This window comes from Indicator indicator, chromosome 25 (genome assembly GCF_027791375.1).
Source record: "Indicator indicator isolate 239-I01 chromosome 25, UM_Iind_1.1, whole genome shotgun sequence".
NCBI classification, from domain to species: Eukaryota; Metazoa; Chordata; class Aves; order Piciformes; family Indicatoridae; genus Indicator; species Indicator indicator.
This window is the reverse complement of record NC_072034.1, coordinates 13,832,446-13,976,624: the sequence shown is the minus strand read 5'-3', so window position 1 is coordinate 13,976,624 and position 144,179 is coordinate 13,832,446. Positions and strand designations below refer to the sequence as shown.

The 144,179-nt window shown below is 40.8% G+C and overlaps 3 protein-coding genes across 4 annotated transcripts; 1 reads left to right on the top strand and 2 right to left on the bottom strand.

Moving 5' to 3' along the window:
- Positions 1 to 4,092: 4,092 nt before the first annotated feature.
- SMARCA5 (SWI/SNF related, matrix associated, actin dependent regulator of chromatin, subfamily a, member 5) lies at positions 4,093 to 27,922 on the bottom strand. The gene is made up of 24 exons (XM_054392364.1): positions 27,776 to 27,922; positions 25,244 to 25,318; positions 22,573 to 22,739; positions 21,821 to 21,921; positions 21,057 to 21,157; positions 17,987 to 18,166; positions 16,715 to 16,870; positions 16,496 to 16,627; positions 15,660 to 15,728; positions 15,105 to 15,214; positions 14,628 to 14,854; positions 13,242 to 13,363; positions 12,998 to 13,150; positions 11,719 to 11,855; positions 10,869 to 11,013; positions 10,532 to 10,651; positions 10,129 to 10,239; positions 9,425 to 9,538; positions 9,125 to 9,247; positions 7,787 to 7,919; positions 6,924 to 7,042; positions 5,859 to 6,071; positions 5,305 to 5,415; positions 4,093 to 4,328 (listed from the first exon to the last, which is right to left on the bottom strand). The coding sequence occupies exons 1-24, from the start codon at positions 27,920 to 27,922 to the stop codon at positions 4,263 to 4,265; spliced, it is 3,132 nt and encodes a 1,043-aa protein (XP_054248339.1). The 3' UTR covers positions 4,093 to 4,262.
- A 9,857-nt stretch (positions 27,923 to 37,779) lies between these two features.
- On the bottom strand, positions 37,780 to 133,936 carry GAB1 (GRB2 associated binding protein 1). 2 transcript variants are annotated; one of them, XM_054392354.1, is made up of 11 exons: positions 133,865 to 133,936; positions 77,871 to 78,165; positions 66,940 to 67,153; positions 59,309 to 59,913; positions 56,608 to 56,693; positions 56,099 to 56,402; positions 43,901 to 43,990; positions 41,634 to 41,727; positions 41,172 to 41,295; positions 38,209 to 38,331; positions 37,780 to 37,938 (listed from the first exon to the last, which is right to left on the bottom strand). In XM_054392354.1, the coding sequence occupies exons 1-11, from the start codon at positions 133,934 to 133,936 to the stop codon at positions 37,780 to 37,782; spliced, it is 2,166 nt and encodes a 721-aa protein (XP_054248329.1). The 2 variants fall into 2 exon arrangements, with proteins under 2 accessions (XP_054248329.1, XP_054248330.1); XM_054392355.1 differs by lacking the exon at positions 43,901 to 43,990.
- Positions 133,935 to 134,841, top strand: LOC128975376 (basic salivary proline-rich protein 1-like). The gene is made up of 2 exons (XM_054392237.1): positions 133,935 to 134,553; positions 134,705 to 134,841. Exons 1-2 carry the CDS (start codon positions 133,935 to 133,937, stop codon positions 134,839 to 134,841), a joined length of 756 nt encoding a protein of 251 aa, XP_054248212.1.
- Positions 134,842 to 144,179: the final 9,338 nt, after the last annotated feature.

Here is a 144,179-nt window from a genome sequence, read left to right as displayed (position 1 = left end):
ATGAATGTCAGCCAAAATTATTTTGGTGAATATGGGTTGCCCTCTAGTGAAGAGAAGGAAAAAGCTTGCTTAAAAATGAGCTGCACTGTGAGAACCACAGGTCAGTGCTTAAGGTTAAAGCCCAATATAAATTCACAGATTGCATTGGGTTGGAAGGGACCTCAAAGGTCATCTTATTCAAGCCCCTGCAGTGAGCAGGGACACTTTCAACTAGATCAGGCTGCCCAGGGCCACATGGAGTCTGATCTTTGTCTCGCTAAATGAGTAGTAACAGAGATGGAACACACTGCCTTCACCTGCAAAGGGAAATACACTTAAAGCTAGGTAATTGCTGTCCTGAGAATTTCTGTGAACAATGCCTTGGCAATAACGTGATTTAATAATTTTACACTGGGAGGCATGATGTAAAATGTGTTCATCTGCTTTACTAGGATCTGAAAGCTATGGCTGAGTGCTGCTGGATCCAGTTCAGAACCTGGGTGACTCCTTCAGCTGCGACATGGAGAAGGTGCTCCTCTGCACTGACACCAATGGGTATGTGCCCAAGTACAGCCCAGACAACCAGGGGTACAGGTGCCTGGCTGGCTCACCCTCCCTCCTCTGCAGAGTCAAGATCCTGGTGCATAAACTGAGCATTATGGCAGCATGCATTCTTAGATCCTTGATTCTCATGCACATCTGGAAATACCAAACTTCCTTTAGGATAAAGCTCAGCCTGAGACACAAGCCAGAGCCTTTGGAAGCCTGGAGTTTCATGCTACAGTAGCAGGTAATCATGCAGATGCTTTTCCTCTAGTACAACAGCCTGCTTCGGATGGTTTCAGCCTGTCATCTGCTCCACTCTTCCAGGTAAGCTGTCTGGTTAAGTATATCACAGTAATTCTTCACTGCTAAAAGCCAGCTGAGGTGGAGAACGCAGCATGCAGGTAATGATGGGCACTGTGTTAGTGCCAGACTTCAGCAACACATTCACAGCATTCCCCCTCCTGACAGTGTAGGAACAATGAGAGTATTGCTTTTGTAACACTGAGCTGCCCTGCTGCAGCCTTGCTGTTACTGCAGAGTGCCTGGGAGCACAGGATTTAGTTTACCGTGGGGGGCCTTTTACACCAGGGACAAGTGATAAGTTAGACTTTGTTTTCTTGTAACTGGAGGAAAAATAAAGGTAATTGGTTTGTACGGATATGAGATATGGATATCCTCTTTTAAATCGGATGAATTCAAGTTCCCAGAGGCTTTTTTGATCTCCTGAAGTGGGGTTGTTCTTACCTAGGTGAATTCCAGAGTTTTGTTAGGTAAGGGCAGGGGCCTATCTGCAGTAACAGCAGAATGAAACAGGCTCTCTTAGGACACAATTCATCTGCCCTTCTGCAGTAGTCTGCATTAAGGAAAGATTAATCCTATCCTCAAGTGTCTGTTTCTGCTGTTAAGCAGGCATATTTTGCAGCAAACCCTGGGGTGTCTGTCTGGATGAATCTGATGCTTGGTGTTTTGCAGCTTATAGTTAATGTGCATAGGAGGGACTTGTTCTGGTTTCTTGGGTTTTAATGTGCTTGGGTTTTTTTTTTTTAAGGTGGCAGCTGGCTGAGAATGTTACATTTGCACTACTTACACAGTGAGATCAAAGGAAAATGCACACAGGCGCAATCGCAAAAGTCTTTGACTACCACCATGTGTGGCCTTGTGCTGAAGGAAGTGTTAACACCACAGCCTTGAAACACTGCAGAAGAGCTGACCCAGGTGCCCCAGTCTTCATGCAAGACATTGGAGCAGATAAAAATGGGCACAAATATTCAGCACGTTGCACTTCACTGGTTGACAAAGCTGTTGTGGTCCCAGCTGGCACACCACACCACAGGCCGCTGCTGGAAATCACAAGCAGGCACCCTGGAAACAGTATTGTCCCTGTTCCTGGAGGCTTGACAGGGCTGCTGGTTCTGATCTGCACTCTGTTTCTAACTCTTTTCTTGTTGAAGCAGAGAACACAGCCCTCGGCTGAGAAAAGCAAAGCACCTGTCAGCCACTCCAGCAGCAGTGACACTGTGACAGCACAGGACAGCAGCAGTGACAGTTCAGAAGTCTAGCCAATTTTTGGTGTGCTTGTCTTTTAACATGGAATTTCACCCAAAAGTGGAGTCTAGAGGAGAGCACATGGCTGGCTCCTTTGTACAGACAGTTGGCTGCTCCAGTTCAATGTTGGTGAAACTCACACTCTGTGAATGGGAGTTGTGCTTTTTTCCTGTTCTTTTAATCCTAGTTGTTCTTTAATGGTTTGTATGGATACAGCTGCCTTATATCTACCATGGAAGGCTGGTGCTTAGAAGAATGCTGGGTTTGAATATGAGGACAGTATCCAGGTTGCATAGAAGTGATGTTGGGTTTATATGGGGATTTTTGGTCTTTTTTTCTTTTGGTAACTGTTCTGGGAAAGGAAGAAGGTAGTAATGTTAGAATGGAAGCTAAGTAAGTAGTAGATTATAAGGTTCTTTTATATGAGTGGGTTCTTTTAAATGAGTGATACCAACAGGTTTGTCTCGGATCTTAATGAGGACCTCAGACATATGGACAATGGTGGGAGACTCGCACAGGTAAGGCTGCGATTGCAATGATCTGCAAGAACATGCCATGAGATCAGAGAGAATCAGAGATGTACTATGAAGCTACACTAGGAAAGCTCTGCTATTGCTTAGGTGCTGCTGTTAAAGTGCTTTCAAACATGCTCAAACAGATTCTGGTACTTGGAGCAACACTAATGATGGCATTCCTGAATTCTACAATAATTTCCTGTTTGATACAGATGCCCTTGCATCAAAAGACAGGCAAAAAAGGAAAGTTATTTTGCTAGATGGCACTGGGGGAAACATACTTCTATCATCTAAAGTAAGTACTTTGCTTCAATCCTTACTTCTAATTGAAAGAAAATGCATTTTCTGTAACTAGTAGGGGAGGCCCTTTAGGAGATTAAGGTTTAAGTTCCTTTCTCTTTCTGCATAGTGGCACTGGAGAACTGTTAGCACAAATGAAGTGCTGCTCAGCTAGGTAATAAATTTTCTGCTTCCTCTAAAGGTTTTTATTTAACTAGCTGGAAACAAATGTGGCTTTTTGTGGTTCATTTTTCATGGTGTTTGGGTTCTTTTGTGAAAAGTGATGCTTTGCAAAGGGACACTTTCAAAGGAAGGGTACACCAAGTATAAGCAGTTAAGACTGATGTCCTCTAGGGCTGTTATGGGAGTTCAACTGGTAAAGTGTTGGGGATTGGCTCTTAACTGCTGTACAGACCAAGTTCTTTCACCCCTTTGAAGAGCCAAGTGTGGTTATGTAACCTGTTTTAAGCTGGAGTCTGCAAATAGAAACTCCTTTAACATAGTGCTGCATTTGAAATCCATGTGTGTAAAGTCTCAGTGCTTGCTTAGAAGCTTCAATAAGCTCATTTTTCTAGGGATGCATTCCTCCTTGCTGCCTTTTGATATGCGTTCTTAAAAGGGCCAAAATGGAGCATTTGTTCTGGTTTTTGGTTTGGGAAAGACATGACTTCACCTCATTATGTGCCAGATACATGAAGAAAGGACAGCATAGGAAAGACTTGTGCATGTGGGACTAGCCCAGGGAGCAGTGTGGCTTGTCAGTTCTTCCCATAGTGATGGGGACTGGCACTCAGTGGCTTGTTTTACATATTGTTAGTTTCTGTTCTGACTTGTAGGTGTTTGCCAATAAAAACAATTCGACCATTCTAATGCCTAACCTTTCCTCTAGCACACATTGTAAGCAGAAAAATGGTATCATTTTGTTCCAGTCTGTGTGTATGCTGAGCATTACTTCTATAGGTAAATACCTGGACTTTGCACTAGTGTCAACAATTTGTGCAGGAAAAATGAAGCTGATTTGAAGGTAAGCCACAGAGTTTCCAGACATGAGATTTGACTGGTGGTAGCTTAGAACAACAAAACACAACTAAACAGTTCTATTGATTTTTTTTTTTTTTTTGCGTTTGAGTGGAAACAGTAATGAAAAAAAGTCATGTGAAGCTTTATTAATAAATGAAGCCTATTTATTACTTCAAGTGTTAATGGTAAAAAAAATTCAGCACAGCTGTTGCATTTAAAAAAGTGAAACTACATTAAGTACTATGTTCCTAGTTCAGTAAACAGATGAACCCGATGTCCTTTAATGACATAATAGTTGAGCATTATACAGTACATCTTATGAAGACCCGTAAATTAAAGAACTACTTTTGAAATTTAGTGATTACAAAAATCCTGCATTCACAGCTTTAGCTTCTTTTTTCTTCCACGCCCATCAGGAGTACCATCCATCTTGCGCTTCTGTGCCTGCAAGGTAAGGCTCTGAGTAAGTTACTGTGACACAAAACGTCTGCCAGGAAGCAATTTGTTTCAAGTCAAAGATGGGGGCTGTAATATGGCAAAGATGCACATCCTCCATGGGATGGCTGCTGGTTTGTGCTCTCAGTACTAGTTCATAGAGGTAACAAATGTAGAGAAGCAAGTAAGGACGTTACAAAGCTTCCTAGTTATGAACTGCTATTTCTAAATACCTGTTGAAATACTCTGTGGCTAGATCTAAGATTTATTAATCCACCCACCCCCCTCCCTCCTTAATTTTGCTGATTTCTGCACAACTGCAAAGTAAAGTTGTGCTTCAAAGCTGTTGATAGAACAGCTCAGGGTGACAACAAATTGAGCAACCCAACTAGGCATAGAAAATGGTGATGTTAAAATAACATCACCTTTATTAAAAAGAGATGTCTGGCAGCACTTTGAATTCAGACAGCAAAGAGCAGTCGGGTGTCTGTGCTGCTTTCCCAAAGCTAGCTCCAGACATCCATTGTCTGACCCACCCTCCTCTTGTCAAGGACAGCAGCAGCAGACAGCAGTCTGCACAGGAATGCCTGTAATCACAGTTGTAGCATTCTCTAAGTGTGATGAGTAGTCCTTATCATGCTTGTCTCTCTCAGTGGTAAACATGTCACTTCTTCATGGATAAAAATTAAGCAGAAGGCCAAGTATGTCTCTGGGTTGTGTTACCAGGGTAAGCCTATAGAGTGTACCAGCCCAGTGACCCGAAAGATGAGTTCATCTGCTTTACCACATGTGAACTGCAATTTAGAAACTGATTTCCTTTCCTTGCCATCCATAACTGTGGTAGCTGCATGAGTGGGAACTTCAGGCAGCCCTTAACACTGCTCTGAGGTTTGTTGTTGCTATTTCTGAATAACTTCAACTCTCCCTTGTCTAGAGAAGCAGAAAAGCAGCCTGTCTTCAAATGTTCCACAGAAATGCCTCTTACCGAAGATGGTTTTGGTCCACGTTTCTTCTTCTCTGCCTTTTCCTTTTCTTCCAGTTCCATGTTTTCTCTTTCAATCAGGGTGATTAAAGTATTGCATCTCCTTTGCAGCTCCTAAATGGTACAATGTATTCACTCATTACATTAGGCAGCCACTTAGTGTGAAAAAGTTATTAGAGTATTAGAAACAGCTGTTAAGTACACATTGTGTGTGTGTATCTTGGCAGAGTGAAAAAAAAAAGCAATATTTTTTGATAGCTTCTTGCTGGCTTTACAGGAGTGGATCTGACTTGGAGATGTTTGCTTTCCAGATGATGTCTGTATTTACTCAAATTTGTGATGATTTTAAAGAATAGTACTGTGGAGTTTTGAGTTTCTCCTCCCGTAAGTCTTTTTAGTTCACTGCATTTTACCATCCACTGCTGCTGTTGCAAAGCCTCTAACGCTGTACTGTAGAGATGCAGATGCCTCACTAGTGCAGAAGCTAGTTAACTGGCCAGTGTGTAACTGCCCTGGCAAAGGCATTCCTGAACAAAAAGCAAGAGCCAAGTACATACCATGGCAGTCCTGGACTTGAGGAACCAGTCAAATCTGAACTGGGGGGAGTTGCGGATGCACTGCCGTAACTCGTCATAGACGTTCTCTTTGTCAAAGCCCAGCTTGTGCAGCATACAGATCAGAAAGCGATCCTCTTCCTCCGTGTAGTTCTTCCCCTTGTTGGTACCATATGAGATCCTTAGCTGGTGGAAGGGGGCTTTGTACCTGCCAATCTAAGCAAAGCAGAGAGGGTCCTGTAATACTAAGTGATAGTTGAGAATTAGCAGGGAACTGATTTATATGAAGAAAGCAATCAATCACATGCGGAAGAAAACTAGACCTTTATCATCTTTGGTGCCAAGACACCACATGGAAGGAACTGTGGGATCTGGATGCTACTTTTACCACCACTGTGGAAGCTGGTAAGTTCTGGTTTAGAAAGGAGGGCTTTGTCTGTAATGTTTTGATCAATGGCAGACTGCAGACCTATCACTGCATTTGAAGCCAGGCAAAATCTGCCAGGCTTCAAAGGGCAGTGAACCTTTTTAACATATAAATCCTTAGGAATGATGGACATCAGAGCAAGAGTAAAGCAGTACAAGAGAATGCAACAGATGGTTCAGCTGCAGTCACACGTTCTTCGTTCCCTGAAGAGGCAGCTAGTCAAACCTGAAGGTAGGAACTCATTGTCTTAATTTCCTACAACTCTGTTCATTACCAAACCTTGGTTGGTGATACAAAAACCTCCTCTGCTTGGTAAGTCTTCCTTTTTACTTGCTTTAAGTGTAAACAGAAAGCATTTTCAGTTACCTGGGACCAAAACCAAAGCTTCAAAAGCAGGTATTGACTAAGAGTTTGTTACACAGCACAAGGACCTGTCTGTCCTGTGATAAAGATGATTGTTACAAACAAGTTATGAAGATAATTAGGTATGGCCTGTCAGCCAGCTAGAGGAAGCAGCTGCTGAGAAAGGTACCAATACCTTGCCCACTGTAATTAAACCAGTAACAGTGGCTGGACAGAGTCCTGCATCTCACCCCACCAGCACAGGGAAATAAAGGAAGCAAAGAGCACAGCAAAGATACCTTTGTATCAAGTGCTTTTTTTATGCTGATTCGTCGCTGAATTCTGGCTTCTCCTCTTTCTATCTGAGCCATGATCTTCTCTATGTCTTGGAGTTCGTTGCATCTTTCCCAGAACACAGCTGAGGAAAGAACAAGCTATTAGCTTATCATGCATCTTGGAAGTCAAGAGCTTTTTTTACCTTAAAAAGAGTCTGTTGGATATTACTTCCTTTTACCAGAACTCACTGCTGTGTGCAACAGGCAGAGTTTACCAGGTAAGGAACCTCTGCATCCTGACAGCCATGTGCTGCAGTATTACAAATGCTGTTTGCAAGGGAGTAGACAGAGGAGGTCTCAGTTTAACTGAAAGCACCTCAGTTAAACTACCTCCTTCTCAAAGAAAATGCTACATAAAATGGAACCTGATGTAACAGCAAGACATTTTTACAGAGGGAAGTGGGAGGGCACCAGAGTAGCCCAAGACGAGCAAGTGCTTACAAGACAAGCACATGTTGCAGCTGCACAGTAGAAAACACTCCTGAGACAGAGGTAAGCAGCCAAGTGGACTTAGGTTAAACACCAATGGCCATTATGTATTCAGTCACAAAACGTTTACTGAACCCGACTCCTGATGAGGTATTAAAGGTATAAAGATTAAAGCAAGCTACTGGTTAGTGAATATAAGGAAAAGCTTGAACTATGCAGGGGCTAAACATGCCCAAATCTAGATCAATAGATCCCAAATCCAGAGCACAATACCTGAAAGTTGCCTAGAGCCCTGTGAGAAATTCTCAGGACTACGGGGTGCCCATGTTCACAGGCAGTTGGGATGAGGAAAGCAGGAAGAGGGTAGGGACTCACAGAGAGGGTGCTTCAACAGTTACCTGAATACTCGATGACTTCCTCTGGAGTTTTTCCTTCTACTTCTCGTGCTATATTCTCAATGTCATCACGGCCCCACTTCTCATTAGCTTTGATGAACTGGTTAAAATCTCTCTTATTCCAGTTAGTGAATCCCTTTAAGCAATCAAAAGGAACATCGCACACAAGTTCAGTATTTGTCTCCCTCCAAATTTGTTTCAATAGATTTTAACTGCCGGTAACACTTCCATCGTGTCAACAGCACTAAACCTGCCTTCTCTGCAGTCAGTAGGAACCCAGCTGCTATACTGCAGTGGCTGTAGTCTCTCCAGCTAAATGCTGCATGAGTAGCACTGCTCCTCTAAATACCTACTAGTTTCAGATCAGTATTCAGCTTATAAAGGAATCCCTCCTAACAATGTTCCCTGAAAAAGAACATGGGGTCACTTTTTAAGTAGGAAAAACCCCTCAAGTGGAATAGGCTCAATGATGGTTTGAGTTTGTCAAAAGGGCCACCAAAGGCCTCACAGATGCCATCAGCTATTTTCCCTGGTCAGCCCTGCTTGAAAGGTTTAAAGTTCTCTTATTGATACTGAGTAAGGATAGAAATAATAAAGCTGAAATTGTAACATTGGCCTGTTTTGGCAGCTGACATAAGCAATAGCTCCTACATTTTGCCAGCCATGTTATGATTTAGCCACAGTTAACTTGATTACACCATTGTAATTTTTAATAGTGAACTCCTCCAGTGCAGCACTACTCACATGAGAGGCCCTGGCCTGTAACCACCCCCCTGCAAAGCAAACCAGGCATCAACCTACTTACACTTATTTCAGTGTACCTGATACCTACTTGCTTAGATACCTGCTCAGCTTATACACTCCTAAACAGAGGGACACCATCTGCTACCAGTCACAGTTTAGATGAAATGAGCAGTCAGCCTGCAGGACTCACTTCCACATGGGAATGATACTTTGGCAGAAGAATTGGCTTTAAAGCAGGTGGGAAGTGACATATTTGCTCTGCAGCTGCCCTGCAAGGTCCCTTGGGTGAGGAAAGAAGTCACAGTCTAGTCAGTGCTAACTTGCGAGCAACTTTGACACTAGGCTAGTTCTCACTCTTCAAGCTTAAATCACACAGATCAGATTCAGTGCAGGCTGAGTACACTAACAGGCTGCATGTTCTTCTGAGGTCACCATGCCCATGACAAATCCCACACTAAACCTCTTAGCCACAACCAGCTGTGTTACCTACAGCATGTGCAGATCAGCAACCAAGAAACATTCCTGTAACATTGTGACACATAAGCAAGCAAGCATCAGCTGATGGCATCTGTGAGACCCTCTAAAACCCAAGCATACCTGGGTTAGAAGCTTCTCTTTTTCTTCTAGCTCTTCATCATTCAGAGGTTCAGCCTCATCAATCTTCAGCTGCTCTTCCTTCTGTGCTTGAGCTGCATTTGGCAAATCAGGATTCCGAGGTACCTGAAAAGTTTGGCATTTTGTCAAATGAGAGCCAATTTTGACACTTAATTGCTAACTGTCATTTTTCTGTCAATTGTTTGTTCAGCTCAACACCATTTGATTTAAATTAGCAGCAGGACAAGTACACACTCTCCCTTCTAGTGCAGGGAACTGCTGCACTGTGAGTTGTTCAATTACCTTGTACCCAATTGTCTTCCTGTAGTAGAGAATCTCTTTCTCCAAGAGTTCAAAGAGGCGGGGAGGAAAGAACTGAAAATCCTGTACGTTTGGCTGCTTTGGAGGCCGCGGTGCCTGCAATACAGACAGAGGTTGTAAATGACTCCTTTTCACACTCAACAGCAGTTTGCTTGTAATAACTGATTTTAGTTTATGAATAAAACTACAGAAACTTTATTTACAAAAATCTACTTTCATAACTGACAAAAAACCCCAAATGGTCACACCATGCAAGAGACAATAAAAGTTAAAGCCTCATGAGAAAAAGAAGAGAAGGTCTTTTGGGAGCAGGAGGCAGGTGGGGAACGAAACCTGCGTGCATCCCCTTGAACAATGGGCAGGTATTCTGACCAGCAATATGGAAATATTCCAGAGGAAAGGAAAATCTACAGCTACTTCTATATAAAATAAAAACCACTGTGGTCTTGAGCTGCTGAAAACATACAAATTTCATCCTGCTTTTAACTTACTTACTTCACCAAAGTTATCTCAAGGCCTCTGGACTTACCTAAATTTAAATTGCCTCCTTATTAAATTGACTTCTACAAGTCAATAGGCCAGTTTTTATGAAGACCAGTTTCCTGACATACAATAGTCTTTCAATAAACAGTTAAATCAGGAAATTGGTCTTCAGAACACCTTTCAAAATAAAGGAGTCACCTCACCTTGGGTGCTTTTGGCTCACTGACCCGAAGAGCCTCTCTGAAGTAAGCATCCACAGCGTAGTTGGCTTTTCTTTCTCGTTTAGGAGGTTCGATCCACTCTGTAAATGCCATCTAGAAAAACAAATCCCACCACCCCAAACACCATTACAGCTAAACTTTGCCAAAGAGTCAGACCAACTCAAAGTTTTATAGAAAACTACATCTACTTAATCAATAAAACCTAGCAACTATTGTAACAGATTTAAACAATGCCTCTTAAACCATTGGATCCTTAGCTGGAAAAGGCCTTCTAGACTGAGTTGAACCATTAACCAGCACTGGCAAGTTCACCACTAAGTTATGTGATAAACAGCATTCAGACCTACAGTCCAGTGCTGTCCCCAGAAAGAAAGGGAAATGTTACCTTCTGTTTTTCCCTGTAGTCTTCCCCTTCAAAATTATACACGCTGGACTCTGTATCCATTGTGAAATTCCTGAGGGAGCTCTCACCCATCTTGGAAAGTTTTTCGTTCATTTCTGCGGTCTTGGCAGGAAAAGAGAGCAAAGAACAGCAGCAGTTTTGAAAGGTGCTTCATTAGACAGCAGGACAAAAACCCAAACATGTTTAACCAACATGAAAACCCTCAATGGCAAAACCTCCATTCTCTCCAGCTTACTATCATGCTAGCACCTAGGGTTGTATCTTGCCATCAAATTTGAGTCTACAAGGTGGGCTTCCATTTCTTTGAACTTTATCTCACCTTCTTTGCACCCCTTTCCAAAATGTGATCAATATCTTCATCTGTAATCTCACTCTCCTTTGAGGCAAACACATGTGTCGCTCCATGTCTAATCATCTGCAGCATTTCATCCTTCCCGAGTTTGTTCAGGTTTTGATCTACCAGTCTTCCTGAAGAGGAAAGCATTGGAGGACAGCATTTAACTCAGGAGCTTCCATGATGGAAGGAACAAAGTACAACTTTTCTCCCCCTCCCATTTCCACATTAAGCCTATGGCCTTTTTTCTCAGTGAAGGAAATTCCAAAAGAAGAAAAAACCCAAACCAACAAAGAAAGCTTAGAAAAAACAAGCCAGCTCTTAGGCAGGCATCACATACATTCACTTCATGAGGTGTGAATAGTGTTCAACAACATTTTGGATGTGAGGTCTTCTGTTGTAAGCATTGTGATGGTGCAGGTTTGCACAATGCCCAGACTAAAGCCTACTGCCTCCTTTTGTCAGAAGTGAAGTTCCTGATTGCAATCAAGGTGACACTGCCATCACTTCTTCACACCCACTATAAAAATGCAAGGCACTTCTTTCTCCAGGTCAGAGAAGTTCAGTGCTTTAAACCCCCCAGATTACATTACAATAGCTCTGCCCATACTCACATGTACATATGTATGGCTAGGGAAGCCAGCAGCAAGTTAGTGAGAAACGGCCAGATCCTACCATGAAACAAATTTCCAAATGGATCGGGCCTTTGCACCAGAGCTCAGCTGAAGCAAAACTACATTCCCATCAGCTCTTAGTAGCTGCTTTCACATAGTTTACAAGTTGTGACCCAAGAAGAGAAGGCCATCACACGCACAAACACACTGCCTCTGGCCACTTGCCTTGCTGAATGACGATGGAATCCAGCCGGAGTTTCATTTCTGCACGCTCCACTATTCTTTCTTCCACTGTGTTGTCTGTGATGAACCTGAACACTCGCACAGTCTTCGTCTGGCCGATCCTGTGCGCTCGATCCTAGGCAAAACACAGCAGCAAAACATTTATCCTGGGTTTCCAGCAGGACTATAGAAAGAGGCTTCAACCCGTGTTGCCACAATGGAACAGCACAGGTCAGTTACATCTTCACAGTCACCCAGCTAACACGACTGCCCGAGGCAGCCACTCTTCCCTGCACTGCCAGTTTTGGGGTGGGTTTTCAATACCATCAACAGTGGTGTCTCTAATGATGTCACACCTAAGCAGTGTATCTGGGTGGTGGTGCTAAATCACAGAGGGAAGAAAGCCTGGATGCTCCTGGCCTTATGTAACATTGAAGTACTTAAGAAATTTTCTGTCCTGACTAAAAGCTGCCTTCCTCAAAATCATTCACTTGTGCCATGGATATTTGAAGACAAGTACAATACCCCACCTCACCTGACTGGCAAATAATTAACCACTGTGATAGTATTCCGAACATAAACCTCTAGTGGTAGCTGGAACTATCTCACTTAAGCTTCCAGACACTATTTCCATCATTCTTTTGAACTAATTGTTACAGGAACACTTGAGAACCCACAGCAACTAACTGAAATAATTAAAAGTTAATTTCCAAAATGTGTCACTGTAAAGCTTCATTTGTCAAACAACAGTGGTGGTTTTTAAAGAGTTCTACTCTCTTATGTGGTCAGCAGCGTTCTTGACGTGTCCCAGGGTTGGTGATGCATGCAAATCTACTTTAAAAAAATTAAAAATGGTTGCTAAAACGAGCTTGCTTCTTACCACCACCATAAAAGCGTAATTCAGCTGTTCTCTTCCACAGTGTCTCTTCCAAAGGGCTTGGGGAAGCCAGTGTAAACACTTCACCTCCATTCCCCACAAAAGTAAAGCTTTACAGTCTGGGGACCACCATACTAGAGTTTTTTTTTAAAAGAAAACCCCAAAGCAGGCTGCTTTCATTCAACAGTACTAAGAGTATTGTAGCATACAGCCTGCATTTCCTACTGCATAGAACACTGTGTACCCCAAGTGTAACTAAGGGTTCCACAAAGTAGAATCTGCTCTGGAACTGACTATCAGGCTTACAAACAATTCCTGTGCTACAACAGGAAAAAAAAATATTTTTGGAAATATTCTGTGAGAAAGTGAAGAAAAAATACAATTTCTGTCTGGATTCTTACCATAGCTTGAAGATCTACTTGTGGATTCCAGTCTGAATCGTACAGAATTACAACATCAGCAGTAGCCAAATTGATGCCAAGACCTCCTGCCCGTGTACTCAACATGAAGACAAACTTTGAGCTACCAGGTTCATTATATGCATTAATAGAGGCCTAAATAAAAAAGGACAGGAACACGGGAGTTGAAGCAGGGGTTTCATGAGTACTGTTTTTCCTTCAATAAAGTACTTGGAATGTTACCTACCTGTCTCTCATCGTGTGGTGTCTGTCCGTCCAGCCTGCAGTATTCGTAATTCCGCCACATACAGTAATCTTCCAAGATATCTAGGACTCTTGTCATCTGACTGAAGATTAAGACTCTTGAACCTGTTTGGGTAAAAAGCTTTATCAGTTTGCACCAAAACTCAAGACTTGGCAAACTCAGCAAGTCTGCATTACCAGAAAGGGAAGGAGAGCAGTTGCATATAGTTTATACAAGGCAGGGCTGCAGCCATTGCTATCACGACAGCTGCGTGGGGCTCAAAGGCTTTCAAGATAACAACAGATGTGACTGGAGTGTGCTAGCCCAAATTCAAGGCTGCTTAGATACTAACTGGCAGGCTCCTGTGCTTGCCTTGGTGTTTACTAGTCTAGCTACTGGCTGCCTTTTTGGTTCTGTTTTCCATTGTACTTAAAAAAATGTTTCCAGACATAACAGAGTAACATAACACAAACATAAAAATATCAAGGAGTATAGAGAGTAAAATTTCAAAGTGTTTGGTTCTGCCTCATAGCAGAAAGAAACCAAGATCAGAAAAAGCACAGTAACCCCAGACAGTTCCTTTTGCAGTCTTACAATGACACATATCACCACAGCTGTGTGCATGATACCTGGCTAGGATACACAGGTTACTTTTCTATTAGCTAAGGCTGAGGGCACAGACTTGGTTTTAACTTCCACCATGTCTCTGCAGTCACCAACTTTCCTCCACTCCTTTACCCAAGTTACTTAAGTGAGCATATTCATTAAAACATCAGTTAGAAGTTTATTTCAGAGTCAAAGCTGCTGTGGTTGACTTTACACTCAAGTCTCCCAGAGCTTTGTCCCTACTATCAAGTAACTTCAAAATAACTGAGTGTTCCCCCATGTTTGTATGCCTTAAAGGATTTGCTGCTCAAAATCACACCCAGCAAGAAAGACCAACGTGTCACAAAGGATTTAATTTTAATGCTACCTGATGACTTTGACTCTGAAATGGTATTTCCGTGGCAAATCAGGAGTGGCTAAAATGCTGTATGATTTGCTTTCAAAGAGCTAAAAAGGCTAAGAAAGAAAACCTAAAGCCCTGACCAGCTGATGTTTCTGTGGTCTCAATTTAGCTGTGATGAAAAAAAGGAGGAAAAAAAATTCAGAGCAGTTCACTATCACAAGCAGCCATGATGGACTTTTGAGCCAATCACTTGACAAATTGGTTGTGTACCTACTATTTAAGACACCGTGCTGGGGGGGACACACAAACTGGTATCATGCTAGAAACCAGCAACGACCTTGGCTACAGCGTGCTGGTTTTTGCTCAGGCCACGTGGCATAAGAAGCACTGACTTGGCTTTTTTTGTTGAACCAAACAGCTCTCAAACAATAGAAGCGTACCTTGTTCTTTCAATTTAGGCAGCAGTTTGTCCAGCACTACCATTTTGCCACTGTTGGTGACCAAATGCATATCTGTTGTGTAGGGTGGCCCAGGCTCTGCTCCATCAAAGAGATAAGGGTGGTTGCAGCACTTTCGCAGCTGCATGAGGATATTCAGCAGTCTCATTTTGTCCAGCTTCCCAGCTGAATTCAGTATGTCTATGTCCTTCATTAAGATTCGGGTATACCTGCATCAAGTCAACAAACTTCGGTGACTCTAAGCCAAAGTTTCAGAGTAAGTATAGTCAAAAGTTCCCCCTGCCCCTCATTTCACCAGGTAACTCTCCCTGATGTGCATGGTTTTGTCATCACAATGTGTCACAAGGAAATAGGTTTGATTTGGGAGGACACCAGAAGGATTTAAACCGGGTCCCACACAAGGATCAAGTGACAAGCAGCACATCCCTTCCGAGCCTTAGCCACAGCACAGTCAGTTACCATTCTCGCTGCATTTTGCTGAGACCCACATAGATTTTAACTTCCTTCTTGGGAGGCAAGCTCTTCTCTACATCAGCTTTAATGCGACGCAGAAGGAACGGACGCAGCACCTGAAAGAGATGTTACCCTTAAAGGTGTTCTGGAGCCCGAGACACTGAGCAGCTCCACAGACAGAGGCAGTGCAGAGATTCTCTAGCATGCATGCACACACCAGACCAGCCGAAAACACAATCCCTACGCACAGGCATAGGGGAGTATACAGGTGCTTTCTTTGGAAGACTCAAAGATTAAGCCAAAAATCATCTCTCGGGTGGTTCTATGCCCCTTGGTTTTGCTGACTAAAATATTTTATCTCTTCATAGCCTGTTGTTTTGATCTAAGCATTTCAGAATCCTTCTATCCCTTCCTAAACAAATTGCTTTTCAAGAAACATGCCACCTGAGCTTCACCAACCTATTCTGAGAGCCTTCCATAGTTTCTAGAATAAGCTGTCCTATATTCTCTAGAACCCAGCTTTGGCAAACGTAGCACTTCCGTGAAAGCAGAAAGACTTACCATATGGAGACGTTCCACCAACTTCTGATCTCCTAGACAGTTGTTTGTATCAAACCATGAGTCAAAGTCCTGTAGCAACAAGATCGGTATATGTAAGAGGTTTCCCTTAGAGGTGCGGTAATAAATACAACTCAAAGCATTCTCTTACACAGCTAATAAACAGAAGAACAAATTATGCTCTTTTGTCTGTTTTTATGGAAAGCTTCATAATGTGCAGAGACTTCAGAAAAAAAAAAAAAGGAAGGACAAAACCTCATAAAATCAATATATGAGTCCTTTTCTGTTGGAAGAGATTCATCCATATGACTCCACTGGACAAATTCCATCTGTAAGAAGCATACTACTGCAGCATTTGATGAGAAATTACAATTAAAATAGTACAATTTTGGTGAAATGCACCACAAAGTTTCCCTTTCTACAGATGTTACAATTGGTCAAAACACTTAAGCATATGCTTCACTTTGGGAAGTCTGTTGCTTTATCTCCCCACTCACAGGGAAGAGATCTTAGATAAACAATACGGCAACTTATAGTTGCATGTAAGATCAAAGTTAGTTGGTTTAGCTATCACAGAGTGCTTAAATCTATTTCAAAACACAGCAGGGATGACCTTTAGGTGGTGATTTTACATCTCTGCTATGCTCACAACAGCCCTTAAAAACAGCTGAGCTGAGCAGCACACTCTGCCCTGCCACCCTTCACACTTCTAGAAACGCTTCTGCCCATCTACTGTTATCAGCGACTGGTACTCCAAAATACACATACTGAGGTCTGCTTTCAAATCTGGAAAACCATCAAAGTGCATTTAATTTAATTAGCAGAAATGAAGGACTTACTTCAGATGAGTTAAAGACATCTGGCAAAAGGAAGTTAAGAAGTGCCCAGAGTTCGTGTAAGTTGTTCTGGAGCGGAGTTCCAGTCAGTAGCAGTCGATTTGTGGTCTTGAATTCTCTCACAATTTCTGATAACTGAAGGACATTGAGCCATGAGCAAACATAACAACGTTAGCACCACCTCTAACCCAGCACACAGATGTGAGTGAAAGCATAAATTACCTTTGATTTTTCATTCTTAATCCTGTGGGCTTCATCTATGACTAGGTATCTCCAGTTAAACTTTTTGAACACAGATTTCTCTTTGATCAGCATTTCGTATGACGTTACACAGACGTCCCACTCTCCAGGCAACAACACATCCCTGACAAAGGCAGCCTGGACAGCAAGGGGACAGCTGGTTATTGAGGCTCTGTCACATCTAAATCACAAAGCACACACTAGTGCTGTTCAAACTGTAAACCAACCTTGCTACTAACTATGAAGGCAACAGAACAGAAAACCACTGTAAAGCTGAAGCTGCCAAAATCCTTGGGGCAGAGCAGGGAAGGGACCTGAGCTCCAGCATCTGGCTTTGGAAACTGGGGATGACTACTACCTACACACAAGATTTTCAGTAACTTAAGTACTAAAACTTAACTACACCTGAATATCAGAACTCAATATTATTTTTTCTGTAGGTTTGCTGTGGTATTTTTTAAGTTTTTAGTTTAGAAAATTGTATGTTTTGAATATAAAAAGCAATCCTGAGCCCAAGGTTAAAAGCAGATACTAACTGGTCAGAATTCAAAATACAAATATGTATAAACATCAAAAGCTTAACTCAGAGAGGTAAGAAATAAATCCTTCCATATGTCAAAGGGTAACTACGGTTGCTACAGATCATAGTCACAGCTGAAGTTTTCTTTGCTGTGCTAAAAAACAGTAGCAAAGAACTGACACTGAAGTAGGAAAGAGAATGAATGACGCACATGAGGCCTTAAGAGTCTGACCAATATTTGCCCTTCATTGGCAAAATTCAAGCCAGGTAAGATCCATTTGATTATCAATTTTATCAACAGCCCACCCTGCCCCCTCAACGTTAAGGTGATAATTGCTTTCAGAAAACAGTTCCTTGGTGACAGACCCCTAAGAGCAGAAAAAAAAATACTTTTTTACAGATGTGTCTACTCAAATGACAACACTTTACATGGAACACTGTTATCCTGATTTAAGATTTACTGGGTTGTGCTGGCCTACACAGTCTGTTGCCTTCACAAAAGGGGGAAAAACCTTTGGTCAAGAAATTCTGAGTGTGAAGTGATGAAACAGTATCTGGGCAGCATACATGTGAATCCTAAGCTGGTTGTATGTTAAATAGGCAGCACTTGCAGCTCTCAACTGCTTAACCACTACCAATCCAAGCAATGTCCTTCCTTGCCAATGAAAAGTAAAGGCAAAGGACAGCAAGATCACATGCTGGGCTTACACAGGAACAACAACATCAGAACTTACTCGCTGGTCTTTGTCACCTATCAAACAAACTGCTCGAAGTGTAGGTACCCATCTCTTGAATTCATTCATCCAGTTGTGTAGAGTGGACTTGGGAACTAACACCATGTGAGGACCAGGAATGTTTCTGTAGTGTTTCATATACCCAAGGAGAGAAATGGTTTGCAGCGTCTTCCCAAGGCCCTGCAAGAGATGTTAATGTGTCAGAATCAAACAAACAAAATCTCTGGAAACACCTTTAAAAACCCAAGAGTGAGCTCCGAGTACCGCACGGAAGACACAGCAGCCTCAAGTGATAAGTGAGATTTACTAAAGAGAGTGCTACTCACAACAGCCATCAAAATCTTCGTTAGAAAAAGCTTTTATAGCTTCCCACATTTAATATAAAAAACACTACGAGTAAGATTTTCAAACCTTCCAATACCTGAAGGAATCCTACAGGGAGGCTCGAGAGGGACTTTTCATAAGAGCATCTGGCAACAGGACAAGGGGGAATGGTTTTAAGCTGGGGGAGAGTAGGTTTAGACTGGATCTTAGGAAGAAGTTCTTCAATACAAGGGTCGTGAGACTCCAAAATAGGTTGCCCAGGGAAGATGAGAATGCCTCTTCCCTGGGGAATTGAAGGCCAGGCTGGATGAGGCCTTGAGCAGCTGAGTCTAGCTGAGAGGAATCCCTGCCCTTGGTGGGGAGGCTGGAGTAGATGATCTCTCAGGTCCCTTCCAGCCTAGGCCATCCTGTGATGATGAAGTTTGAATTTTGCCTTCCCTTTCCAATAAAACACATTCTTAGAGATGCAAGAAAACATTATTTTGTAACATTTTGTTTTGCACTCAGTGTACTCAGGTTATATATTTAGAGGTCAACAGACTTGACAAACTGGATGTTTATGTTTCCTTCAAGTTGAAATAAAGTGAATAAATGAAGAGCCCTTGTAAGGAGGCCATGCCATAACGTCAGTTCTTGTGAGAAGAAAGCCAAACAAGCAGTTGCACGTGTCAAAGAAGAAAATAATTATCAAGCTCGAGAAGTACTTTTTTTAAAGCACTCTGTTCTCTATTCAGCAGAAATACTTAAAACTTTCTATCTTCAGTATATAATTTTAATTAAAATAAAACTGAGGAAGAAATGCAAAACCCAAATCATTTGTATAACTGAAAGAACTCAAAAAGATTATGATTCAAAGACACAGGATTAAAAAAAACCCAAACATACCCCAAGTTATTTTTGCTTCTAAAATTTATCTTTGTCTTCAAAATAACCACATTCTACCTGGGGTGAGATGTGGAGAAGAGTTTACAAGCTGTGTGAAATGCATAAGTAAGTTCAAAAGGGCCCTGAGGATGATCAGAGGGCTGGAGCACCTCTCCTATGGAGACAGAGAGAGTTGGGATTGATCAGTCTGGAGAAGAGAAGGCTCCAAAAAGACCTTATTGTGGCCTTCCAGTATCTTAAGGGGGCCTACAAGAAAGCTGGGGAGGGACATTCCAGAGTGTCAAGTAGTGAAAGGACTAGGGGGAATGGAACAAAAATAGAAGTGGGTAGATTCAAATTGGATGTTAGAAGAAGTTCTTCCCCATGAGGGTGGTCAGACACTGGAACAGGTTGCCCAGGGAGGTGGTGGAAGCCTCATGCCTGGAGGTTTTTGGATATGGCTGTGAGCAACCTGCTCTAGTGTGAGGTGTCCCTGCCCATGGCAGGGAAATTGGAACTAGATGATCCTTGAGGTCCCTTCCAAGCCTGACAATTGTATGATTCTATGATTAGTATTTAAGAATGAATTAAAAAATATTTAATGGTAAATATTTAAATGCCTCAACACCACATGAATTTTGGAATGCTACAAATCCAAGGACTTCAAGCTTCCCAGTCATTTTTGTTAAAACAAGCCTGATCTGCTTAGAAATGTACTCAGAAAAAAAATAATCCTCGATTCATAAACACGTATGCTAAAGAAAATTCTTATCTATGTCAAAATTAAACATGGTATTGGACAACAATTTAAAGTCATTTGGCTCTAATTTATCCTGAAGAAGTTTTTATTAGACAGAAAATAAATTACCAGGAGGTATGAGAAATATAATATACTGAAAGATAATTAGGTTTTTGTTTTTCCTTATCTGTTCCTCACAAAACCCAGACATAACTAAAATCATTTACAGAACAAAGTCACATCTTCCCGTCAAACAGATACAATTTCTTCTGCATTCATCCCTTCTCCTTCAAGATAAAAAGAATAAAAACAGGAGCACCCTGGCCAGTGCTGACTGAAATGCCCATGGTCACACAGAATCATAGAATGGTTTGGGTTGGAAGGGACCTCCAAAGGTCATCTAGTCCAACCACCCTTCAGTCAGCAGTGAAATCCTCCACTAGATCAGGTTGCTCAGAGCATCACTGAGCCTGACCTTGAATATCTACAGGGATGGGGCCTCAACCACCTCCCTGGCAAACTGTTCCAGTGTTCCACCACCCTCATGGTAAAGAACTTGTTCCTAACAGCCAACCTAAATCTGTTCTCATAGGAGAGGTGCTCCAGTCCTTGAATCAAGTCACGGTGTGAAAGAAATTTCAACACAGCCCTCCAAGGTTGACAGGCCACAAAATTCCCCACTGGTCTAGCTCTGGTTGCTGAGACCAGTCCATACAGGACACTGGCACCCTGCCGCCTGCATCTTACCCTAACAACACAGCCAATGTTCTTGCATTTGTTGCTCTTTTCATACAAAACACTCTCCTCATAAGGGCAGCCTGAGAATACTGTACCAAAAGAGTTGCAATTTAGACAACAGAGGATGCATCCTTCTATAGAATGATTTCCCTTTACTAAATTTTGTTTTTCTAAAGCTTGCCAGATTCCCTTTTCATATTCCCTATTTCTAGAACTGCCTGCACAGTTTATTTGCATTAAGATACCTGTGACACTTTTAACATTAGTGACTTAGAACAGTAGAGAAGAGTAAGATTCGACAAGTTATTATTTATGCTGTTAACCCCCCGATATGTACAGCTGAACTAAAACTGTATCATCCTGCACGTGTTCACAAGTCTCCATAACCATGGACTCTGTGCATACCATTTCATCTGCCAGGATGCCATTGATGCCGTTTTCATACAGTGAGATGAGCCAGTTCAATCCTCGGACCTGATAATCCCGCAGCTTTCCCCATTTCACATCTAAAAGACAAGAAAGAATAGACTAAAACATCTGTGAAAAACTACCAAAGAACTTCATTATCCTTGGCCTGCTAATTGTCACAGATCATCCAAGCTACAGAACAAACCCAAGGAGTACATTTCATGCGGTAAATTCCAAGGACAACTCTCACTGGAGACAGTGACATGTTAATTGTTTCTGCAAGCTGCTTTGTCTTCTGCAGGAATCCAAAACATCTAGAAATTCCAACTCTATACACATCCTCCAACCCAGAACAAAGCAAATCACTAGAATAACAGAGCACTGAATTCTCTGTGAAACAACTGGAAGCTGTTAGGTCCTGTGAGCTGTATCGGAAGACAGGTTACACATGCAAAAATTGCAGGTGACAGATCTAAACCAGACAGCTCTCTCCTAGTAACTGAAGCAGAGCAACTGGATTTCCAAAGGACAAGATTCACTGGACCATCTTCCTAGCCTGCCTTAAAAATAAACAGTTCCTTGGCCATACATTTTCTCCCATCAGATCAGTACTGGATTAATTTTCTCCTTTTGCCCCCTGTCCTTGGAAAGGATGAAAATAAACTAAATTTTAAACAACATTCTGAAGGAAAAGAACAGGGCAGGGGGGGAAACCCCAACCAACCAACACCCCCAAAAACCCCAAGGAATAGGAAACACACATGATGGAGATTCTTCAAATCGAGTGCAGACGTTAGTGGTCTTGGAGCTTTCTGTTAACAGCTCCTCATCTTCCTCTTGCTCTGTTCTACGATGGCGGTAGCTGAAGAAGTGCAAGAAAGAAGTTAGTTTCCAGCTGAACTGAAAAGACATGAAACTACCATTTGCAGTACACAACACAAACACCCAAAGAAGCTTCTAGCAAGAGTCTCTAAAAGAACTTGTTTAGCTCATCAACTGAAATGCTGCTTTTTAACTCTTTAGAGCAACTAGCTTCTTAATAAAGTGACCATGTTGTTGGCAGGCTCAATTAGAGCAAAGTGCCTAGAGAAGGATGAATTGTGTGCTGCTCTTGAACTACAGGGCATCAAATGGCACAGGATCTGCTAGACAGTTTGTGGCCATAAAACCTGCAATGAAGGCAATCCAAATTTCTAGACTTCTCATTGTTAAGCTGCCTGTAACACACAGTATACTGACGCCCTCCACGACCCCTTACCACTTACAGCCACGAATGCTCCTGTCAGAATATTTTAAATCATGATAACGGTTTACCACTAACACAAAATTCTTTTAACTCTTAGAACTCTTAAACAGCCCTCAACTTAGAGGTGGGCAGCTGCAAACCAGCACAATTACAGAGCATAAACTACACACTGATAAAGGACAAAAGACCAGCAAGTTTAACTTACGCTTCTAAAGCACAATACAATCCATAACTACAGTACAAGCTGGCCTACATGTCATCACTCACTCGCCAACTGACAGTAAGTTCTGTTTCTCATCCTTCTTTATTCTTGGACGTCCAGGCTTCATTTTCAAAGGTGAAGTTGGAGTTTTCTGAGCAGCAGGCTGAATGAAATGAGCAAACAGCTCAGTCTGCTTCAACAGATACTCAAATCTGTTTGCTCTGTCTGTTTGCTGTTGACAAGGAAAAAGAAGTGAAACAAGTGTGAGACATTACAGTATACATTCATTCAAAAAGCTAACAAATGCTTTTTCAATAATATCATTTCACGTTTCTTTATATACACAGCTACAATAACAAAGAAGAGATCATTAACAACAATATGTTAAGGCTGGCTTTTATCAATAAGATCAAAGTTGCTTTACAGCCCTGTGCCAATACTGAAACTTTGGCACAAAGACTGCAGGAGTGTCACTAGACAAAACCACAGCCCCTTAACAACCTTCTCCTATTAAAACTGATAGTCCCACTCATAGAAATTTACCCCCACCCAGGGGATGCACAGGAACCTTCAATGAACTTGTTCATCTCACCAGCCTGGCAGCAACTATTTTTCTACCACATTAGTTTCCTGCCTGCTCAGTGAGATACACCACCTCACTGTGGTGTCAGATAAACAGAAGAGCTGGCATGAACAGGGGCAGACGAGCCCACAGCTAGAAGCCAAAACAGCCATTTCAGCAGCAGAGACCTCTTAGATATGCTCAGCCTAACTGGTCAGACTGCCCGCTTTGATACAAGTTGCTGCTTCTGCTGTGCAAAAGAGATTACATTAGTGTCTAAAAGGTTCAGCTCCTTTGAGACAGGTTCCATTTGGAACCAACACACCTTCCCAAAGGCACATCACACCTTTACAAAGACGACTAAGGGAGAAAACAGCTCCAAGCTTAACTGCAACCACTCTGACAGTCTGCCAGCTGTCACACCATAACCTAGTATTTAGCAACTCACAGCTACAGGAAGTCAGTTTTCTTAGTAAAAAGGAACACATGTTCCAGACTTCTGCAAGACCAATGCCAGCTCTGTAAGTGTTCTCTTGTTTAAAGCAAGAAGCTCCTGCACTACAGAAAAGACAGGAGGTTAGAAAAGAAGGAGACCAAGAAAGAAATCCTGTACATACCACAGAAGGGTCAGACTAACTATAATCTGAGCTTAGCTAATACAGCTACAATCCACATCCACTGAATTAAAGTCTTCCTGTCTATTCTTCACATTTTTTTTCCTGTTTACTTCACAACAGTTTCCGAAGTTCAAACCAGGTAAGATACATCTGACCCTTACTTGAGATACAGACTGTAGTGCAAACATTTCCTCCTTCTAAAATTTGAGTGCCAAATCTTCTCCAAGTTCTAGCACTGCACACATCCCCTCAACCACTTGTTTTGTTGCACTTAAGGATATTCTTTTAAAGACACTAACAAACATTACCTGTGTCTTTTAGACAGGACACAGACAAAACAGTCTGTACTCTGCAACTATGAGCTATCCTACCAAGAACTTTCATTGTTTTCTTTTCCACTGCATCTCCTGACTATTACAACACCAAAATACAATCCTCTTTCAATCATGCCTGTCTGGAGCTCAGAAGAGACAACTCCAAGTTCACTTTCTTTAGTTTCCCAGGAAGCATCACAAGAAATTAGCAGAAGATTGGGTTCTTTTCAATGACAAGAAGAAGCAACACAGGAAGCAGCAAATTCTAAGAACCAGTTTCACTTTCCTATGAAGAAATTCCACATGCAGGCACAGAAATTACAAATAGGAATGAAGGAAACCAGGGAAGAACAGAGAAAGAAAACGTAATGAGACGGTGAAGAGTAGACAGCTCCATCTCTTACATTCAGGATGTTATAAAAACAACAAAACAAAACATTGTCTCCTATCTAACCCATGAAGCACAGAATCTCCCATCTTCAAAAACTCAAGGTCTCTAAATAGATCTTCATGAAGAACAAATTAAACTTCAAGTAAAGCTAACAAAATTCCTTTCAGTCTAGAAGGACTGAAAAGATAGACTGCTTAGGACAAGTAGTGTCTGAGCCTTGGCTTTCTGCAGCTTTCCCTCAGAACTGCTACACCTGCAGTTTAAAAATAAGTTTGGAATAATTTTCCTGTATTCAATAGTGATATAGAGGTCCTATACTTCAACTGATTCCATATACTGAAAAGGCAAAGCAGCACTTATCTAAATACTTGTGGATGCTTTCCTAGAGAATATCTCAATTTCCAGGTAAGGAAGTGAATGCTTCATAACTGCCCTTGCCTACCAGAAGGACAACTCTACAGGTAACTTCAAAAGCAGCTTGGCAATTTTTCTTACGTTGTTTCTTCTAAGACACTTGACTATCTCCCACTATAACATTATTCTGAATTTACAGCACATCAAAAGCTGCTAGACTATATTTCCTAGAAACAGCAAAACACATTAGCAGTTATTCCCCAAAAAAAAACTGCAATGGAAACAGAGGAACAGCAGAAGACCAGTGAAGAAAATGTTAAAAAGGAGAAGGGCTTAAGGTTTTTCTTCTGGATATTTGGGTTCAAGTTACTTAAGTATTTTTGAGTAACTAGACAGTTTTATTAATCCCATTTAAGAGATCTCAAACAGGCACAAAACTCTATTTTAAGCAATCACATAAGTACTGGATAGCAGTATACAGACCCCTATATTACATACCATTTTTTCTTCATACGTAGGATCTGCTTCCTGCATTTCCTTTTGTTTTCCTGGTGATGCATCATCAAAAGATTCCTGAGATAAAAAAGAATTAGAAAGAAGTTATTTTCTGAACAAGGGAAGACACCCACATAAAGCAGAATCTGCTTGTTTCAAATTACTCTCTGTCCACATCAGATGGCACAGCCGCCTTTGCTGCTTTGATATAGTCATCTTTCTATTACTTACTGTAAAATTACCTGGAGATGGATCAAAGACCCCTGCCACAGCGAGCAGGACAGAGATAAATCTCTCTAAACCGATTTAGCTTCATCATTAAAGCATCACATCAAGGTGAATGAGAGAGGCTGCTGTGGTCCAGCAGCTCAGCTCTGTGACAGAACTAGCCCCGGTCCCAAAGCAAGAGCAGTTTCAAGGGGCTTCATCTTTTCCAGATTCGCCCAATCTCTCATCATTCTGCATCAAGGGACAAGTCTCAGTAGGAACTGGATTACAGTTTTGTCCTGGAAGCAGAATAGGCATTTAGAGAGACTGCATTTCTGCCCTATTCAGCTTACTAAACCAGGTAATTGTTGTTATCACCAACGGTACCACTACGAACAGAAAAACAAGCTGATGGAAGAGGGCAGTCCTCCCTCATCCCCTGCCTGCCAAATCCCTGACCAACTGCCTTCAATTATTCTTTCAGACCAGGACATTTTTACCCTTGTCTCTCCTGTCATTAGGTTAACCCTTTCACCACCATCTTCCACATACAATTTCATCTGTTCTTAAAACCCGAAACAATGGGATCCTTCCCTGGTAAACCATGCTAAGGCAGTACAGTAGAAAATAATTCTTGAAAGTGAGAAAAGAAAAAGAGATGCCTTTGAAATCATTCCTGACCATTTGTTTACTTGAGCCAAGAATTCAGCTGAACTCAATCTTTACTGGCCAGAGTAGAACAAAGGAACAGGAAAGTAAGAAACAACATGGAACAAAGGCAGGCAAAGCACGGGATGTTTGTGGGCGGGCGTTTCCTCACAAAGCTCTGGCAGGTAAGGCGTGTGGAAACAGAAGAATCCTAACACAAACGTATCACTGAGCAGTCAAAACATAAAAGAACCGAGTGTAAAAAGTTAAGTAAAGACCTTCTCAGCTCACATCCGAACCTTCTTGCTCATCTCCCACTGGATTTAACCAGCACCCACCAAGTAGCGACCACAAGCACGGGACTGTCTGAACTTCTGTACAAAATCCACGTTCCACCTGAAATGCCTAACACGAGAACCACAGAAACGCAGCAGCACACCATCTGATCTTGTCACGTGCAATAAAGATGACAAAACCTTGCAGGGTAGTTGGGCAGCTAGAAATGCAATCTCTCCGATGGTTAGGACTATCAATAAGCCAGCTTAACTGAAGTGTCACTACATAGAAACCCCTTCCCTGTACAAAAAGGAACTAACTCGGCAAGCCCAGAGAAAGCCCTTGCATGCGGGTGCCTCAAGAACGTGCCTTTAACTGTCTCCACATGCTCAGCACCAGCCTGGAATTGCCCTATTTTTGCAGGTTCGAGCAGGATTTATTACCCACAGTGCTTTGGCCAGTTGCTCATCCGAAAAATATGGCATTTGTAAATTTATTTAGATCAAGTAGGCTGGACTGTACTGCATGACTCAGAGTACAAAACACCCAGTGCTGGAAGCAGGACCAACCAGTTTCCTCCTATCATTAAAGAAACAAAGCTGCGATAAAATTAGCATCTCCAGGCAATCACTCGAACCCCTTGAAATTTCTGGAAAATTTCTACAAGCAGCACCTGTTGCCAAAAACCACGCTCAAACAACTCTCCATCCCCGGAAAAAGAAAAAAAAAAGAAAAGTTTTGGGTGAGTTCAGATGACAGAAAACGCTTTTTAGAACACAGACTTGCTCATCGCTGAAGCAGGAAGCACAAATGATGGGAAGGCTCTCAAGAAAGGAAGGGCAGAAAAGCCACTCACAAGCGGGTAACGAACCTAGTGAGATCTTTCGTATGTGGGGAGTGAAGGAAGACGGCGATGCCCCTCAACCCCTGCCCTCCTGTGACCCCGGCTTCAAAGACGATCAAAACGAAGTAACCACCGACAAGTTCCCCTCTTCCCTGGTCCCCGCGGCAGCAGCCGGCACCCGGGACCCGTGGGGGTCGCGGACGACGGCAAGAGGAAGCGAAGGAATGAAGCTCCCCCCTCCCCCCAATCTCACACTCTCCCCAACGGCAGCCGCCCCCGGGCCGTTTCCCGGCCCCGCGCTCTCTCTCCCGCCGGGGCCCGGCAGCGCCCCAGAGGCGCCGTCGCGAACGGCCCGGCCCCGCGCCCGCCCCCGCCCGCCTCTCCATTGTCTCCCGCGGCCCCACGCGGCCCGGGGACGCCCCACCAGCACGTCCCTCATGGCGGGCACCTGCCACCGCGCAGCCGCCCGCCGCGGCGACCCCGGGACCCGTCGCCGAGCCCCAAGGAACCTGGGAAGAGTGATGGGGAGTGGGTTCCCATCGCGGGGAAAAGCGCCTGACCTCCATCCCGCCGTCGCCTCCGACCGGCCCGGCGGCAGACGAGGAAGCTGTCCCGGCGGCCTCGCTGCTGTTGGCGCCTGGTGCTTGCTGCGGCGCGGACAGCTCGTCCGGCTGCGACGGTGGCAGCGGCTGCTGCCCGGCAGACATGATCCCCGCCGCAGACAATGCTCCGCCGGGACCCGGGCCCGCGCCCGGCTGGCTGCGCGCTGACGGGACGGGAGGGCCGCTCGGCGGGAAGAGGCCGAAGAGGCTCCGTGGAAGCGGCGCGCCGAACCCGGTGCGCGGCCGCCGGCGGAGGCCCGTCCCTACTGCCGCCCCGGCTTTCCCGGCGGGAGCCCACCAACCAGGAACCGAGCCGGCTCCCCGATCTCGCGAGAAGGCCCACGGCCGGCGTGCGGCGCGGCGGTAGCCACCGACTGAGGCTGCGCGGCCGCCGCCTGGGCCCTGACTGGAGATGGCCTCGCAACGCCCGCTCGCGACGTCACTGCGCGCCCCGCCGAGCGCGCGGCAGCGCAACGGCCGGCGGCGGGGCGGTGTCGCGCCGCGCGCCCCGGGGAGGCTCGGGCCCGTCCAGGGCCGCGAGCCGGGGCCTCGCGCGGGGCACGGAGGAGGTTGGGGTAGGGACTGCTACAGGAATCGAGCCCTGGAACCTTCTAGAGAGGGGGAGTGGGCGGCCCCAGCGCTTGTGCCCGGAGCCCGCCCCAAGCCTCGCTCCCCTCCTGGCACCTGTGCGGGCTTGTTGGAGCAGCAGTGTTGTGTAATTAAAGCAGGTGGCCGCAATGTGGCTAAAAGTAGCATTACTAGCAAGGCAGCGTCGTTGAAAGTTGGTGCAGGTTGCTGCACAGGTTTTAATGGTTGAACACAACAGGTGGGCTGAAGTTAGCATCACAACACTGCCACCCCACACCCTAAGTCCAAGCATTCTCTAACTTCCAAGTCTGGTGCTAAACTGTATCCCTCAGCAAGACATCTGCGTGACTTCTAAATGCCTCCAGGGATGGGAATTCAACCCCCTTCCCTGGAGAACCAGTCTTTGAGAACCCTTTCAGTGAAGAATTTTCTTAAAGAAGGTGAGGGAATTTGTATTCTCAGTGTGCTCTTCAAAATAACATGCAAGGAGACCACCACTGCTATTGAGAGAACAAAGCTCCAGGGACACCAGGAAAAAACAAAAACACCCCCCCCTCCAAAAAAACCCAAAACCCCACCAAACAAAACCCAAACAAACAAAAAACCCACAAAACCAAAACAAAACACCAAAAAACACAAACAAACACACACACCTAAAAAAACAACATGCTTTTTCAGGTCAATGTAACAGCCTGTCCAGCAGGACAGAGTGGATTTTGAATAGAAGGGCTTGAAGATCCACCAAAATGGGTGCTATTGCAAACTGCTCAAGTCACTTCCCCTCATGTAATCTGGTGGAAGGAACCAGACAAAGTTTGTAGATATAGAAGCATAGTTTTATAGACCAACTGAATAAAATAGTATCTGCTTCTAGCTTGAAGCCATCACAGGCTGCAGAACCCTGCTTTAGGAAGTGACTGAATACACCCACACTTGCACTACCCTCTGCCCAGGTGAGGAGTGCTCCTTACTGCTTACCCCAATTCACTTCTTGACAACAATTCCACCTCTAGCTCTAATCCACCCATCACTTCATTATTCAGTATTACTCACTTGAAGCTGCCATGGACCCTGTATCACTGCAAGAGAGCATTATCACTAGGAGTAAACTCCTACATCAGATTTTTGGAGAAGCTGTTTCCAGGTGAAGAAGACCACGCTATGAAACAGAAGTTACTGGAATCTCTGCTGTGCTCAGAGGAAAAGGTTCAACTAGAGGCTAAAATAAAGCAAACTGTTAGATTTCCAATAAGTACAGAAAGCAGGCATAATGAAACCAAAACCAAACCAGAACTCCCAAACCCAAAAATTTCACAAGTGTAAAGTAAGATCAAAGGTTCTAAATCTCTTAAAAGTAATGAACGCAGAACAGAAAATGATGAAAAATAAAGGAAAAAAAAATCAACCAGCTAACCAGCCCCAACAACACACACACAAAAAGATACCAAAAACCAACAACAAAAACCCCCAAACCAAAACAGGAAAGACAACTTTCCAAGTTAACATGAAGATCCTCCTCATGAACACACAAAATCATAACAGTCCATAGAGAGCCTGAACAGGGAGACCTTAAATTAAAAGCAACCAGCAGCATAAAGCAGCTCATGACAGAGGTTGTTAATGTGCTAAATATCAGCATATGGTCAAATACACAATAAGGCAAAAAATGCTCCCTCAGCCAATGCTAAACTGTAAAGACAGCTTTACTAACTTCATAAGCATGTTAATAATTAGAAGAGTTTAATTACAGAATTCTGTCAAATCTCTCAGGTGATACATGTCTTTCAATTTTGTTGCTCAGTTGTGTAATCATAACTTCAATATTCTTGTTAAACAAGAAATTGAAACACCACAAGTAAGAGCAGCTCTAAGTGATCCTATTAGCTGTACAGCAATTACACTGAGGCATTGCTGCACATCTATCAACACTGTAAATCTTCCCAAAGTTTGGGAAAGGAAAGGAATGAAAGAGTTGTTTGTGGTCATGCCATCAGGCATATGGCAGTCATTTGGATTCAAGAAGGTAGGAGAGAGGAGGGAGCTTGGTTTGCATTCAGATCATAGGGGGAGTGGGAGAGGATTGTTGGTTTTCTTTTTTGAAATGTAGTGCAAAAAGCAAAATGCTATGTAAGTGAGAATAGTTTTTCTATGCCCTCAGAATACTCTGCTGGTGCTCAGTTTAAAACAAGCCCTTTGATCCATAAAATATACATGTGGGAGAAATCAACCCCATGTAATGTCAACTGCTGATAGAAGTTACAGAGAGATTCTGTAACAAGCAGCAGAATCAGAATAGATGAAATCACACAGAATCACAGATAGATGAAATAGAATAAATAAATAGACAATAAATTTAAAAAATGCTTTTAGGTTTTATTTGCATTCTGCTGTGACTGAAAAGGCTGAAGCAAAATGCAAAACACGTGGGTTTGGTGGGGTTTTTTTAGTATGCAAAACATATTTTTATATGTAAAATAATAGACACAGATCCTTCACTTTCAAAACTCCAGAATCATCTTGTCCATGGTCAGGTTCTCCCAACCCTGTTTCCTTGCACCCATGAAGTTAACTTTTCACCATGTCGTAACCAGGAGACAAAGTAAGCATAGAGGCTCCCCTGCAGAAGGCCCTTTTGCCATCTGTTGGCACTGCAGTTACGCCACCTAATGTCCTTCTGGTGCTGTCATTCTTAGAGCAAAAAAGGACTTTAAGAAGTTGGATATAAACTTAGACCTCACTGAAAGACAGGGATAAATCTGAAAAAGAGTTTTTTTTAAGCAAGGCTTAACTTTTCCTCTTTAAACTACTCCTGAAGGTTCTAGTGGGATTCCAAAGGTACATGGGTATCTGCCTGTACACCCACATTTGCTACATCCAGGCCTCTGCCATAGCATCTTAATCCAGTTCCCATGGTCTTCTTGCCTTTCTTGTGCTGTTTTCTTGTGCTGAGTTTCCCCTCAGTTGTGACTTGAGCCACTTCTGCTCACAGTGTTTAGACAAATACTCATGAAAGATTCTGAAAACCACTGAGATGCTTAACTCATCTTGACAAATATCTGTCCCATACTCTCCTGTAACTATACTATCAGAACAAACAGGACATGCAGGGCCTTGCAACCCGGTTTGTGTGTGCTGCAGACTATGTTTGCTTTGTGCCACATGTTATTTTCCAAGTCCTTGGTATGAGACATGAATACACAGTTTGTATTAGGCTATATTCACTTCTTTTCAGTTACTAGTTGTATACATCATCTGAATTCCTTTCTGCATTAGTGATTATTCTGAATAAGAACAGAGATTATTTTATATGTTAACCCTTCCCCTGCTTCTGCTCACTCATGAAAAACAGAGCAGCTATTATAAAAGTAATTAGTTTTTCAAACTTACTTTAATGAAACAGAGTTATTTTGGGGGAAATTGTATCAGAAAGGCACAGGAAATCAAAACAAGACTTCGTCAAAGAACTAACTGTCTTGGAGAAAACGGAACAGCATGTATTCAGCTCATGATAATGCAGAGGAGATAAAAACTACTGAAAGCAAAGAAAAATCTGAGTGCTTGTGTCCCCAGAATCCCATCAGAAGGGAGCCAGCCAGGCAAGGTTATTTCAGCAGCCTTGAGCAGAAAGCCCCAGCCCACAGAACCAATGGTGTCCAGGAGGGATGCTTTCTGAGGGAATGGAAAAGGTCCACATAGCTGCAGTTTACCTGCAGATAGACCTATAAATAAAAGATACTAAATATATATGGTTGAAATTAAGTTCTCTTCTTTTGGAGGGCTGAGCAGTTATTTTGGGTTTGTTGTTGTGGGGTTTTTTTGAAGCAAAAATTCAGCCAATTTACAGCACAGTAACTGCTTGTTTAATTTACATTTGCTGTCTTTTTAAATCCACCTACTAAAAGAAAACCTCAAGAAAGATCTTAGAACTATCAACCACGAATTTATCCCCACACTTATTTTCAAGTACACCTTGACAAAAAGGGTCAAAAGTACTCCTGAATCTGTGTGGCCTGGTACACACCACAAAATGCATTATCAGAAAACTAAGTACTCCTCTTGTACACCAAATGCAAGGATACTCTTCAAGAAACACAGACCACAGATATCACTCCAAAAAACCAGGACTTGAACAATGAAATCCACAGCAAGGTGCAGCACAGCCTGTAAAGGACAGTACCAAGTGCACTTGCATCCCAGTCCTGAATTTTATCTTCGTCCTTTTACAAGGGAGAAACAAAACCACCACTCACCAACCCTTTCCAAAACTAAATTTTGCTTCCACTCTTCATGTAGTTTTTCAGTGCACTGCTTTTCCTGAGCTTGGGAATGCTCTGGCAGCACCAATTTCTTATTGTTTCATTGCAGAGACAACTCACCGGGGAAAGGCTGGGCAACAATGATGGATCCTGTAAGAATCTTCACAAGTGAATCCTGATGATTACTACAAATGCTGCTTTTATAACTGCAAGAAAATGTTGAAAGTCTCCATTTTACCAAATTTACATTTTATGTTCTAAACTGCACAGGATTTTTTTTCTATTCCATTTTACTAAACAAAAATATTTCAAAATTTTAAAGTTTTTCTAACATTACTTTTTTGTTCTTAAACACAAAAGTAAAAGGTATTGTGGTTTAGAAACTGAAAAGGAATTCTGCTGGCTTATTAACTCTGGCATCACAGTGAGATACTTATTTTGCAAGTTGTTTTTTCCAAAATGCTCAGTGTTTCTTAAATTATGTGATTACACAACCGCACTCTTCAGCTAACTTGGGTCTTCCTGAAAAGCTGAAGCAATTGTAGGCCATCCTTTTCAAATAAAACATGGGAGTTTTATTTTGAAGACCATCTAAAAAGAAAACCACTGGCAAAAGAGCAGTCTAGCTCTGTTCAGCTAATGAGGAGACAGAAGAAACCCTTCAACTAAGCATGCAACCAACACCTCCTATCCTCCATATTACTGAAAATCAGGTTGAGACTCACTCTCAAATTGATTGTCAATTAAAACAAAAACCTCACCAGTTGGCAGATGGCTTATCTATACCAAATCAACACAAAGATGTCATGGAACATTTATTATACTAATTTCTGGGCAAGCACTTTTTGTGGTCATGGACCACATAAATATTTCCATGTAGTAAGACAGACAAAAAATGAACCTTAAGAAGCTGTGTTTGGTGTAATACACAGAGATTGAGAGCAGATGCAAGGAACATGGAGGATAATCCCCAAATTTAAGGTCACCTTTGGATAATGCTCAGCTTCTTAAAAGCTACAGGTGCAAAATCATAGAGTCATTTCAGTTGGGAAAGAGCTTTAAGATCATGGAATCCAATATCCAGATTAAGTGATATTATTGCTTTCTAAAATTGCACACTGATATTGTATGACAATACCTTTTTGTGTTTTTGTGACACAAGCCTCTCTGGGAAAGGTAGGAATAGAAGGAATGGAAGGTTTGTCCAGGGCTGCTATGTTTCCAAAGCAGCTTTGCAATGCAATATATTTAATAGTTTGACTGCTGCAGTCAGTAATAGCTCAGCTTAAATGTCACTGTGATAAAAATCTTGCCTAGCTCACAGTGCCATGTGAAAGCTGTAGAGCTGCCCATCACTCCCTGTTTAGCTACATGAAGCAATGAGTTCTAAATTACTTAATTAAAACAGCCAGAGTGTAATTTGTCTGCACATCCTATGTGTGGCACTATGGCACAACTGCCATACCTAAATGGGTTCTTATTTTTTTAACATGAACACAAGTCTCTATAAAACAAAACAGAATAATAGTCACATTTTTATCTTTCCACCTTTTTTTGGTGTCACTTTACAAGTTCTTAGCAGGACAGAACAGCTGTGCTTGCACCTGCACTTCAGGAAGTTGTTGTGATGGCATCAGTGTGTAAAAGTGCGACCATTGGTACTTATGCTGCTCAGCTTATAGCATGATGTGATACCAAACCACCTTCAGAGTCAGTGCACAAGGCAAGATGTTTTTCTTCTGATTTTTGTGAGCAAGATTGTATCTGTTTCTAAAAGACCTATTACATGTGGCATATTCCCACAATCACACAGGTATGTTTACAGTTTAAAATGACATGACACACACACAGCAATGAAAACTATAAACAGATTTAGTGAAAGAAAAACTTACCTGTTTGAAGAACACCACTTGACAATGCTCAAACTACTGCACTGGTATCTACTGCAGTTTCTACCAGCACCCATCTCTCTAACAAGTGTCCTCTCAAAACTAGTAACTAGAAGTTACACAAGGATAGTATCAAATATAGTTTACTTTCTACCACCTACAATTTTAGGTTTCACATTTTCAATTTAATATTTGTATCCTTAGACTACTGAAGAACTTGGACACACCTGCAGCATGAAGCTCCTCTCTTTCATTTATATGTGAAAACGAGATGTATCATCCAATCATGGCTCTGATTCTGAAGAGACTTTGGACAACATCTAAGTATAGTAAATGCATTAGGGGGATTAAGGGAAGAAAACTCTGTAGAAATCTAATTAAAGAAAAATTTTAGAGTCTTACTTAGAACACATTATACTGTCTGTACAGGCTGAAAACTGCTGTTTTCCTTAACAAAAGGAAGGGAAGAGTGGATTCTCAATCATAGTAACAATTAACATTGGAAAGGCTGCCAAATTTAAAATGAAGAAAGAAAAAGTGTAATCTGTAAACCAAAGACTGATACACCAGCAAGAAGAGCAATGCCACCAGTATGCTCAGCAAGAGATCCCAGCCTAGGAAACCAACTCCTTCAGCCTTTTCAACTTCACTAAGAAATATGCTCAGAACATCTGAATAAATACTATAGATATCCAAATACAAGTATCACAGCTTGATAACAAAACCCCAAAGAGTTTTAAGAACAACACATAGCTGGTAAATGTTTCAAGGACAGGTGAGTTAAGGATAGGTAAAAGATGAGCAGGCATTCCAAACCTTCTTTTTCAAATTCTCCCATGCATTCAGAGAATAAAGAAACACTTGAAAATACTCCACCATCACCTTACTCCTTCGGTGCACACATGAGTGCAGAAGTCTACAGTCTTCTTCCCAGTGGCATGCACCAAATCAAGTATGTAGCATAAACAGCAAAGTGGTTATCTAACCACACTTGTTAATGAGTTACAGGCACCTCAGCAGTGGAGATGCACTGCTGTTAGTGCACTGATAAAATGCTTAAAGCCAGTGTCCTTAAACAGAACTATCATGACATCAGTCACCAAGTACTCACCATGCCTATGGCTGCTTCACCTCTAGCATCAGTGAAGAAGAATTTGTTGTGGATAGGAAAACTGTGGAAGCACATTTAAGCTGTAACTCCAGACCCTTGACAGACTTCAGCTACATTTGACTGAGTCCTCAAGGTCCACTGGCTCCCATCACCTCTGGGTCCCAGAAGACTGAGAATTCAACTTATTAAACTGCTTGGTGTAAGGTTTTAAATCAGAGATGAATTTTGACAACTACTTCAGCTGTCCATTTTTTGAGAGGTACCAAGAGGTGATCTCCAATTCTGAAATAGCATGCTAGGCACCTTCAGAGACACATTAACAGGGGTTTGCTGTTTCACAGGACAGAGTTTACACATCAAAACTGAACAACTTGATTTATTTAAAATTCACCTCAAAATGCATTGTGTTTAGTTTCTTTTTTTTTCTTTTTTTTTTTTAAATGAACATTCAAAGCATCAAAATATTACTAATTTAAAAAGAACCTTTGTTAAGAATAAGATAATTTACATACTGTAGATTGTGGCAGTGAGGGGAGAGATACAACCAGTGGTAGATTAGGCACAGTACTAAGGCCAACATGCCAGAAAACAACACAGCTCTATGTTCAAATTTTAAATGATCTGGACAAAAGAAAACAATTGGGAGGGAAAATAAAACCAACCACTAACTTGAGGGTGTTTGTGTAAAACAAAAGTGTTAGTAAGTTTTCTATCTAGACCTAACTCATTCACGTATTGAAAGGACTCTATCTTCTTCCAAATAACAACAAATGGTTCTAACCCAAGGCAGATTATTATTTGGAACTGGCATAGTAAAATAAAGGATCACAGTATACAGAGCTTAAAATCCTGTACCAGGAAAGGGCAACAAGTGGTTTACAAGGGGATCATTTAAGTATATTACCTAATTTTTAAAAACAGAGATATAAAACATCAGTTGCATAGGGATTTAAATATAAGGCCAAGCAGGAGATTAAAGTAAAATAGAGGTCATAAGAAGGGCACTATGGTGTCAAAACATAGTATTTCCATTTGAATTAATGTCTAATTCAAAATCACAGTATTTTGCTAATACTACAAACAGTGAATGTCAAACTGTCCCATTAGTCTTGAACTGAAAACTGACATTAGAACTTCTGAATAGTACAAAACTAAAGCTCATTGTCTAAACCTGATCAGTGTATTAGCACAATAGTGCTTGGTACGTACCTGATTTATATACTCTACCTTCTGTAAATAATATAAAGGTTATTTCTTGTTAATAAGTGTGAGATCACAATATTACTGCATGCCATCAGTGGTTTGCAGGCTTACTTGATATTTAATTATTCAGTATTTAAAAGTGTAAGATCCCACCCTGCAGAATCTTCACCCATTGAACACAGAACACTGTCATTAATAAAATACAATAGAAGTTCCACCACTAACAACTAACCAGGATTGTAGGCCTAAACCCAGTACAGTTCATTATTATTAACTCACAGCAATTTTTGTTAGGAAGGTAACCTGTAGACTTCCAAATAATCTTGTGTGTATTAAATATAAACATGTATGTAAATGTCATCTCTTGGCATTTCAAGTAGATTATTCAATTGTGAAAGTATGTCTGCAAAATCAATTTGAAAAGTTGTTGAAAAGTGATGTTCAAATATCCATTTCTGTATCTACATGTTGCTTGATTAACCTAAAATTGTAAGGAATAGTACTGTAAGGGAAAACAAACAAACAAACAAACAAAAAACAACTTCTCCAGATGAATTAGACTTTAAGGTACACTAACTGGGAATACCTGAACCAACATAGTAACTGAAAAGTGCATAAACATAGGAATACTACAGGTGTGTTAACTACAGAACAAAAGGTTTTCCGAAAGCTAAGCAAGGCTAATTTACAAGTTATTTACAGACTGCAATTTTTCCAGAGACCTTAGAGCCAATTTATGATCTTAAAATTCCTTTGATGTATCCAGAGTGTCCTTCAGCTTCCACCCTTACTCGGTCAAGAACCTATTCACGCACCAGTGAATCAGGTACCGTACAGTCAAACACCACTACCATTGTGGTTCTGTAATGCTTCAAAATCCACTCCTTGCTGTTCTTGGATAAAAAAGCAGGATTTTCATTTCATGCTTTTTGTAGGTGTTTCGGATTCTGTAGACTGTCTCCCATCAGTCCACGCCTCTCGTGTGTTCTTCAGTGCTAGTGTTTTCTGTTGGTCGACCACAACGTAATCAACTCTTTCATCTGCCACACTGCTGCCCGAGCCACTGCTCTTCTTCTGGGAAAGGCAATAGAGAGTGAGAGACTTAGGTTAAAGTAAATCAACAGCAAAAGTAAGCAGATGTCCCAAAAAGATACAGAATAGGCACAGGTCTCCCTGAAAGGTCCAACATAGGTGCCCTGAAAAGTCTGACACAGGCTCCCCCACTGACTATCTGACACACTTGTTAGGATGACCTTGCAGGAGGTTTGCTCTTTCCCAGCAACTACTTGTAAAGAAATTTTCAACTCCTGATGGCAGAAATGCAAGAGCTGAAGAGCTGCTTACCTTACGAGGTGGGGTAGATTTTCCTGAATCTAGGTCGAGATCCAAGTATTCTACTTGTTTATCTCCTTTAGGTTTTACCATAGGGCTGCTTCCTCCATCAAGATTGTTGCTTCCAAACAAATTCTGAAATTATAATTAAATATCTTCAGCTACAAATGTACATGTTAATGGTTCACATTAACCAATATGCTTTATTATAAACTGCAAAAATACTAAAAGTTGGTAAACTGATTGAGAGCTTTAACAATCAGTTAAACCGTGCAAATATTATTGGCATTGTATAACAAGGGCATATATTCTGAGTCCAAACTGGGACAAAATTGAAAGCCAAAAGCCCCAAAACCAACCCCCCAAATTCAAGGTTGCCATCAAACTAATCTGTGCTTTCCACCTATGTCCCTTTCAAACCATGAGAAGAATGGAGTGTGCTTTTTTCTTTTTAAATGAAGTGGTTGCATCTCATATTTAGCATTACTTAATTACAAACATTTTTACATTGCTGTTCAATACCTTACAGGAATTTCAGCCTTATAGCAGTGGCAAAACTTGAAATGAAATTTTTATATTTCATTCAAAAGCCATCATGATTAATCTGAAAATTATGAAGTATTAGTCAGACCATAGGACCAAAGGATTAAATTTTGGGACAATATGTGTAGGGCTGCCTGAACTGAAGTTGCATTCTAAATACCTAAATTTTAATTAGCCCAGATTTTCACAACCTCACCTCCTCTGTCCTCTCCCAGCCTGATCCCTCCCTCTTAACAGGTGTTATAGGAACAGTACAATAGAAGGACTCTTCTCTAAAAGATAAAGAAAAAAAAAAGGAAGACAGAGGGCAGCAGTCAGCAAAAAAACGAAGAGGAAGGCAGAAGGAAAGACAGAAGGGCAAGGCTGACAGCAACTTGAAGGAAAAAAGCAGAATATTGCTGATTTTACTAAATAAAACAGAAGTACAACATGTCCAAACAAGAAAGACACTTCAAAGCTGATGACAGATAAAGATGAGAAAAAAGTATGGACACCTTCCTAAGATGCAGTTGGAACAAATAAAAATTTCCAAAGCATGTATAAAATTAGCACATGTTAAAACAAAAGCCTTGAGATCTGGAAATATTCAGGTTCTCTAGGAAATAAAATAGTTTATGGGTTAAAGCTTAATGGGCTGGGCTTTTTAAAATTCATTATATCTGTATTGTCCAACTCATTTGATGTGGAAGTGGTACCAAGGACAAATACAAACAACTCAAAGTTCATTTTTGTTGCCCAAATGGTTTAAACAAATTTCTTTAAACAAAACAAAAAACTAACAACCAAACAAACAAACAAAAATTAAGGTTTGTATCAGTATTTCCAACATAAATAATAAAAAACCCTATCAGTCTTTAAACAAAAAATAATCTGTTATTTCAAACAAACTAGACAGGCAGAACATATGCATTAGAAACAGAAACTTTAAATATACAGAAATGAAAATGGAAGTAGATCAACCTTAAAGAATGAAAGGTGCAAGCAAACAGAAGATATTAATGACAGGCCATCTGAGATGTGATACTAATGATACCATCTTGACACTGAAGTTAAACCCCTGAAATGGCATTGTAAGAATCAAGAGAGATCCCAAGTTCGAATGAAGAGTCTGCTGCAGGGACAGCCGTGGGCATAGATGATTCTAAATCTCTCTTTCTTCCAACTGTAGCACGGGACACTCCCACTTACTTACCAATACCTCTTGAAAGAGGGACTAAGCTCTTACATCATTGGCTCCCCACTGTTGAAGCACATTCCACCTGGGAAGCACACCTGCACTGCTGCAGGTCAGACACGGTACAGAGCACAGTCCAGGCTCCTGAGCTTGCACTGAACCAGAGCTGCTGCTTCAGAGAAAGCAGCAGGAGGAGGGAGGACCTAAGGGGCACCATCCAGAGGAAGCAATGGTAAGCTGGAGGAGACCAGAGTATCCAGAGCAGCAGGGGATGGGAAAGCAAGCAGCATTGCAAGAGGGGAGTCCAGAGTGTACTGCAGTGGGCCAGCACATGCCATAAGAAGGCAGACAAACAAACAGAAAAGAAGGTGCTAGACAGGCCCTCCTCAAAGAAGGTCTTTCGTAATGCTTTAAAGATGAAAAATGCTGCTATGTTCCCTACTAAGAGCCCAAACTGTAAAAAAGTGGTGAAAGCACTGAACTATAATCAACAAAAAAAAACAAAGCTCAAGGTCCAGGTTTCCTCCAGTGCTTTAGGGGTATTCTGGACCACATCTTAGATCAGGCCTAGGTCTACTGCTACTCTCTTACTTTAAAATACTGTCATTGGTTCTTCTTCTCCCTCTCCTTCCTCCCCAACAAGACAAAATCAACAGCACACATCTTCAACTTTTCCTAACTAGCTCTTCACTTAATATCTGAAATATTGTCTGACAAAATTGTGTCCCAAAGAGGAAAACTACAGATGACCAATCCACAAAGACCCCTTCCACCCTCTTTTTCTGAAAGAAGCCTATAATTGTACACATGGCTCAGTTCTTACAGAATCTAAACAACAAATACAATTTTTTTTCTTCCCCTGTTCTTTCTACATTTCTTGCAAGATGTCCTTTTAATAAATGTTTTCACGAGAGTTCCTAAGTCAGTTTGTTTTCCTTGACATCATAATACTGAACTGGTGCACAGCCCAGGACAAGCAATTACAAAGAAGAGACAGTTTCTAGGGAAGAGGGGAAAAAACCAAATCACGTATTGAACTGATTTGTACAACAGATATATATTAAGTATTCTTTTTGTATATGATCATGCTCTTAACTTCTTCAGTGAAATCTTACCAAAATTACATGTTTTCTATGGACTTTTTTTTGCCATTATTCTGATCTAGAAGAGTGATGCTGAGTGGAAGGATCTGTGTTTGCATGACTTAAAAGTAAGGACTGCACAGGAAGAGAGTAGTTAAGATGTAGGTTTTACATACTGGGTCTTCAGTGGACTGATTTGGATTCATGGGTACATAATTCTCTTCACTGTCGTGCGAGTCACTGCTGGAAGTTGTGCTATGAACTGAGTCCGGTCTGGGAGACATGGGAAACCTGGAGGGGCTAATTACCAGGAATTATTTTACAAACAATACATCTCAAATATCTTAAACCTCCTGGTAAACAACACAAACAAGGATATTAAAGCTGAAATTTTCATTTAAGTTTACTGGAGTGTCACATTTTTTGTCTATACACAGTGCCTTACATTTAATATTACAAAATAAAAACTCCTATGGACACACTTAAGATTCAATGCACACAAACATATATACATACACATATACACACACACTTCGAATATGTACTACCCAGGCTAAAATTACAGATGTGCACACATTTATTAACACCCTAGTCAATGGAAACGATTAATCCAAATGAGGAAAAGCTGAGAAACTTACTCTCGTGCAAAGCTTCTGGTGATAGGAGATCTAACTGGGGCTTGTAATTCTTCCCATTCAGGCAGAGGTTTTATTTCTAGTGGAGCTGGTTTTGCTACGTAAGAAACAGAGAGTCTTAAAGCACAGATCATTCCTGAATACACTTACATTTAATAGCTTTCAAAGCCTAAATACCCCAAAAGACCCCCAATTTTTTAAAACAGTACATCCTATTTAGGAGAAAGAGACAGTGTTCAGTTCTCAGAAAGCCATGCCTTCTATTTTTAATCTTTCCAGGCACTGAAAAGCAATATTCATTAGAAAACAACCCACAGTTAAAGAATTTTGCAAGATATACTTGTACGTAGTAATTCTGTTTTGAAAAGAGACACTAGAAATGGCAACATCGTGTTCTGGCTTTACTCTGCTATGATTACTTCTTGAACTGACAAGCCCAGGACAGGGCTGATGGACTGTTTCAGCAGAGCCAGCTCTGGGTGCTCTTCTTGGCTCATGGACAATTGTTATTATGCAAGCCCTGCCCTGGCTGCATACATGTGCCCTTACTGATGAAGTTTCATAGCTCAAGGTGTGGGCAGAATCTGCAGCAAAGAAAGTTTGCAAAAGTGAGAGATCAGCCAACACCCAGCTTCAACTCCAAGAGGTGCTTGGCTGGCTTCAGTGCTTATCAACAGATGAGCAGAGCAGTGGCATGCCTATGCCATCAATGACAGCTAACATCAATCTAGAAAAAGTGCCATCTTCAAGTTCCATTTTCAGAACAGAATCACAAATAAAGTATTAGCAAGAAACACATTTTTCCTCCCTCCAGCTTGTATGTTTCACCCCTCCTAAATGTTAGGGGGAAAAATAAATATAAAAAGACTTGTGTAAAAAAAAAAAAACAAACACATAAAATTTTAAAATCACACAAACTGCTGTGACAGTTTGAATCTTAACTTCACCCTCCCTAAAACTGTTTTTAGGACATAAAATGCAATGTCACTGTAACAACACCCCTTCCTCTCCTCACCTCCCCATGAGTTCACTGCCTGCTAGCAGATTTACCAGGATCAAATGTCAGGCATGTCACACTAGCTGATGTGGAGTAAGAGTGACAAGTGACCACATGAGGAACTGACAGAAATCAGTTGCTTAATCAGTGTGGTTGTCCCACAAGGAAAAAGCAGAACTGTACTCATTGTGTTCACTCTTTAGACAGAGTTTATCGAAAAGTCATCTGTCATGTATTGAACACAAGGACTCCTGATTCAGATTTTCTGGGTAAGTATCAGTCTGTGGTACCCTGAATGGCTTTCTCCTTTTCTCTGTTAAGAAATCATCATGATGCACTCAAAGCCTATCAAGCCTACTCCAGTAATTCTGCCACTTTAACTCATTTGCTCATAAAAGCTGTTATCACAGACTCAGAAAAGGAACTACAGCTCATCTGTCTCAAGATACAAGGTATCATATAAGAGTGGCAGAACCAAACTTGACGTAGGCAAGATGACACTAAAGCATGAGTGACACAAAAATTATCATCTTGGCTCAAGCCCTCTGTAAAGGCCTGAGACTACCTGGCAGGTATAAATGGTGGGCAAGGTACTGCTCCAGCAGAAATAAAGTCAGGGCTTTGCCCACTGAGAACAGCAGGAATCAGGAACATCCAGTTGCCAATGGGCTTTAACAACCAAAGGTAATGATCAGTGACTCTGCTGTAAGATTTTTTAACATTATCTGTAAATGTTGAATTTGTCCTCTACTTCTTGTGACTATGTAAGGCACCAACTCAGCACCTTCAGCAATGCCCATCAGACTAATTGCAATGCTCATTAAGTTCCATAAATACCTCTCTGTACTAGTAAGTTGTCAGAGGATCAATATTTTGCTTTATTTTGGTGTTAAACCAACAGCAGAAGATTCAAGTAAACTGATTTCATGTTATTGCCTAACAAGTTATTTCAAGCAACTATACTTGTTGGTAGAATGTTATATACTTGTTTCTAAATAAACAGACAAAAGTGAACCCAAAATACAAAACAGCTACAATTCAAGAGCTCAGAACACCCATGTTCATGTCAAGGAAATGTTTCCATGCACTGCTCAAGCTAGAAAGACTTTAATTCCTTATGCTTGGCAAGGAAAAAGTTTCCATGATCTTAAGATTACAATAGAAATAAAAGAACTATACAAGAGTCAAAGTTATTCTAGAATAACAGTTGTCTTAATTTTTGTTTTACTTATTTTCATAAAGCTCCATATACATACAGTGCTAAAGTACATACCCTTTCTTCTTGTAGTAAAGTCACCTATGGTTTGTGAATCAGTTCGCTCTAAACCATGTGCTTTAGGTCTTAAAATTTTAGGACTTTGACCTAATTGGTAAAAAGAAGACTCTCTTAATAATATTCTATTTGTAACTGGAAAATGGAAATTTGTAAACAAACAGCAGAACCCCCTGCAGAAAGGTTAATGCCACAAGCATAAGCAAGCTGCTGAAGGAGAATTTTACAGTCCAGCTAGGTCTCACACTAAGGGCTTAAGCTCCAAACCAGAAACAAATTAAATACTGCATGCAAGTAACATGTTGGAAGCAAGCAGAAAGGGTATACAGAAAAAGGCTAAAAAGTGCATCAACAAATATTATAACTGATCATTACTTCTAATTGGTCTCAAGATGTGTTACATAAAAAAACTCCGTATTGGAGGAGTATTTATCATGGCAGTAGAATAGTCATGTTTCAGATGCAAGTTGAGGTACCTTCAAAGAAATTAAATCCTCTTTAGTTACAATATTACTTTGGTGATACTCTTGGGATGCCTCCTACCCACTGTGTATTTCCCACTTGAGAAGCCCCAAGAAGCCTTTTCCACACTGTTTGTTAAACTTGCTCCCCAGAGGTCTCTGTCTGTACCAAAACCACATCTCCAACCTTATGAACACAGGGGGACTTTCTTTCCAAGGTCCCAACCATGGCACAACCCAACTTCCACCACATAATGACCCTGTGATAAAACCACATCCTCAACACCTTTTTGTAATTGTAGACACCTATATACATGCAGTAGGTGCACAAATCATTCCCCACAGGCTATTATATTACTTACATACCTTCCCTACATGCTGTGCCATCAGACAACATAACACTTGAGATTAATTTGGTAACAAGTTGAAGACCTCAAACTGAAAGAATATTATAGTCAATAAGCTCCCTACAGGCAGTAATATAACCCTTCTCCTAGCAAGGAAGTTTTCAGTCAACTTGACTAAACTCTTCAAGTGCTTCAAGTCACATTGTCTGTTTTAAATAAACATGGTCAGTAAAGCACAATGACCCTAACCATGCATGAAAGTCTAGCTGACAAAGTGTTAATATTAGAAAAGGCAAGGGCCTTCAAGTGTTTAACCAACTGTTATCACCAATAAACTATATGAAAGGTAAATTAAACCAAATAAAAAGTTTGAGTCTGATTATGTTAGGCAGTTGCCCTACAGCACCAAATAGAAAAGGACTGGTACAGACTCCAATGGGCTGGTACTACCCACATCCAGTCAGAGTGCTTTGTGCAAAATAAACTTGGCAACACAAACCAGGAGTTTGCAAACCTCTACCCCAAGGGTTTTGCACATGAAGTACTCTATTACTGTTATCCCTGAAGTATTGGGAATAATCAAGTAACAACAAGAAAGGCAGACAGGTTTTGTGCTGTATCTTAACTTCTACACAGTGCATCTGAGAGACCATGCAGGTAAGACAGAATTTATTTTTAAGTAGTGCTGAACAGAAACTTCCTTAAAAGACATGAAATGATTTTCAAACAGACACTCTTCCAAATTCAAAACCAGGTGCTCCCTCAAATGGTTTGAATGCTGTTGAGAGGTCTTCCTACCTATGGCAGGGAGGTTGGAGTAGGTGATCTCTACGGTCCCTTCCAAACGAAGCCATTCTGTGAAGCATCTGGGCAATGCTGACCAAAGACGCAAAGGGTAAAGTGGTTCCCAATGCATTTCTGTACAGTATGCTGTTGGCTGGAGCTAAGTCAAAGGCATGACCCAGCATGTTGGCCTAGTTCAGCTGATTTGATATTCTTAAGTACTTTGCCTACAACTCTATGATAAAAACTTGCCTATATAAAAAGACCAAGATCTTAAAATCAACTGAACAAATGTAGAAGCTCAAATTCAAACACCTTTTATTAAGAACAATTTGCTGTTGCGTATCATTCCCTAATCATACTAATTTTGTCTGCCACAATTTTGTAACCAAATTTAAAAGAAATTTGGTCCACTACAACTCATCTTAAAATTCCAGTCACCACACTTAGGAGCACAGGTTGTAAGTATGGTGAGAAGTCCATCAGCAGTAAGAGGGTTAATGAAATTATTTGACCAGTGGGTACTTTATAACCTCTCTGCTCTTATAGCCAAACATACCTGAAGTGCCTGAAACCCATAATACAGAAGATAAGCCCAAGCAACTCAGGGTTATGACTCATTATTTCTGCTTCTGTTAATCACTCTATGTGGTCTCATGCAGCTAACCTTCCTGAACTGATTATCCCCATTTGTAAAATGTGAGTATTATATAACTGCCTGCATCTGACTTAATTTAGACTTTCAAAAAAAGCTATATGAATAAGTACAGGTCCCTATAATATTGCTCTTCTGCACCAGACAAGAACATACAAAATGTTCCAGTATAAAATAATTTCACAGCTTTCATCTCTTGCTGCTGAAAGACTGTTCATTCTAAATAAATTTGGTAGCAAAACAGCTTGCTGCTACCAACCAGCCAAGATATTGCAAATCCCTTGTTCAATGTCACAGAAAACTGAAGAGTTTGTGCAGGGTTGTTTTTATTTTCTTTCTCCTTTTCCCTATGAAAGAAAAAAAACAAAAGGCCTAAGCTCTGCTGAGGACCTTCTACTGAAGAAAAGACCCGACACCAGGCAAATGAAAAGGGGAAGGAGAATCACAAACACAAACCTGAGGTAACTTAGTTGTGTCTGCAGTGCACAATTCTTTCTTTGCCCATTTAAAAAGATAAAGTAACAAGAGCTAGGGCACTGAAAACCTCTCCTTAATCCCTCAAGACATATTTTTAATAAATCCATCAGAAATTTTAGAAGTGACATTCTTTATCTGAACACTGACAGTTCTGTTACGATCTTAAGCCAGATCTGTGAACAAAAATACACCAGCTTTAGAACTTTAACCTGAACTACTGCAACTGAAATTCCAGGTGCTGCTCCCAAGTAACTTCACTAATTTTCTCCAAGAGCATGTCCCTAATACCTTCAGGAAGCAACAGGCTAAGTACAAAATAGAGGAGAAAATGCCTCACACCTTGTACAGCAGATTGATCTCCCAACACCTTTTCTAATCAGAAATAATCACTACAGGGAAAGGTCATAGGGCTGCTCTTCTGGCTTAGTGAAGGTGGAAGGGCAGGAGGTCTCTGGGAGAGAGAAATCCTGGTAAAAACCAGAGTGTTTTTGAATTGATTCCCTGCTTATGGCAGGGGGGATGAACAACATGGATCTTTAAGGTTCTTTCCAATCCAAACGATTCTTTGGTTTTTATTTTTTTTTTCCAACTGAAAAGGAAATAAATTGCGTTGCAACACCACTGGATGAAAACCTACCAAGGGAAAAAAGCCCAAAGAAGCTATGGTAAGTGAAACCGACCAAACAAGAAGTGAGAATTAGGTTTTTTCACTGTTCAGTCAAGTCACCACCTGTGAAATGCAAAGTGCTACAGCCGGGAGAGGGAGAAGCTCAGCTTCTGCACGTTCTATCTGATGCACACTGCAAGGTCACTCTGAGCTGAAAAATCACTAATGAAGTCTATTTTTCTAACAAATGGCTGCTTGCAAAAACTGCCAAACAGAACAAGTGATTATGGATCTAGCATTGGAGTGCACTCAGACAGCATGAATTCTGCTCCTGGCATTTTGGTGTGTGTCAATGCTGCCTTTGTCTGAGAAGTCATCAGGAGAAGAATCCATTTCACATGTTTGATTTTGTTTCAAATAACGGTTTAAACAGAAAATCTCTTGGTTTTTCCATCAGCTAATATATTCTCTCTTCTTGATTTCCATAAAATATTTCGAACATAATGATGGGAGGGGTAGGGGGGGAAGAGGGAAGGAAGGGGTCCCACTGCAGCAAATTCCTGCATGGGAGTAGGTGGATCCTAACATTTTTGGTTTTGAGGACGTCAGCCACTCACTGAAGAGCCTCATTTGTTTTCAGGCCATCGCCTTGAAGCACCAGTGCTAAATAAGATTTCTGTTAAGAACTCTTCTCTTCTGACTGGCTGCTTGCTCCATGGCTTGCTGACAAGGGATTTTACGTCAGGAAATTGCAAACATCCTCATGAAAGAGGCCAACTCTCTATTTAAATACCAGCTATTTAGGCCTTAAGATTTTATGGTACATCTCCTAACTTGATAGAAAATTTAAGAAATGTGTGATCTGTTAATGCTGTTTCCTGGTCAACAGGACTAATCCTCATGAGACAAGGAAATCAGATGTAGAAATACTAGAGTAGTGCTTTACTTGGAACAGCAAAAGGCAAAACCATCCACATACGTGGCTAACAACAGTTTGTTTCTATTAAAAAAATATACCTTTTCCTTGCTTTTCTCTGTAATCAGAGAAAACTGAAATTTGAACTTGAGGTCCAGGAATTCCAGTATTCAGAACCACTGTAGATTTTTCCTTAAAAAACAAGGCTGAAGCTCATGGTCTTAATCCCATGGGGTTTATTATTTGGTTTTAATTTCTGTGAAATAACCTCTCCCTTTCCTTCTCTTCCTCACCTCAGTGAACTCTGACTCCTGAGTACATGGTCTTCAGCACAGAGCTCTACAAATATCCTGCATTTGCTTTTTCATCTCTGTTTTTATTAAAACTATGTCCTGCCAAGGTACTTCTAATTCAAAAAAATGTATTTAGTTATACAACATTCATATCCATTTCCATACTAGCATCCAACAAAAGACAGGAATATCAATTATGTGTTTAGTTCTGGTCAGTGATACAACATGGATGGTGATAACTACAGGCTGTTTAGGACAGCAAAAACAAGTTGAAATCAACGTATTCCTTCAATACTATGAAATATCAAAAGCAGTTATCTAAAGAGAGGCTGTCTACTTTTCTTTGACATCTTTATGTTCTCAAAATGACCTCTCAGAGCACTAGCACTTTGAATGTTCCAGAAATTAAGAATCAAAGAAAAATATCAGATTATAAAGAAGTCCAGCTGCATCTGACACCTAAGGTTCACTGGTATTCATAAAATGCTTGCCAAATGCCATAAAACTATTCAGAGAATACCAAAGCTGTTAATCATCCAAATACTATTTGACTGCTCTAATTTGTGAGTAACTCTCCATGCTTGTATTAAAAAAGCCCCCAAAGAATGATGAACTAAAAGGATTTGATAAAGTCAGTGTTTTAAGACCAAAGTACAGTGTTCTGGAATGTTTATTGATTTGTAGTTTAAAGCTGCACTAAGATTCATGATGTCCAAGGGATACTACCTGAGATCACATTCCCTCCTTTTCATTTTTTTAAACTTTTTAAAAATAAAACCCAAAAAACTAATGGAGTTCAACTTATTCACTGGAAAACCCAAGTCTAATATTAAGTCTATAAAAAAAGCCAGTGGAATAACATGATAATGTGTATATCAAACCCTATGATTCCTTAAAAATGAAGTAAGCACTGTGGGAAGAAAAACTGTATAAAGGGAGGAAAAAAAATAGGGTGTTATTATCTGTGTTCTCTTGATCCTGCTCTCTCTAGCATCTTTGTAGTTCAGCACTGCCAGGTCTACTGCTAGACCCAGAGCAAGTCTTGCACTTTGTCTTCAGAAAATTCAAATGTGTCTTTTTTTTTTGTTTGTTTGTTTAACAACCATTATGTCCACTAAACCATAGCTTCCTTTGCAGCTGTGGCACAGCCATTCAAATGAAATCTTTACTTGAAATTCTTGGTTGTTTCAAAGTTTTGAAAGACAAATCACAGCTGCAAGTTCAGGACTGGTGCATCATAGCAAGGAGCTATGTAAATTTTTTTTCTTTTTATGTTAAGTAAAAACCAGCCTTGTAGAAGTAATTTTGTACAGTCATGAAGAAAGGATAATTTTCAGCTAAATGGAAGACTTTGGAGCTTTTACAGGGAAAAAAAAAGAAGAAGAAGAAAAAATAAGAAACCTGTACTCAAGATGCTTTGGAACTGTGAGAAAGCACCAAAACATTCCCCCAAAACCTTACTTTATTAGATACCTAAATGAAATGAACACGAGGTGTAGCTTCCAAGAGTAAAATGAAAACTACTTCTGCTCAGAAAAGTCATCATGGAAGTCACAGCTTCTTTGTCAACAGATCTTCAGTTCAGATCTTGCTGCTGATTAAAATCACCATGCACAATTTTTCAGTGCCCGCTTGTCCTAAAGCCTGAGAACACGAGTGATCCTTTATTTCAGAATATACAAGACAATCATGACAGCACAGAACACTGCAGCATTGCCAACTTCTAATTGTTATTCTTTGCAAAGAGAAGTCAGCTCCTGTTGTCACAAATGCCTTATCTGTTTCTCCGAAGTTCTCTTTCAGGATGGTGTGGTGCTCCAGCTACATCAGGATGTGCATTATGTTCACATTGTCCAACTCAGACACTCAAAAGTGTAAATATTTAACAAGGAAACTGTTCACTAGTCTATTTATAACTAATTTCATGATTAATAAGGGTTCTTAACTTCCTTAACCAACCTACTTCACTTGGGACTTTTACGGCATCACACTACACTACAACAATGGGCGATTATTCTGGTCATCCAGAAGCATCCCTGTGGGTCCTATGGGGACCAGAATGTGGCAGATGCTTCCTGCCACGTGAAAGCTCTGTACACAATTACCTCTTCAAAGTGGGCCTGTGCTCTTATATAAAGCAAACTGGAATTTTCTATGAAGTTAATCTGTTTGGGAGATACTCATGAAAAGCCATGGCAAAGATCTGGCTCCACGTTTTTACAAGCGATCCCACATATTTGTGGTTTAACCACACAAGCTATGTCTTGTAACATCTTAAATGAGAAAAATCTATAAGAAAAACAACCAGATAAGATTTTAAACATTTTTTAAAACAATTACAAGTTCCAACTCCATGAGAATATTTTTCCTTTCCCTTGGTTTCCTTTGTTTGTTTTCTTGTTTTCAAGGTGCAACTGAGTATTTTGTTGGCACGAAAAGGAATATCTGCATACTCACTGTTAGTAAATCCCATTTTACCACCTGCTGAGCTGAAAATTACCAGGGCCAAGCAACAGACTCTTTCAAAGGCAATCTATGGACTCAAGCTGCAGGAAGCATCTCAGACTAAGTGCTGATATATTTTCGTTGAAAGCTAAGCCTTTTGTACAACAATAAAGGTATAAATGCACTACACTGGCTGTTTGTTTGTCATCAGCAAAATATGTAAAATCTAACCCCAAACCAGGACTGAAAGCCGTGTTTAAAATAATCTTAAATAGAATTACATTTTAACATACTCTGCTTGATCTCTGACTTAGATCACATTTATGCTGAACAATGTTTAGACTCACAGACCTCTCTCAGGCCTTACAACCTTCTCCTGGTCAGCCAGCACAGCCACCTGGGACCTGCCTGGCTCTACAGAGCTGTTCTGGTGGAGTGGTGAACATTCACTAGCGTCCCGAATCCTGTCAGCAGGATGGCGATCACAGGATCCACTACCTCATATCACAATCCTGTTCAGATACTTTGAAGAGCACCAGGGAAAGTACAGGCTGGAGCAGAAAAGGACCTGGCTGGCCTTTGCTGCCTTTGCTGTCTTGAGAGTCTGCTTTGGACACCTTTAATCCTACTGCTTCTTGTTGGAAAACTGGGATTGTGGGGAAGGAACACCTCACTGTCAACACGTCACCTAATGGCTCTCTGGAAGAAGCAGTCACAGTCTTAGAACAAGTCAGAGAATCAGACCCAGCCACATGGATGGATGCAGTATTTCTTTTGCCTGAAGCCTTTTGCTAGCAGCAATGCTTCCAATTCAGCATCACAACCACATGCAACTGTGGCAAGCTAAAGCAGCCAAAAAGCAGAAATACAAAATCAATACAGAAATAGCATCCTGAAAAAAATAGTATTAAAAAAGAGATTACTTTCATGATTCAATTACAAGTGAACGCAGAAAAGCACCTGGCCAATGCCCTTCATTTTGTCCCAAGCAATATATCACTTACCTTTTGGTACGTTTTGCTAAAGAAATAGTAAAGTACTTGGATTCAAGTTATTGGGGCAGGAAGCCAGCGTCATGTTTTCAAATTACTTTCAAGACTTCCAGAAAGTACTGGATGCTCCCCACACTGGAAGCTCACAGAAGCAGCTGCGAGCTGGAGAAATGAGACTACATAAAAATGTAGTGTCACCTCAAGGAGACACATAATTTAAAAAATACTGCTATTATGTTTTAGCCCATTTTCTAAAAAAAAAAAAAAAAAAAAGCTCTGGGAAGGGATGAAAAACACCTACAGAGTATACCATACCTCACCATGGCTCCTGGCCCAGGCTACTTCTACAGGTGGGAAGACTGAGGAGCCTGAGGTTCTCACAGCAGGGCTGCACAAGTACCTCCTCAGACAAATGTGCATGTACCTTAGTGAATTTCAGATCTATTACCTACATTTAATTTAGCCATTGAATTAACAATCTTTCCTAACTCAGTCCTCTGTCACAATCACTACACTATAGAACTGTACTTATTCTTAAAAACTTGTTAGAATTAACAATGTAATAAATTACCCAGAACACCAGGTGCTTATATCAGAGCTGTGAAGACATACACATTACATTGTCACTGCTGCTGATAGACAGATTGCCAGATCCTTGCTGCCAGACACATTCTTCTTCTTCACAAACAGCAGAACCAGAAGTAACTGAGTATGTTTCATCTCACGTTTACATAACAGAGAGAGCTGAGAAGAGAGCAGGCTATATACAACAGAACATTCCAGGTCAGGTTGGAGAGTGCTCTGAGCAACCTGATCTAGTTAGTGCAGGGAGGTTGGACTACATGACCTTTACAGGTCCCTTCCAACCCAATCCAGTCTATGATTCTGTGAACAACTTTTCAAACTTTACTGCCTGTAGCAATAAGCCCTTAAACCAAGGAAAACCAGGAGCTGCTGAGCATGTACATATGACAACAAGAAGCAGAGCACTTCATGTGCCAGCTTCACTGCATTCTTTGTCAAATGCATTTTTAGCACCAAATGTAATAAACCTCCCTGGCCCACACAAAAAACACTACTGAGCTAGAAATAATGCTCACACGAAAGGTGTTGGTGATACTTCTCAGTAACTACAGTAGCTACCAAAAAGGAATTGTCACTTGGAGGCAGTACAAACACTACTTTTGCAGCAATCTGTAACCACTAAAAAGGTTACAGCAGCTTTTTCAGTCAGAAGATGAGATGGGCCCTCGTAGACCTACAGGCCTTATCACCAACACATTGATCTCTGCAGTAACAGAGACCTTTTTGGGATGATAGAGTCCCTTGAGGATTGGTTCGGGAAACCCCCAAAACAAACCCCAAATGAAGCAATACTGAGAACCATTTTATGTACTAGTTCCTCCCTTTCTATGTCTGCCTAAGGTTTATTGACCATACCAACCAACTTGATACTGTATGCACTGATTTGGAGCAGAAGACCATTGCAGAACATTTATATAACCAGAAACACCCTGGTAATAGAAGTTGCTACAAGAACTTGGAAGCTGTTAAAGCAACCCAGTAGACTCTAAAGCACACATTGGTTTTAGTTAGGTAAGAGTCCACTAAAACAAGAGTTATATCCTATTTTAATTCAAAAGGAACTGCAGTTTTATTTTCCCAAAGTTATTCCTGTAAGGAGTTATTTGCATGGAGAACTGAATTACTGATATGGACATGTATTACCCTCCTGATGTGTCATCATATCTGCTCCTCACAACACTGGAAAACTCACACTAGTACACTTGATAAGATTTGAGTGAGCCAGTGCATATGTGTGTGTTACTAAGCTAAAATTCACAGTGATAAATCACAATCATTACCGTTCTTGGTAGCTCAAGACCTTGACAAAGTTTTCTCCTAGCCCCATAGCATTTACTCTAGATAATACTTACTTCTGGGGATGGTTTTACTTTACCTTCCGAAAGAGATTAAATAACATTAATTATAGTATATTATATTACAGTGGTAATAGTTTCTGAAAGTCTACAGGCAAAAAATGAAGCCTGTCACTCTACACTCATGAGGTACGTTAGTACATCTAAAATTTTTTTCCCTGATGGTAGCTAGGCCTTTCTAGCTGTAAAGCATTGGAAGATGATGGGAGCAAAGCAGAAGCCTTACACGCTACTTTCAGAAGGTGGAACACTTCTTCAGGTTCAAGACAAGAGATGCAAGAGCATCAGTACTGCTCCAGCAGACATCCGTGTGGCTGCTTTGCGCTGCCAACAGCCACAGAGAGAAGCTTTCCAACATAGCAATTAGCTACTTTTGAAGGTCAAACATTTTATCAGCAAAATACACAAACTGGCCAGACAGGGAAAATATTTTAAAGTAGCTCACTGTTTATTTTGAGCATATTTTCCAGTATCAACTTTCATCAATCTGTTACTGTCCAGTAGTTCCTAAGAACTAAACCAAACTACTGTCTGGTAACACAGAAACAATTAGACAGGAGCAGAGAGCCAAGGTCTTGAAAAAGGCCATGCCTCATTTTCTGAAGATGCACAGCCAGAATGACATGTGGTACTTCCCATTTCACACTGAGATCATCTATACCATGATGCTATGATCTACTTCACTTAAATACAAGCCGTTTTCACTTAATGGTAAAAATACTAATTTCAAGGTTTAGGTAGTGAATATTTTGGATCATCTGCGTATTTGCCATTGAGTTTTCCCCTAAATGAAGTCAGCCTTTCTCAATGTAAACAGCAATTTTTCAAGCACATAATTTTAAAAATAGGACTTGCTTCAGTACACAATAGTACAGACATTTGACCTAATGTTCTTTAGTTCTCATTTCTACAAGAAAGTTAGTTATCCTGTCTGCACAGTAGGGAAATAAGTTCCTTACCATTTGCATTTCTGATACACTGGCTAATGAAACACTTCAGATGAACTGGAATGTCCAAGCAATATATTAGTGATTGCCTATATGAGTACCTCTTAGAGATGCCACAAAAGTGCCTTCTTTGTTTCTTCACAACACTGGTCTGCCTAAGAAACCCTATTTTAAAAAAAAGTAAACCTAGGATGCACCAGATTGAATTTTTAGGATAGCTTTGAAGGGGCTTGTCTAAAATGTGGCTATTTTTTTGTTGTTGTTGCCAGTTTTGTCATTGAAGTTGTTGCAGCTTCTTCAGACTGCTAATGGTCATCTCCTACAAGTTCAGCAGCTTAAAATATTTCTACCTTAAGCTAGACCCCCTTTTGCTTTAGGACTTGGTTTGATCTACCACACTCTATAATGGCAAGGAAATGTTCACATACTAGAGGTTATATAAATTCCAATACAGGTCTGGCACCCAGCTCCTGTGATAAAGTAAATATCTCATAAGAGTTGTCTTGAATTAGCAGTTCCATCCTCCAGTTTGGATCCCACAGTAAATATATAGGGTAACCTCATAGCCCACATGTTAGATGTCTTCTTCTGACTGCCCCATGTGGCCACTGACAATTCAGCATTAAACAGCTCTAAAGTGATTTTCATTGCTTTTACAGACTGACACAAGGATCAAGCATTACCTACTTAACAGTAAACACTCTCTCTTCTATCTAATTCTTCCTTCATTTGAACACATTTGTAAGAGCCATTCCACATCAGATTTCTAAGACGACTGCATATTTTTGAGCAGGTCTAAAAAGCAATACAAAACGCAATTCAATCTTGTTGTAACAACTAATTTCTTCTAGCAAGGTTTACATCTAAAGCAAACACCTCAAGTAGTTAAATATGTTATTAACTTCTACTTCACACAATGAAGATATGTACTGATCCTGGATCAAGTACTGTTATGGCTATTAATTTGTCTTCTGTCCGATGCCTTGTGTGCCCTCCTCCTTCCATCACAAGGCAGCCCACTGTCTTCTGTGAACAAGGCCTAAACCTCCTACTTCTGAGTGTCAGCAACTCTGTATATTTTTTTCATTAGTAACTACAGCAATAAAATTTAAACTTATGTCTGTATTTTGCATTGTTATTGTGATGTTTTAATATAGTTAAAAATGATCCTAGGAATCGATTCCTTTATGTTATGGACAGCACTTTATTATGACTAACATGTTATTTTGTTAGAATTTCTAAAAATAACGATCATTTTCCACAAATCAGAAGTTGGGAGAGAGATGTTATTTTCTTAGATGCTAGAAATCGACTTCTATTAGACATTTTCCTCACCTTTTCTGTCTGGTTTGAGGTTCCGATCCACTGGCGGTGGCTCACATTCTGCAACAGGTACTGAGCGTCTGGGAGGGGTCTTTGGACTGGACCTGAACCCCATGTGAGCAGGAGGAGGAACTTGCTTTCCAAATAAGGGAAAATCAAACGTGCCTGGTGTCATTGGTACATAGTTTGTTTCCTGGATGGTTTCAGTGAAGCTGCTGGAATGCTGTCGTGGAGGAGAGTTGGGATTCATTGGGACATAATTTTCATCTAGTTCTTCACTTGAAACACTTCCCACTGTCAACATGCTTCTGTTTTTCTAGAATTAACATATATTTCCTTTAACAAAATAAGTTATGCAATCAGCTGTGAATCACATGAGTTTTTAACCTAATCTACTCAAATGAATATATTCTACCGAAAACGAAACATCACAAACACCGCACGGCTTGCTGCTTAGCACGGGAACAAGGAGCATTCAAGCACTGCCACTGCTGCCTCTCATCAGCACAAGTCATACTTACAAAGTGGTTATGGAAGCCCTCCAATGAATTAGATCTGTCATTCGGAAAGGTTCGTGGAATATCATAACAGTCTTGAGAACTAATTTCTGAAGAAACAAGAAGAGAATGTGGCTATTTATCATTCCTGTTCCTGTCACTTGGCACCAGGCATCCAGAAAGTCTGTTGTTATTTACTGTCTGCTTCTGAGAGCACACAAACACACCTCCTGGAGCTGTGGCCATAGATTTTATCTATATACTTGAGAAGACTGTTCACAAACAAACTTAACACTCATCAGTCACAACATGAAGCTCTTACAGTGACATTTTTCCTTGGCATGAAAAGAAAAAGTCTTTCGTTTTAAAGCAGCAGCAAATTCTTCCTTTCAAATAAGCAGGCGTAAGAATTTAATTTAAGAGTGGATTTTGAGATTCCGGGCCCTCATGACAAATCTATACTAAAACAAACAGCAGACGTAATTTAGCATCTGGAGAGAGGTCTCCTGACTGAATACCCTTCCCTTGGAAAGTGCTGGTTTAACAGGATTCAATCTTTTGCAGGAACAGGTGAATCCCTGCCCTCAGCTCCCCACTGGGTCTCTGGGGGCTTTCAGTTTGAACTGTTACAACCACTTAAGATCTCTCCATTTTCAGACTCCTTGATCACGGCAGTCCTTAGCTTTGTGGATGATTCTCTGGTGGACAGGGAGGTATGTGAGACATCTGGCTTCCAGCTCTTCCTCACCCATGCACAAAACATGCTGCCTTACCCTATAACAGTTACGTCTCTCCTCCCAATGCCATATAGAACCTATGGATAAACCTCTGGGTTTTATCCCTCCCTGTCCCTGAAAAAGCACTCTGAAGTTGTGGTGGGTTTTTTTGTTTTGTGGGTTTTTTTGGGATTTCCACCTAGAAGAAAAAGTAAACACTTCTGCTATTAAGTGCCAAATTAAAACAGTGTTTGCAGAAAGGCTGCTTTTCCTGAGGCTGACAATCCCAACTTTAGTGTAGGAGTACTTGGCTTGGAAGCTTGTCAAAATGAGAGAAGTGAAGCAAAGCAAACAAGGGTCTTTCAGGGTACTACTTTGTCATTTTAAAACGCTAACAACCACAAATATTCTTACACTTTGACTGCAAAATGAATGGCAAACAGGGTAATATTGAGCGCACCAGTATGACCACATTCATTCTGTATATTGCCTCCTTTAAAAGCCCTGTCCCTGTCCCCTTCCTCATTTCAGCCTCCCATCCCTTGCCTAGCACAACTGCAACAATTTGCCTCCAAATTCCCTCTAACATTAGCGTAGACTCTGACTGGTTTAAAAAATCACTTTAAAAATACCACTGTAATGCCCATCTGCCTGAGAGTGCTTAGCAAGACTAGAACAATTGCTCTTTGTAACAATAAATATCAGCTTCCCAATCTCTACCTCTCACTGCATTTCTTGACTTTAAATCTGAGAGCATAAGAACAGGATAGTAAATAAAAGGCAGAAAAACCCTCAAAGAAACACCAAATTCTTTTAAGTAACAGTAGCTCCATTAGATTTGCTAGGACACTCAACTCCTAAAGGAAAAACAGCCTACAAAACACATTAACACATCTGGAATACCTATGTTTAGGTGACTACAAGGAACAACTTTAATTTTCCTTAACTCTGCAGTATGTGTGTCTATCACAAGTAAAGAAATAGAGGTTGGTGGCTGGTCTCAATGCTCTGAGTCCCAGTGCTCCAGGTCCCCCTGGCTTTCATGAAACACTTTCAAGCTTCTACAGGTTTGGACTACTTTACGCTAACCTTACTTTAGTCATTCTGAAAGGCTGGTAACAGGAGCATTGAATTCAGCTATGTGAACTTACTAGCCAAAAGAGAAAGAGATTAGTTCTTCACTGTTGTTTTCTAAAGGTAAGAAGCAACAAATGCCTAGATCTTCAAATATTTTTAGCCAAGACCAAATGCCACAGTATGATAAACATTCCTTATGGATGTTCCATGCTTTGCTGTTGTGACGGTTTTCTTCAATGATCTCTGTTTCCTCTGTTACATATTTAAGCACTGTGCCCACAGACTGCTGTGTGAAGGGCTACCTGCTTGTTTCTAAAGGTTAGAAATGCCCCTCCTCGTTCATCACAACACACCATCTGTGGTAGTTTCAGGTAGTTTTCCACAGACCTTGTATGGAAAGGGGTAGACTGTGAATAAATCACCATTGGGTGTAAAAACGAAAATAATGATAAATTCTAAATAATCCCATTGGATAGATTATAAACATAAGGCTAGTAAGGTAAATTAACTTTCTCTCTTTTTGGCTTCTTCACTCTGAGAGATACTAACTTGTGCTTCTGCTGGCTTTCGCTGACCTAGGCTGTGTTCTTTATTGCGGCTGAGTATTAACAAGCAACTCTCTGCTCTTTCTCTTGTACCTTGTGTACAGGGGATTAGGGGGCAGGGAGTGAAGAAGCTGTTGGTAGCTCTCCTGGTTTTTGCCAGTGGGGTTTCTTGTGCTGTTAATAAATTGTAAATACTTGTACATCTATGTAAATATTGTATATTTTGTACCTATTCCTTGCATTTCATTGTAGATTGTAGTTCTGCTTGTAAATACATTTGCTTCCAACTGAGCTGGTCTGGCAATTTAGTGTCGGGGGGAATTTTTCAACCTGCCACACCATCACTTAACACAAATTCCTTGGAGGAGCAGGACAGGGAGCACTGACCTTTACGGAAGACATTCAGGTCTACAGTTGAAATGGTATTGCTGCGTGAGGGCGGCGCTCCCGCTGTCGGGATGCAGTAGCTACTGTCAGTGTCTGAAGCAGTGCGACTAATGCTACATGTTTCCACAGGAGAGCGATCTGCGGCGTGGTGAGGTTTAGGTGGCCGAGGTGGAGGAATATCTGGAATAGTCTCCAGTTTGGAAGTCTGAGACAAGGTTCCCTCTGGAAAAGTTCGTGGAATCTGATAAGTACCTCCAGGTGTGGGGGGAATGTCATAGCTAATGGAGACGTGTCTCATCTGTGCGTCCAGCGAAGATGTTGTTGACGGGGTACTGAAAACGTGTTGCTCTCCCTCTGCATCAGTCCCAGATGGAGATGCTGCCTTCGGTAAAACATCCTGTGAGTAACTCCTAGGCAGGTTATAAAGGCTGCAGTCTGCCAGTGTCAGTCCAGCACGAGAGGGTGGCGAGTCATAGACACCTTGCTGCTGAAAAAAGCCATTCACAGCATGCTTGCTCGCTGATGGAGCAGGGGGTTTGTGGGAGGGCACGTTATCATTGCAGTCTGTTTCGGAAGAGCTGGATTTTGCAGAGTCAGCATGAGATCTACACACAAGAGTGTAAGATTAAAATGCGGACGAACAGAAAGAAAAACAAACACGTTAAATGTCAACAACTAAAGTCTAGCAGTCTCTTCCAATTATATATATACACTTTTCTTTGTAATCAGCAACACAGTTATCAAACAAACAGCAGTACTTATGAAAGATCCTAACTACACACATACAAACCCATGCATGTGAAACATGGTAATACAAGTGAGAGTCTTTAGCAGCACTAAACGACAAGTTGATGTTTCACAAAGCAAGTGCTTTCCATGATGCCAGTTTGGAGCAGAGCCTGCCTGAGGGCTGGGGAATTTTTATTTTTTTCCATTTTATCCCACACTGCAAACTACCTGTGCTTTAGTGGCACTGGTAAAGCTAAAATAATACACTCAATCTTCAGGTTTACAGTTCTTGCTAGTTCTAATCAGTATGTAAAAAAACTAGAGGAAAAAATTAGAACTACTTTTAACATCCTTAAGTGCATGCCTAAAGTTATCTACTGAACATAAAAAACTTGTTTTAAATACATTAAGCAGAAATAAAAAAGAGATGAGAACCAGGAAGAAGATTGCATGCACTTTGGGAGAAACAAAATAAATCCATAGGATGTATATGCAGCAGAGTGCTTTTGTCCTGAATGCAAGTTAAAGCAGCACTGTTAGATAAAGTTGCACAGGGCTTTACGTTTGATTTCTTAGGAAATTCCATCTTTCATGCACTCCGTAATACTGGTACCAAGCAGTACTAGTAAACTTATATGGAAAGCAAACACACTACAATTTTTATTATTTCTTTTTTCCCAAACCTTGCCAGTTACCTTGCTCCAGGCAGAGAAATTCTATTACCAGTCTGACTCCTTGCTTAAATGAAAATCAAGACAGTAGCAAAATAGTAACACAGGTGGAGTTAATGCAGTCCATACACTTCTGATGGTACTTTGTTTTCGTTACCACAGTACCATGCCATCATACACACATGGACCCTACCACAGCATTACACATACATAGGTGACTATTTTAGCATGCATGTGTAGCAAGGAATAGATGCCATACTACTCTTACTAAGCTCTTTTAAGCAACTGGACCATGCAATTTATAAAACTTCTGGGGTATAAAACGCGTAAAACTCAACGTCATAACTAGCACAAGAAGCTTTTTCTCCCCTGACTTATAAGAGGCTCACTACATCAGTGACCATGACTAGAAACTTAGTATTCAAATTTCAATTTGTCAATAAGATGACAGAAAACTTTCTTTCTTAAGGGACAGCTGGATTTATCTCCTGGGGTTCTGGAAATTTGAGGAGAAAGGAATGCAGTTTAGGTATTCATTTAGGTTTCCTTTGCAGTTGTTGGAGAAATGGAGACTGTGTGAAACAATCCATTTTTTTTAGATACCCATCTAAACCAAATGAATCCCTCCCAAAGTGCCTCTCAGACATCTATGTAGGGAACCAATGTGATCAGCCTAGACTCCACGTCTGCAGTCAAAAAAATGTCCCAGCCAGCTGGGGTTTGCTCTGTTTAACAGCACAATCTTCTATCAGTCCAAGTAGCTTAGGAGGGTTCTTCTGCGGCTTTAAGTTTTGAACCTTTTCCAAGTAGCTTATATGAGGGTTCTTCTGTGACTTCAATTTTTTTAACCTTTTCCTATAAGCTTGTTCTTAGCTTTCTTGCTGTGGGTGATTTTTATTAGAACATACACCAATTTTGCTGTGGTTCTTAGTCGAAACACAGATTTTAAGTTCTGTCTCATTGGTTGGAATTAATTTCTAGATAACTGCATTCCATTTAATGGACACCCCCAAGAAAGAAGAGAATGTTCTCATTATCCTTGGCACAACCAAGGAAGTGAAACTTCCTACATCTCTTATGATGGTGACCATCTCTTGTTTGATAACAGTTCTGCCTGTTGGCAAACAGGCAGCTGAGCTCTTCTGCCTAGAGCTTCAAAAATCAGGCCACTGGAAATTTAACATGCTTGCAAAAAATAGAGGAAGGAACCACATGAGGTTACAAAGAGCATAATAAATTGTGAGCGTATCTGTGTGACTACTAACACTTTGAGCTCAGTCCCTGCTGCAGCCCTTGCTCTTAAGGACTCATTCTCAAAGGATTCAGTCAGGAGGTCCTCACTCTGTAGATGTATTGTTCTATTTCTGTGGTATTTCATCAGACCAAAGCCTCAGCAAAAGTCACATGTGTTTTACATGAGCAAGAATGGCAAGGATTGTGATCTTTTATATGCTATCAAAATAAAGTGGGCAATCTAGAGAAGCTGGACACTGACAATCAGTTCTAGAACCAAAATTATTAGTTCCAGTTTACTGGGATATACTTAAAAATGACATAAATTCCTAAACTACAGAAATAAAATCTGAACACTACATTTATACCACACAACTATGCAGAAATATATAACCAAAGCTCAAAATCCAACAGCACGTCTACATTGCCAGTGCTTAAGGATTACCCATCATATCTAAGCAACAAATGCTGGCATTTTTAAACTTAGGATTTTTTTCTGGGTTTAAGTGAATGTTGCTGCTTCTTTCTTGACCACAAGCACCTGTGAAAACAAAAGACTTAGAAAAACCATGGCACATAAATCAGCCAGGCCTGTCATTTGCCTCGCTGATGGCAACAACTTACATTTCTCATTCTAAGAGGGCATTTCTGATTTACCTCACATTTTTTAAGCAATCTTTTGCAATCAACTTCTTAGTCTAATAAAATAGTTTTCAAAATATGAATGGGTTGTAACCAATCTGATTTTGCAAGACCAGAAGTTTGAAGACAGTCTGAAACACACTCCAAGAAAGCAGTTCACACCAAAATGACAACAGGGAATTCAACAATCAGTATTCATCACTGATCACGACAAGAACACCACATACAATTCTGAAAATCTACAATGCATGGCTGACTGATGCTACTTCAATGAAATGTAGGTTCAGACTAGAGTTCAGGGACAGGCTTTATTCCTGCTACTTTTTTTTTTTAATGATTTAATATGCAGGTACATCTTCTGCACATAAGTTACCTAAGTTTTTAATTTTTCCCACATGCTTCGGAACAGCTCAACAAAAAATGTCGATTGTCTTAAATATTCCACTAACAATTGGTTATTAAGTATTATTGGGTTTTTACACCTCAGTCTAAAATAATGGCAAAATTGGATATAACACAACGAAAAGTCCTTACTCTGTCAGAGGGTGACTGTGATGTGAATTCAGTGGTATTACGTGAACGTCATATATCAGCAAGTTAGGCTAAGAGTTCAAACAATTCCTTACTCAGTTCTAGGATTGGACACCTCTATCTACGTATCAAGAAGAGATAACTCTACAGGCTGTTGGTCTACAAGGACTGGACATTAAGATCCACAGGAAAAAAAAGGTGGGGTTTGAAGCAGGGAGAGTCCACTAAAAAGCCTGTCTCCATGTAGTGGAACTTGTTGATAGAGAGCCAGAGAGGAAAAACAAAAAGGTATTTTAATAGTCAAAGGGGTACTAATGGTAATAAACCAATTTTCTAACATGCTGTATGTGATCTGGTTTGAACATTCATCCTTTTGAGCTGATTCCTCTCCCATCTGCAGGACTCCATATCACCAATTAAACAGAAAACTATGAACAAAGTGATGGCAAAACTACTCCTGTGTGCCAGCAATCTGGCACAGAAACAGCAAGCATGGTAAAAATGTGGGCAGACAAGTAAGCAATAAAGCAGATCTATTTCCAGAAAATGGAAGCCAAGGTTATATAGTTTTTCTGTTAAAACTCACAGAACACCATGCAAGATGCATCTCAGACAAACAATATCTTCAGGCAAGTTAATGGCTCTGTGATTAATTTCCCACACTCATTCCAAGAAGGGCTACTGTTCACTCACTGCAGTGGAATCTTTTTACTTTCAAAATCTTCTAATAGCAGGTATTCCTGCTCTTCTGAGAGAAAGGATGACGCTTGGCTGGTTCACAAACATAGGAAAGATGAGGAAGACAGCATTCAGTATATCAATATCCCTCTCTAAACAGCCAGAACAATAAGGGTGTTGGAAACTGTCTTCAGGTGTATTTCCTTACTTAGGATCCAAATATAAACCCTAAAATCTCACTAAATGCTACAGTGATCAGAGCACAAAACTATTTAGACAAAACACAGCATGATTATTACAGCTGCAAATGCTGTGTCCGAGATATTCTCACAAGTGTATGTAGTGCACTGCATGACACCATAAGGAAGCATTTCAAAACTGTTAGTTCTGAAGCACCATAATTCTTACACTTTTCAGAAACAGATCAGAGAATTCCTCTATGCTTCATTTACCTGCCTCACACAGAAAAAACATCTCAGTTAATTAAATCCCAAATGAATAAAATTTCAGTAATTCCCAGATAATCTATCAAGTAATATGCAAAATTAGATTAGAAAATGTTGCAACTTCGAAGTCTCAAGGTAAATAAACCATTCAAGTGACAATGGCTGCCTACTTAATTACATCTATTAAGCTCTGCACTTTACACTTAGAAAAAAAACAAAGGTTGCATGAGATCTGCAGAAAAACTACACAGACTCACACAGAGTACATCTGGTTTGAAGAGACCTCAAAGATTAGTCAGTCCATTTAATTTTTTCTTCACGTGTAAGGCTGTGCATTGAGGTAGTGCACACAGTGCCATCAAATTCATCATCTTGGTAACATACTAGCCAGGTAGACAAAGCTCTAATTCCACAAGCAAAAGGTCTATATCCTCTATGCTTCAGCCCAACCAGACATGAAACAAACAGTCCTTACAGGTGGAACTGCAACACCAGCATAACTAATATTCTGTATTTCCATTATTACAGCCTTCTTAATAAAAGGACTTAATTATTAAGTGAATTTAGCTAAATATAACACATTAATCCCATATAATCTTCAAGTAATCACAGTGTCTGTGCTTCACTGTCTTCAAATATTCCTATTAAAACCTAATTTATTTAAATAATTTCTATATTCTCAAAGACTGTATACAGTTCTCTCAGTTCCCTCAGCATTTTCTCTGTGTTGGAACTTCTGCCTTCCTCAACATCCAAAAACCTTCTCTCCTGTGCCACCAATGTCTTCCTCATAAAATTCTGCAGGCTAATTCATGACTCTGTATCATGCACTGTTTCAGGCTCCCTTTTATGGTCTCCTCAGAATTTACTCCCTCTACTTCACAACTGTGGAAGTCAGGTCAGAAAGTCACACATCCCAATTTAGACCCACACTTCATATGGTGTTAGAAATCCACTCTGTGCCCATCCCTCACAGAGGCAAGTGGGAACTCAAACGTTTCAGATGAGCCTGGCTGCTGAAATGAGAAGTCAAGAATCCTTTAGCAAGCTATTCTGTAAAAGATACCAGACTGTTTGGCAGGTACAGTGACATACCTCTGGGGAATCATCAGCTTCTAAACATCACTAAACACTGAAGTCTGTAACACCCAGAACACAGACACTGGGTTTCCCCTTCTCTTGCAGGAGATTTTGGGGCATGTTGTGCCCCAAAGCCTCCTGCACATTCCATACTCTGGGGGAACTGTAGGCTCATTCCTCTCCTTCCTAAGAAAGACTGTAAAGGGTGGATAGCTTTCTGCCATGTAATCACCAGAAAAAAACATAGCAGGAAACTCCTCAGGCACAACAGAGCAAGATAAAAGTGCCAAGGGAGCAGAGAGCACATGGCACAAGTAAAACTGGCAAAGCATCAAGGTGTTGATGAAGAAGGCACCGCCACTAAAAGGTATGGCCCTAAGGGAGTATGTGAAATGCTCATGAAAACACTTTCAAGGGAAGGTCTCCTCAGCCTTCCATATACTTGTCTGAAATCAAAAAAAGAAGATGACATTTTGTTTCTTTTTCTGGAAATACCCCAGTAAAATTTATTTTAAACTACTGCAGTAAAGAAGCTTGCTAGAGAGATTTACACAGTTGTCCCATAGAATACCCAAGGTTGGAAGCAACCTCTGGAGGTTATTTGCTCCAGCTCTTCCAGTATCTCCCTAACTAAAACCAACCTTAATGTCAGGTGAGGCTCCTTAGGAGCTTGTCTAGTCAAGTTAGTTTGTGGCTGGTTTGTTGTTTTGTGAGGTTTGTTTATACGTCTGAGGACAAAGATTCCATTAAACCCAGGGCAGCCTACTCCACTGATGGCCACTATGGTCCATTTTGAAAAATTGCAGCACTACTTCAAGGCAGATACCATAAATATCCTCCTATGCAGGACATGCTGCACCTCAGTTTAAGACAGAAGTAGCAGTTGGAGAAATAAATATAAATTTAATTCAGTAGTTCTCAATTCTTTCCTTAAATTTCCTCTTGCATGCTCCTCTGGAGAACTGACTGTGTGGGTAATCTTTATTCAGTAAGAAATAAGGATTATTTGATCTTGGGTTTAAGTATTTGTTATTTGGAAACAGTTAAAATTCAGGATACAGCAATGGAGTGGTTGATGTCTCCTGTGTTCTTAGCTATCATAAAATAATTATCTTTTATTCTTGAGTGTCCGAACCATGTAAGCATCAACAAATACCATTTGAGGATTGCTGTGTTCAGTGATGTGGTAGCCTGGCAGGTGACAAATACCAGTGTGTTTTACTGAGGCACCAAATACTGGAAGACAAGAAGGCTAAATTTCTTCATTTTTTTCTAGTCCTGGACTAAACACACAGGGTGGTGACTGAAGAAAAATCACTGTGGCATAGAAGCTACAATTAAGTGCTTGCATCACTGCATTGATCTGATACTTCACATGGGCAATTGCTGTCCACACTTTGAGGAAAGCAATATGGGTCTAGACCTGATCAAATAACTTAGCTATTGCTGCACTAAGTTGAAGCATAGAAAGAGAAGCAGCAGAAGGTACAGGCAGCTTTACCCTGTAGATTACATGCAACCAAATATTCAAAAAAGGGCTTCTGGGACAAGCATTCTTGGCCTGTAATAAAAATAATTATAATAAAAAAAAAAACCACAAAACCCAAAAATACCCACTCACCTCATAGGTTCAGGTTTTTTACTTTGACAGTTTATTAGCAGTAGGTAGTCTTGAGGATCTTCTTGACCAGAGGAAGAATCCAGTGGGGGGATGTTAATAAGCTGATAAGGAGGAGGCAGGGAAGATTCTGCTTGTATGGAAGGCGGTGAAGTGTTGATGGGCAAAGGTAACTCAGCAGATGGTTGTAAAGAACTGACTGGTGGTTTCACAGCATCTGCAAACAGAGAAGCAAAGGGTTGGGTTGGGTTGGGTTTTTGTTTGGTTGGTTTGGTTTGGGGTGTTTTTTTGCAATGAAGAAATAGCCTTATGAAACTACCAAACTTTTTCAACAGGAGAAAAGTCAGAGGATTTAATTCAGAGTTATAAAATCAGTGGACATAAGAACATTGGGACATTAATGTTTGTTTCACATTGTAGCTAAATCTTTGTAATCTCTCCATATTTTTTCAAATTGTAATCAATTTCAGTATGCCTTGGAAACAGAGGTTATGCCTTATTTAATGACTGACTGAACCTGTTTTCTGGCCACAGAAAGAACAAAGATGCTGACAGCTGCAGTGAGACAGCTAAGAACACAAATTTGTTGTTTTTAATCCAGAGAACTGGCCCACAGGTTATTACTTAAATATGGTAACCCAAGTCAGCACTTGCACATAGTCATCTCTTTCTGACCAAGGTCACTTCTACATTTGAGATTAGTCACCAGTCAAGAACTGGCCTCTCTCAGTATCTGAAAAGCAGCAGGAATAAAATATACTGCTTTTGCAATAGAAGGTCCTGAGGACTACACAAATAATGCAGAGGTACAGTAGGTACCATGTTGCACTAAGCCCCCTCATTACACACTCCTAACTTTTTATCTTTGTGCAATAAATGAAGTAGTTGTGGTTTTGCTATGTTATTTAGTTCAGATGTTTGTTTTGGTGGTGTTTCTTTTGGAGGGCAAAAAGGAGGTGGTGTGTTTGGTTTTGGTTGGGTGTTTCTTGTGTTTGCTTCAGGTTTGTGGGGATTTAAAAATTTTCTTTTAATAATCTTGTCCCTATAATTCTTAGCCACTTCCTGTTCATGTACATTCTAGAGTAACTTCTTTTTCCCTTCCAAGTGCATGTATCCTGACTATAAAATTATCTGGGAGACAAAAAAACATTGACACTGTCAAGCATTAAACAAACTTTTTCATTGTTTTAATGATACATTGACTAAGAACAACATAATTAAGCAAATTGTTCCTCAACTATCAAGGCTCCCTTGTACTTGCAGCTCGTTGTACATTCCAACTTGCACATCCCAAGAACGGACGCCGAATATTAGCATTGTTTAAACGAGCATGTGATTATAGAATGGAGACTGCTCCTGTCAGGCTTACAAGCCAGCTCTGCACTACAAAGCAACTTCATCCAGCTTCTGCTTCCCAACACTATGCTGGGAAGAACCAGATGAGCAGACCAGAACATAGCCCTCCTGTTTCCAGCTCTCTGTACGCTGGGTACAAGTGATTTAGATGTGGAAATGAGAACAGCAGTACTTGCTTTGAACTCCCATGGCACTTACACCAGCTCAGAAATTAAATCCCACCACACCCATGTGGGTGGAAGAAGTCTAGGTATATGAAAATTCCTCAACTCAACCTACCTGAAAAGGTAGGATAACCTAAAAAAAAATTCTATTAAAGATTGTGCCTGACCTATCTATCCAACAAAAACAAATCCAGACTGCACTCAGTGATCACACACAGACACACATAAAATAGCTTTTTTACCGTATATCCAAATATTAAAATATGAACAATTTTCTATTTAGTAATTTTTTTTTAATCTCTTAAAGTCTGTTTGTGCTATCTACTGGTATATCTTCATTCTTCTAATACTGGGGTTCAACATGAATGGATCTACCAAGCACATATTTCTTGCTCCTGGAAAATGAGGTAGTGGGAGAAAGGACAAGCAGCTCTGTACCCTGTCCCCTCCAGAACTGAGGGATGCGAGTGACTTGCTGCACAGGTAAGAGCAGAGAAGAAAGGTTTCCTGTCAGACACTACCATTCTTTGGCTGCACTACCAGACAAGCTCCTCAATGGCTTCAGCGTACCACAATCCCCACCCCTGTTCCTTGTCGCTGACGATACACGATCCTCACGTCATTAGAGCTGCTTGATGCCAAGTTCACACAAGGGGAAAAAAGAAATCAAACAGGACATCGCTGCAGCTTCCAGGGAAGATGGGTGTGTCAATTAGACCACAGGTAGTCAGGAGAGCTCAACAGGCATACAGTAAGATGCATGCCTACGTGAGGCCGATGCATTTAAACAACCCATGCACGGTATTCCCAGGAAAAGTGACAAGATTCAGGGGTACCTTTCAAAAGAAAAATAAACCCAAGAGGCTTGAAAGAGGACCAAGTTTGGAGAAAGAGTTAATTCCTTGAAGGAATGCTAAAAAAGCATGCATGGGAAAGAAAAATAAACTAAAGGGTGCCTGCAATTTGTCTTTGGTGAAAGGAGACCAGGTAGCAAAGACCATTAGACTATACATACTGGCTCAGATGTGTAGTGTCTGTTGCAGTCAGGCTGAGCACAAGCAGCAGGCAAGCCTGCCATATACTGCACTCAGCTTCTGGAGCTCTACAGCTCAGTGTTGAGGCGGCACCCACAGCCTATGCTGAGCAGCCAGCCTATGGTCAACTTTTCTCTGACTTTGTCCTACCTCTTTAGAGATCATCTATATTTTTGACCTCTACTACCATAAGCTCCCCACCTTACCCTGTGTGTCATGAGGAAATTTCCTTTTATCATAAACTTCCTAGCTGGTAGTTTTACTTGACATGCTTCAGCGCCCATCTTCAGAGAAGCAGAGAACCGTTGCCTCCTATTCATAAGCACCATTGCAACAACTCAGTTGGTGCTGCTTAATTTTTTTTTTGTGATGGAAACCATTCCACTGCAAATCTGGTTTCCCTTCATCCTCACCTTTCCTAGCTCTACTATAAAAGCCTTTCCAAGGAGGAAAACTAGGTATTGCATAAAAAGCACCAAAACAAGTCCGGGACATAGTGACTTAAAGACATCATTCATTGTGTTCCTATCCTAACCATGTGCCTTTTGATTGTCACTGAGTATTAAAGCTGACACTATCCAACTGGCCGGAAGGTTCATAATCTCTTCTCTGATCAAAGACTTGGAGCCAATTCATGTGAAAGGATCATCAAGGATACTTCCCTTGTGGTGAGCTGCCTCATTTATTTTTACACAGGGCCCACTTGTTGTTGTGTGGGTTTGTGTAGTTTGGGTGGGATATTTTTCTGCAGTAGATAGAACACTGAAGTATTAAAATACCAACTTTCTGATCTGAAACTCACCCTCATACAGGCATTTTGTATGTGTTAAATGGTGCAGGCTAAGCGTATATAAAGAGCAGCTGAACTTAGTCTAAAGCACTTCACTGCTGGGCTACTTCATTTGCTTTACACATTCAAGCTATTTCAAAATCAACCATGAAGAAAACAGGGATGCTAACAACCTCCATAATTGAGCAAATGAATGCTGTTTGCCTATCAGTACCCTCTCAAATATTCTCTTTAGCCACATACTTCAGAAACTGATATGAAGGAAAGAGTCTCTCCCAGCAGCCTATTATGATTTCAAAGAGCAGAGTCATCACCTTGCTCCCCTTTGGACTAGCAGATTTTTAGGGAAAGGGTCATCTGCACACCAAAGAGAACTGTAAGTAATTTGGTCTGTTCCCAGAGCTCAGACACTCGGACTGCTTTGAAATGACTGGGAGCTGGAAAAACATCCAGAATATTTAACATGCAAATGAGTGTAACAAGAATCCTATTTTGTTTTTATAATTCCTGCATTCAGCATAGCTAGAACAAGCAGCTTTTTCAAAACAGGGCAAGTTTTATCTCTTCTTGGTTTATTAGGAACAGTTACAGGCACATCTTCACTACAATTTATACTTTTTCCTCATAACCATTTTTGCGTTTGCCTCACTAACAGTCATAAAATTTGAGGTAAAAAGAACATTTTCTGAACAAGAATAACAAAAGGCTCTTCTCTCTTCCTTCTTAACTACATAAAACTTCTTTATTCCATGTGTTCCTGTATCTGAGCTTTATGAGCACTCTAGAAGATTTGAGTGTGGGAGTTCACATTTAGGGTTAGTTTTCTATTTTGTGTTTTTTTGGTGTTGTTTTTTTAATGAGAGCAAAAAATAAATTGTTTTCTTCATTCTGCCTTTTAATATTCTAATTATGTAAATACTTGAAATGTTCTCATAATGCACCGAACACAGAAGTCTCATTACTGCAAGCATTTCTTTAAAATGTCAAAATTGAAATCAAAGTAAGAAAATGTGGTCTTTGCAGACTGGAGGTAGAAAGACTAAAATAGAACTGGGATTTTCCCATTGTACCAGGAAATCAACAATTGCACGATTTCTTCTTCAGAGGTGTTTCTTTCAATGCATTTAGTATGCCACCGATCTTATCATTAACACAGCTGATGGCCCATATTAAAGTAATAACTCTGAACAAAAATTCACAGATAAAACAGTGAGAGTCATAACAAACCATGCCAAACTCCACTCTAATGCTTACAAGAACCTTTTTCTTTTTTTTCTGGTCTTGCTGACAAGCATGGACCAACGAGCACTTGCTGTACTTGCACACTGAACTCAATAGATGTGAGCCAGATCCAGCCCAGAAGATGCATGGACATGTTAGTCTGGGTTTTGTTTTCAGCATAAGGTTACAATCAATATGAAATCTGTGCAGTGGTCCTGAACCCTGAGAAAATCCGTTAAAATACTTTAATAAAAAGTTTCCCTGCACTTCCTAAGTTTGTTTTCTTAGTTTAATATAATCTCAATGTCTCTCTTCTTCCAAGGATAAATATGATATACTAAAGAACACTAAATAAGAACTCAGCAGTTGCTCACTGTATATTACGCTCAAGACAACTCTGCCTCCTGCATCCAACCATAAACACGGCTCTCTTCCTACCACATACTGAAGTCTCCAGCTTTCAGAGATCACACCTGAAGTTTAAAACCTACTATTTGCAGTTCATGTCATTTTTAAGATGCACTTTTGGTTATCTATTTAAAATTTGAAAATAGCAGAAGTATTTCCATTCAGAATTTCTTCCCCCTCTCCACCTGCAATTTTCTTTAGAACACCATTCAAAATAGAGAGGGAGAGAGGGGAGAAAGGAACATCTGTAGCCTGTTCTTTCCATCTTCAGATGGCACACAGGCTGGGTGACAACAAATATAATCAAGGAATCCTGTTATAGACCTACTTCTGTAAGTGCTTGTGAAGAGAAACAGCAGAATCCAGCACATGAAAACATTTGGGGTTGCTCTTCACTAAAAATGCCCACAGCTGTCCTCAGCAGAGCAGGTTACCCCACCACATGGTGAGCTTACCTGCTGCAGCACACTGCGTGGAACCACAGGCACCTCAGTGCCTCAGAGAGGTTGTCGGTACTCCACACACGTCAAGCACCTCAGGACTCCAGAAGCAGCCATGTGCAGAACAGTTTTCCAACTCCCCCTCTTGCAAGTCCCTCCTAACAACTCATCAGGTGATGTTAACGCCACCAAAGGTGTGCAGCAGGAATCAGGGAAGATTAAGATAACCACCTGGGCATATTAGACTCAGTTTAATTTTTCCTCAAGGAAGAGTAGAATCGTCTTCCACATGAATTTTTGTCACATGCAACAGGCAGCTTAAGATGTTAACCTTAAACACTCACGATTAAGATTCTGACTGCACTCTTCATATTGTATCTTTTTCATCTGTATGTTTTCTTCTCAGACACTTGCAAGGGAAGTTCTATAGCTGCAGGTTTTGTGCTCTATTCATCTTCGCACTTAGCTACTCATCTTTAAACTGCTTCATCTGAAGTCAGAGACATTTTAAGTCTTCCCTGCTGTCTCCTTCTCTCCCCTTTGGATAATGGGCAAGAATTATTTCACTCCTTTGTCTGCCTTTACTCAGCTCTTTAGCCATCAGCTACCACCACAACCAAACCTGCTATGCCAAACCTCAGGTCCTTCTGTAGTCCCACTTCTAGTTTCATTATTTCGCTGCAATTTTGCCAGGTAAAACCTTGCAACTCTGACAGCTTCCTTGACATTCTATCCTCACCTGTCTCTCATACCTAAGAGATATAAAAAAATTCAACTTGTCATTAACTGCATCCTCTCTATAGTGCAGCTTTGTTGCAAAAATATTTTAAGCTTATTAGTATCATTGCACTCTACACTCCTCCAGAGCCCCCCTTCCTTCATCTAAAAACTCCTGCTGTTTCTCCACACTTTGGGCTCCTTTCATGACCAAGGTCTCTAATATTTATCATGTATCGTTCAGATAGTGATTGTGATCTGCCAAGTGTGCCAGCCTCTATCATTCACTTGGTAAAGCTGTCAGAGAACATTTTTTATTTCTTACAGGCAGACACTTCATACAGTACAGGCACCCTAAACACCTCTAATGTCAACCATTTATCAAAGACCCACTGAAAAATTTGTTAGCAATCCTGGAGCTCAACAGTGGTCCAACAGCTGAAGCACCAAGATGACTTATCTGTCACAATGATCAAAACCACCTTATTTGCTTTCACTTCTTCCCAAGCCTCTGCTCCTAAGTTGGTGTCTCTTACTGCAAAGAGTATGTTCGTGGTGGCAGAGCCAGTTTTCTGCTCCACGTTTGCTTTGCAGGCAGCACAGGGATATCCTCATCTGATACAGAGATCTTCACCACAGTGCAGCAGCAGGAATGCCCAACCATACAGCATTAGGGAGAATAAAAAGTCAGGATCAGAAGGGAGAGTTACATTCATCCTGTCAGCCACTGACACTGCACCCAAGCTATGATCAGCCTGCAGTACAGGTATTATCAGATCTCCACTTTTAAAAAACAACGGTTATCTGAAAATATTTTTACTGTTCAAAATGCAGAAAATACAGCACACACCAGACAGCAGCTGCCTGAACGCAAACACTACAAACTTAGAAGGCCTTGTGTGTGAAACAGTCTGTAGCTCTTTCAAAGTATGGCCCTTATAACAACAAAAAAACCCTTTCTTTACCACATGTAATTTTCTGTGTAAATGTAATTGTCGATTTCAATGTCTTGTTCTTCCCTTCCACCCCCTTCTTCTTCTTGACTTTGCAATTTCTTCTGGTTTACTTTGTTACTGCTGTCTTTATTCAAAAGAATACATGCAAGTAATATGTTTGCATATAATAAGAATATTTCCTTCTTCCTCCACTCTGCAGAGCATGCCACTCACTAAATGACAGAAACATGGAGCTGGATCACGTATAAAACATTCATCACAGATGTCTGCTGAATTCTAGGGAAGGGTTTTCATAGCCTGTGTTTAAATATCCTTAGAAAGTTTTTCTTTGTAAAGAGAAACAGATGACTTCTCTCTTCAGATAACAACTGATCCATGCCCTGCTTATCACAACTTCTTATACTCTGAAATTCACCTCTTCCATCAGTATTTTCTTCCCAGGGTAAAAAAAATTTAAAAATCCTTCAACACTTCTCATTGATCACTTTCAAGAATCCTTTTCCTCTGTATCTACCATTCTTTAAACATTTCTTTCATCCTTCTGGATGCTCAGGCCACAGAATCTCAGCTGAGGTCTCCACAGCACCAGACAGAAGATAATAGTCATGTCCCATGTCTGGGTAGTCTCTTTGTCCCAGATCATCTTTACCGGAGCTGGAAGCACACAGCACATTTTTGCTTACAGTTACATTTTTACACCCCCTAAATCATCTATTATATTATGATCTTACTGAGAAAATATGAATGTTAGAAGTGCAGCATGAAGCTCAGTGGCAAAACTAAAGCTCATGCTCACATGTAGCTCCTTCCACCTTTGCATGAGCATTTTGAAAAGATGCATGCTGCAGGTACAAGCATTTTTCAGCTACACGTTGAAAACCGGAAGCACTACCTGAAAAAAATAAAGAAACCAGCCAAAAATTTCTCTACAAAAGTAGAATTATTTAGGTATTATATAAAAAAGGTATTTCTTTCCTGTTTCCATCTTACTGTAAATTTAAAAGGCTTAAATAACTGTAAACCCTTCCTTAAAAGAAGTCCCTACAAAAAGCCATAACTGTAATAAATCTATTACAGATGACATTATACTATGATGCAACCAGAAAGCTGGAGACTAAATGGCTTGTAAATATGACTAAAGAACATAAATTTATCTGCTCAGTCCAAATACAAATGGAACTTTGCAGATCTCCAGAACAAACAGATTTCATGAGCATGAATCAGTTTCTAGTTGGAAGATCACAACAAAGCATGAAATTGTTCAAAATGTGAGTGCTTGTTTTTAAGGAAAGCAATAAAATAGACACTTGACATCCTAGGAATTTCTGAGTCTTCTCTAAGTATGGAATCGTAGAATGGCCTAGGTTGGAAGGAACCTCAGAGATCATCTACTCCAAATCCCCTGCCATGGGCAGGGATCCTCTCAACTAGACTTGATTGCCCAAGGCCTCATCCAACCTGGCCTTAAACACCTCTGGGGAGGGAGCATCCACAACTATTTTGGGCAACCTGTTCCAGAGTCCCACCACCCTTGTACTGAAGAACTTCTTCCTAAGATCCAGTCTAAATCTACTCTCCCTCAGCTTAAAAACATTCCCCCCTTGTCCTGTCACTAGACACCCTTATGAAAAGTCCCTCTCCAACCTTTCTGTAGGCTCCCTTCAGGTACTGAAAGGCAGCTCTAAGGAAGGTACAGGTCAGAGCTAGCCTGAAGCAATCGTTAGTTTTTTGGTCTCTTCATAGTTAACTCTTTCTCTCTCATTCCTCCCAACACTAAAATAACAACTCAGTATTAATTATCTGTTAGCACTAACCATCATCACCTCAATTTTTTCTTTTGTAAATCCAAGGAGGCAATCGGACTGGGATTCCCAATGAGCAGCAGCAGGCAAAACAGGACAGTGGTGGCCCCAGTCCTTGAATGGTTTGGGTTGGAAGGAACCTTCAATATCATCTAAGATCCAAACCCCCTGGCATGGGCAGGGACACCTTCCACTAGATCAGGTTGCTCAAAGGCCTTTACTGAAGTAAAATCTAGCTTTGGTCCAAACAGCCAGTGAGGGCATTGTAAGTCAGAGTAGGTCCAGAGGAGGCCATGAAGATGATCAGAATGCTGGAGCACCTCTCCTATGGAGACAGGCTGAGAGAGCTAGGGTTGTTCAGCCTGGAGAAGAGAAGGCCCAGGGACACCTTGGAGTAGCCTTCCAGAGTGGTACAGGAAAGCTGGAAAGGGACTTTTTACAGTGAGACAGAGAAGAATAAATTCTTCCCCATAAGGGTGCTAAGACTCTGAAACAAGTTGCCCAGAGATGTTGTGGAAGCTCTAAGCCTGGAACTGTTCACAGCCAGGGTGGATGGGGCATTGAGCAATATGATCTAGTAGGAGGTGTCCCTGCCCACAGCAGGAATGTTTGAGCTAGACAACCTTTAAGGTCCCTTCCAATGCAAACTGTTCTATGATTCTATGATTTATTATAATGGTCTCTGCACTCATAGCATGTTTCATCTTCAAAAGAAAATGTAATGTCATCAGAAAATTAAGGACAAGCAACACACCAGCTCTCAGCTGGCTTTGAGGGGAATCTACTTCTCCATTCCATGCCATGAGCACATGCTCCTTTGTGCTCTCACATACACAAGAGCTGTAAGGTAAACATTTCCTCCTTACTTTCCAGGTCCCTAGTTTGTCCCCAGAACCAATGATTTGTGAGCACCTCCTGCCCACAGCTGTATTATCCGCTGAGAAGCAACCACCTGCCTAGCCCTCTCCCCAAGGTAAGGGCTGCCTGGCAGAGCAAACACCAAATCACTTGGCACTCACTCTTAGAAACGTGCCGTGGGTAGTCTCGGTTACGTTCAGGATGGCAGGAAAAAATGCTGCAACTGTCAAAACAAGTACTCTTCACTCAACTCGCTCGTGGAGTGGTAATTCAGAGACTAAATTTTCATGACAATTTTAGTTCAAAACTGCAACAAGGAGAAAGAAAAGGGCTGCTCTTCAGAAGGCAACAATATTTTCCAGCCATTTTTGAAAATTTGGCTGGAGTAGAAGGGATGCTGGCTCTTCTTTCCCTTATTTCCCCTCAACCCACAGCCCTACAAGAAACAGGATTTAATTCTAGCACCTTCAGCAAGGCTTGCTTCCTTTATAACCCTCTTAACACTCCTATTTAATCTTTTCTTGGGCCCATGCACAGAGCTATAGTAAGCCTTGCAACCCACTAATCTCCACAAAGAATGCAGGAATGTTAAGTAAATAAATAAGGATGGATTCAGGACAAGCAATGGCCACAAAGTATTTGTAGGAATGAAACACACCACCCTGTCACCTGCAAACTGCTTTCACACAGTGTCTGTTTTGGTAGGATTAGAGCTGGATAGTGGAGAACTACAAGTTATTTTTTCTTTGTCTCTGCCAGTGGGGGGTGGATTTATTTTTCTTTCCAAGTTGCAAAGCACAGGCAGAAACGGTAATATTAGAAACCTGACATTTTGCACTCATTCCTGCTTGCATAACCATATGTTTTTATACCAAATGGGATTCCTTTGATGATTATGATGATCTTCTGGTTTGCATGATTTTACTTAAAGATTTTTTTTCCCCCCTGCTCTCAAGAGCTAACATCATGCAAAACAGAATAGTATCATCCAGGTTCTAGGGCACACTTAATTTGTAACAACTTCTTAGTATTTCCCCCTGCACCGCTTACTTTTTTCAGAGTAACAAAGTTTCACAGTCAACACATACAAGTTTTAAAATAAATGCCAGCTAAAGATAGTCATCTGATCTTTGAAACATTATTTGCATGGAGGCATTGCACTTTCTGAGAAAAATAAAGAGAACTTACCCTCATCTGTAGGGTTGAACCCACAGATATCACAGATACATCGAACCCACTTATTCATCTCCTCCTCGCTGTCTGCTACCAAATAGAAAACTCTGTCTATAGTGTTGATATCAAAAATATAACTGTTTTCAAACTCTTTCTTGTTGAACGTTAATCCAGCATCCACTTGTTGACACAAATTTAAGTCAATAATTCGGATTGGTTTCTTGGCATGGTCGTTTTTGTAGTATTCCAATACATCTGGATCCCCTGTTAAGCGACCGCTGCGAAGCACAAACCATCTCCTCTTCCATGCCTGAAAATTGGAGAGGAACAAAGGACAAAGATTAGAGGGAAGAAATCACACTCCATGACCATACACCTTGTGTATGGTTTCAGCCTGTGTTTAACCAAGTAATAATAAATATTTCAATTATAATTCTGAGAGATTATACACCTGTTGCTCTCATTTAGCACAACCTGTTATTTTTACAGCCGTGGATGAGGGGATTAGTGATTTTGTATTTTAAAGTTTATTTCTTCTGTTTTTAAGCTTTGGTTTTAAGAAGGGGATATAATTAAAGAATTGCTTACAAAGCAAGAAAGGAAGAATCGAGTAAAGAGAAAAAGGGGAAGGGGACCAGGAAAAGGGAAAAAGGTATACACTAAAACTTCTGAAGGAAGCTGATGTAGAGATGGGGAAGACAAAACAAAACATTTTAAAGTGTGTTATTTCCAATATCTGCTGCTTTGAGCGACATATTTTAACTAATCTTCACTGATAATCAACGACAGCCACCTGTATTTGAAGAATAGACAACACTCACTTGATACACTTGCCTCTATAGTAGAACTCTGCACTCACAACCTCATCATACTTCTACAAGAGTACTTCTTACAGAAAAAGAGCTACATTATTATTTTGGAAGCTGTCAGAGAGATGGGGATGGAGAGAATGACCAAACATTATAGTTGAACCACATAAAATGTCTCTGTGGAAAATATGTCCACAGAAGAAATAATCTGACACCATGCTTGTTTTACCAGTCTTGCTGTTGCTGCAGAGAGAAAGAAGCTGGTCCAGGAGAGAAGCAGGACTAAAAGCCTCATCTTTCAACTACTCCTCAACTGCCTTTCATTCCCATGGACCTCCATTACCCAGCATAATTCCCACCAAAGACATTAAACAAAGCAACTAATGTTTGCATACAATGTCCTTGTGTTACCAACAGCATCTTTATCTCCCCACTTCACTGCATTTTGGCTCCTTAGCTCTACCAGAAAAGAATGAAATCAGCAAGGCTGGTCCCAGAAGAGGTCAAGATGTGATGTCCTTTACACACTGGGATGCAGAAGATGTCTGGTGTCCTTTACATACTGGGATACAACTTTGAACATAAGACTTTCTTATTCTGTATTAGGGAAAGATTCAGACCCATTTTCCCAAGGCACAGGAGTGTTTCCATCTGATTTTTATGTAGCTGTCACCTTCAAATGAACTAGCAGAGGGGGACGTTGACAGCGAGAACTGCACTGCCATCTTCCAGCTCCAAACTAGTGCTGTCAGCTTTTCACTAGAGACTCACAAACCCCTCATTGTCCCTCATGGGCATGCCTTTTTTGGATATCAAGCCTAGGAAGCTATTATGAGAAGACAATACAGACAAACAGGAGAAGGGGAAAAGTGCCAGACAGCTTAATTAAGACTTGTGACCCGTTCCCCAACTCTAAAAGTTATTTGATTTTAAGCTAATTTTTATACTTGATTAATAAAGTGTATTCATTGTAATTGTGAATACATCATCTGCCTTTGAATGCTGAACTGTGTGCATCAAGTCAAGGTCTCAAGCAATTATTTCCATGGTATCACTAAGTTCAAATGGGTAACAGCAAACCACAGAAGTAGAATACCTAACAGACGAAACCCCTTCACTTCAGATTTCAAATGTGAGCATCTTCTAGTAGTCCAGCTGATAACCACTACTTAACATCAACCCAAAACCAGCAGTAAAGTTTGTTTTGCTTCCTGTTTCTGAATCAAGTGACAAATTAGATGCTGGGATAACAGGAAACATCAGTATCAGAAGCTCTCCTTCCAAACTGTTACCAATCAAGCTGCAAAATTCTCGCTTCAGAAACCAGCTTTATCTTTGACCTCTGCCTTCAGCCATTCAGAAGGAACTTTCAAAGCTTGTGTCAGGAGGAAAGAGATTAGGAGAGCAATTCAGAACCACAATGCATTCTGTCTCACAAAAAAATGGAGGTTTTTTTTGTGTAATAACTACAACAAAAACAACCTGAATCAAACAAACCAAGTCAACTTCATCAACAACCAAGTATGCCTCTTCTAGGGAGTTTATTTCTAGTACTATGTTAAGGAGGGAAAGATTCTTAGTGAGCCTTCAATCTCTGTAGAGCATTGAGTAAAGAGCACTCTTAAAAATTCAGAAAATCAACTAGCTAAACAGAATTTGCTTTCAGGCCTTCAAGCTACAAAATAGCAACTATCAAGCACTTCAAACACTGAATTTAGCCTGCCAGCACCTGCTACTATTTTTGAAGGGTTTTCACATAGTGCATATGTGAACGTTTATTTCAGTCATATAATGAGTCACACTCGCTGAAACTGGCACAGATTATATTCAAAAACAAAAGCAATTCCATAAACTACACACTAATAAGGCAGATACAAAGGTTCTCTGGATTACAGCACAAAGCACAATTTAGCAGCAGAATAAAGCTTAAAGCTAGACAAGCGAACTGACATCAGCACCCTTGCTAATCATAGTACAAAAGCGCCTCTATATTTTGTCAAAGCGCAAAGTGAGCCACCATAAATCACTCTTTGTTATTTGAAAATATCTGGGATTCTTAAAGCTTGATCTATTTTTAACATTTCAGTATTTGCTGTTGTAAGGAAAGGTCTATGCTGCCTCACTGAAGTACAGAATACTGTGCTGTAGCTGTAAAGGAAGAGAGCTCCTTCAGTAGCAGCTTTCCTAAAAGATAGACATATTTACACAAATTCACCTTTTTTTTAACCCCTTTGGGCACACTTGTTTGAAAATGTTGTATTTTCATCTACAGAGCACACTACACGCTAGTTCTCAGCATCACCAAAAGAGATGCAACTGGTTTAAACCACAGGAAAATTACAGGTACTAATTATTTGTCACACATTATTATTTTTATCAGTCACACATTACCACACATTAGAGCTTTCTGTGCTGCAAGTCAACTACACTACATTTGAGAAGGCAAAAAAACCCCTAAGTGGCCAGGGCAGGACTGAAACATCTTGTCCCAACAACAATATAATTTCATTCTGGAAAGATATTTGAGCAAAGAAAGAAAAGGTGGGGATTTAATGCAGAAAGTTTTCAGATATATAAAATGTTTGTTATTAATATAAATAGGGGGGGTTAAACGTATTTTATAACTACACTAAGACCTGGTTACAAAACTCTGCATGCAGATCAAATACCTAACTGAGAAGTAAAATTGTTCCTTTTAAAAGTGTAGCAGAGCAAACATCATGGGAATCACATTCCCCAAGAGCCTGTGTAGGCTTTGTGAATCATTACAAAACGAGGTTTAACGAGGTTTGCTGCTTTTGTTTCAGGCTAAGAAAAGCCTTGTGTGTCTCCCAGCTTGTTTTCCCCCTTTGAGCTGCACAGCGTATCAGCTGGCCTAACGTAGGACATCACCATGCTTGCCAAACATTGTCCTGCTTGTATCATGAGACTGTTGTATCATGAGACCATCATAACTATAGAGGCAAGCTTGTTTGCTTGCTTTTGAGGTAGTCTAAAATGTGACGAGCTGCTCACCCACAGAGCATCAAGTGATCAAAGGAACAGGGGAATTCTGTATTTTTCACACAGCATTTTGAGTAGCTTACAAAGCAAAACCAAATTTCTGTGATTAGTTTTTCCACTCACATATATGCAAATTGCTGAATTAAAAGCGAGTGGATCAGCTAAGAAATTGGCTGAAAGCACCATTTAGCAGTGCTGGGGTTTGTTGGGTTTTGGGTTTTTTTATTTTATTTGAGAGACCGTAGCTAAATCTGTATGCAATACATTTAATATACAATATAATCTCCTTTACAAAAGGTGTATCTGTTGAAATTGTAGCTCTGACTCCCTCAACTTTTATATTTATGCATTTCCCCCCCTCCCCTTTCATATACATTCAAGAGGTACTTCATTCAACTCTGGCTGTAGTTCAAAGATGTAGGAAATGGGGAGTGTATGTGTAAATGGAGAGGGAAAGGCAAGAGGAAGGGCCAGAAAGAGTAAATAATTTCCATTTATACTTTTAAAAGGATTTAATCTTCCATTTGGATCCCATCAAGCTGTTGCTCAAGAGGCCCAAATTCTTACATGAAACATTTAAATAAAAGCTTAGAAATGTTGAACCAGACAACTTTTTGTGGTCAATTTTTTACAGCATTTGCTCTCATGTGGTGAAGTAACTCTGCTTACTGATAAACTAGTCAATTATCTCTCTTAGGTTTGCTAAGTATTGCTACCCAAAATCCTCACATCATTTAAAGCTGATTTTCTTCTTCTAGCACGTTTACCACTTTCTTTCTCCTGGGTAGCATCCAGTCAAAAAAGCCTCCACGACTGTGAAGTACCACCTAAGCCAAAGAGGGTATCAGTTACATGCTGCTCCACTAATACTGCTAATAAATCTTTCCCCCATGCATGACTAGTCGACCTAGGAATAAAATTACAAATCTCAGACCCTCCCTCTCATCTTTTACGTGTGCAGAAATTTGTGCTTAGGTTTTCATCTCTGCATGCCACAAAGAGTACTTTAAAAGAGCAGTATCTGGCATTCTCCTTTCCCAGACAGTGAAGGCTTGGAAGAAAGAAGTGACTTACTTGTGGGTACAAGGAAGGATCCAAAAGAACACCTGACATTTTACAATCACGTGACAACACATTTCCTTGCTCTAAAAGAACTTAAATAGTAGTAGAAGACATGCAGAGCATTAACCAGAGAGAAGGGGTAAAAGAAAGCCCAAGGTCACTTCAGAATGCTCTCCTGGACATTTAAGTCCTGAACCTACAGTTGAGCTATTTTCACTTGTCTGCTGAAGTGAAGATTTAGTTTTCTCTATGCTTTTTGCTCCCATCTAAATCACTTACCCCTCTCCCTTTATTTTTTTCCCCAGTGTAAAGGTCAAATAATATTGAAATTGCTACGTGTCTCTGGCAATCAAGAGGAAGAAGGATCACAAACAGAAAAATGAGTATTTATTTTCCCCTTTGCCTCCACATCTCTAGTGGCCAGGTGTTCTGTTCAGAGCAAGAGTCAGCTACACCTCTGGCACAGCACCACTGACTCGTGTTAGACCTGTGCTCTGCAGCCCATTAGCAGGTTAAACAAAACAAAAATAAGTTTTCCTTCACACTGTGCTTCTTTTTGAATACTATTTGTGGCAGGCAGAGACCAGTGACAACTGTCACTGATGAGCTCCATCCCACAAGGCACGTATTTGGGAGGACTGCCGGGAAGTAGCCCAAGGAGGTCACCTTAGGTAACAGCACTTCAAGTACAGAACTTTATTTTTTCCACTTGCTCCCCTCATGGCTTACAGACCTATCTCCAATATGGTGACATTTTAGAACTTCAGCTGACATTTTCCCTAAGAAATTCATGCTTTCCTTGTGTATTTCTACATGGAAATAAATTAAGGGGTGTTTTTCAGAAAGCATTTTCTGGAAATCTTTTAAAACTTTTTTTTTTAATTTTTAAAGGCCATATAATGAGCAGCACAACTGAGGAATACATAATTACTATTTACTTCTGCAAACCACTGTCATTACACCTACTGGTAGCTGCCATCCTCTTCCCTAAAACCAATGCCCTTGCTTTTTCTTTTTTCTTTTTTTTTTTCTTAATGTAAGATAGAACAACTAAACCGAGCACAAAAAAAGGCATATTTAGTGTCTCAATTCTAACAGCAGAAATTGCATTTCCAAGATGTGACAATGGTCCAAACATTCTACTTTCAGCAGCAGTTAAATACTAAGAAGTGTAAACAGATTGCTGCAAAATAAACAAATGTGATATGAGGAAAACACTGAATACATTACGACTTTCTTTAAATACTTAAGACTTGTTTTCCAGGAAGCACCATCTTTTCTCACTGAGTAAAATAAGGAAAAAACAGTCTCAATGGAAGTTTCCACTCTCCTGGCCATCATCCTGATCATCTGTTCCGAATACACACAAGGCCAAAATTTCCTGTTTTCAAACTATTGTCACCATTTGCTAGTCTTGTGCTGGCGATTCTAACTTTAGCTTGTTAAACAAACAAAAGAAAACACTGAAAATACAGCAGAACAATGCTGCCACACAGATTTACTGTGAGCACTGTTTCATATCTGACATTTCAGCATGTGAATTAACCTCCCAGCCTTACATTAATAATTAAAACGTCAAAAAAAGGCTCAGAACAGAATTCAGACCACATAGCACTAATTGCTGCTTTATCTGGTGAATCTGAAACTGAGTATTTCCAGAGTCCTTTCCATTTCACGTGATGGTTCTTGGGGTTTTCTTTTTGTGTTTTTTTTTTTTTCGTAGATCTTACCCCCATCATAAGAAGGGCATAAAATTTTTGGAATGAGTCCAGAGGAAGGACACAAGGACAACCAAAGGTCTAGAGCACCTCTACTATGAGGATAGGCTGAGGGCACTGGGGTTGTTCAGCCTGGAGAAGAGAAAACTCCAACGGGACCTTGCAGCTGCCTTCCAATACCTGAAAGGAGCCTACAGAAAAGGTGGAGAATAATTTTTCAGAAGGATGTCATCTAGTCACAGGACTCTGGTTTTAAGCAGAGAGAGAGTAGGTTTAGACTGGATCTTTGGAAGTTCTTCGGTATGAAGGTGGTAAGACTCTAGAATAAGTTGCCCAGAGTGATGGTGGATGCCACTTCCATGGAGGTGTTTAAGGCCAGGTTGGATGAGGCCGTGGGCAACCAAGTCTAGTTGAGAGATGTCCCTGCCTATGGCAGGGGGGTTGGAGTAGGTGATCCGTGAGGTCCCTTCCAACCTGCGCCGTTCTATGATTCTGTGAATCTATTCCCAGTGTAATTGTGTAGCCAGGTCTGAATCATGCAATTCCCATTAAACTGGCCCTTGTGCATTAGTCACTTCAGTAAATACTTTTCTGCAGTAAGTCATGAATTTTCTGTTGGCAAGCACAAGATTTTCACTGCCATACTCCTGCTCACCAGAGTGTAAAGACAATTATCATCATCTCTTCAGCAGAGGAGAAAATTCTGAGAGATGTATAGAGCAATAAAGCAGGAGATCTGCAGCAGAGCTAGGACCTGAGCCTTCACTGTCTACAAGCTAAGATCAGTGACCATATTGTCCCTGTATCATAAACATCTTATCTACTTCTTGTGCCTATAAATAATCTGTCATTTCTAATCCTTTGCAAACTTACCTTTTCACTTCTAGTTGTCCTACTTCACACCACCCACCCTATGTGGCTGTCATCACTCCCAAACAGAGACACATTCTCTCTCACAGGTATTAGCTTTGCCATCTCCTCTCACTGCTTTGTCAGCAATGAAAACAGAACACTTATCATGGCATGTTGCTTGTTGCAGCATAAGGAGAAGTGTATTTTACCCTCACACCTATGTGGTCACTGGTTTTCTGTTCTGTTTCTCAGAACAATTCCAAAATTCGATGTTTTCCTGTCTCATCAAGAGCATGTCAGGTCACCTTTCCTCTCTGGTTTTTCCTATCTCTCCTACTTAAAGAAAATACTTTCTCCCTTCTCTCATTCTAATCACATCATCCTTTATTTTTAAAGTTCTTCATTTACTGACATGCTTTATTAAAGTTTTGAGCCTCTCAACTATTTTTAGACTTTTTCTTCTTTGGAAACTCAATATACTTACTTGACTCCATCCCTCTTGCAAATCACCTCCTATCACTTTGCTCTGCCACCTATACTTTGGTTCATTTTTCCTTCTCTCTAGCATCTGTGATCTTTCTTCAACTTCTGAAGGTTCCCTGAATCAATGAGCAAGGGCATGACACCTTCCTTCAGATTATTCCTAAAGATCAGTTTCTTTGATAGCACTTGCAACCACCCAACCAAACAAGAATTTGGCTTTGCATCAGATGGTCTTCTTTAAAAAGTAATGGCTTTGTGTGTTCATCAGACAAAGGCTTGTTTGTGGGGTTTTTTTGGTTCCTAAAGTCGCTTCACTCTTTTCATCAGCTCTTAATTAGAAGTCACTTTCCCCTAAAAGTCTTAGTCTAAGAAAGCAACACATTCAGTGTAAGTTCTGCTCTTTTTCTTTTAAAGTGTCTGTACATTACTTCTCCCAAAGATTATGAGTGCTGACAAGACCCCCTCACCAAGACAATTCAGAGAAGAAACCAGCTGTGCTATTTGAATTGAGTTCCACTATCATGAGCTCACGGGTGCATGCTCTGACAAGCTGCATGAGAGCAATACACTGAAAATCACCAAAATTTAAGATAATCATGCAAATCTGAACCTGAAAGGTCAAACCTATACTCCACTGATATCAACATCTACTAACAGCCAGGGATGAAAGAATTTACCATATACTTTTGTCTATTCATTCCTTGTTTCCTAGGAGAACTGTCATTTTGAGGTGGTGTGAAAAAAACCTCCCTTCTTCCAGATCACAAGACCAGGGTTTTTTTTTCAATAATTTGTACAGGTTCACCTCCTTACTTGCCTGTGTAGTTATCTATCTTCATCATCTGTGGAAAGCTTATATACAGGGAAAAGCAAGACACCACAGCTATGTAAAAACATGCAATTCCTGACATTGTGTTGGATCCTTTAAAGGACACTGCAGTTTCAACAAACATCTAACATATGCTTCACTGCTCCATGTTTGGGTCACTCAAGCATGCTCATATTGCACACAAAATACAGATTTCTACAGATGTCAGAGGCCAGGCATTCTGCACATCATCTCATCAGCAAAATACTCATAGGCTTAAATACTCCCCACTAAAAAAAGAGTGTTTCAGCTACACAAGAAGCAGTTGCTCCAATTCCAAGGACAGTGCAAAGATAACCCATAATTTCTGCAAATTGCCTCCCAACTAGCTAGCCTAGTTTAAGCTACTAGTTTTATGCATAATGAAAGAAGCTCCTACACATCCATTAACACGCATGGAAAAGTCTCCAAAGTAATCTCCAGACAGTGTTTTAAATAATCCCTACAAATTACACTTAGGACATGGTGACACTGTCCTTATCCATGCCTTGGGAGAGAGCAAGGGTGCACATGAGCATTCTCACAAAGCAGGTATCTGTAGACCAAAGCAGGAGCCTCTCTTGTAAATGAGTCAGTCACTATCACAGCAATAACAGGACTGACACTTATTCAAGCCACTTTACTCAGGCACCATAGAGGGAAAGCTAAAGGAAATCTATTGTTCTGTCAAAGTGTCACAGGGAGAATCAACAGACTACTTTTTACATACTGCAAGGGATTTCTTATTCTAAGAATGGGGAAGAATTATAGGGAGGGCACACCCAGTGTTTACGTTTTAGGACCAAAATTATTAGATTTTCCATTACAAATCATCAGATCTGCAATGTGCATGAATCAAGTGTGCAAGCATGGCAGGAAGAGCTGCTAAGCAAAGTAAAAGCTAACACAAAAGTCAGCATTGTGTTGGATATACACATTCTCATTTGATACAGTTCAAAATATTTATCAACTAGGCTAATTTTTTTTCTGAATATAATTGATCTAAAGAACTCCAGAGAAAAATGTATTTCAAAATAAACAAGCACGAAGTCAAAATTCTTTGCAGGACATGATACGTGAGTTGCTTTTACTATGCTAATTCAGCTGAGTTCCTATCATAACAAAAACAAAATACTGCAAACAAAATACTTTCAAATCCAAATATGTCACTGGGAGTAACAAAATGGTTAAGAAATTTAAAAGCCAGCTACACCACATTCCAACAGCAAATTGAACTAACACACCAGCATATTGAAAATTAAGATGCTTTAGTATAATTACTTTGATTAGCTTACAAAACACTCCTCTTGCTGTCATCAACTCGCACAGAAACATTTCTACTGTTTCCTAGACTGCAACAGTACCCTCGTGTCATTTATTCCTAGGATTCAGAGTTATGTAGATTTCAACTACCACACCCTATTCATTTCTCTTTTGTTTTCTCCCCACTCCAGACCTGAATCGAGATCTGTTCTGCAACCAAATTCTCCCAATGGCATTGCCAGAGTTTCTTACCACAAAGGCTACGCTGTCATGCCGCAGGAACCTGAGCACCAGGAGCAAGCCCTGGTCAGCCAGCGTCTGCTCACAGCAGCTCACTGCAAGCCTCCCTGGTGACAAAGCTGAAGTACTCAGCACTAGTGTTCTAACAGCCAAGAAATTACACATGGTTCTTGAATAATGATACCAACATCAAGATTAACTAAGTGTTTTAGAGGGCTGCATTAATGCACCTACACATGCCCACGTATGCCTGTAACATACCGAAGGGATACATCACAGAGCTGCTACTTGCTCTTCATGGCATAAACATTTAAAACTTGTCTTTTTTTCTTTTTTTTTCTCCTTTTGAGTTGGTGATACAACTGAGCAACCAGGTAGAGGTTTACTCTTGCGCTTCAGAAACAGAATTTACCAGTTGGCTTGTAAATCAAAACAAAAAGCACACCTCTTTTTGAGCAAAACACATTTTTCAAGCAAAAAAGACAACGTTCTTCAAGGAAGCCCTCGTTTACTTACTCCAATTCATTCTCCATATACCTCAGTTACAAAGCAGAAAAGCAAACAACATCAAGAACAGGGTTTTTTCTAATTTACCTCTTCAAGTCTTCAGCAAATTTAAGCAATGTCCTGGCCATTTCTGTAGTTGTGTCTACCCCAAAATAAGCAAAGCTTTCTTTTTCCTGCCAGCTTCCCACCTCACTCTACACCACCCTATCCTCATAACCTTTGACCAACAGGAAGCAGACACAATGGACTGAAAATAACAGCAATTGTAAGATTTCAAATGATTTAATATGTGAGGGGTGGGCTTAAGAGCTGAAAAACTTCCCTTGCTTTGGTTTTTCAAGAGTTGGTTAAAACACATTATCTACATAGACTTAAATATATTTGTTAGAGATCCTAGGCTGAAAGAGGCTAAAAACTGTCAGCCACACTACTGAGAGAAGAGAGGTATGAATTCTTGCTTATGCTGAGATTCTGCATTTAAGTTCTAGTCATTGGACTATTACATACAATGATTTTCTGATAGTGTAAACCATAGCAGTAGAAGCAGCATTGTATCTCCCCCCAACCCAAAAAAAATAAAATTATCTGAGCTTTTAGATCAGTAATAGGTATTATATATACATACTTATACACACACACATACATATGTCCCATAGAATAACATGGCATTCTGGTAAGCAATAAAACCAGCAGCCCATTTAAACACTGCAGTTAAACCTACAAAAAAAACCCCAGTGATGATGGAAGTCACAGAACAATTTGCTAATACAGAAAGGACCTTTGCTAATTCTAAGTCACTGAGGTGCACTTTGTGGTGTAGAAGGGAAGAACTTTATCTTCTCCTCAGGTAAAAGCCCAAGCAATGACCCCATATTATCTTTGCTGCTAGTAAAAAATTCACGTGCTTTAAACTGTACTACAGTCATCTTGGCACAAATGCCCAGGTGTTACAGATTCTAAAGTCCAGATAGGCAATTAAAGCATTTCTGTTTATTAATGCTCTGTCTTGCACCTCAAGTACCAGCTGATTATTATTTTGCAAAGCCACAATCACGTCCTATTTCTGTCATCCTTCCCCAAAGCCCTCAGGTTCCTCCTTTGTGGTTACACCACAACACATGATAAGAGCAGAATGAACTAACTCAGAGAGGGACTCACCTCTTGTCTAAGAGCTATACTGCATCTTCTGGAGAAGAGGATAGAGAAGAATAAAGTGTCAGTGTCATTTTCCTGAACACAAGATGACTACATCAAAGGTTCCTCTGCAATTACAAAAGTCAGTAACACTCTCTGCTTTGCAAATGCCAAGCAAAATTCTAGGCCAGGAGAACTACAGGGGAATAGTTACAAGCATGCTGAAATCCAAGGTCATCATCATGTTCCAATGTAATTTGGTGTACATTTGCTCCCCAATGCACACACCTTACCAAGCATTCACTGTACCTCTACTGCACATCAGGAGCTGCTTGGTTTTAAAAGCATTATAATCATGGAATTACATCAGAAATATTTTCTTGGCAGAAGAAGCTCAGGCACTGCATTTCTACAGGGTAAGACTGGATCTAGCTTGTCAATGCAGTATTTCATTGAGACCTGCAAGTGCTGAAAATAACTGCAGAGAAGCCACTTATGATGTACTTCAGCATGGTATCCACAACAGCTTCCAAATATTACATGTCTACAAGTGCACATCAGCAAACTTTTGAGCACAGCAGCAGAAGCCACCACTGACATGTCATAATAGTAGCTTGAAGCACAAATGGTTGAACAAGGAGAATAAATGAAGTTCTCTGCAAGCCTGCAGTTGAAAAGTCCCTTGAAACCACTTTGCCTGCTAATACAATCCTCCTTTTCCCTTCCCCTGTTTTAAGACACAACTTGATGCCATCACACCAAGGAATAACAGAGAAAGGATATCCTGCCCAGATTTTCCATTATACAGATCAGATCATCAATCCAGAGAGGTCTTTGCTTACACATAGGATAAAAAGAAGATGCTTCCAACTGATAAACCCTGAGAGGAAGCAAGGTTGGCTCCATGACTATTTTTAAGTAGTTAGCATTCACACAATGGCCTAAAATTAATGGCCAGCCCCCAGGGTCCACAAAGCCTTCATTTAAAAAAAATTAAGGGGTTAGCATATTTGAGAGGGAGAAAAACAAAACAAAATAACTAGAAGGTGGCAGATATAATTGTGCTTCTTCCCACCTCAAATGAATTTTGCACGCTTGGTTTAAGTAAGTGAAAAGAGAGAAATCTTCAGATTGCTTTAAAAATGAAGCATTTCCTTCAACAACTGCTAGAAGAAATTTTACTTCACAGCTCTTGTGATTTTTCACTAATACCCTTTTGCTGCAAGTATCACATGACAAAAAGTAATTAAAGGCAGAAAAATAAGAATATCTTTATGTAGCTGTATCATGAAAGAACGAACTTGTTTCTCAGCCCCAATTTCCAAGGCCAGCTACCACAGCTGTGCTGCAGCTCCCAGCTGAACAGCTCCCTACAGCTCACCACCTAATAGACAAAGGGCATTTAGTTTTCCAAATGGCCACTGCTTCACATTTAGCTCAGTTAAAAGCATCTCACATCTAAGGCTTCATCTAAGCATGATAAGAACAGCCATACTTTGTGCATCTGGACAGATGATGAATATAAACATCTTTGGTATCAGCTAAGGATGAATAATTTAAGTGGCATTAAATGCACTGAAAATGTAATTCCCATGCCAGACATTTCTTTGGATAAAGAATAAGATGAGGCAAAAGGCCCTTTCAGATTAGCTCTGCAATCTAGGAAATGGCCAGAAACTTGAATGGTGATATTTAGAATGTCTCATCTCTCACATTTAGTGCTAAAAATTTCCTATCAGCATTTATTCATTTGAAGGTTTGTTGTTCCCTTTTTAATAACAGCATCCTTCTGATGAGTAACTAGGAGAACCCTGGCAAATAAAAATTGCCTAAAATTCCTGATCTCATCACAAACTCCTCTATGCACTAGATAAAAAGTGAACAATTAGCCTGCTGTTTGCTCAGTATAGTGAGATTGTTCAGTTCTTCATTTGCATCACAGTATCATCTGATCCATCACAGAATACAGAAAAGCATTAAAATCAGATTAAAGAAACAACAAATTTATAATTAAACCACCAACACTGCTATGAGAACTTTAACCCCATCAGGTTTTTCTTATTTATTTTGTAATTTTGAGCAGATTCAAGTGTTACAATCCCCTTACCTTATCTGGCTTGCAAAGTACTTCACATTTTCAAGCTTTACTCTTTGACACGAAAAGCAATCACTGCATTATCCAACTGCTTTTTACACTTTTTGGTAAGAGTTCATAAGTAGTTTCACTTACTATAAAAATGTTTAATTTTTAACTTACAGGCAGCAAAGGAACTCTAGAACTGAACTCCTTGTTATTTATGGTCTCTCTATACATCTAAGCCACATCTACTTTGTTTACTGACTGGAAGCTCTTACTACTGCCAGCACTTCAGGAACAATGTAAGTGTGGAAAGGGGAAAACATGTTTTTTTTCTATGTTTTGTCATCAAACAGAATTATAAGGTACACATGTACCAGTTTGAAAATATTTTTAATAGCTGGTAACCTCAAGTGGACAAAACAACCACCTCAGCAGGTACCCTGTCTGAACTCATAACTTAACCCTTTTCTTTCTGGAGCTGTTTATGAGTAATTACGACTGCCAGATTTGTTCTAACACTGATTATTTTCCAGTATCTGTATTGTAATGACACTGAAAAGGTGTATTCCATTCCTAAAGATGACCGTTTTTTAATCCTTAAAATAGGAAGAGTTTTGAGGCAACAGCAAGACACATGAAATCTAAAACAAGATTTAGTATCTGGCACAAAGATGTTTTCCAACCCTTAAAGGATCACAACTCCATTTATATGAACCCAGTAAGAAACACAACTGAATTGTTTTGACTTTAAATGCAGATCTATAAAAAAGCCACTACAAGAACATACCAAACCTCAAGCAAAAATAAGGAAGCATCTCGTTTTGTCATTTTCTCCACCACTTACAGTGGCATCCAAGGTCTTTCCTCCCCTAGGGAATTTTGGTGCCACTCATATTGATTTGTGTGACAGGGATCCAACTTGCCTGTGGGGTTACAGCAAGGTGAAAAGATGATAACTACCAGCTAGGTAAGTCCTCTGAGCCTGACCTAAGAGACGCCACTGTGTTCTACTTCCAAGAAGTGAAATTCAGCAATGAATTGTACTTTTACATCCACATTAGGTCTCACGTGGGTTTCCTAAGCTATCATTTACCCTTGATGCCAAACAGATGTAAGGCACATATTGAGGACTCCAAGGGGATGGCTCCCCTCCTTACACAGCCAATCATCCATCCTCCCTCCTAGATCTGAAAGGTTAACAAAAATGCAGAAAAAAAACCCCATTAATTACTCTAAGCACTCCTCAGCCACCCCTCACATTTGAGCATGTTGGGTTTGCCTGTGCTGCAAGCTTCTAGAAAGTTGCAGAGGTGAAGCTGCTTATTCACAGTGTGAATCGTGACAGCAGAGTGGTAAGCCCAACAACAACATCAAACCATAATTTTAGAAACTGCTGATGTAGAATGATTGTATCTTCACTGTCACCAACTGCCAAGACAAGACACCTACTAACGTCACAGTATTTGTGCTGCTGCAGGCAGCTCCCTATCAGGCAGGTGCCACTTCACTGAAGCTACTACAGGATTTGAGAGCACTCGTTTTTCTTGATAGGCAGGGAGCCCAAAGACTGAGAGATAGGGAAACAAATACACTCTGACTTCTGATAACAGGCTGGCATGTCAGAGTGGCAGGAAGGTCTGTTCTTAATCTCCATTATAATTTTTTTAGAGAAAATAAGGCAGATTTCAGCAGATCAGGCAAGACAATTCAGATTTTAATAAAGCAAAATTTTATCACTTCAGAAGATTGAGGATGGGATGATGAAATGAGTGTTGAAATTTCAGTATCACTTCAAAAATGTTTTGGTTCAAAAAATGTGTCTTGCTTCTTTCCCCCCCCCCCCAATTTCTCCCCAGAAACAATGCATTTTTTAAAAACATGACTTTAAAACATGACTGCCCCACAGCAGTTAAGAGCCTAAACGCTGCTATAACTGCTCACAGAAGCTACTAATGGACACCATCCAATTTGTTCCAGTCCAGAGGTAGATCATTTTGGTGATCAAAGTCACTGAACCAAAGTAACAATCAAGAGCACACACACCAAACTCCTGACACCTTAACCAAAATATGCTGATCAATCACTTGTTAGTCACTTTGTGACTAATAAATAGGCATAACTAGTTTTGTGTGCTTCCCATATCACTCAAATCCTGCAGTAAAAGCACAAGCGAAGAGTTTAACAGTTTGAGACACGTGTGTATAAACATACATGCAAGAATGCCCTCCCCACAGCAGCATGGATAGATGATTTTCTACAACACATGTGCCTGAACTAGACATACAAATAAACACCTTTAACCTGAGCAAGATGATGACAGCATGGGATGCTGTTTGGAGGAAAAGCTATAGCTGAACTTTGATAATTTAAAAGAGATCATGCCAACAGAACTGATAACATTGCCACATAACCTACAAAAAGTTTCAATGACTTTACTAGACACAGCAGAAATGAGCTGACAGGGTAGAGGAGTACATACAAATGGCCGTTTTCTCTTTGATTCACAATATTTAGATTGTTATTTCCAGCCCAGGTTAAACAAATTGGTGTTATGATACTATTGTTAGGCTAGATGTATAAACACACTCATGCACTATTGGAGGCAAGCCAGCCGGCTCAACAAACAGATTACAAAAGAAGTAGCAAAGAGGTGGAGCACACAGGAGCTGCTGCCTGGGTTCATCCACCAGGCTGTTATGGAGAGGGAGCAGGGGGTGGGAAGGAAGAAAACAGCACAGAATAACAGTGGAGCAAAATATTTGTGAACATGCTGTTTTTATGTAGAAGGTTTCTTAAGTAAAAAACAAAAACAACCAAAGCTCAAGAGCTGGTTCATAGTCAGCCAACTAACTCCTGAACATTGCCTCCAGAGACAGATCAAGCAGTTTCTATCAGCAGTGAAAGGAAAATTAGTGCTCGTAGCACAAAATCACCATCAGCAAAATTTTACTCAGTAGAGAAAACTATTTGTTTTCTTTATGAACAGAGCATAAGGACAAAATGCACGTTCTGGATAGTCCAGATCTCCCACTTGGTCTCTAATCAGAAAGCCTCTTCAACTGCTTAAGAATTCGACTCAAATTCCTCTTTCTAGCCAACATTTCTCTGAGTCTGACATTGAATTAAGATTATTTTCCCCCCTTATTTCAATCAAGGGAGCAAGGTTTTAAGACAAGTTGTCGTCAGCTGTTTACTATGCCATTTGGGTTACAGATACAGAGTTGAAACCAAGTACACATGAACCTGAGATGAAGGATTTTTCAGGTATTACAGCCACCCAATGTAAAGAAATAAAGAGTTAAAACTCTTAAATAGGAAAGGCAGAGTAACAAACACAATCATGGATTAATCTTCCTAGTCTGCACTCTGTCTTGGTGAACCTGAAGGCACTTATCTCTTCCAAGGCCTTAGCTATCATCCCTGCAAGTTCATTTTCTAAGTGGACTTAAAATGGAGAAAGAAGAAAACCACATAAAGAAAAGTCAGTAACTCATTCCATTTGAAAGGGCCTTGTGAGATTTCTCATGTGTGATTGTTCTCCTCCATTCACAGTAGATGCTCTGGGAAGAGTAAGCTAGGTTGCAGTTATACAAGGAGGGTTCTCTTTTCACTTGCCTTGTTTCACTGGAAATACCCCATGAAGTTGAAATGGAGAACATTTCTATAGCTATACATAACAGAAATTGTATCCAGCAAGTATTTAACTTCTGCCTACCATGCAGAAAGACATACTTAACACCACAAAATAATGCTTTGTGAGCACTTTAAAAAGGGGAAAAAAAAACCCACAATAAACAAATTCCTAGCACTTGCCAGTTCATTTGTTTTCTTATCCATGTAGTATTTGATAAAAGACAACTTGATTTTCATATAAATTATTGGCCTGCCTCCTATTTGCATTTCACTGCCATCCAGTATAACCTTGAATCTTAAGATCACAGAAGATGATGTCTCCTATTAGCAAGTTACGCTATTTTTACTCAACTAGGAAAATTAAGCTTCAAAACTTGGTGTGTAATTGCTGTGCTGATCACCTTCCACAGAATAATTGTTGTCTATAACCTGTTAGCAACTTGTGTAATTTGACATTTTGACATATCAAATACACATGAAAGAACATTCCCCTCACAGAGTGCATATTTCCCTACTACTTTACATACTGGAACAGGTTGTGGTAGATTTTGGGGCTGGTTTTTCAGTGGGTTGGTTGGGGTTTTTTGGTACCAGATCCTAAAGAGCACTTAGACAAAGATCAGTTCCTGGCTGAACTGCTGAACAAATAGACCACGTTTGACAACAGAGCTCAGAAGATATTACATTGCTAGGGTTCCCTTGCCAAAAGTTGAGTTTCTGTGCTTTTGTCTCACTTCATGTCTCCATGTGTTTATTAATGTTATACAGCACTTTCTCTATGCAACAGAAAAGGAGCAACTGCTCACAGCATAGGGTGGAAGTCAGAAATGTTTTCTTCTCTTTGTCCCTGTGGTCTGCCCCTCAGCAACGGCAGTGACAGCCAGACTTAGAATACTAGTCTTAACTTTCCAAAATTCTCTGCCAGTAACCCTTGCATTACAAATGCTGCAACACCAGAGTCTTGGAATTTGAAACGTTTGGTTTTCATTTCAGCTTGCTAGCAAAAACAAAGCTCAAGAATATGACTAGTCAGGTACACCATTTTTCATTTGAAATTCAAGGTTTTTCAATGAGCTCCTTAAAACAAGTAGCACACAATGGAGTCTGATTTTCTGTCTAACATCAGCTGCAGAGTGGACACGTGCTGCCTGTCACACAATTTGCCATACACAGGACAGAGAAGAGGATAAGAAACGCCACTTAGACGACACCTCATTCTAAGTCAAGACAAAGCCAACCTTCAGAAAAAACCATGGTTACCTCATAAAAACAGAGCTCTGATACACACTGTGACAGTCCCCTTGCTGGAGGGACATAGGAAGTTACACAAAGCAGCAACATATCCTTTTAGCATGAATACTACACAATTTCACAAACAGCAGCAAAGCATGATAAAACTAAACCAGCACAAGCCTGACACTGACTTCAAAATAAAATGACACTATTATCCAGAATCTTACTTTAAAACACAGAAAGATGGAACATCCTTCATCAGCCTCCAGCTGCTGCAATTGTTATCCAGGAGAAAAACCCAGCGAGATCTCCATTTCAGCATCACTCCGAGGAGAGCACTACACTTACTTAGCATCAGTTCCCAACAGCAATACAACTGAAAGCTCTGCAATCTGGTAGACTCAATGAAGGTTTTAATCATCTAATGAGATTACCTCATCCATGTGTGGTTTCACAATGCAGTCTCAATGGTAGGCCATTATGCCAGTCCCCTGACATGCAGTATCAATCATGCTAATCGGCTTACTCTGCTATCACTCCTACAGCTAGATGCCTGCCACACACAGAAACCAAAACCATGAACAGTGTCTACCTCACAGGATAAAAAGAGGCTGTAAAGTATGCACTACCATAACAGTCCAGCAAACACTACTAGCACCAATCCTAAAGTGTAATGTCACTTCTAGGCAACAGGTTACATGCCATGTTCCTCATTTTATGTGTGTCCTATGCTTAATCACAGCAAAGTCCAACAGCCCCCTTTTGGAGAACGTGAAATTGACATATAACAATTCATGTGTTTACAGCTAACAAACTACACACTGGACAATCATAAAGCTCCAGAGAACATAAGCAGCTCCCTTTTCTGAAGGACAAGCTTCCCCACTTATCCCACAGAGCTCAGGAAGAACAGCACACTGGCTGGTTTGCTGTTACCTATATAAAAAAGTTACAGTAATTACTACTGTTCATCTACCAAATCAAGAAGCAACCAACCTCAAAGGGATACAAAACACATACAAATAAAACTCCTTGTATTTGACAGATGAGGCTAATGAGAAAATGTAAATATTAGAACTAAACTTAGTCTATACTTTGTTATTTGGCTGCAAGTGAAAAAAAAAGCTCTGAGTTTTCATGTCTTCCTAGGTAACACAGGGATCCAGCTCTTCTACACAGTTTACAAAAGCTCTATACTACACAGCTCAAAAGACAAAACAAGCCCCCCCAGTATCAGCATTTTATACAACAGAGATTAAGCAGCTTGCCCAAAGCAGCACATGAATCACAGGCAAATACCTAAGATACACCTGTTAAATCAGCACTACCTTACATGCTGGCTTCACACTTTCTACACTTTTCGCAAGGCACTTGAAGATATTTGTGCCACCAGAATTTCTGCTGCAGGGGGTTGGACTAGATGGCCTTTGGAGGTCCCTTCTGACCCAAACCATTCTATGACTCTATGATAAGAAAAGCTAAACAAGCACAAGAACAGATATTAACACCTAACCCAACAATACATGGGTTTTTAAAAGGCTGTACACATCTGAACTTGACCATTAGTTGTGGTCAGTAATGTGAAGGAAAGGGCAGGAAAACAAATAATGGAGTCCAGGTGAGGAAATAAGGATATCATCTTGTCATACTTAGGATGGAAATTTACAGAACCACTTAAAACGCATTACAAATCTGCTAAAGGCAAGAATCTCAAAATTAAAAAAAAAAAATTAAAACAACACAAAACAAACACCAAACAGCAACCAAAAAGACAGAAAAACACAGACAAAAGTGAAGCAACTTTAGGCCATTACAAACTTGCTGCTGATTATCAGCCCATCCTGCTGGACCAAGCATCCCAAAGTCTTCTGAAAGCATCTTGGTTCAGTGCCAGGATGCTCATTTAAAATGGGAATGTAAAAAGGCAAAACCAACACAGCAATCTCTGGGAAAAAAAAAGTCTTTTGATCTTGTTATCCAAATTAACTGCCTTCTAAGGAACTGACTCAGTTGGCCCAGCTGAAGCCAGGATCTCACTGGGGATGACTCTTGCCTCGCTGAACAATCCTTTTTGTTAAAGAGAAGACACCAATAAGGTAACCTTTTGGATTTGACATGCCAGATAAAACATATCATATTTTAAAAGGCATCTACATTTTCTCCTCTGCTTTTCCACAAGCATACTCAATTCAAGCAGTTCAATAACTTCACACTGTTCCAGGACATCATATCATCTTTGCACATCCCAGGTGAAGGCAAACAGCTCTCCACTTCAAGTAAGAAAATAATATACTTAGAACTAGCTTCCCCCTGCTACCCAAATGCATACTAACTCTCCAGAACAGAACACAAAAGTAGGTAGTCCTGATCCTCTTGCCCAAATTCGATTACTTTTATGCCAAGTTAACACTTCTGATTTCTCAAACTTCCAAATGAAGGACAAGACTATGATTAGGAGTAGTCAGCATGGATTTATGAAAGGCAAATCATCCCTGACCAATCTGAAGAAATGACTGGTTGAGAGGAATATGGGAGAACAGCGCATTTTCATTATCTTGACATCAAAAAGGCTTTCAGCATGGTCTTCCATGACATTCTCACAGACAAAACAGTGAAATACTGGCTAGATAAGTGAACAGAAAAATTAACTGAAGAGTGTCTGAACTTCCAAGCTCAAAGGCTTGCAATCAGCAGCATGAAGTCCATGTGGAAGTCTGTTATTGCTGATGCTTGGGCATCAGTACTGTTGAGTATCTTCACTAAGGGACAGACTGCACCCTTAGAGCAAGTTTGCAGATCATAGTGGAGCAACAACTACACTATACAACTGTGCCAGCACTTGGAGGTGCTCAAAACCCATCTGGATATGGTCCTGAGCAACTTGCCATTGCTCTGAGTAAGGGAGTTGGAGTACATCTCCAGAGGCCCCTGCCAGTCTCAGTAATTCTGTAAATATATACAGAATCAAGCAACTTTCAAATACTGTATTTGTTGACTGTTTTGAAGTTTTATTTTCACCACAAATGCACAAGACAAAGGACAGTCTGCATAAGCAATGACCTTCTAATCCTTTCCCACTGCAATAACATTTACTAAGCAAGAGTTTTCTGGAGACAATATTATCATTTAGTGTTTAAAAAGCAATTTTAAATGGTTTGTGAGACAATACAGTAAGCACAGAACCCTGGCAACACACAAGTGTAGTTTTTAATCTTCTTCACCTGTAATAGCCCTTAATACTTAATTATGTCCCACCCAGCAACTTAACATTGTTTCCAAATTCAAACAATACTCCAAAAGTCTGCTAACAGCCTTCTGAAACCAAGATGTTCCTTTCCACCTCCCCAAAAGAAGTTCCTGTTGGAAAACAAAACAAAACCCACAAACAAACAAAAAACACAAAAAAAAACCAAGGAAAAAACCAAACCAACACTTCAATGCCTCTCAGGGTCCCTCAGCCTTGCTTCTGAAGGAATTTAATAGGGAGGAGAGGGAAGGACATCTTTCTTAAGAAAACCAGTAATTATCTCATTTTTACTCCTTTTCTCACACAACAGTCAGCTTACAAAAGATATCCAGGACAAAAAGTCATTAGCACAACCAGTTAAAACATGATTTACCTAAGATGATACTATAATGGGAGACATTAAGCAACCTAAAACTTTGAAATTCATCGGTTGGTTTATCTGTAATAAGATTTCTGTTTCCATAGGGAACAGAACATTCCAAAACGCTTACTAAACGAAAAGTCAAAAAAGTATGAGTTGCACTCTTCATGTGGAAAAGATACCAAAGAGAGAACAAGTTCATCCCAAGTTTGCTTAATTTGTGTGATAGCCTATAAAATTGTCATTTAGATAAAAGTAACTCTAAGTCCAAGTAGCAGAGTCACAAAGCCCAGGGAAGCTGCATTAGGATGAAAGAATTCATTTGCAATGCTAGAATGCAGACTTTATTGGGTTTCTGTCACTCATTTATCAGCGGTACCATTACTTTCCCACAATAATTTTTGTTATTCACAGCAGAAAAGCACTCCTAAACCAGCACACTGTATTGCTGACTACACCCAGGCTGAGCATCATTCAGATAACCAAGGACTTGTTCATCATGGTAAAACACCAGTGAATCACCAGGAGTGCTCAGGGGATAAAGGAAAAAAAAAAAAAACAACCATGTTGCCTGAGAAAAAAAAATAAACCCAAAAACCTTTATTGAACTGCCATGGTTCACCTTTCTGCTCATTTTTCTTGAGGATATGGAGTGAGGGAAAAGCAGTAGGTAAGAATGCACTCCTGCTGGTGACCTATCATCAGAAGAGACTGAGGCTAAACACTAAGAAATAGCCTTTGTTTTGAGAGAAACTAAGTAACAAATTCGTGCAATACCCGAATGTTATTATTTTTATTGATCTCCTAGTTGCTAAAATACTTCTCCTGGTGCAAGGTAGACTATAAGCATGCTAAAGTTGCACAAACATGTTAACAACCAGTGAATGGAAAGATACAGGAAGAAACTGATTTGCACAGAAATCAAGAAGACAACAGAGATTTGTGAACAGCAGTGTTAAAAAGAATTAAAAAGTTTTGCAATTACTGCCATATATCAAGAAATTTTTACCTCAAGCTTGGTATATAAAACCATAATACTGTTTGATGTCTGCCAAGTCATTTTGGTCTATAAACACATGCTATTTCTGACACATTTCATGTTGGTCAGAACCTACAGATTGCTCCACACTTCTAACCAAGGCTTTGCAATAGGCACAAATGTTGAAAGAAGGTTTTAAGAAACATCTTCCCACCTGACAGTAATTTCTTTCTGACTCCATTATGATGAAGCAGAGTATGAAGCTATACTGGAACTTACACCCACAGAAAACTTTAAAGATGAGAAAATGCTTCTGGAGATGGACATTTGACCACATTACGTATGGGATTGGGGTTGTTTGGGTGTTTTGGTAATTTTGCATATTTATAAGAGTCTGTCCTGGGAAAGTGCAGGTGCTCCTTAGGCCAGCATGCTTTCAAACCTCACCTACAGGATTTACAATGGATACAGTTCAGAACCACAAACCTCAACATATATGCTGTACGGCACCGCCAAGACCACGTCTGTTAAAAGGCGTATCTCAGCCTGCCCTTGCAGTTCCTGTCTAGTGCAGAGAAAACCTGCAATGAACAGCACCAGACGAGACACACACACACATACTGGCTGATAAACAACCTGCATTTGAACAGCTCACAGCAACCAAGCCTGACCACTCCTCCTGATACTATCCCCCAGCCAGCTCTCTCAGACAGGTGAGCAGTGAACAACCATTATCAGGGGACAGACCATCAGAAGAGTAACAAGCTCTGGGGCGTTGTCTAACTAATAGTCAAAATAAAAAGCTGGCCTAGACAAGTCTTCAGAGGCAGCAGAACTCTACCAGAATGAACCCTACACCTAAGATCTTGCTAATAAGCAACCTGTGATATCTTCTAATCCCTGTAGCACAGATTCAGGCCTGAAAACAAAGGATAACATCTTTTTTGCACACTGCCTCCTGCCCCTAATTTCTGTTATACATTATTACATACAGAGATATGGTATGCATACATCAGAAACAACATGATTTTACAATTAGAAATTACCAAGGTTTGGCAAGAGAGTGATAGCAACCATTGTTCCAAGATTACCGAGTAATCATTCCTTAACATATGAATTGAAACTAGGCAAGATCTCATGGTATCAATTTAGAGTCAAGAAGCAAAATAGAACAGTTTCGTTAATTTAACGTGATTAAAAGCACACTTCAAATATTTCACCAAGTGCAGTGGGTTTTGTGGAAGAGGGAGAAATACTCAAGCACACAGGTGAAACAAGAGACAAGACATATGCGTTGGTAAGATGTTCCAGGTGCAATGTATGGGAGAAACAGACCTGGGAGGAAAGGGAAAACTGATTAATCAGCCCCAAGAAAGACATAACGAAATCACGTTAGCGAGCAGTAACGTACCATGTGTATTTGTGCAAAGCCCTGCCTACACAGGACCAGCTCTGTGCCCCCTCATGCTCTGGAGGGAGATGTGCTGCAGCACACACCTTACCACCTACTGAACGTACTTTGAGTGGCACAGTTTTCAGAGATCATCTGTAGGAAAGCTCTCTATACAGACTGTACACAGCTATGTCTTTGATACTTCACCTTCGTGATTCTGTCTTAAAATGGAAAGCCAGTTGTATTTATTTGTACTTGATCACAAGCACCTCTTAAGATCATGAAAAAAGACTCTAGCTCATCCTTCAAGAATCTCCCCACAGCTGTGCATGGGTGCATAAATGCTTGCAGACATGTATTTTGAAAGGAGAGGGAGAACAACAAGTGATTTCCTGCAAGTGTAACGTCCTGTTGTTTTTCCGAGGTGAGCTAGAGAGTTATCACAATCCCAGATGTTTACAGGGGGAAGGAGAAAACTGCAGTAACTTTGCACAGGATGAGACAGATGACTGCCTAAGGACGTCATTCTAAACACAAATTCCGTGCTCCATGACTTTTTTCTATAGGGGCCCTCTGTTGCAAATCCTGGAATTGCAAGCTGGAGGACATTAGCAAGCATACATTTGAGTTTCCAGCCACTTCAAGTGTGTATGAGGCAGTGAACTTATACAAAATATTTTTAGACTTCCTGCAATCAACTGTCCTCCCAGCATTGCTCAATCTGCACAGTTGTCTGTATTATGCAGTTGTGCTAACATAGGCTCCAATTTTAAAGTTTCACTTCTCTGTTTTCCATAAAATAAGCACTGTTGAATTTGCTCATGCAAGAGTTGAATCACAAGTGATTAAGGGTCATCTAAGCTAAACCATATTGTGTAAATGCTTATTAAATTATACTTATAAAAAGTAATTTGTTTTATCTACAGAAAATAATTGTGTAAACTGAACAAAACACTAGTAATGATTGGGCGTGGAGAGAGAAAGAGGTCACTAAATTCTGCACAGTAAGTTCTGCCTTTAAGGAGTCAGACAAGCATAAGGTTACTCTTGGAGATGACATTAAGGAAAAATAAAGAACAAAACATTGCCTCAACTTTACAGATCCTGCAAGACAGAACAGCTGAACTCTTTAAGAACTGTCCCATTTCCTGGCTTGATTAAGAGGATATTCCACAGCTGAATTGTTCTGAGGAGGAGTCAGGAAACTGGGTGACGGTTTGTATCATCCAAGCATCTCACGTGTCCAAGACAGGATCAAGTTCTTGCTTATCAGTGCATTCATGACAAGGCAGAGAGAAGTATTCCAGTACAAGAATAACCAGGGACAGGGTGATTGCTAGAACCACTAATTATTCAGCAGAATTGAGCAACAAATGACTATTTGATGTAGCTCCAGACTATACACCATTATAATAAATACTGTCATTAACTATGATTATGCATTATCTCTAATGAAGAAGCTTCAAATGAAGGAGCTTGCAAATTAGCTGTGTCCTACATCTCAGAGCCAACAAAGGAATCTTAGAAGTCTTCACCTACCAATTTGCAAAACTGGGTGAATAAGATTGGTCCAGTAAGATGCTGATGACACCTCTTCCATTAAGGAAACAAAAGATGCCATCAAGATGTGGTGCCATGATTTTACACTGCTACTGATATGTTTCTTTTGGCCTACGACTGCTCTTGGTGTACTTTAACACTGTGACCATCATGTACAGAAGAAACTGATTGCTGCTTTTGGCAACTGCCTGGATTCATCATCCCCTCATTACCACCATTATTATTAGAATACTAAGTCATAGAAAAATTGATCACACTCTCCCAACTATTCAAAAGGGGATTTCACAAACTAAAGCTGATGCAATTGCCTTGGATTCAAGGCCCAGCTGAAACTGCAATGCAAAACAAAAAAGGTACTTGTAGCAAATTTTTCGCAGTAATGTCCTGTTATAAAGAAATTAAAACGCTTTCTGAAGAAGGGAATCAAAATAATCTCACTTTCATGTTAACAAAGATGACTGCTTCCCTCAACTAAATGATAACAGACAAATCATCTGTAACTAAGGAAGCAGTCTCTGGGAGGATGTACTCTAAAAATGGTGACAAACTAATCAAAACAACCAGAATCACATTGATTAAGTCAATGCTGCTGAGGCTTACTACAGTATGTGCACCATATCTCAGATCCAAGACTTACAAGCAATATCCAAAAGCCTACAGTTAAAAATAAATAAATAAATAATAAATAAATAAATAAAATTATCTGAAACCACACAACAAAACCCCACACAGCCTTTTGCATGAGTGTTACTGCTGTGTAATTTGTTGGTTGAATTTGAAGCCATAATCAAAACAAAGTTCCTCCTTTAAAGCATAGTCAGTACCATTACTCCTAAAAGCAAACAGTGCAGCTGTTATGTTTATTTTCAGTATGAGAATACTCAGAATGTGACAGCAACCAAGGTTAGTTTTACCTTCCACCACTTGAGAAGTGAACACTAGGTATCTCTGGACAATACATTATCTCAGAGTGGTTTCTTTAACATAAATGCTGCATAAGAGAGGGGAAAAGTCTGTTCTTCACAGGAAAAAAGACAAAAGTCTCCAAAACATACTTTCCTTCTCCTTTCTTTGCCTATCATAGGGCTCTTCTTAAAAGCACAAAGTGAGTCACTTGCCAGATACACTGATACACTAGGAAGAAACAATGGTTTTCAACAGCCTTGGTACACTATTGAAACAGTCACGGATTGAAACACAAACACAAATCACTACAGTTTTCAAAAGTCACTGTAATAGCAAAGACTGTGTTTCCATTGTTTATTAGGCTATTTCAGATAGTTATGAGAATCTAGATGGTTAGCAAACCCCAAAAGGTTTTTTTCCCCTCCACATTAAATGTTCTAAGGAACTATAACCCACTGGGATTTTTTCGTTAGCTTTCTGTGGTATGTTTTCAAACATTCTTCCTTTTATTATTATGGTTCTTAAGGAGAGCTCATAAAAAGATTATGAGGAACTGCTTTCTTTAAAAGTTGACCAACTTTGTTTAAAGGAAAAGCATATTAAACACTGTGGTAAATCCAGTTACTGTTCCACCACACATCTGAAGTCTCTATACATCCAAGTAAAAAAGTCACTGAGGTTACAAGCTAAGAGAAATACCAAATTCTAGGCTAGAGAAATTATGACACAAAATCCTTGTCAAGATGACTTCAGTTTTCACTTTTTTTTTTTTCCCCTCCAGTTTAGCAACCTCTACAGTATTTTAGGTAAGAAGCTTGACTGAAAAAGCTTCTCTTCTGAAAAAGTCAAGGTAAACACAGAAACGTTCAAGATAAACCAAGCTGCTACTTCTATTTATTGTACCAGTACCTGTGATGTGCAAAGAACTCCTGCTATGTTTTGGGTTTTTTTTAATGGGCTTGAATGACATACTTGTAGCTGCACACCTGCCCTTTTGTTACACAGAGGTAATCTACTGACCTTAAACTCCAAGTCTGTTGAGCGAGACTTTCATCAATGAAACGCAGTTCCTTAATGACTTAATGGAAACAGACCATTAGCTTACAAAACAGCGTCGGTTTGTCTAACCAGAGAGAAAGTAAAATTATCCCAGTGGGATAGAAGGGAGGCTAGGAAGGAGAAGAAAGGAAGTGTCAAGCCCACGAGCAGAGTTTGGGTATGTGGAACACGGCAGGACAGAAAGACAAGACGTACCTTCCCCTCGGCGCTGCCCCTCTCGCTATCTCTGACTCACATCACTGCTCTGCGCCTTAGAGTGGTCTTCATAGAAGCTGCACATGCAGCACAGGCTGGCCCACAGCCAACTGAGTGACTTCAACTGCTCCATATTAATACGGCCACAGAAGCAATAGGCAGGGGACAGTGAGAGAAAATGGAGGGGGCTGCACCCTTGGCCCAGCCCCTCCAGCTGCCAAGAGGCAGCTGAGCAAGACACCCACTCACTCAGGCAGGACCAGCACTGAAGCGTTATGGACCCCAGCACCTGCTGTGCTACCTAACATGGGCCACAATTTGGTTCAAAACAACAAACAACAGACAGACAAACATCCTCCCTCCCTGCTGGGTGGCTGTCACTATTCAAACATCAAGGCATTTACAAGACAACCAGAACCAGCCTCTGCAGCCTCCACAGCAAGCATGTCAAGGTGTTCCAGCTTTATGATCAAGAACCTCCCATGGACATCTGACAGGCAGAACTTCTCCATGGCAAAGCATAAGATTAAAGAGACGAATTTTTAAAAGGCCTTCAAAGTCTCAAAAAGTGATAAAACGCACTAAATTCCTGCAATAAATTATCTTGCACATTCTGAGCTATTTCCTGATACACGAGCTGTTCAGTCAAAAACTTAAAGGTCAAATTTGCATTGATAGCCTCGCCAAGAAGTTTTCTACAGAGACAAAAAGGGAGGAGGAAAGATTAGAGAAGCTGACATGACAATAAGAAGCCAGTATTTTATATTTTACACAAGACAAACTCACAGGCAGCGCAGAATCAGCCTTAAGAGGTGAGTTGTGAGTTTTAGTTTAACCATTATTCTTTATTTACCTTTGTCTTTCTAATCGGTGATATTTCGTTTCCCCAGCATTACTTGTAAAGCCTTTTCTTTAAAAAGAGGGGAGGGGGATTACTGACTATCTCAGTTTTAATCCTTCCTCACTCTCCCACACAGAGAACATTTTTTTTCCTTCAGGACACTTCACAAGTACTTCATTATGTCAGAATTTTTTTCCCCTTAGTATATATGAAAAACAGCTCCTCACCATTTTTAACTCATTCAAGCTGCAGCCAAGCATCTTGCCACAGAAGTTTAGAACTAAGGACATTGCTGTTAAGAGAAAGATCTTTGAAAGCTTACATTATAATAGCACACTTAAGGAAGTAACCACATGGAACTGTCCACTCTAATGACATACTTATGTCATCTGCAGATTTCTAATAAGCCCACACAGGTTTGTTTGGGTTTTTTTTAACAGTTCTTTCTAGTGAAGAATATATGGAAACACCTGTATCTTCTAGGACCAGCACACACCAATAAGAAAATTGAAGATGTTAATTACTCACATCTGTCTAGTTCACAGTTAATCAAGAGTGCCTAACATTAAAATGTCTCTCCTTCAACCAGCTGGTATTTTAGTGAGATCATATTCATATTAAAGTTGATATGCTGCCCTGCTCTGGTGGGGAAGGAAAAAAGGAAAAGCACAGCCACATGCGTGCCTTGTTTTCACATCTCATACTGTCAATAAAGCCTTCCAAGAACAAAACACTCAGAAAGGAAAACCCAGTCTCTTAATGCAATCTGGCACTGTGGTTTGCAAAGTAAACAGCAGCTAGCTGTTACAGCTTAGTACTAGTTTTGCAGTGATCAAACCATAATGAGCCATGCACAACTAACATTCAAGAAGGCATACTTCTCACAGTAGCTTCAAGGCTGCTACTCCACCCCCTCTCAGCTTCTCCACCTGAGAAAAGCTGCAAGGTATGTACCCAACATCACTTATGCCTGTCATACACCAGTGCAGCTGTGCTGTCTGGTACAGGACCTGCAGAGAACCCTTCTTCCATTCAGCGCTTCCCGCCTACTCCAGAAGCAGGGGAAGATTAAGAATCCAGCATTTTCTCCACACCTTTCTTCAGCATTCCCCCATAAGGAGGAAACATAGATTTAGCCCTACACAAAAAACCAAACCAAAACACACACAAATCACCCCCCCCCAAAAAAAAACCACAACCCACCACCCTGTTAACGTCAGGTGCTGTGGTCCACCAGAAAGCATTACTGAAATTCCCCAAGAGAGCAGATTCAGCCCAGCTGACAGCAACTGTAGGTCTGAAAGACATATTAAAAAGCAATCAAGCTGATTACATGATGCATCAAAACACAGTTAAGTGGCACGGTTTTGCTGCAACATTAAAAGCACATCTGATCTCCCGCCGAAGAAATATGGTTTAATTGTCAAGATACAGGCAAGAAATGGGAAAAAAATGCAATGGAAGAAATAGTTTCTGGATTATGAGGCTGAGGCTTCCCACAATAAGTGAAAGCTTTGTGGAAGCAAAGGATGAATTTAGTGACCTTGCCTTAGGCAGATGGAAAAGGCTGTAACATTACTAAGTTCTCCTATTTCTTCTGGGTTTTTTTTGTTTGTTTTCTTAGGTGCAAATTATTCCTGACACTCCCTTCTCACCAGGTGTAGGCTCACCACTAAGGCTCCCAGTAAAACACCTCTCCTCTTAAGCACAGCCCTTTTGCTGTTGGAGACCAGTTACTCTCCAAGTTTCTATACTCAGAACCCAAAACAAGAACAGAAGCTTCTGTCCAATGGGGAAGCATTTTTTAAGTCAAAAGAAGAAGAATGCAGCAGAGATGAATAACAGAGAAAGAAGTCCATCTGCATAGCTTGCTCTACAAAACCGTTTTTTCTTAAGATGTCATTCAACAAGACTGCAAAGAGCTCCATTGTGGATGTGCTACATTTCTGCTGCAGACAAAAAACACACATGCACATTTCCCCATGGCAACTACAAACTATGGGGTGGTGACAGACTTGTAGAAAGACCACTTTGCTCCAGAAAAGGGAGGAGTAGCGTATTAAGAAAGGACACTTGTCAGAACTTCATCTGTTTTCCAAATCCAAAGGCTTCACTAGATCCAAATAAATTTTTGAGCCCTGGTAGGTTCAACCTAACAGAGAAGCATCTGCTGTAGATACCAACTAGTCACCAACATTATGGCCTGAGTTCCTCAGCAACAGGGATAATGCACATAACATGATGGGAAAGATTTTAGATAGCTCCTGCTTATCCAATTTGACAGTGTAGTACAGTGATTTCAAATAGGAGCTCTCCTGCTGTTTTTAATTGGAGAGTTTCCATTTCAAGTTTCCTCCAAGTTCTGAATGCTTGGCTAAGGGAGACAGTATTAGTTTAAGTCAAAACAGCTGCAGAGAGTGAGTGAGAGACATGACAAGGTTGTACACACTTCTGCATACCTTTGCATTAGTACTTGGTACAGCTTTTTCTCTGAAAGCCTAGAAAAACTTACAGAGTAATACTGTAAATGTTAAATTTATGCTTAGGTTCAATGCAGGGTAAAGCTTAATTAGGAATATAAAAGTATGCTTTGTTGGACCACCACCAAGTCTATCTGGGAACCTCACAAGGCTCCAGAATTATGATTCTGAGGCTCCAGTATTTCAGCCTAGGGGACAAGTGAAGTGGTCCTTGGATGATGTGTAGCCATGAATCCATCACTCACAGGGCATTTGGACCAGCCTACAGTCTACTTTTAGACATTTTTTTCTTGTTTAACTCAAGAGGACTTTGCTGAGTCCTCTTATGAAGAGTGATGCCACAGGACAATTCTCAAGACTACAGCATTCTAAGAAGCATTGCAATTCCAGAACATAGAATTTCATGGACAGCCAAGAAGATAAAAGAAGAACAATTAATGCAAGACTTTTCTCCCAACATAGTACTATCATTCTGTGGGTTCTAGCCTTGCATCATGTCTGTGGAATAAAATGCAATAAAGTCATTTTCCAAGGGGGAAAAAAATACAAAACAACATGCACAAAAAACAAACAAACAAAACCAAGCACACATAAAGAAAACGAACCACCAGAAAAAAGTGTCCCACAAAGCTTCTTACACAGATAACAGAGAAGTGGACATCTCTTCTTCCAATACAGCGAGAAAAACTACCAAGGAAGTGGTTAAGCAGTGGTTCCTGCTGACAGGAAAGGTTTCACATTTCAACATTGCAAAAAAATCCCAAAGCAAACAAATAACAAAAAAGGAAATTCTGCTTCCATGCATCAGGCCTGTGCAGGAACATTCACTAATGAAGGCTTCTGAGTCAAGTAGTAACTTCAACAGAAAAATTCTTCCAAGCTAGTTTTTGAGTTATTTGGTTGAAAGTCTTTGCATTTCATATCACATACCAACTAATGAAATCCCTTCCAAAACCCCACCCTTCCCTTCATGCCAAAAGTTCACAAATTTGAAATTCTAGCCCCATCCTGGATTAACAATTCACTGCTCTGTCACCAAGTCATATTTCGCAACCAGTCTTTAACGTACTCATAGCAAGAACTGTCTATAAAATCCTAAGCTGCTGAGGCCTTCTTTGATGCTCTCACTCCACTTGTTTCCACTCTCATTCAGGACTCCAGAGCAGCCTGAAGGCAGAGACGCAGCAAAGGGCATCTCTGCCAGGAGTCCAGGTATTTTTCTGCTATGGCTATGGAGGTATCTATTGATTTAAATTCAAAGATTCACAACATGTCAGTAAGTCTGAAGTGGAATCAATAAAGTTATTTGCCTCATTTCATTCTTCCCTCATGAATTAAGGAAAAGCAGCAACTATTAATCAAAGATCAGTCCAAGAGTATACTACTACAAGATGCTGCAGATACGTAACTTTTGGTGTATACACTGATAATAACAAATAAAGAAATCCTCCACAGTATAGCACTCAAGTCTGTAAAGAAAACAAACCACAGTTTCTCCTGTCTAAGAGCATGCTGGTGTCTGTATGATCTTAAATAGTTCAAATTTTATTCCTGTAGATAGTTCTGAGAAGGCTTGATAATAGAAAAACTGATTTCTGAAAACAAGGAAAGCTGTAGACAATCAGAAATGTAAAGCCCAATAATGAGCATTTGTCTTTAGGATTTCTATTTTTTGAGATGATAATATAAAATTCATAGATAACAAATTTTGAATAGCACAGCTATTCAAAGCAAAGCTCTTAAGAAATAACATGAAAAAGGAAGTGTATTTATAGGGTCTGCAAATGGAAAATAAGAAAGTCAGTGAAGCAGAATGTTTGGTTCTTGCACAGCAGACACCCCCACCCCAAAAAAAAAAAAAAGTAGAAAGGAGGAAAGGGAAGATGAAGAAAGTAAAGCAGTTAAAAACAAGGCTCCAGTACTTATTCCTGTGTCATGTTATTGTGAGAGTGTTTTGCTGGGGTTTGGGTTTTGTTTTTGTTTGGTTGGGTTGGGTTGGTTTTTTTGTTTGTTTGTTTTTTTAGTTTAAAACTAGTGCCTTTTTTCCCCCCTACCTGTTCCAGTTTTCATAAGTGCCTTTCCCAGTTTTCATAATTAAACCCATTAAATAAATAATTATACGGCTATGACGCATGTTGCTATGGCAAGGATTGCGATAGCAGATTCAAGCTTTTATGACTTCACTACAAGGTCACATAGAAGCCTGTGAACAAGAAAAATGTGTGGTGGAAAAGGTTATTTCCATTAACATCAACAGCAAGGCAAGATACTAAGATGAAGCATACATCCACACTTTGGAGAGTGGTTCGAAGCAGGAGTGTTTCATTTTTCACGCCGGGCTGCACAACAAGTTGCAGAGGAAGAGAAATGTGACAACTATCTCATCCTTCTGGTTTTGTCTAAAAGCTGCGTCAGCACAACCCTCAAGCAGCACGCTGGGCCCCAGGGCCACAAACATTTATTTGCCCACTAACCCAGTTGAAGGCCTTTTTGCCTTTCAAAGTATCTATAAAAACACAAGACTGATCTTTAAAGGGCTTGCATTCCTCACCGGCTCGCTTGAAGGCGGTGTTCAAGGAAGATAAACAGCACAGCCTGCCTTCCCATAGGAACACGGGCACCTCCTGGGCCTGTCATTCCCACCAGCAAAGCCAAGGGCAGCCCAGCTGGGAGATAGACAAGGTGCAAAACAAAACCAGAGGTGCCAGCCCAAAGCAGGTGGGCAGACCGGGACAGCTGGCTGCACTCAGTAGCTGTGAGGTGGTCTCCTTGGAAGGGATATCCAGGGTAAGGCTGGACCTCACCTAGGCCTTAGCTGGGGAGCGAGGAAGGAAGAGAGGAGCAGGGAGCTGCCTTCAGCCCAACTCTGCACAGCGTTTAGGGAATACTCAGATTACTACTCACACTTCCTCCCCAGACAGTCAGAAACCCCTGTGCTTCACTGTCACTGAAGGCCATGACTTACCTGATGAGAAATAAGATGCCTGCTGGCCAGCAGCTGCTTGGAGCACGGTGCTGCCAGCCAGGCATCAGTCCCTGGGGTGACAAATGCCACTGTGCCTCACTCACAGGTGCACAAACACCAGTCTCAAACAGAAGCATAACTTAGGGGACTGCTTAGTCTGGAGAAGGAGAGGCTAGGGGGAGACCTTCTTGCTCTCTACAACTCCCTGAAAGGAGGCTGGAGCCATTTGGGTGTTGGGTCTCTTCTCTCAAGTAACTAGCAATAACATGAGAGGAAATGGCCTCAAGTTGTGCTAGGAGAGGTTTAGGTAGGCTAGGAGGAACAATTTCTTTACTGAAAGAGTGGCCAGAGGTTGGAACAGGCTTTCCAGGGAAGTGACAGAGTCACCATCCCTGGAGGTGTTCAAAAAACATTATAGACATGTCACTTCAGGGCATGGTTTAGTGGGCATGGTGGTGTTGGGTTGAACTGGATGATCTTAGAGGTCTTTTTCAACCTTAATGATTCTGTGATTCTAATCTAAAGCAAGGTGCCTCCAACTTGTTACTATTTTTACCTGTAAGTCTTGCCCTAAAAATATATGCATGAGGCAGGAAGAAAGAAAAATAGTATTTAGTGGGGTGTCAACTGAAAACTTCTAATCAAACACATATATGTATTTCAAGGCAAATAAACCGCTTTGATGCTGCTCCATGGTGAAGTCTACAACTTAGCATAGAGGACGAGGCAAACAGACTTTCACATTAGAGAAGAGGAATTAGAGATGAAGAAAGCACACACTTGTACTGAACTTTCAGAACAAGTTATTCCAGTTTAACATTTTTCTTCCTGAACTGACGTAGCATAAATAAGAACCAATGAACTAATGAAATGCAAAGCTTATCCTGAAGCATGAAAGTATTATAATTGTGCTGTGCTTTGCTAATTTTAGAAGACGAAGAAGAATGAGTCTACTATAATAAGTGAAATGTAAATATACAAAGCCATCCAATCACCCATACTGCATTCAGCCCTATTATTCCATTCTTCTCTGTATCTTATCAATTTAAGACCACAGGAGTAGCAAGGAATTTCTCTACAACCTCCAGCTTGCTAGATAAACAATATCTACTGTATTCCAAAGGGAAGTTTACCAGTTACAATCTCCTTTACTTCAAGGCTGAACTTCTGCCCATAGCTTTCTCCACCCAAGACATACAGAAATGTCAGCATCATCACAGTGCTCCAAGGCCTTCCACCATCGTCTCTGCATCCCAGGAGAAATCCAGATTTTCATCACTATGGTACCAACACACTGGGCTGACATCAGTGCAGGGTGAAGGCTGCAGTTTCTTACATGACACTCAAAACAATTGGCCTGAAAACGTAATGAAAAAAAGAAAGCAAAACCAACAACTACTGGAAAGTTCCAAACAATGGAAGATCTTCCCTTCCAGACACTATTTTCAGATAAAAATCTGTTGTAAAAGCCAGTGTTTCACACAAACCTTCTTCCAGGAACTTAGATTAAGAAGGTCAGATAACTACAGCAAAAAATGGAGATAAAAGCCATGAAGGAAGCTAGACATGAGTATATGTTTACCATCTCTGCTGCAAGTTTCCCTGAAGACCTCTGGACAATATAACCTAATGCAAACCACAACGTGCACGTTAAAAAGGCTATCAGAAAGGGAAAAACTCAGGAAATCAAGATTATGAAGCTGCATTTCCTTCCAATCTTTTCAGAGAGTGGGGAAAGCAAAAAGGAAAATACTCTTTAAATGGTCTGTTACAGTGGAGCTATATTTTCAGTCTTAGGAAGAAATTTTATTATTGCTTTCATGTTAAAATCAAAATGTCTATTGTTTTACTGAAACAGAAGTAATAGTTCAATATTTCATTTTATCTAAATAGCTTTCTACAAAGGGCATTAAATCAATGGGCTATGATAAAGTATTTCAATTCATCTAGATAGTATTTCTGATATGACTCTTGTTGGAAACTTCAACCTTCTAGTTTGAGAAACTTCAGGTTCTTAGAGACACACAGATGATAACGTGCTAATGTTTGAAAAGGACAACAAAAAATCCATTCTAAGCAAAACAGAAGCAACCACCCAATCTTTACAACAGACCAGATTCTATAGCCAAAGCAGTTGTCAGGAACAAAACTGGCAAAGGAACATATCAAATATAGAACCAGACTTCTTTCATGTTATTTTTCTTAACAGAATAGGAATCAAGTCACAGTACCTCTGATTAATTAGCTTACTTGAGAAATCCTTTACAAAGCTTTGCATAGGATTAATTCATTAAACTTAGTCCAAGAGGAAAAGAAAAAAACCCCTGTAACTAGAACAATTTTCCTTACCATTGAAAGTGTTACGCTGAATAACTATTACATTCTTTTCACACTAGGTCTTCTCAGTGAAAGAAGATGTTCATAGTAGCTATGTAATATAAAATAAATATTCCTATGATGAACTCCAAGAGCTCACCAAAAGAACAAGAAGACAGTGAGCTTGAAGGAAGGTTTGGAAAAAAAAAAAAAAGAAATCACCATGCTTGATAGAAACTGTCCATCAATACAAAATTTCAATTAAACTTAGAGCAAACTGATAAGGAAGGTAAATGGAAGCTAAAGATTTCCTTAGGCACTCAGGTCACTGCCCACCCCCAGCCCTCTTTGATTTAACAGTTACGATATTTTTTTTTACTATGTTTGATTTCCCACAATCTGCAAAAAATTGGCATCACCGTTATGAGGTGTTTCTCAAAAAGCATAGAGATTTCATGTGCCAATAATGTGTCATAGCAGAGGGACATTTAGTTAATGCCATGTAAGATATTACAGTACATTCACTTAGCTCTGCAGACTTTAACCACACTCATCCAACAAGACAGGCAAGTTTGGCTTATACAATACGTAAACAAGCTTTAGAGCAAACATGCAGTAGAACAAGTTGAAACATTGGTTACATTAGTTAAACCTCATTACACCTGAGTAGCCTCTTCATTTCCAGTTATTCCCATTAACAACACTGCAGGTTAGCAAGATCAGAAAACAGCAAGTGATCATCATCTCCATCCCCCTCATTCCAGGAATACCTTTACAGAAAGATGCAGCAGAACAATCGTGAGAGTGCACAAACAGCTCTGGACTTCTTCCAGGTTACTTTCACATCTATATGCAGGCAGCTCTATCTTTATCCCCCAAGTACAGTCATTGCAAAACCCAAGCATAGAGGCTGATCAGTTTTAACTCCAGCAGCAGCTGCCTTTGGTGCTTTGAACTACACTGGTACGTGCAGGACCCTGATGAGGTAGCTCACACAACTACTTCCTCTTGGACAGCAACAGGCTTGAGTTACATTATGGCACTCGGGATACAGAGATTCCCTCCTGTGTAATTAATTCTGTCATGCATCATTTTTAGATCATTTTCAAGGAACAGTGGAAACAGAAAGCAGTATCCTGAATGGTCATATTACCATGGTAAAGGTACCTCCCAGCTCCAAACCACTTCAGACTTGCCTGGCATATACTGGGAGAAGAGTACCCGACAGAAACTCAGTCCAGGGAGGCTGATGCTGTAGAAACACTGGAAGGCTCCAAAGCTTCTTACCCTGGTCAGATGAGGGAATGCATGTGGTAAAAATCTGCTGGCTTCAGGTTTTTAGGGTTTGGGGTTTTGGTGGTGGTGGTTTTTGTTTTGTTTTAATATGTATTTTATTATTAGAGTAGTGAGATCATCAAACAATAGGAAATTTGGCTTTATAGTTAAAATTGCATTCTTTTAGAGGCCAGTTTTCATATTTGTGTTTGCTTTTATATCTCAGTGGAATTTGAATCATGCATGCTATTTGGGGCTTCACTGAAGGATGACCACAGAGAAACTTTACAGCTGATACAGAAGACAGCAGCTTATCTTGGCAGTGCTCCTACCAGAGCACAGATAATTCCCATGCTCTCCAGTCCGTATTCTGTCAATTGTTCCTATGCACAAATTCAAGCCAGTTCAGCCTTAATAGATCTCCACACAGGCAAAGCCCTAGCTACAAAGGAATCCCTCACTCTACTCATATTAGACTAAAAAGGAGCAATTATGTTTAAAGCCTGTTAAATGCTTTCCAAGCAAAGACAGAGATGGGACCATTTTTCAGCATGAAGTCTGCTGAAAATATTCATGGTCCCTTCCTTCAGTAATGTACAATCTCAGAAAGATGGAGGATAGAAGAAAAATGGGGGGGTGGGGAAGTTAATTTTGCATCCACGCTTTTTTGTTGAACATGACAAATATGTAAGAAAATACTATACCCAGAGTAACAACTATATTGAACGCTACCATCCTGCTTGTCCAAAACAAACTTTACTCTTCTAACCATAGCAATATTTCACCAAAATACACAAGGCAATAGAACAACTTACAGTTCCTTTGTACACATCACAAATTACCCTTAATTAAGAACTGAATGTAAAAGATACTCAAGTTCTAACAGCTTAAAAAGGAGCTTAACCCCAAACTTAACACAGAGATAAATGTTAGAGCAGACAGGAGAAATAATGAGGTAAGTCCCTACAGAGATCAGTGCCGTTCTGGAAGGCTTTAGATACAACCTTTAAGTAGTCAGAGTTTTGTGAATTCATGGATAAAACAGTTGCTGTATTTAGAACTATACATCACAGTTAGCAAGCCTGACAAAAAAGCATGACACCAGCTATAGCTGCTCCTGTCTGGAAAATGACACCTAATGCCATATCATCTACATACTCCTGGAACAGGCAACTGTTAGAGTCAAGAAATTTGACCATCAGGAAAATGTGGGTATATGTCAAAGAAACAGATAATGTGAACTGCCAAGGCAACATGCAAGAAAGCAGAAGATATACTTCATTTGGTAACAAAACATTAATGATAGCAGTATTCTGAAGACAAGTCAGAGGAGAAGAGACAGCATTTAGAAACACAGAGACTGAAGCATGTGCCATGGATGTAAAGCCTGTATCAAATGAGTTGGGGAAATCATCAGTGGACATGAAAAAGCAAAGACAAAGAGATACAACTTACCAGAATAGCATAGCACAGTGGTACAGTGTCACAGGGCTAAATACAAGAGCTCAAGCTCAAAGAGTTCTATATAGTTGCTATAGTGAATAAAGACTAGGGGGGAGAATGAACTATTGACACAAGAATCAGCTTGGAAAAGGTTACCTGTAGGCCTCCACAGGCATCTGTAAAAGTCATGAGGAAAGACTGAACCAGACAGAAGCCAAGGTTCCCCAAACACAGAGATGTACCAGTAGATAGCTTTCTGGGAAGGCTCTTGGCTCTGATTTTTGCTTCCAGCTCCCCCACACAGATGACCTCCTGGGCATACTGCAAGGCTTATTTATTTAAACAGGTTCTTATCCAAAGGATACAGGGATGGCTCTGAAGATCGTGCTGCTAGGAAGGCAGAGAGATCTCTTTTGTCAGCACATCAATAATTCCTGTTTAAACTGTTTAAATTGGTTTAATTACTACATACACACCAAGAGGTTATGGTAAAAGCATAAAAATATACATATTTAGAACGTATACTTATTTGGATGCTAAGGTAAGAATTACCACACTCATTGGAACTTCAACATGTTCTGTCAATTTCCTTAACGATACTTAATTTTTAATCCATAACTGTACTCATTTTAGAAGACTCTCTCATTCTTCTTTTTCCACTAATACACAACTAACACACCTAGGGTTCAAGCAACATGTCCTTGCTATCACATACAATAATTATCCAAAGCTAAAGTTTCTGAATTATGCCATTGAAACCTTAAAGACTGGATGGGTTCTGCCTAATTTGCACGATATGCCCTTGGGCAAACCTGTGAAACTATCCTTTTAACTCAGAAGCCACACTCCTGCAAGAGCATATGCATCTAGGAACCTTTTTCCACAGATGAAAAAGGTGGTGAACTCAAAGATCTCTTCCAACCTCAACAGTTCTATGATTCTATAATTCTAATGCTATTGGGGGATAACTGTAGTTCAGTGGGACTGCATTTAATGGCCTCAAGGAGCTTTCTTCCACTCAGTCTCTTTCACCCACATACCTGGTGGTTTATAGATCTGTTAAAAGAAATAACTGATCGGTGTGGGGCAGCGCACTTCTTTCTAAAAAGCCAAGATTAACACGTTGAGTCAACAAATTCTATTTTGAAACAGTTTAATTCTCTGAGAAGATGACTGCTTTTCCCAAATGATGCAGACATGTCTGCTGTTGTCTGGGCCAATTCAGAGGCTTGTTATTCACTGCTGGGTTGATTTCAAAATCAGGCTACCCCTTTCAGAAAGTTGCAGAGACTATGACATCACATTTATGATAATTTGTTGCACAAGCACAGAGGCTACATCCCTGGATTTTATTTCGTGGGAAAGCATGTTTTCACTACAGTCTCAACCATTTTCTTGGCTTACATCTGCTCGCAGAGTTACAAGTTTTGGTATAAAGCTTACTGTGATTTTTTTTTTTTTCATAACACTACAAAAAGGTGTTTTATAGCAACTTAAAGACTGTGCAGTTCAATTACCTAGAGAAATAGTTGTACTTCAATTAGAAAATTACTGGAATTTCACAAGCAACTCACAGAAACGCTGCTTAACTTCTTGCTAACAATCACACAACTCTCCATCAAATCTGACTTTTAAAGAAGGAAAAAGTCCAGCACCCTTTGAGGAGGCAAAGTTGTCATCACCTTAGATGACCAGCAACAAGGCAATCACTGAAATTCAGTGGAAGTGCATAATTAAATAACCTCAAGTTCAAATGAAAAGATTTGCATACCGATTTGATATGCGTTGACTAGAACTGATAAAAATAATACCATGGAACATTACAAGACAGCTTAAAGCAATGCAAATGACTGAAAATTTTGCTTTGGTCAGTATTATCTTCATTGTAACCAGAAATACTTTATATGACAAGCTTAAATTAAAAGGCAATAGTAGACAGGTCCTGTAATACTATAATTACAGGACCCAACCCTTACATTTTTGCTTCTGATTCAGCAAAACTTTCACCATACATTGTGAGAAGGGCACAAAAGCATTTTCTGCATTATTTAACACAGCATTTCTTGAGTGTACAATATTTCGTTTCAAGGATTCAAAAATGGATTAAAAAAGAGGATTAAAAAATCCCATGTAGCTGTTTCCACATACAGTTCCCCCATGGCTAGTGGCTGCCCAGGGGCATTGTGGAGTCTCCTTCTCTGGAGATACTCAAGACCTGACTGGATGAGCTCCTGTGTGATCTGGTATAGGTGATTCTGCTCTGGCAGGGGGGTTGGACTGGAGAATCTCTCAAGGTCCCTTCCAGCCCTAACATTCTGTGAAATAGGCTGCTGTCATTTTATACTGGAATATACTATAAACACAATAGTGTCTTCCAGCACACTTCCTTCTTCCCAACTCCCTAGCATTGTTCATCACCTAAATTGTACCTCAAAAAAAAAATGGCTTTGATACTGCAAATTGTTACTGGTTTAAGAGCTTGGGTGTCTAAAACATAGCCTAGTCCAGAGGCTAGATAGGTCCAGGGGTGGACCCGAAAGTGTCATCTTTTGCTATTCCATTCCCATAAAGCCTGTATCTCCTCTCTATAAATGAAGAGCTGTCCAGCTGTCCAGCCCCCTTCTCCTCTCCCTGCTCCCTTCCTGATGGAGGCTCCCTTATCTTGGGTTTGTGGGGGAGTGGGGCCTGGTGCTGCTGGCAAGCTGAATTTTAAGCTGTGTCATTTGGACATGGCAGGGGGGAGGGGAGGGCATCAAATTTGAGGCCTGGGCTTTTGGCCTGGTTTGGAGGCAGGCTGTGGAAAGCTTTGGCCTAAGGATGTTTTTGGAGAGCCGTGGCTGAGGTGGACCATGGATTTTTCTATTTTATATGCTTTTATACTGCTATATGTAGTTGTGAATAGCACTTCCACTTAAAAATTCGATTCTTTCCAATCCTGTGTGGAGCGTTTTCTTTACTCCTTTGGGAAGGGGTTAAAGAGCATCTGTCTCACTCCCTAAACTAAGACACAAATACAGAAAATCAATTTCAACCCCAACCATAGAAATCAGTAACTCCTCCCACTACTGTGGAAAGAAATGTAAATTCTTTCATTCCTCACAGGCAAACAGTGTAAGTAGGCAATGACAACAGAAAGAGTATCCAACCCATTCACAGCTTCTGAGATGAGCTACCATGTAGGAAGATAGCAAACCTTTGAACAACTTTTGAGAAGGCTGTGTTTTGTCTTTGAGTTGGAAAGAATGTAAACACCTTGTAACTGAAGAGGAAGACTAGGCAGAAGTTGACTGGATATGTTGAGAAGCTTGTTTGTCAGTATGACCTATGGTATGCTTTGCTTGGACCCATGTCAGTGAATGGATAGCCAGTTGGGATGTGGCAGCTCTGTATTAGAAAAGTGTGTAAGTTGACTATGTAACAGAGTAGTAGGCTTTGGCTTTGGCTTATGATTAAGCTTTTGCTTTGCTTTTGCTTGTGCTTAGTACTTAGCTTAGTTACATAGGCAATAAATAGGCAATAAATGCTTTTGCCTTTCACAATAAGAGTCTTCTCGTCTTGGCGTCACCTGGAAGCACCGTAACACGCAGCCTATGAGAACACCACGACTGATGCTTCAATTACAAATGGTGACCCTGACTGCTACAATTATACTACCAGGTCAAAAATCTCTCAGGCTTATCATTCTGAGGAACTCCATCCTCTACTGACTGGCTAAGAAAAAAATGGCACAAGGGAAAACCCCAAGTTGCTGTTCATGCACAACCTCAGGCAGGAGAAACTGGAACATGAGGCATTCCTATGACATGTAACAGCAGAGTTCCTTTGCTTTAACCCTCTTTTGTGAAATTGGTATTAAACTAGGCTACAGTAACATTCTGATGCTTTGTTTTATAGGCACAACCTGCCAAATTCTTCTTTTTTTCTTTTTTAAGTCATCTGCAGGGAGAACATGCTTCCCATACTATGTGCAACACTCACATCAAGGTGAGCTGGAACTGCCAAATCTCTTTTAAAAGACTGCACGAATATGAAGTCAGTGTAACACTGAGGGTGTTCTCATCTAGTTTGTACTAAATATATTTGACTTATTCTCACCCTCTTCCCATCTCAATAGGAGGAATTAGAGGGAAGCAAAGATGCACAGACAGATAAGAAGGTACAAATGCAAAGCTGTCAAAACAAGGGCTGGATCTTTCCTCTTCTATCTGCATTTATCAGGTCAAGTCCATCTAATAGTTCCACACATAGCTGCAGTGTAGGAGCTGGAGTGTTCAGCACACTAGGGCTGGTTTATCACAATTCAAGACAAATTTTCTCCATAAAGGTCAGGAACCAACAGAATGCCAAGTGCATCAGGGGAGGTGAGGAATCCCCATGGGTATGTCTTCTATGCATCATTCTGCAGCCACAATTAATTAAAAAATAAAATTAAGGACTTTCAAAGCTTAGAAATAAGAAAAATAAGAACATTGTGGGCAACACTCATACATCTTTTACAAACATGGCCTAAGAGGTCCAAGCAGGCTGATGCAGGCAGATTACATCTCCCACAGTGCTCTGTGTTATCTTCTTGCTTTGCAGTGAAAGGAGCCAAAAAATGAGCAAAGCTCTAACATTAAACCAGACCATGCTTATCACAAGTGACAGGTTAGATGGCAGACACACTGTATCTCAGCACTTTGTGTACATGCAAGGCATAATAGAGAAGAGGCAACACCAACAGCAGGAAGACTTAAGGCAACCTAGTTGCTACTAACTTCAGAAGCTTGTAACCCACTGTGTATACTCTTTTTTTATAATCTGCTACCATCCACCTGCTTGTCCTGATCAGCTGAGCAGCTACATCAGTTTACAAGATTGCAAAGAAAAAGAAGTGTGCAGTAAGCAGCCTGCCCAGCCCTTACACAAGTGAATTAGCTTCCCAAGCATACTGCCAATGGGACCCCCCAACCTTCACAAATATAATTTCAACATTTGGAAAGGTGCCAGAAGTAAAATGTTTGTTTACTGCACACAGGAAGAGCTACCTATGATTCAGACATTAGGAAGTGACAGGAAGGACTAAATTATGCAATTTAAAAGTAGGAAAATAAACAGAAAATCGTTGCAATGAGAGGAAGGAGGAGGAGGAAAGGACATGAGAGACAGGAGATTTGGATCTTCTCTCTCACTTGTGCAGGGCTGAAGTGATCATCACAGCGGGAGGCCCCCGTAGGATTTCTTCACCTTTTAACCCCCATCCTAGAGTCCCTAGCCAGGGACTTTCCTCCTTAGCACTGAGTAAGAAACATCTGTCCAGTTCAGTCTCCCAGCTGGAAAGGACAGAACTTCTTTATTGCCTATTTTGTTTAAGCAGAAACTTCAGAGAGGAGCACTCCATCTGCTCTCCCTTTAAACAACAGCTACCAGAAGCATAGGATCAAAAGGCGGCCAGACAGGCAGCTCATTTTCCAGCCAGCTAAGGGAGGCAGGAACATATTTCAACTCTGCCAGATGCTGGTTGCAGAGATTGATAGGAAAACCTCTTCCCGTAAGCAGAAAGCAGAGAAGCACCCCGATGGGAATAGCACTGCCTTCCCAGCAGTTGTTGGAAGTAACAGAGCATCTCAACAGTGTTGCTTGTGACTTTGCACCTCCCCTCCACAGTTTGTTTGCCCATTCCACAGCTACACCAGCAAACAAGATCTGAGGCACAGCCAGTTATGGCTGCACTGTTAAGAAAATGCCACTGAAGAACACTAGCAATGATGGTGCCTCCCTACATAATCAATATAGATCTTCCCACCGCTCTCTTTATAAATCAGACAAATTCCTACTCTCTTCTTACCCCTCTCTCCCCATGGAGCTGCAGGGATTCACAAATAAACAGAGCCATTGGGTCATGGAAAAATGTGAAGGAGTGTGAATTACCGTAGCACCGAAGGACACACCATAGCAGAACACTCTGTAGTCACTTGTCCTGGACAAAATTACCCAGGGATGAAACCAGGGTTAAGTTTCCCAGTTTACACTAAAGAGTCATTTCAATGCTGCTCCTCACTTTCTATCTTCCCTCCACCTCATTTCTCCCTTCCCCTCCTCAAAACTCCAGAAAAGAAACCCCAGGTTTTATCTTAGTAATGACTGACTCCCAAGTGCATGTAAGTGTGTTCTGCCTGCCAAAAGACCTTCAGTAGTGAAGAGCAACTTAAGTTATTTTTCAAAGTGCTGACAAGCTTATGCAATTTAGCTTCATTTGTGCAGACAACTGTATTAGATAGGTCTTAACTAAGAGCGTGACATGACCTCAGCTTTAAGCTTTAAGGGCATTATTTCATCCTGAGTAACAAGTCATTAGACTGCAAAACTTATCCACATAGCATGATGCAAATAATTGCAGCAATAATTGCATAGAAACAGTAAACTGGAATGTATTAGAACATGCAAGATGCAGGAATATACTCATGCCTTATGCCTACTTTTGCCCTTCTTAAAGTATCTCCCTTGCAACAGAAAAGGATTTTGTAATTAAAGAGTTTATCTCATGCCACCATGAGAGCATCACACAGTGTAACATGTAACTGAACAACATTTCTTTAATGAAGAGCACCACAAGAAATCACAGAATTATATAACAAGTGAAATACTCAGAAGGGGTAAGTTTTCATCAGTTAGTGGCTTAAATTTCAAATCAAGTTAATGCAGACCACTGCTTTCTAGAAAAGCACAATTTCCAGATGGCATCATGCCCACAGCCTACCTTTGACACTTCCAGCACAGCAGCAGAACTAGGGAAGTACTGCATCACATGGGAGAACCAAAGGAATAATTTACAACATAGCATTTTAGAAGTCTCCTCTTATCACACCCCAGACCTCCAACTGCTCACATTTCCAGCTTGGGGATTCTCTCCAAGACCCCTGGAATCTCCTACATTCCCAATGTGGACACCACATGGCAGAGCAGCCTCTTATGGTTCAAACTGCAATCCATAGCCCCCCTTCCTCACTAAATCATACAAGAATAAATTGCCAGTTCATCTCCAGTCCACGTATTACTACATCCTCTTAGTTGTTCCTTGATAAAAAGAACACATCATCAATCCTTGCAATAACCACTAGGAGCACCAATTATCCCCACAATCTCTTTCCTAACATGCACCTTACTTTTCAGTGTTTGCTGAGAAAGGGAAGACTTGCTGACAGTATTTCACCAGATTTTCAAGGATTCAGTTTTAAAAATCAGAACTGTTGGCTAGATTCTGTATATGGACTTGAGAGTTCATCGAGATTTATAATTGCTTACAAGCTCTACACCAGCTGGTTTCAAAGAACAGTACTTCAGAGTATTAATCCTCCCCTGCACCATCCCAAAACCAGGCACCACTCCTCTTACTACATCTGATCCTGCTGAAGGATCTACATGGAAACACAAACGTCAGAAAACTGTAAAAGAAACATGCATTAAGTGTGAATGGGAACATTTGTCTAGCACATTACGTGACTCAGTGCAGTTACTCTTCATACAAAGGGAAAATGACAAACTGACATTATTTTCAGGATGTCTTCCTTCTTTTTTATAAACAAGTATCATTCCATTCTGAAACTTAAAATCCATTTTTCATCCAATATCATGTATCTATTTACCCTTTTAATAAGTCTCCCAAATGGACTGTCATTCTTGTGTGTTGATTGCAAAGGTCTATTTGAAGGCATGGGTATTAACTTTGTTTGAATAGCTTCCTGCACCTCTTACTCCATACTCCAAACCTAATTCTGTGAACTCCTACTGTCCACAATAAACACTTACAAAAGGTTTATTCTGTTTTTAAATCCTAAGCCCCATACAACACAGAAAAATAAGCCAAAGCCTTTCTATTTTTGTGGTGTTTTCCTTTCTTCCCTTTTCTTTGGGGACAGAAATACTGAAGAGCCTGGCAGTAGCTGTAACCCCAGAGGGAGGAACGTGCTGGCCTGCAATACTGAAACCCATCACATTCCTCCTGGGGTGGAGACAGGCTTACCCTGGAGGAAAGCAGGCAGCAGATCTGCCATCACCCTGCCCCAAGGCTGGCTGTGCTGGAAAGTAGGTGGGGAAGCAGATTTGGTTTGTGACAGCCACTATCTCCACTGCCACGAAGGGTTTATCTGGTGGTGTTTTCACTTATAAAGCAGTATGACAACCTGCAAGTGACCAGCTATCTGGCTGAAAAACTTGTGTGGAAACCAGGCAAAGACACGAGGTTGCTTTTCTCCTGCTGGGCAAGCTCATCCATCCCCAGGTACAGTCTTGCCTGCACATAGCCCCACACCAAGACTCCCTATCTGAGCCGGTCAGCCTCTGACAGAAGATTACCTCCTTTTTAAAAGCAGAGAAAGCAAAGCTTTCTTCTGGCTTCCTAGAAATTCTCAGAGAACAGAACAAACACAGCTCCTGAAAAATGTTTGGTTTGGTTTTGGTTTTGGATTAAATTACTCCATCAATAAATTGCTGTACAAAATGAACCAAACCTTTCCACTGAACTCAGTTCATCATGTGGGGCCTAAACTCAGCTGTCCAGAGGTGACAAGCTGGTACACTAACTTGATACAATACCCTAGGCAGGAGTGTCACCTCTTCAGCATGGTATGTTTTACACAGAATTATTTGTATTACTATGTGGAGACATTATATATAATAATACACAAGCCATATGGACACAGCTGCCTGACTTTTTTTTTTTTAATTACATGTTGTTGTACCACAAGCTTCAAGAGAGACAACTATCATGCTGTCATATATCCCAAATAATTGCCATTTACCTGAAAAAGAGGAAGAAAAATGTGTCACTGTGACCTCCAGGAGTTCAATTGTAAAGTTGGCATTTTGGTGCACAAATTGCAATTAAATACATCCTCAGTTTAAAAAAAAAAAATTAATTAAATTAAAGGATGGTTAGAGAGCTCAGAATTTAATTCAGCCTCTTTCACCTCACACAAAGTTACCTTATAAACATTTCCCTGTTGGATACCGTTATGGAGACAGTCAAATACTACACAAGTTAAGATTATATTTTTATTATTTTTAGTTTTTTTTAATTACAACTACAAACAGTGTGGTATGTTCCAGTGAGCCTCAGAAGTTAATCAAGAGAATCAAAACTTTGGACAACAGCTGGAAGCGAGACCAAAAACAAGCATACAGCCCCCCATTAAAAAAAAAAAACAAAAAAAACCACCGAAAAAACCCCAAACCAAACCAAAACCAACACAGACTGTGTAAGGTTTTATTGGAAGGCAGGGTTGCTTTTTTTTTTCCAGAAGAAAAGCTCAAAAATCAAACCAGCATATTGCACTGAACAGCACTTACAAAGCTTGCACTATTTGTACAACTATGAACACTTTTCCTTAAGTAAACAAGCCAGAGAATTTGTAAAAAAGTAACTGCAACAGCCTAATCAAGAACTGATAAAAGGAAACTGAGAATAAACAATACCTCATCTTCAGTCTGGAGATCACAAAATCCCTACCCCTGCCCAACACCCAACCCCTAAGAGAAAGAAGACTGGAGTGCTGCCTTAGAAATTACTGATTTCTGCATATGAGGATCTGAATTCACATGAGAGTCCCTAAAACTGCAGCAAGTTACACTGGACTAACAATATCCACCTGAACGCAGCACAAACCTGCCTTGACAAGATTCTCCCTTTCTGTCTGATCTTTCTGCCTGTCTTGCCTGTCTTGCTCAAGTAATTTACGTGACATAAGGTCTGTCCCTCCTAATGAAATACTGCAATTAAATTGCAACAGTTCACATTGCTTCTATTGGCAATAAAATGGTTAGTCATTGAAGTACCAAAAACTTTTAATGTAATTTTGAAAAAGCCTCAAGAAGGCTGCCAATGCAACCTACAAAAGAAGTTGAGATGAAAAAAAATAGGGAGATGTATCTATGCTGAAACAAAAGCTGCACCACATCAGTTGTACTCTCCTTCTTGGTTTAGAAAACACTTGGTGACATCTATTTTTAGACTAGAAAAGACTAAGGAAGTACAAGATACTCAAGCTAGAGATACAAGAGCCATCTAAAACACACAAAATCACCTTCTCCCTTAGTGTTCTTTACACTTTTTGCCATGAACCAAATTTCATGGGAAATGTATTCTAAATGTCCGTAAGAGATGACATTTGATTCTTATCATCTGATCCAAAAGTCATGTCAAAAGGAAAGATTAAAACCCCCATGCCTCAGAAGTGTTCAAAAATTATTGTAAGAGTCTTAAAATTTCAGAAGAGAGAAAAGGATACTGGAAACAGTTTTATGTCTGACACTTTCTTCTCTCTAAATCAGAGCGCTGAATACCAAAAAGCATAAATGAAAATGGAAGGACTGTCTCTCGTTTGAAAGAGCAACCTGGTTGACCAAAGGCCTCCAGAACTAATGCTCATTGTGACAGTCAAGTCCTATACCTTTATTTGGTAGGCTAATAAAAGCATTATTTTCTCAATACACCAAATTCACATTTCACACAGCTGCTCTGGGCTTATGACTGACAAGGAGGTATGCAAAACAAAGTCATAAGCCATATAATTGGAAGTTAGATTTGTGGCATTTCATTTCTTCTGGTTAGTACAAATGTTGCTTACACCGATTGTTCAGTGCCGCAAGATTTGGTGCGTTCATGGAGGAGCAGCCACTATGCAGCATCAAAAAAGTGGGAAATGCTAATTGGTTTCTCCACTTCCTTACCCTGCTCCCTGTTAGTTCTTCACCGAATTGCAATCCTCCGTGATTAGCTGCACCAGATCTTGCGAACACACCCACCAAAGACAAAAGCTCGGTGAAAGTGTATCCATAAGCTCCTATACATGCAACTGAAAATGATCTTAAGCTTCACTCCCCACCCCCAAGAAAAAAAAAAAAAAAAAAAAAAAAAGAAGATTCTGAGTATTTCCTCGTCTCTCAGCTGTTATGGTCCCAAATTAAGGGTTACCATTTAACATCTGTTAAGGAGAAAAAAAAAGTTCACATCAGGAATATCTTTAGAATATATCTAGCTTGCTTCAGCTGTCTAGTAGCTCACCTGCACCTCAAGAGAAATGGGTCACTTTCTACTACTTGAGTCTCTACACCAAGAAAAATTGTGTTCACGCAGTTCAAGTACTGTCTGCCCACCCAAGCTCAGAAACACTTAAATTACCAGTGTACATCAGGGTGGCATACTCCATAGAACAACTAGGGGCAGATACATATCTCAGTACATGCATATTAGACTTCATCTGTTTTATATGCTGCTGCCTGCTCTTACCCACTGAAACCATCTGCTGGTAGTTAATTCAGAGCATATACCATAGGTCAAACACTAACAGTGCTGTAGCTTTGGCAGCAAAGTTTTAACACCAGCTGCTAACCTCTTGTCAAGGATGATAGATACTTGTACGATGAGTTCCATGCCCCTCAAGTGAGACTCATACCCAAACAGCAAAGTTAGGAGGTAGGTATACACCCAAAATCATACCAGAGATCATTTAAGCACCTTCAGCCAGCACCTTCAGCCAGCACAAAACACAACATAATCAACAAAAGACATTACATTTAATCACACTTTCAAAATCATTTAGGGTTTACTAACCCACATCTAAAAATATGAAAAGTCAAAATACTGGTTCCTGATAGTGCTTTGCAGAAGGAAATGGACAGATTTTCTTCCAGAAGGAAAGGCTTCTGCATGAACATCAATTCCTGCAAGGTCTTCAGCTTCTGGAGGAGCACAACGAAGTTCAGAATATTAAGACATCACATAATATCACTTGATTATACTCATCTGTCTTGAGTTAACTTGACCCAGCTCTACAGAGACTGAATGATGTCAAACACGTTCATCTTGTTGGGTTTTGGTTTTGTGTTTTGGTTTGGTTGGTTTGTTTATGTTTTCGTTCGCTTTTGTTTTGCTTGGTTGGTTGTTTTTTGTTGTGTTTTTTTTTTTCCTCTGTAACCCAACTAGCTTCTAAGATCTGCTTACTATGCTCATGCAAGATCACAAAAAAAAAAAAAAAAAAAAAAACACCACTTTAACACAAACAGGTGCCTTCCAGAGAAAGGGTTTTTGTCAGGCACTGCAGCTTCTACCTGATTACAACTATTCTGCTGAATAAAACATTTCTTAACACCATTACATATATCTGAGCACATTTAAGTATTACTCAAGACAGAAGAGGCACCTATGTGATTAGTGTCAAAGAGCAACTGCCAAACAAAACCACAGTAAAATATTCCACTTCTACTACTTTTGTACCTATACTGTCTGAGCCTACTATAGTTCAAACAGCACTAACTACCTTAATAGTCTGGCACTTTTTTTTAGTCACTGTCTACAGCTGAGACCATCAGAATAAATAACAGGATTGTGTACGCAGCTTTGTCTGAATTGTATCAGTGCCACTTCTGTCCTCAGGAGATCAAGCCTCATCTCATTTTTAAATAACTAAATGTACAATCAATAGGAATAGTCATATAACCACAGGAGGTTTAATAATGATTACATAAAAATGAAGGTTTCCTAATTTACTTTCAAAATGATCTTCTGAACTCTTTGTAAGTACAAGGAAGGCTATCAGACAGAAAAATCTGAACCAATTTACCCAATACAGTGTTTTCTCCTTTCCCAATATAGTTTGTAAGGTGCTTTTGATGAAGTTTTACCTTTTATCAAATAATTTCACTCTAAGTGGGACATGCTAGAACACTGAGAATTATTACATCAGTAGACGTTCTACAAACCAGTTCCATAAGCAAACCATCAACACTGAATTCCTGATTTTAAGCACATCCATTTTTCACACTGAGCCCCAGCCACCCACCAGATGAAAGTGTAGTAATTCCAGGAGAGAATTTAGAAGTCTTACTCTCATTCCTTCAAGCTTTTCTCCCTCACTTTACCAAGTACTGCTGTGTTTAAGTATCTGGCAGTTTCTTGGCATAATGGCAGTAAAAATCCTCTGCGTTGCTACCACAAAGAATCAGCTATTTTAACTGGCACCTGCACAGCAGAACTGCAACATGGCAGAGGACTGCTAAGCCAAATTTACTATCACTTTTTCAAGGACAGATGAGGAAAAGAGGGCTTTCCAATTCTTTAAAAATAAGAGGACCAGAGCAGAAGTACAGTAGGTTAATGTGACAACATGAACATTTGCAAAGCTGAAGGCAACAGAACAAGTGGGGAAAGAAGAAAATACAGAGAGTAGCAGAAGCTGTGAATTGTAGCAGTTCTCCATCCCTATGCACAAACAAGTTCTTTCATGTACTCGTGCAATCACAGTGTATGCTGTAGAGACCTGTGCAGGATTGAGTCCCAGCTCCCTTCCCCTTTTCCTTCACTGTATCCAGATCCACGCCTTGGACCCTCCAGCTGACACAAGAAGTTAACTGCATTTTCAGAGATCTGTTGCTGGAAACGACCAGTCTATTCCAGCAAACAAACTGTTCTGAATACCAGCTCCAAGGGAACCAACAACAGGTGCCAACAGTTATCAGAAAGTTACTTCTGTATCAAAAAATACATGAACAGAACATGAAAATAGGACTCCTTTTAAAAGGGTACAAAGATATCCACAGCATTAAGGCATATATTCAAGGAAATCTGGTTTTTCCACCTGCAGGACAGGGTTGGTTGGGTTTTTATCTTTTTTTAGCCTCAAAATGACTGTAAGCTAGCTTTAATGCCGTGTCCAACTGTTTCAAACTAAAAATTGTAGTCCCTGTGAAACATATGTCTATGGACTAGCTTCAAAGTGCTCCTTTCCGCCCTTCCTAAGAACTGAAACCATATTTAATGGCAATTTCAGACTTTTTATCTCCTTTCCCAGATGGTAACCTGGGTTTGCCCCAACACTTGCACACGGAAAGAGCACAAAGTTCTGATTTTCCATATATACAAGTGAGAAGTATGTGCTGCAGAAAAGCAGTTTCCTATTGAAATCACTTTCCCATCTTTTCATCTGGTGCAGCCTCTTGAAATATCACTGGTATAAAATACAACTTTAAAAAACACAGCTCTTCTGTGCCTCAGCCTAAGCATAGAATTACAGAGAGCATGAGCCAACACTTCAATCCATGCACTCAGCTAAAGTTCATCATCTTAAGTACGTCAACTTTTTGTTTGCTTGAAGATGGCGATCACGATGTCAAGGTCACTTTTAGGTCTTTGAAGTGAGTGTGAACCTTTAGTCTGCAACTGATCAGGCACTGCAGACAAGCAGGAGGAATTTCACTTTAAGTCCTCATTTAAACAACTCCTTTATTTTATCCATGCAGAAAACAAAGTCTAAAACAATGTGCAAGATTTAAACTTATGACCTTACGACCTACAGTGAGTACAAATGTGAACCCAAGTCATGCTCACTACCACTCCAATACTCTGCCTTCTCAAAAAGCAGATCTTCTTTTCAACTACAAATTAAAGAATTACTTCTTTAGGACAAGGAACCACTTGACCAGCACTGTAGTCAAGGTTTTCCCCTCAAAGTTTAGGATGTTACTGCAGTATAGAAGTGAAGCTATAAATACACTGAAAGGGCAGTTACATGGAAAAAGGCAAGTGTATTTAGGGACTGATTTATGGTATTGATTTAGGAAGGTAAATTCCTGTCTGTTAACAGAGAGCACAACTGTACATGATTTAGAGTCTGAGAGGGAAATTTATTCAAACTTCAAGAACATTAATACTGCTCTTAATTCTTACACCTTAGTAAAGCAGCATCCCGTGAATATACATATACCCATGGAGGAGCAGTCAAAAACATTGCCCAGGTCCCATTCAGCAGTGAAGCACAGCCCTGGTGTGACCACCAGGACATTCTCTTTTCAAGTCTGATCCCATGTCCTTTGCCTGAACAGGATTTTTGTCAGAGAATGGGTCATCCCGAATATCAGTTTTTAATTTAAAAAGAGTCACACTGAGATTCACATTCACAGATCCTCAAGTGAATCTGAAGGTTTAGTTGCTTCATTTAAAAAAAAAAAAAAAAAAAGAAAGCATAAACCACATCAACACCTAACTGGATAAATGAAGGTTAAAAAAAAATTTTAAAAAAGAGAATGGAAAAAAAAAGCAGGCCCAGCATTTTGTCCCAATTAAACAGATGCCGTGCAGGGTGCCAGCGGGAAAGGGCTCTGCAGCCGGGATGACTCCTGGCATCACCCATTCCTCCTACGTGACTTGACAGCGTCTCGGCCGGCCCCGGAGAGTCCGGTGCACGGCAGCACCGTCGCTGCCCTGTCACCAAATCTGCCCTCTCAGCAAACGCGCTCCATTTTCCTGGGAGCTCCGTGTCTGCTCCGCTACAGCCCCGCTAACACACGCACTTCTGAGCAACAGGAGCCTGAACTTCAAGCCTGAAAAAGGCACTTTTCTTGCAGCTCCCTCCTCCACCCCCCTCAACCTTTTTCCCCGATGCAGAGGGCTCCAGTCCTAAGGGCAAAGTTCCCCCCACCGCAGCCCCAGCGGGGAGGGCTCCCGGGGCATCCCCAGCTCCCGCCGTCTCCGGGCCAACAGCGCTGGCTGCTCTCCCGCCAGGAACGACTTTGGGCCCACCGCACCGAGCCGCCCCCTACCCACGCTGTCCCCTTCCATCAGGCACCAGCACCGGTAAGCAAGTGCTTATGTTAAAAATAAAAAAAATACAATTTTTTAAAAAATTATATCTATCTATCTCAAGCTTGGATCCAAAAGGAAAAACTCCGCCTCCATCCCTCTCCCGACTCCCTCGGAAAAGCGATAAACGCAGGGCAGGAACATCTGACCGCTCGGCGCCCCTCTTTAAGAAGGGGGGTGGGGGGGTGGGAGGAGAGAGAGGAGGGGTGAAAAAAAAAGGAAAAAGAAAAGGAAAAAAAAAAAAGAAAACAAAGAAAACGAGAATAAGAAGAAAGGAAAAAAAAGAAAGAAATAAAGGGTCGGGAGGCCCCGCGGGACACTCTGGGCAACAGTCCCGGCCGAACCCGGGAGGCGGGCGGGAGGGCGGCTCGGCGCGGCACCGCCGGGCCCGTTCGGGAGGGACCGCGCCGAGAGGCCGGGCCCGACGGGAGCGGGAGGAGAGCGGGGAGCCCCTGCCGAGGGAGAAGTAAGGGAGAGGAGAGCGTGGACCCCGAGTGGAAGAGGGCACTCACGTAGCGTTTCAACTTCTTCTCCGGTGGGGACTTTCGGAGCCAACCCGAGCAGACCACCTCCCCGCCGCTCATGGCTGGGCCGCCTGCCCGCCGGGGCACTCCTTCTTCTTCTCCGGCAGCAGACGCGCCCGGGCCGGGCCGGGACAGGCCGAGGGTGCCCCGAAACGCGGCAGCAGCAGCGCGCCCGCTCCGGCCTCCCGAAGCGAGGGAGCGAGAGAAGGGGAGGGACGGGGGAGCGGTGTGTGTGTGTGTGTGTCTCTCACGCACAACAATCAGCCGGAGCGGAGGGACGAGCGGGGCTGAGGCGGGAGGTCGCCCCCCTCTCTCGTCCTCTTCACCGCCGCCGCCGAGTCACACGAACATCGGGAGAGACGACAGGGGCGGCCGCCGCCCCGCCGCAACTTCGGCTCCGGCGTCCCACAGCAGGATCCAGCCGCCGCCCCGCGTCCGTGGCACCGCCCCCCGCGCCGACCGGGACCCTCCCGCCGGGGAAGGGCCGCGGGGGGCTTCCCCTCCCCTCGCCCCGTCGCCGGGCCGAGCTCAGCGCCGGCCGCCGCGGCTTCCCAGGCTTGCTCCTTCCCCTTTCCCCTTCCTCCTCCCCTTGCACCGGGAGGAGTGGATCGGCCGGCGCTCCTGCCTCCTTCACCTCCAGGGGGGAGCGGCGGAGGGAGGGAGGCGACCGCAGCTAGGTCTAGCCCCGGGGCTGGGGGGGGGGGGCTACTTCTCCTCCGGGGGTCGAAGGGCGTAGTGGGATGGGGGTTTACCCCTGTGGTATTTCACGGGACGTCGTTGTCGTCCCCCAGTTTTTTTACCCCAACTGCCCAACTTTTTCCCCTACAGGTGGGCCCCGGCAGGCCGGATTACCGGACGGCCACCCTCCCCGCCCCCGCCCCCGGCCTCCGCCCCCAGAAAGGCCACAGGGCCCACCCGTAGCCTGCCCACGGGGCGCGGAAGGAGAGGCCACGCACGCACTTTAGGCAGGATATCACCACGGAGGGATTAAATAATACTCCGGCCGGGATGTCCTTTTTTTTCAATACATTAAAGGGCGACGTGTGGGAGTGGGGTGGGTGCGGGGATAACGGTGGGCCTCTCAGGGATGGATCCTGGGGGGCAGGCTGTTGGTTGGGAAAGCGCGCGGGCAGTGCGGCCAGGGCGGGGGGGGGGGGGACTGCGGGGATCGGGTGGGGCGGTGCCGACGGGCCGAAGTCGGGGGGGGGGCCGACCAGGGCGGAGGGTTGGGTGACGGGGATGGGGACCTTCTTTGCCGATTTGGCCGGGGCGGAAAGTGTAGAAATTGGGGTGTGAGGGTACGGGGACAACACCTGTCCTGGCAGCTCCAAATTCACTGGTATGGGGGCGGGGGGCTGATATTGGTTTTACATTATATTAAATAATACATCTGCGTTTGGATTGGTCATTTTCTTTGATTGCAACTACCCAGCAGCCCCATACGAATTCCGTTTCTTAGGGAGGGGGGACGGGGAAAACCACCCCCACTCCTTTTTTCCCCATTCAAAATAACCATCCCCAATTAAAAGGCCGTATAATTATAACTTACACATCATAGCAGTATTATTAACTTTAAATTACAAATAATCATAGGGAAAAAATGTAAAATTCGGCTCGTAGGCGAAGTATGAAGGTGCCTTAAGCTAGAGTGTATATACATTTAAAAAAGGTAATCATAACACTAGAGTTAAAAAGTGTTTTTTAGGTCGGTTGAGGATGGTCGGGGTAGTATTAGGACCATTTGTGCTGGTCGTGTCGGGAGGGCCCACAAGGCCCCGGGTACCAGGGCGGGCGGGAGAGGGGGGGGACGGCTAAGTTTTCCAGGGCTGATGGCATGAGAATAGCTGATGCCAAAACTCGACGCAGGCTGGGGCCCTGCGACCCAACCGGCTTGACAGACCCCCCACCCCATAAGGCACCCCCCTCCGCTACCTTTACATGCCGACCATTTCCCGGCCACAAGGTTTTCCCCCAAATTGGTCCCCCAGTGTAATTTATATATACATGATAATGAAGTTTCGACTGTTCGTGCCTGCTTATTTCCCTGCTGCATTAGTGATATTTTTAAGTGGCATGTCGAAGGGCCCAGCGCCCTTCCCTGGGAAAGAGCCGCAGCTCCCGGTGTCGGGGCGGTAGTGAGGCGGTCCCCGAGCGGGCCCTGCCGGCGGCGGCGGCAGTTCCTCCCTGGAGCGAGGCGAGCGCCGCCTCCGCTCCTGCTGTCGTGAGGCGGCGGGGAGCGCCCTGAGCCGGCACATCGCCGCTGGTACCGGAGCAGGTGCCTTTCCTCACTGTCCCCTCGCTTTCCCTCCTGGCTGAAGGCAGGGCTTTCTGGTCTGTGTGCGCACAAGTAAATACTCCCAAATAAAACAAAACCCCCAAGAGTGATATGCAGGGCAATCCTAAATGCTATTCAATTAAAAGGGAAAGAAGAAACTCCTTCATCCTCTCCGCTGTTGGTGCTGTCTCTTCTGCTCTGCCAGATAGTACCTCCAAATAAATATTTTTTAATTTTATTTTTAAATTTTGCGCTTGTTTGGGGGTTTTGTTGTTGTTTTTGGTTTTTTGATTGGTTTTGTTTTGTTTTTGTTTGTTTTGTTTTTACAAATTGCTAACTGCAGGCGTAGTCTGGCATGTAGTGATTGTTCTTCCACTGCAGAGAAATAGTCCCCCTAGTGTGCTGTTGAAGGGAGTACTGCGACGCTGCGAGTCATCCAGGTATATCACGTTAAAAAAAGTTACAAAGTTATTCATGCTCCTGCGTTTTAACAGGGGCAGAAGTAACAGGAAGATTAAAGGTGAAAGCCTAGAGGCATTAAAATCGGTACATCAATTCCACCATAAATCTTTTCACAATAATTATGACATGTAAAAGCACTCTTAATCACTAAAAGAAAGATAATCTAAGAAGATATTTTACCAGAAACATCAGAAAAAATGGTGAATGTTTGCCTTTATAAGTATTTAAAGTGCAAAGATCACAGCATTCAAACCATCCTCACCTACATTTCTGCACATTGCTGTTTCAAGCTGCCTTGCTGGGCTGTTGGGAAGAGTGGAAAAGTGACTTGATGTATGCGTTTGGTAAGCATGAACTCAAAACTGCTGCTAGGGTTTGATTTCATGTTGGGTTTCAGCATAGCTCTTTTGTTTGAACTACTAATGCTGTTGTTCAAGAATCACAGTATATGAGATTATCCAAGCCTCAGATAATACCACAAATTTTTTTCAGTTTCCTTTAGAAACCTGGAGACAATTCGGTATGGTCAGAACAAGAACATGTAGCATCGGCAAGCACTTACTAGAAATGCCATTGGCATTCGGGTGTTGTAGCAGGATTGAATGGTTCATTTCAATACCATTAATTAACCCATGTCTTGAGAGCAAATCAAAGAAAGACAGAGTCTTGTGGCTTAAGCAGACTCTATGGAGGCACCAACCAAACAAGTTACCTGCTCAAAAGACACCAAACTGTCCCTGAGGTCAAATTTCAAAATATTCCATTTGTATTTTCAAACATACTGAAACCAGTGTTAGCCTGGAGTCCAGCATTCATTTTCATATACTGGTCATATATTTGTTTGTTGATTCATTTTCCTGAAAATAGCTATCTGGAGACAAATTCTCTGTGTGGGTTTCATCCCTGACATATAATGACAAGTTGTAGGATAGGGAAAAGGAGTTAATGTCAAGAGTGGTGATAAATAATAAGTAATAAAACCTGCCTTTTAGGTCATACCTTGTTGTTGAACCTAATCACAAGCCTCCACACTGGACATAAAAAGGATTTATTGGTTTGTTGGATTGCAAAGAAGAATTTCCACATGGCTAGCTAAGATGCTCCCTTTCTAGTCATGGTGGTGGATTCCCCTTTCTGCTCCCAGCTGTTTGGGTTGCCCATTCACAGTTCCACCCGCGCTTTCACTAATCACCTTGAGGATTCTCTTCCCATGTAAGTGAACAGCCAGCAAAACTAACAATGCTAGTGCTGTGGATTTCTGTGCATAGCCAGCAACGCTCCATAGTTCATACCTTAGATACCTTGTTCTAGGGGAAACTGAAGCAATTAAGAACACCAATAAAAGGCATAAAGAGCATGATATTTAGGCCTGACTCTTCAAACATCTGCATATTTACAGCTGTAAAACTGTCTCTGAAGAGAGGTCAGTGGTCACATCTAAAATAATTACACCAGTTTCACTGTGTAGAAAGATCCTTACACTCAGCTACATTAGGCTAGGGCATAATTACCTGAATTAGGATAAAAGTCACAAAGACCTCTGCCAAGAATTAATATTTCAGCTTGTTTGCCTGCTACAGTTTTGTTCTGAAAGTTTACACACCATTAAGTGTGCTCCATCTTGAAATTCTATGCAATAGGGCTTGGCTTTGGAAGTACCAGTCACCCCCCAGGATAGTCAGTGCTTGCAGGACTGCTGTAACCCTGTGTCAGGACACAACCACCCTTTCCCCTCAAGTTATTTCTGTGCCAGCATGCTGTTCTCAGGAAGCCCAGAGGATAAAGGTCCTTTGAGCTCAATTAATCACACTAAGGTCTTTTGTGTTTCTGTACAGGGCCAGTACTGGAGGAAAACGGGTTTTCTTTGCCTGGTCTGTATATCAGTGATGGTCTAAAAAGCTGCAGAGGTCTCATTGTGCTCACCAGGATCAATCCATCTCTCTTGCTTTGCAGATAGTCAGTGTTTGTGAGGAACTGCCACCTTATTTTTCAAATGAGGTTCCCTTGCTTTGGACCCTCTTATTGTTTTTTTCACCAGCAGCAAGAATACTCTCAACATCCCATAGCTGGCTTGCAGTCAGTTGGGTTACTGAAGTTTGGGGTTTTTTTCCTCCTATTTCTAAAAGGCAGCTTGCAATTGGCATCTGCTTGTGGTCAAGAAGAAGAGGTGCATATCAGAACAGTTAGAGAAGGGAGCTCAGAAGGGAGCATCCATCCCCATTGCCTACAGCACAAAAACCACTCCAGACACAGCTACCACACCACCCATGTTGCCATTTCTGAATCCCCCATACTTATTGCTGTCCAGAACAGCACCTACTGTGGGATCAGATACCATCATCAGCTACACAGTGCACAAAGCACTGAATAAAACACACTTTGACCATCATGGTGATGCCATGCCCTGCTGTATGATGACTACAGACATGGTCACAGTGCTTTGTGCCATCCTCCAGCTCACTCTGCTGGAGTATGGGCTCACCTGACAGTGGTTTCATCTCAGTTACCACCTCTCTTCCATGAGCATTTGTGTGTTGATTCCTCCATTGACTTTGTGCTCTTTCACAAGTGAGTTACAAAATGTTTTAAACAAGTCCTTCAAAATTTTGGAGTAGACTATTTATATATCTCACCAGATAAAGTAGGTCATGTGGAAATCCACTTGCCTCTGGTTTGCCTGCCAAGCCGCTTTGACAAAGGAAACAGGAGCTGATAGAGGAGGAGATTAAATTCATATGGGTTTGGGTTTTAAAAATAAAAATGATGCTAATTCCTCATGCAAATAGGTTGGAAATTCTGGGCTCACATAATAAGACAGTGCTTACCACAGCCCCCAAGTTTGTCATAATGATAGTATGAAAATCTGTGCACTCCTCTGAAGCTTCACCCTGCAATCAGTCAGCTGTGGCTGCTGCTAGTGATCCCTAAACTCCTCTATGCCCTGTGCTTCCATCTGGAATTAAAATATGTGCTTTGTTATGACACAAGAAATTTAACACTCTAATAGAAATCCTAATAAAAATTAACTGAACCCAAAATCCTGCATGTGAAACCATATGCTGAAACATCTTTATGCAACAATAAATTAATGCAAAATCACATTCTTTTAAGCTTGGAAAAAAAACCATTTAGGCATGTGTTTTTATTTCAGATAGTTCCCTTTTGATTTCAAAATTATTCCCAGGTAAATTGAATCTACAGTGTTCTCTTGATCAGTACCTGGATGACATTATCTGCTGTTTCTTTCAGATTGTAGTTGTTAAGATTGTTTGGCAAAGAAGTTGAGGAAAGTAACACAAAACATATGTAATTAAATGAGGTGACTCTATGCCCACATGTTTTAGAGTTGTTCACTGGTTATTAAGCTACCTCTTGTCTGTTTTCTATTATTCAGTTTAATATTGATGTAGGCAAATAAAGGCAAGGGTATATTGCAGAACCTGTACAGAAAAGGGCCTCCTTTGGGCTAATACATTGAGATTTCCTTTGTGATTTTTGTAGAAAACTCTCCTCCCCATTTCTGAAATGGAAATTCACTGGTAAATGTTTGTCCTCTGTTTTTTTGCCAGGGGATCAGTTGACTACCTTACTTCATACAAGGGAAATTCCCTTTTATTTCTAGACTAAGCAAGGAAGAAAGGGCAGGCTGGCTGGTTGGCCAGCCATGCAAAAAACCTCTTCGGGTCTGTGCTGTTCAAAAATTAATCAGCAAGATTTTCCCTCCATAAGGACAATACCTTTGCACCTCTGTTCATGTACAGAGAATATATGGGATTTTTTTCTGCCACAGGAAGTCTTTTTCAAGTTCAGCACAATGAGAACTTAGTAAGTCATACATATTTGGTTTGGTCTTGTAATAGAAATAAGAGTTACTGTAGAGATGACCGTGGTTTCAGGGATAAAAATTAATGCATGGTCATGTAAGAGACTAATACTCCAATGTGAAGCATGGTCAAGAAAGCATCACCCCAGCTGTTAGGTTGGTCATGGATTGTTCTCCAAAAACACAAGGTGAAGATGTATTGAAAGCCTCATGGAAGATAACTGTATTGCAGTGTAGAATAGCAGGGACCTAGCAGGCTAAGCAGCAGTATATATAAGGACATTGCAGGCTGGTGGTTTCTGCTACATCATAGAAAAACAGGCTTACGTCAGAGAATATTTTGGTTAGAGAGCCTTTTCATACAATACAACCATTTCAGTAATTCAGCTTACAAATTCAAGTATGGTAATACATTATGTCAACTAGAAATTCTGCTTTTTCTTACCTTTCTTTGTTCAAATCTCCATGCTTAAGCAGTTCCTTTCAACTGGTGTTTTGAAAATAAAGTAGGGAAATCAAAAGATCACCTAGAAGTATCTGAAGAAAGAAGGGGAAATGTCTGAATGCCAGACAGGGTTAAAATGTGTCTAGCTGAAGCTCCTGTCTCACCCTAACAAGAAATACACTGCAGGGCTCCCAAAGTTAAGTTATTAAAATCATTTAAACCAAAAATTGAAGTCGCAGATGTCTCGGAATATTTTTGATAGCCAGTGGGAACACACAGTCAAGCTTTGGGAAATTAGGCAGTAAAAACCCATGGTTTTGAGGAGAGGTCCATCTAATGACTGTACAAGTAACTCTGAACACTGCAGAAATAGAACCTACCATCACAAGACAGAGAAGATAGTAAGATGATGCCTTTCTCACGTGTTCTCAGACTACAGGGTAACACCTTAAGGCACAAACTCGCATTGTTTGGTACTTTGCAGGGAGAAATTAGCACCACTACAAATTATCTTCTCTGCAGACTTCAGGATGCCTCCATCAGCAGTGCTTAGCTCTCATTCTAAGTGGCTGCTTTTCAGACAGCCACATTTACTTATCATTTATCTGACTGGAGGAATAAGAAATGCAAACCTTTCACAACACTAATGCTTTCTACTGGAGGAAGGGCAGTTTCAGGGACAGCCCTAACACTTGCCCCCAGCCTCAGCTAAAGCCAAGTCCTACTATGTTAAAGCCAACTAGCCCCACAAGTCATCTAGGCTGGGATCCATCTCACTGTACTCACCTACAGGGCAGTGGTTTGCGTATGTGCTGCTCATCTACTCTTCTTCTATAGTCAGTGGTGAGATATAGGCAACCAGGACATACTTAATCACCTCCAAAAGCAGATGCTTAAATCGATTAGGTGAACTTGTTCTTGAAGTGCTTGTTTATCTCCCTTGACTGTAAAAAAAGTCTAGACAACTAGCTCAGAGGTAGGCAGCCATGCTTGTGACATGTTTGGGGAGACAAAACCTTAGCATGTGAGTGAGAAAAGCAAGCATATTCTCAGACGTGAATGTCAGTCCTGAATGGGGATTTCATGTATTTGTTTCAGTTGAATGGTTTGAAGAATTTTTTTAATCCTTAGCCTTTATGATATCAGGGAGAGTGAGTTTACAGGTTGGATTGAAAGATGTGAGAGCCAAAGTCAAACTCTTTGCATTGAAGACAGGACAGTCTTGTCCACGCAAAGTACACAAGATAGTGAGTTTACAGGTTGGATTGAAAGATGTGAGAGCCAAAGTCAAACTCTTTGCATTGAAGACAGGACAGTCTTGTCCACGCAAAGTACACAAGACTCAGTCTTTCTGTAGTTAGTTTGAAAACATTTAGTGTTTTGGCTTGAGAATTCAAGAGCCTGAAGCTAAGGAGATTTTAAATGTGTTTTTATTATTATTATTATTATTATTATTATTATTATTATTATTATTATTATTATTATTATTATTATTATTATTATTATTATATCAGTCTCTACCAATAAGAAAGATCACTGTGGCATTTTAAATCCCTAAAATATGAAACAGGAAGGTGTACTTCTTGCCTTTCCAAACCAGGGAACATGGATTTTTCTCTTTGCAAGATTTTCATTATTTTATTTTGGTTTAGTTTAAGACTTTTCATGCTGGACTCTGACTCCATCAGAAGAATCTTTATCGTACATCTGAACTCTTTCAGGTTCAATCTGATCTTTTCTGGCAGGAACTATTATCTTGTCAGGAGTGTACTGTAGCGGAGCAAAGCAGACTGTCTCAGCTAAGCGAGTAGAACATACCATATTGCCTGAGCTTCAGTTACATCTTCCAAATATTGCTGTATTCCTCAAACCAGAGAGAAAAAATCAGATTGGAGATGACAGGTTAGAGAATATGTGGTTAGAGAATATGTGGTGTCACTGTCAGGGAAAGAGAGATGCCGAGCCCTGAGGCCAAACAATGTCCAAGACAACATAAACAGGTGTAAGAGAAACAAGATAGCAGGAGGACAGTGGAGTCACAGCAGCTTTTTCAGGACGTCTCAGGCCAAAACCAGAAAAAAGGTGGAGGAAGGGATAATTACAAGTAAATTTACAAGCAGCATGAATGACCAGGTTCACAATCCAGGGAGCTTGTTACTTTTCTCTTGCATTATTTCCAGTCCCTCTGGGGGACAGAGTTGTCAGTAACACATAATCAGATGAATCTGAGGGATAGTGGAAAGAAAAGTTCAAGACACGTATGAATTCACTCTTGCCAACACTGCAAAATTCAGATGAAGTCTGAAGAGCTCATTAGAAGTCACTAAGATACAAACTCTTTTTCTCTTTGCCACAAAATGATGTCTCTCCGACATTTTGAGTGGAGAAAGGCCACACTCCCCTTGCTCCTCCCAGGCACAACTATTTTCATTAAAAAGAAATAAATCAAAGGATGGGAAAGTTATTTCTAAACTACAGGTGAACAGAAAGAATGGTCTACTTATTTGTAAAAGTAAGATTTGAAGTTCCCTACATATCACCATTTATTCTCTCCTATCTCTACCCCTCCACCAGCCACTGCCTCTTTGAGGGTATCAATATCCCAGTTCACTGCTTAGGCCACCACTTTATCCACAAGGTCATTCAAGGTGGTAGGAAATAAACCTATTGCTTGCTTGATCAGCCACACAACTCCAGTACTGATATGTGAACACCCACCATAAACAATTCACTAGCAGGCCACAGTTTGTGAAAAAACATGAATTGAACTGTTCACAGGAAACTTATGATCAAGTGAAAGAGTTACATTTGACCCCCAAATAAATATTTTCTGCTTATTGATTCATCTGCCTCTACTGGAGGTTATTACATCATATTTCAAAGGATTTAAAGTCATTCTTTTTTCCAGAGTGTAAATCTTGTGCCCCTACTCACTGTGGGCTTTCACAGGCAGATAGCTCTTTGTGGTTTTTGAGACTTAAGCCTTTAGGAAAGAATTTGTCAATTTGTAAATACTAAAGGATTTAGTAAATATTTATTTGTTATAGATTTTTATGGCATAGCTATTATGGCACAATCTTCAACTGGTTGCTTCATTCCCTGCATGCTGAAATCTGTTCCACTGCAGTAACTGTTGCAGGCAGGCAGGCAGGCACAGGCATTCCTGTCATTCAGGATCTATTACACAAATCCTACAGGAAAACGGCACTCTGCTGAGGTTCATCCTGGGGCTTCAGGTGTCAGTAAGGTCTTTCATCACATGCACTGAATATTTCACAAAGTGTTCCTCTGGTGTGGT

Bases quoted from the DNA above. Each gene is read 5' to 3' on its own strand.
- GAB1 (XM_054392354.1), bottom strand. From the start codon at position 133,936: ATGAGCGGCGGGGAGGTGGTCTGCTCGGGTTGGCTCCGAAAGTCCCCA. The intron at 67,154-77,870 runs GTAAGTTCTCTT...CTCTGTTTGCAG, and splicing joins GTTCAACCCTACAGATGAGG to ATGCTGTGAAACCACCAGTC. The intron at 41,296-41,633 runs GTAAGTTTCTCA...CCTGGTAATTAG, and splicing joins ACCAGAAGCTTTGCACGAGA to CCCCTCCAGGTTTCCCATGT.
- SMARCA5 (XM_054392364.1), bottom strand. From the start codon at position 27,922: ATGTCTGCCGGGCAGCAGCCGCTGCCACCGTCGCAGCCGGACGAGCTG. The intron at 13,151-13,241 runs GTAGGTAACATT...TTTTTTATTTAG, and splicing joins CACCACACGATGAGAGACAG to GCCTCTATTAATGCATATAA. The intron at 10,652-10,868 runs GTGAGATAAAGT...TTTCCTGCCAAG, and splicing joins TGGAAAGGGGTGCAAAGAAG to ACCGCAGAAATGAACGAAAA.
- LOC128975376 (XM_054392237.1), top strand. From the start codon at position 133,935: ATGGCTGGGCCGCCTGCCCGCCGGGGCACTCCTTCTTCTTCTCCGGCA. The intron at 134,554-134,704 runs GTCTAGCCCCGG...TTTCCCCTACAG, and splicing joins AGGGAGGCGACCGCAGCTAG to GTGGGCCCCGGCAGGCCGGA.